Below are 144,179 nucleotides of genomic sequence, written 5' to 3'. Positions count from 1 at the left end.
CTCCAATGCAGCACATCCATCCTCAGATATGGAGCCCACCTATACTAATCCCATTCACGTGCATTCTGTCCTAGCCTTCTGTGCCTTGGTGATTCCAAGATATAGGATTGAGTGGATAGCCTAGATAGAGTGAACATGGAGAGGATGTTTCCACTAGTGGGAGAGTGCAATAGCCAAAAGGACGTTCTTTTAGGAAGGAGATGAGGAGGAAATTTCTTTAGTCAGATGGTGGTGAATCTGTGGAATTCTTTGCCGCAGAAAGCTGTGGAGGACAAGTCAGTGGATATTTTGAAGGCAGAGATTGATCGATTCTTGATTAGTACGGATGTCAGGGGTTATAGGGAGAAGGCAGGAGAATGGGGTTGAGGGGGAAAAAAAAGATCAGCCATGATTGAATGGTGGAGTAGAGTTGAGGGGCCGAGTGGCCTACTTCTGCTCCTAGAACTTATGATTCAATTGCTTAGCATGTTCCACTGGAGTGCAGTGCTTGGATTTTAGGTGGCAGTCTGCAACCTTGCATCAACATTTCCCCAGAAGGGCCAGTTCTAAATGCGTGATCATTTGATAAGACAAATGTTGGCTTGGAGTGCTGAAACTGCGAGAAAATTGGGATTGGACACTGCAGTAAATATTGAAGCATACATTTTGCGAGGACATCAGCGGGTACCCGTTATCTCAGTTAAGATTTTTAAGCGCAAAGAAAGCTCTCCGAAAGGATGAAGAAAAGGCAGAATTTAAATATTAAACACGATTAAACAGGTGAAAGGCGCTACTCTGCAGTGAAGTCGAGGAATCAACGTGAACAATTTCAGAAACGTACAAGAAGGGCGAGAGGGACAGTGGGGGGGGGGGGGGGGGGGGAGAATGTCGTTTTGTGAGAGGACGAGACAAATATAATTTTCACAATCAAATCACAGTATCATTAAAAATGTAAAATCCTTATCGTTATATATTACGAATGTCGAGTTTTATTCAAAGTCACAATCTCTGCTGAGCACAAAACAGTACCAGCATGAAAGTGAAACTGAAAGGAAACAAACATGCATGAAAACAGATCGATTTAAATTGTGAACCACTTCGAAATATTCATTTGTTCACATTTTCGACGTTTTGTCATGGAGTACTGGGTTTATTTTCCGAACCCCATTACAATGCACTCTTCATTTCTAAAACTATTAGCTATGTACATATCCTATAACTCCCAAACGAATCAAAATGTGGCAGTTTTCAATCTTGCAATTAAGATGACTATCTGTTATCGTCCAGGTCTACTCCCCAAACGCTAGATGATCGTCCAAACCACCAAACGTTTCATATATATGAATTCACACCGTTTTCACAGAGTAACAATAAGCAATGCCCATTTACCTTTCCGTAAGCGTCCGAGCTCAAATCTCACTCCACCGAACAAGTCTTCTTGCGAACCACCATGAATGCGCACAAGGTTACATCCCCCCCCCCTCGCCGGACAGCCATCCTAAACCAGTTGTAAAGATCCTGCATTATTTAATGAGTGGCACTGTGCGAGGTAGGACCGCTGCCTCGGACAATGTCTCAGTACGAAGACAGACTTTTACTTTCACTTCCACTCTGCAGACTATTTAAGTTTCACTTTTGGCTCCCCCCCGGGCCCCTTTGTGCACAGAAAACAGGCGGGACTGTCCCCAGTCTCATAATGCCAAGCCAAGTTCGCCCACACTTTGCATTAAGAGGCATCAGCTCTTGGTGGGAGCACCTGGGGCGCCACTTCTGTTGAGGGTCCAGAAGAGGTTTATCAGGATGCTGCCTGGATTAGAGGGTATATATTAGCTATAAGGTTGGACACATTTGGAACACTTTCTCTGGAACACTTAGAAACATAGAAAATAGGTGCAGAAGTAGACCATTCGGCCCTTGAATATTCCGCCATTCAATATGATAATGGCTGATCATCTAAAATCAGTTCCCCGTACCTGCTTTTTCCTCCATATCCATTGATTCCGTTAGCCCTAAGAGCCCTTGAGGTTGAGGGAAGACCTGATAGAAGAGTGCAAAATTATGAGAGGGTGTCAGGGGTTATGGGGGGAAAAGGCAGGAGAATGGGGTTGAGAGGGAAAGATAGATAGATCAACCATGATTTAATGGCAGAGTAGAACTTGATGGGCCGAATGGCCTAATTGTGCTTCTGGGGTAGATGGTCAGCCAGGGTGGGAGTGTCAATGGTTGGAGGACGAAGCATTAGGTTGAGAGCAGCAGGGTTTAAAGGAGATGAGTGGGGAAAGTTTTCTTACACGGAGAAGGTGAGTGCCTGTAAGGTGCTGTCTGAAGAGGTGGGAGACAGGGAAGATAGTGGCATTTATGAGGCTTTTAGAGAGGCACATGGATACGCAGGGAATGGAAGGATGTGGATCACGTGCAGACAGAGGAGATTTGTTAACTTGGCTTCATGTTCTGCATGGACATTGTGGGCTGAAGGGCCTGTTCCTATGCTATACTGTTCTATGTTCTATTTTTAGAAAGAGTCATTGACTCCAAAGAAATTTGGGGGATGGGATATATTTTGTTAGAGTATACTTACGAAGCACTCTGGGTTGTTTTGCGACATTAAAGTGCTAAATACACGTTAATTTTGTATTCTGTCAATATAATTAGATTCATAAATTCTACGAGCAGAATTAGGTCATTCAGCCCATCAAAGTCTACTCCGCCATTCAATCGTGGCTGATCTATCTATCTTTCCCTCTCAACCCCATTCTCCTGCCTTTTCCCCCATAACCCCTGACACCAAAATCTATGCCTACCAGGTCTTCCTTCAACCTCCAGTGTTCCAGAGAATCAATCCAAATTTAACCAACCTCTCCCTATAGCTAATACCCTCCAATCCAGTCAGCATTTCTGCAAATGATTTAGGTTTAGGTTTACTATTGTTATGTATAGCAAGGTACAGTGAAAAGCTTTGCTTTAGTAAGGTATGCAAATAGTCACCCATAAAGGGCGCTTACAAAGTTACAAATTCCCCAAGGACAATATGTTGAGCAAAAAGGCAGATACAGAGCGCAGAGTATAGTTCTTAGTATTGTAGTGCATCAGTTCCATAGACAAAGTTCAATGTCCATAATGGGGTAGAGATGAACTGGACAGAACCCTAACCAAAGATTCTGGAGGAACAAGATATACCACTCGACCCTAAAAACCGTAGTACGTCAAGGCGCCATTTTAGTAGGCAGAAACTTGCAGAAACATTTTAAAAGAAAAATAACAAAAATCTGTGAATTGATAGATGAGATATATTCTGCATTTTAATGGTATAATCACACATACTGTTCCTCCAAAACACTGATTACACTGCAAGAGGCATAATGACCGGTGGGTTTTGCCTACTAAAATGGCTTCTTCAGTATAGGCGATTTCAACGGAGTGGCCCATCTTGTCCCTTTAGTATCTTTGACCCTAACTTATGGAAAACCGTTCAGAGGCCTGATAACAGAGGAGAAGAAGCTGTTCCTGAGCCTGGTGGTGCGCACTTTCAACCTTCTGTACTTTCTGTTGATGGGAGCAGGAAGAAGACAAAATTGCTGGGGTGGGACAAGTTGCTTAGCTGCTTTCCTGAGACAGTGTGAATTGTAGATGGAGTCGATGGTGGGGAGTCTGGTCTGTGTGATGGACTGGGCTACATCTACAAATCTCTGCACTTTCTTGCGATCTTGGGCAGAATGGCCAGGGACTGCTTTCAGCTCAGTCTCATCGTTGAATCTTCAAAGCATGAGTGTAGAAACGAGGAACTGTGGATCCTGGTTTACACAAAAGGACTGAAAATGCTGGAGGTATGGTGGCATAGCGGTAGAGCTACTGCCTTACAGCGCCAGAGGTCCGGGTTCGATCCTGACCACGGGTGCTGCCTGTATGGAGTTTGTCTGTTCTCCCAGTGACCTGCATGGGTTTTCTCCGAGATCTTCGGTTACCTCCCACACTCCAAAGATGTACACATTTGCGGGTTAATTGGCTTGGTATAAATTTAAATTGTCCCTAGTGGGTATAGGATAGTCTTAATGTGCGGGGATCACTGGTCGATGCGGACTCGGTGGGCCGAAGGGCCTGTTTCCATGCAGTATCTCTAAACTAAACTAAAATAAACACAGCCGGTCAGGCAGCATCTCTGGACTATGGGGATAGGTGACGTTTCAGGTCAGGACCCTTCTTCAGACTGATTGTGGGAGGGACAAGCAAACCGGACAAGGGGAGAGGTCGGACAAAGCTTTGCGGATAATAGATTGACACAGGCAAGGAGGATTATTGACAAGGCAGATGATTGGAACAAAGGCCAGAGATGAGAGCAATAGGTTGTGAGATAGATTTGAAGAGTTGCAGTTCGACACAAAACATTGGAGTAACTCAGCGAATCAGGAAGCATCACAGAAACAGGCCCTTTGGCCCAACCTGTTCACGCCGACTAAGATACCTATCTAAGCTAGTCCAATGAAACCGCATTTGGTCCATCTATATACCAAAACTTGTTTGTTTGTTTGTTTGTTCCTGAACTACAGCCAAAATGGTCCACGATAGCATGACAATTTTAGGCCCACCTTACTCACCGTCATCCCTTTGGTGCGAATGGAAGAAGTTTCATTGAAATCGGTTATATTTTTTTAATTATTCACATTTTAAACTTTAAATCTATCTCCTAGGGTGGGGACGGGGGGAGGGAGGGAGGTGGGTGGAGGGAGGGAGGGGGGAGGATTGAGGATAAGGGGGATGGAGTGGGGTGGAGGGAGGGGCAGGGGGAGGGGGAGAGGGGGGAGGTGGGAGTGGTGGAGGAGGGGAGAGGGGAGGGAGTGGGGGAGGAGAGGGTGCTGCACCAATGCAGGAGGTTTGGGCCCAACGGGTCCACTTGGTCTGGTATCCCTCTAAACCTTTCATTGGCACGTACACGAGTAGATTCAGTACACTGTGCTAAGTTAACTGTTGTACAGATATGAATGTTACGCATGTATAGTGATTTAGATGCATAGAATCAAACATAATGAACCCATATTCAGTACAAACAGTACCACAGTACATCCATCATAAAGCATTTCTCCATAATTATCATTGAGGTGCAAACACGAAGGATAATTTCCTTCATACACATTTCGTCTGCTCCACTGCAAAATCTCCTCAATGCCTACTTTGAAGATGTTCTCCTCTCTCCGACGAGAATTCTGAAACATTCTCTCTCGCTGCTCCACCTCTGTGATTCTATTCTACATTTTCCATCCCCTTTGATGTCTCGTTTTCATACCTTACCCTTCCATATCTCTGTGTCTCCCTCTCCCCTGACTCTCAGTCTGAAGAAAGATCGTGACCTGAAACGTCACCCATTCCTTCTATGCAGAGACGCTGCCTGTCCCGTTGAGTCTGTCCAGCATTTTGTGTCTATCTTTGGTGTAAACCAGCATCTGCAGTTCCTTCCTATACAAGGATCATTTTCTCATTCGTTGAGTGCCTGCTGAATAATTAATAATCACTAAAGCAATGTGCATTTTCATGGTCTGCGAATAAATTCAAGATAGGAACACCAGATATGAGTCATGTTTGCTAGATGGTGGAATTTGTGTATCTTATGAAGGCCCACCTAACATATCCATTTTCTGAACATTTTTGTTGTTGTTTATTATGGTGTTTACAATGTTTACATATATGTTGTGCTGCTGCAAGTAAGAATTTTATTATTCCATTTTGGGACATAAAACATTCTCGATATATCCAGCAAGAATAGATCGCTGTTCTTCATGAGCGGGAGATGCTTCAGTGACCTGTACTACGTACAGTGCACTACATGGTCACTATAATATACAGCGCCATAGAGACCTGGGTTCGGTCCTGGCTATGGGCGCTGTCTGTACAGAGTTTGTATGTTCTCCCTGCGACCTGCGTGGGTTTTCTCGGAGATGTTCCGTTTCCTCCCACACTCCAAAGACATACAGGTTTTTAGGTTTATTGGCTCGGTGGTTAATTGGCGGACTCGGTGGGCCATAGGGCCTGTGCCCATTCTGTATCTCTAAACTAAACTGAATTAAATTGATTGGAAGCGTTTTCATTCGAGTTGAGTACATAATGGCTGATTAATCTCTCCTGTGACCCTCTGTAGTTCAGGCATTCTCTTGCCAGGGTATCTGTTCCCACTTTCTCACACTGCCACAGAAGCCGGGACTGTCCACCATGGAACTAATCCGTTAGGCTCAGGGTGTGTAGGAAAGAACTGCAGATGCTGGTTTAAAAAGAACTAGACCAAAATGCTGGAGTAACAGCATGACAGGCAGCATCTCTGGAGAAAAGGAATGGGTGACGCTTCGGGTCGAGACCCTTCTTCAGACTCGTTAGGGATAAGGGAAACGAGAGATATAGATGATGATGTAAAGAGATAAAGAATAATGAATAAAAGGTGTGCAAAAAAGTAACGATGATAAAGGAAACAAGCCATTGTAAGCTGTTTGTAGACTGAAAATGAGAAGCTAGTGCGACCTTTGTGGGGGAGGGATAGAGAGAGAGGGAATGCCGGGGCTACCTGAAGTGAGAGAAATCAATATTCATACCACTGGGCTGTAAGCTGCCCAAGCGAAATATGAGATGCTGTTCCTCCAATTTGCATTTAGCCTCACTCTGACAATGGAGGAGACCGAGGACAGAAAGGTCTGTGCAGGACTGGGAAGGAGAATTAAAGTGTTTAGCAACTGGGCGATCAGGTAGGTTCAGGCGGGCTGAGCGAAGGTGTTCAGCGAATTGATCGCCCAGTCTGCATTTGGTCTCACCGATGTATAGGAGTCCACATCTTGAACAACGGATACAGTAGATGAGGTTGGAAGAGGTGCAAGTGAACCTCTGCCTAACCTAAAAGAACTGTCGGGGTCCCTGGACAGAGTCAAGGGAGGAGGTATAGGGACAGGTGGTGCATCTGCGATTGCAGGGGAAGGTACCTGGGGAGGGGGTGGTTTGGGTGCGAAGGGATGAGTTAACCAGGGAGTAGCAGAGGGAACGGACTCTGCGGATGTCAGAAAGGGGTGGAGATGGGAAAATGTGGCTAGTGGTGGGGCCACGTTGGAAGTGGTGGAAATCTCGGAGGATAATGTGTTGTATACGATGGCTGATGGGGTGGAAGGTAAGGACTCGAGGGACTCTGTCTCTGTTGCGACGAGCAGGTGGGGAACAAGGGCGGAACTGCGGGGTACCGAGGAGACATGAGTGAGGGCCTCATCTATGATGGGAGAGGGGAACCACTGTTCCCTAAAGAATGAGGGCATCTCGGATGTCCTGGTATGGAACACCTCATCTTGGGCGCAGATGCAGCGTAGACGGAGGAATTGGGAGTAGGGGATAGAGTCTTTGCAGGAAGCAGGGTGGGAAGAAGTGTAGTCGAGATAGTTGTGGGAGTTAGTGAGTTTGTAATAGACATCAGTCAATAGTCTATTTCCAGTAATGGAGACCATGAGATCAAGAAAGGGGAGGGAGGTGTCGGAGATGGTCCAAGTAAATTTGAGTGCAGGATGAAAATTGGTGGTGAAGTTGATGACGTCCAGGAGTTCTGCATGTGTGCAGGAGGTAGCACCGATGCAGTCATCAATGTAACGGAGCTAGAGATCGGGAATAGGGCCAGTGTACGCCTGGAACAGGGATTGTTCAACGTACCCTACAAAGAGGCAGGCATACCTGAGACCCATGCGGGTGCCCATAGCTATGCCTTGGACTTGGAGGAAATGGGAGGAGTCAAAGGAGAAGTTGTTAAGGGTTGGTAATCTATTGTTGTCTGTGACAGCCTGCAATTGCTGGCATCTCTTTGGCGCAGCGGTAGAGTTCATGCCTTACAGCGTCAGAGGTCTGGGTTCGATCTTGTGTCTGACCCTTGCTTCCTTCTGTTTTCAGACTAGGGTTTCAATATCTCTTATCATCCAAGGCTCCTTACTCCTACATGCCTTTCCCTTCACCCTAACAGGAACGTGCAGTCCTTGAACTCTCACTTTAACGATTTTAAAAGCCTCCCACCGGCGAGACGTCCTTTTGCCCGCAATCAATCTACTCCAGTCACCTTTTGCAAGCTCCTATCTAATACCAGCAAAATTACGCTGACTACAAGTGTCTGTTTTCAATAGATATGATAATTAAACAATCTTGACTCTTGAAGTAAGGGTGCAGCAAGAGTTTAGTTTAGTTTAGTTTAGTTTAGAGATACAATGCGGAAACAGGCCCTTCAGCCCACTGAGTCCGTGCTGCCCAGTGATCCCACACAGCAACACCATCCCACACACATCAGGGACAATTTACAATTTCACCAAGCCAATTAACCTACAAACCTGTACATCTTTGGAGTGTGGGAAGAAACCTGAGCACCCAGAGAAAACCCAGACAGTTGATGGGGAGGACAGACAAACTCTGTACAGATCCTGTGGTCAGGATCAAACCCTGGTCTCTATCCCCGCGCCACTGTGTCGCCCTTTGAATTTTGTCCAATTTCTACTAACTTTTTTTAAAGTTCAGATAAACCATTGTTGCATTACAGTGCATTCAGACCCCTTCACTTTTTCCACATTTTGGTACGTTACAGCCTTATTTTAAAATGGATATAAATCATTTTTGTTATCATCAGTCTACACACAATACTCCAGAATGAAGAAGCGAAAACAGGTGTTTAGAAATTTTTGCAAAGTAATTAAAAAGAAATAACTGAATTATCACATTTACATAAGTATTTAGACCCTTTGCTGTGACACACAAAATTGAGCTTATGTTCATCCTGTTTCCATTGATTATCCTTGAGATGTTTCTACAACTTGATTGGAGTCCACCAGTGGTAAATTAAATCGGTTGGACATGATGTGGAAAGGCACACACCTGTCAAAATAAGGTCCCACAGTTGACAGTGCACGTCAGAGCAAAAACCAAGCCATGAAGACGAAGGAATTGTCCATAGCCCTCCGAGACAGGATTGTGTCGAGACACAGATCTGGGGAAGGGTATAAAACAATTTCTGCAGCATTGCAGGTCCTGAAGAGCACAGTGGCCTCCGTCATTCTTAAATGGAAAAACTTTGGAACCACCAGGACTCTTCATAGAGCTGGCCGCCCGGCCAAACTGAGCAATCGGGGGAGAAAGGCCTTGGTCAGGGAGGTGACCAGGAACCCAATGGTCACTCTGACAGAGCTCCAGAGTTCCTCTGTGAAGATGGGAGAACCTTCCAGAAGGACAACTATATCTGCAGCACTCCACCAATCAGGCCTTTATGGTAGAGTGGCCAGATGGAAGCCACTCCTCAGTAAAAGGCATATGACAGCCCGTTTGAAGTTTGTCAAAAGGTACCGAAAGGACTCTCAGACCATGAGAAACATGGTTGTCTGGTCTGATGAAACCAAGATTGAATTCTTTGGCCTGAATGCCAAGCGGCACCGCTCATCATCTGGCCAATACCATACCTACGGTGAAGCATGGTGGTGGCAGCATCATGCTGTGGGGATGTTTTTCAGTGGAAGGAACTGGTAGACTAGTCAGGATCGAGGGAAAGATGAACGGAGCAAAGTACAGAGAGATCCTTGATGAAAACCTGCTCCAGAGCATTCTGGACCTCAGACTGGGGCAGAGGTTCACCTTTCAACAGGACAACGACCCTAAGCACACAACCAAGACAATGCAGGAGTGGCTTCGTGACAAGTCTGTGAATGTCCTTGAGTGACCCAGCCAGAGCCCAGACTTGAACCCGATCGAACATCTCTGGAGAGACCTGAAAATAGCTGTGTATCAACGCTCCCCATCCAACCTGACAGAGCTTGAGAGGATCTGCAGAGAAGAATGGGAGAAATTACCAAAATACAGGTGTGCCAAGCTTATAGCGTCATACCCAAGAAGACTTGAGGCTGTAATCGCTGCCAAAGGTGCCTCAACAAAGTATTGAGTAAAAGGTCTGAATACTTATGTAAATGTGATATTTCAGTTATTTCTTTTTAATTCCTTTGCAAACATTTCTAAACACCTGTTTTCGCTTTTTTATTATGGGGTATTGTGTGTAGATTGATGATTAAAAAAAAAGAATTTAATCCATTTTAAAATAAGGCTGTAACGTAACAAAATGTGGAAAAAGTGAAGGGGTCTGAATACTTTCTGAATGCACTGTACATTGCATTTTTATTTTGAATTTATTCTGGATTCTGGAACATGAAAATCTGGAATTTAATGATTTCATTGCCCGAGCAGCCTCTGTTGGCCTTGTGGGACTTGTTTCTGACTTGTTCCGCGGCCTACAATGGCATAGTTGCAACACTGTTCCCTTATGGTTTCTATAGCTATTCTTTGGCAAACAATTATCTACTGGAGATTGGCAGCATTTGAATTCAAGATTCTTTGCCAAGGCATTAGTCCTACAAGATTGAGTACAGATCACCCCTGGAATGAGAATGTACTGATTCAGTATGCCAGCCTATGCTGTTAATCTGGAAAGTCCTTGTGCAGCTTTTGAACTTTCATCTCTGTCTGGCTAAATAACTTCATATCCACCAGATTTGAATCAAAACATGATAAATACTACACCATTAAGAGTTTTTTAAAGCACTGGCATTTAATAGCTTCTTGAAACTGACTATGAGGACTGATCTGGCTATTTTGACAATAGACAACAAGTGCATGAGTAGGCCATTCGGCCCTTCGAGCCAGCACCGCCATTCACCGTGATCATGGCTGATCATCCACAAACTGTTCCCCGTTCCTGCCTTCTCCCTATATTCATTGACTCCACTATCATTAAGAGCTCCATCTAAGTCTCTCTTGAAAGCATCCAGGGAATTGGCCGCCACTGCCTTCTGAAGCAGAGAATTTCACAGCTTCACAACTCTCTGAGTGAAAAAGATTTTCCTCATCTCCGTTCTAAATGGCCTACCCCTTATTCTTAAACTGTGACCCCTGGTTCGGGATTACCCCAACATCGGGAACATGTTTCCTGCCTCTAGCATGTCCAATCCTTTAATAATCTTATATGTTTCAATAAGATCCCCTCTCATCCTTCTAAATTCCAGAGTATACAAGCCCAGTCACTCCAATCTTTCAACATACGACAGTCCCGCCATTCTGGGAATTAACCTCGTGAACCTACGCTGCACTCCCTCAATAGTAAGAATGTCCTTCCTCAAATTTGGAGACCAAAACAGCACACAATACTCCAGGTGTGGTTTTGAATGCCTTTGGCTATCTCAGGAAACGTCAAACTTATACCGTAGTTGCGACAATTTCCCAGGTATACATAGAGTTGGTTGCCCAGAGTAGGGAAATCAAAAACCATAGTCTAAGGTTAGGGGGGAAAGTATTCATAGGAACATGAGGGATAACTTTTTCACGTAAAGGTTGGTGGGTTTATGGAACGGGCTGCCAGAGGAGGTAGTTGAGGCAGGGACTAATGCAATGTTCAAGAAACATTTGAACAGGTGCGTGGATAGGACAGGTTCAGAGGGATAGGGCCCCAATGCAAGCAGGTGGGACTAGTGTAGATGGGACATGTTGGTCAGTGTGAGAAGGTTGGGCTGAAGGGCCTGTTTCCATGCTGTAAGACTATGCTCTAAGTCAGAGGTGTCCAACTACCGGCCTGCGAAAGGGTCCAATCCGGCCCATGGGATGATTTGGGGAAAAAACAGTATATTCATTTGTTATGTATCTGTACGGCAGCCGCTCTCTCTCTCTTGCCACTCTCTCTCTCTCTCTCTCTCTCTCTCTCTCTCCACTCTCTCTCTGGCCTCTCTCTCTCTCTTGCCACTCTCTCAATCTCTCTCTCTCTCTCTCTTGCCTCTCTCCCCCGGGAGACGCCATGCGGTGACGCGGACGGGAAGGGGCCAGCGCTGGGGAGTCTCAGCATTGTTGTGGACACCGGGAAATGCCTGCGCTGCCACCACAGAGACCACCACAATGTACCTGAGACCCAGGTGAGTACGTGGATAGAGGCTTGTGGGAAGTCGCCGCACTGTGAATGGGGACACAGCCACCGATCCAAAATCTGAGCTGCTCTTCAGGGTGGGGGCTCTGGGTTTGGGTTGTTAGGTGGGATGTGAAGACACGCCAAGGATCCAGGTCGAGCGAAGGTGGGAGACTGTTTCAGGGGGGAGTGGACGTGGACGTGGACTACAGGAGACCCCAGTGGCTGTGCCTATTGCAAATAGGTATACCCTCTTGGGAACTGTCGGGGCAGAAGACGTTTCCAGTCCGAGTGGCGGACCTGTTGGCAAGGATACTCGACAGGGGAGACCGAAGTCTGGAAGAGCCGTAGTGGTCGGTGACTCCATAGTCCGAGGGACGGACAGAAGATTCTGTGGCAGCAGGAGGGACTTGAGGATGGTCTGTTGCCTCCCTGGTGCCAGGGTTCAACACATCACAGACCGGCTTCAGAAAATCCTAGTGAGGGAAGGCGATCAACCTGAAGTCGTTGTGCACGTGGGCACGAATGACGTCGGGCGGAAGAGGAAGGAGGTGCTACAGCGGGAGTTTAGAGAGTTGGGAAAAGCACTGAGAAGTAGGACGTCGAAGGTAGTTATCTCTGGACTGCTACCGGTACCTCGTGCTGGTGAGGCCAGGAACAGAGAGATAGAGGGTATGAATTTATGGCTGAGGGGCTGGTGCAGAGAGCAGGGATTTAGATTTCTGGACCACTGGGATCTCTTCTGGGCTAGGGGTGACTTGTACAAAAGGGACGGGTTGCATCTTAACAGCAGGGGAACAAACATTCTGGCAGGCAGGTTTGCTAGTGTGACACCTGTGGCTTTAAACTAAGTAGTGGGGGGGAGGGGTTAACAAATTGTGAATATGAAGATGAGGTAAAAGGGAATACAGGAGATATTGCAAAAGACTCTCGGAAGAATGGGAACAGAAGTTCTAGAGCGGAAAAGAAATTAAGGGCAGGGCCAATTGTGAACGATGTGAGAGGGGAGGTAAATACAGAAGTTAAAGTGTTGTACTTAAATGCGCGTAGTATAAAAAATAAAGTGGATGAGCTTGAGGCTCAGTTAGTCATGGGCAAGTATGATGTTGTAGGGATCACTGAGACATGGCTACAAGAGGACCAGGGCTGGGAACTGAATATTCAGGGGTACACAACGTATAGAAAAGACAGACAGGTGGGCAGAGGGGGTGGGGTTGCTCTGATGGTAAGGAATGATATTCATTCCCTTGCAAGGGGTGACATAGAATCAGGAGATGTTGAATCAGTATGGATAGAAATGAGAAATTGTAAGGGTAAAAAGACCCTAATGGGAGTTATCTATAGGCCCCCAAACAGTAGCCTCGACATAGGGTGCAAGTTGAATCAGGAGATAAAATTGGCGTGTCAAAAATGTAATGCTACGGTGGTTATGGGAGATTTCAACATGCAGGTAGACTGGGAAAATCAGGTTGGAAATGGACCCCAGGAAAGAGAGTTTGTAGAGTGCCTTCGAGATGGATTCTTAGAACAGCTTGTACTGGAGCCTACCAGGGAGAAGGCAATTCTGGATTTAGTGTTGTGTAATGATCCTGATCTGATAAGGGGACTAGAGGTAAAAGAGCCATTAGGAGGCAGTGATCACAACATGATAAGTTTTACTCTGCAAATGGAAAGGCAGAAGGGAAAATCGGAAGTGTCGGTATTACAGTATAGCAAAGGGGATTACAGAGGCATGAGGCGGGAGCTGGCCAAAATTGATTGGAAGGAGGCCCTAGCAGGGAAGACGGTAGAACAGCAATGGCAGGTATTCCTGGGAATAATGCAGAGGTTGCAGGATCAATTTATTCCAAAGAGGTGGAAAGACTCTAAGGGGAGTAAGAGACACCTGTGGCTGACAAGGGAAGTCAGGGACAGCATAAAAATTAAGGAGAGGAAGTATAACATAGCAAAGAAGAGTGGGAAGACAGAGGATTGGGACTCTTTTAAAGAGCAACAAAAGTTAACTAAAAAGGCAATACGGGGAGAAAAGATGAGGTACGAGGGTAAACTAGCCAATAATATAAAGGAGGATAGCAAAAGTTTTTTTAGGTACGTGAAGAGGAAAAAAAATAGTCAAGGCAAATGTGGGTCCCTTGAAGACAGAAGCAGGGGAATTTATTATGGGGAACAAAGAAATGGCAGACGAGTTAAACCGTTACTTTGGATCTGTCTTCACTGAGGAAGATACACACAATCTCCCAAATGTTCTAGGGGCCGGAGAACCTAGGGTGATGGAGGAACTGAAGGAAATCCACATTAGGCAGGAAATGGTTTTGGGTAGACTGATGGGACTGAAGGCTGATAAATCCCCAGGGCCTGATGGTCTGCATCCCAGAGTACTTAAGGAGGTGGCTCTAGAAATAGTGGAAGCATTGGAGATCATTTTTCAATGTTCTATAGATTCAGGATCAGTTCCTGTGGATTGGAGGATAGCAAATGTTATCCCACTTTTTAAGAAAGGAGGGAGAGAGAAAACGGGTAATTATAGACCAGTTAGTCTGACATCAGTGGTGGGGAAGATGCTGGAGTCAATTATAAAAGACGAAATTGCTGAGCATTTGGATAGCAGTAACGGGATCATTCCGAGTCAGCATGGATTTACGAAGGGGAAATCATGCTTGACAAATCTACTGGAATTTTTTGAGGATGTAACTAGGAAAATTGACAAGGGAAAGTCAGTGGATGTGGTGTACCTCGACTTTCAGAAAGCCTTCGACAAGGTCCCACATAGGAGATTAGTGGGCAAAATTAGGGCACATGGTATTGGGGGTAGGGTACTGACATGGATAGAAAATTGGTTGACAGACAGAAAACAAAGAGTGGGGATAAATGGGTCCCTTTCGGAATGGCAGGCAGTGACCAGTGGGGTACCGCAAGGTTCGGTGCTGGGACCCCAGCTATTTACGATATACATTAATGACTTAGACGAAGGGATTAAAAGTACCATTAGCAAATTTGCAGATGATACTAAGTTGGGGGGTAGTGTGAATTGTGAGGAAGATGCAATAAGGCTGCAGGGTGACTTGGACAGGTTGTGTGAGTGGGCGGATACATGGCAGATGCAGTTTAATGTAGATAAGTGTGAGGTTATTCACTTTGGAAGTAAGAATAGAAAGGCAGATTATTATCTGAATGGTGTCAAGTTAGGAGGAGGGGGAGTTCAACGAGATCTGGGTGTCCTAGTGCATCAGTCAATGAAAGGAAGCATGCAGGTTCAGCAGGCAGTGAAGAAAGCCAATGGAATGTTGGCCTTCGTAACAAGAGGAGTTGAGTATAGGAGCAAAGAGGTCCTTCTACAGTTGTACCGGGCCCTGGTGAGACCGCACCTGGAGTACTGTGTGCAGTTTTGGTCTCCAAATTTGAGGAAGGATGTTCTTGCTATGGAGGGCGTGCAGCGTAGGTTCACTAGGTTAATTCCCGGAATGGCGGGACTGTCGTATGTTGAAAGGCTGGAGCGATTGGGCTTGTATACACTGGAATTTAGAAGGATGAGGGGGGATCTTATTGAAACATATAAGATAATTAGGGGATTGGACACATTAGAGGCAGATAACATGTTCCCAATGTTGGGGGAGTCCAGAACAAGGGGCCACAGTTTGAGAATAAGGGGTAGGCCATTTAGAACGGAGATGAGGAAGAACTTTTTCAGTCAGAGGGTGGTGAAGGTGTGGAATTCTCTGCCTCAGAAGGCAGTGGAGGCCAGTTCGTTGGATGCTTTCAAGAGAGAGCTGGATAGAGCTCTTAAGGATAGCGGAGTGAGGGGGTATGGGGAGAAGGCAGGAACGGGGTACTGATTGAGAGTGATCAGCCATGATCGCATTGAATGGCGGTGCTGGCTCGAAGGGCTGAATGGCCTACTCCTGCACCTATTGTCTATTGTCTATTGTCTATTGACGTGCTGGTAGTTATGCGGGAATAGGGAAGAGAAGGGAGAAGGTAGTGGTAAAGGAAGGGGAGGGGGAGCAGATGAGGGAAGGGAGGGTTTTTAGGGATGAGGAAGGGAAGCGAGGGAGGGGAGTAGATGGTAAAGGAAGGAAGTAGGGAGGGAGGGGGTGAGGAAGAGAGCAGATGAGAGAAGGGATGGTGTTTAAGGATGAGGGAAGGGAGGGGATTTAGCCACGAGGTAAGGAAAGAGAGAGGTTGAAGTAAGGGAGGGGAGTGGGGTAGTAGTTGGAAGGAAGTGGGGATGAGAGAAGGGATAGGCTGAGGAAAGGGAGAGGGCAGGTGAGGGAGAAGGTGAGGGTAGAGAAGGACATGAGAGGTGAGGGGAGAGGATGTGAGGAGCAAAGTAGAGGCAATTTACAGAAGCCAATTAACCTACAAACCCATTCATGTTTAGAATGTGAGAAGGAAACTGGAGCACCCGGAGGAAACCCACTTGGTCACAGGGAGAACGTACAAATTCCGTACAAACAGCACCAACAGTCAGGTTCGAAACCAAGCTCATTTTCACCCCGGGCCACATCAGCATTATGGTTGCCCTCAAAGGGCCGGTAGTAACTGTAAGACTGTATAAATGTAACTAATCCTTAACATATTGTTAAATAACTGTCTCTGCATTTGATTATTATTTATTGAAATGTACAAATATTGTACATGCATTAACATAAATGTAAAAATATATGTAAGCACATTGACAAATTGGGCCCGTTCCTCGTAGGGTTTCCATTGCGAGCTGGGGAAATCTTTACAATAAATTGTCTCTTAAAAAAAATAAAATGAATCTCAATGGGGGGGGGGGGGGGGGGGGGGGGGGGGGAGGGGAGGGGAGGGGAGGTGGAGAGGGGAGGTGGAGAGGGAGCCACTGACACCGTCCTGTCAGCGACCATCTTCTTTCTCCTTCACTGTGGTGCCGTGCTCCTCCAGGGGAGGGGGAGCGCAATTAAAGGCGGTACAGGGAAGGGGAGAGGGTGTGACCGAGGAGCCCTGGACCCGAAGCCTCTCCTGTATTGGTGTAGCACCCTCAACCCCCTACTCAATCCCCCTCATCCCTCCCCTCCCTACCCCCCCACTCTCCCATCTTCCCTGTCCCCCCTTCTCCCCCACCCCCACTCTCTCATCCCCCCACCACCACCCCCTCCTCCCCCCCACCCATGCTGTCCCCTTCCCCCCACCCCACTCTTCCCTCCTCTCCAATAGCACTCTCCCCCCCACCCACACTCTCCTCCCCCCCCAGTCCCCACCACCCCCTTTCCCACCACTCTCTCCTCCCCCCCACCCCCCCATTCTCTCCTCCCCCAGCCCCACTCTCACTCTTCCCCATCCCCCTCTCTCCTCCACCCCTCCTCACCCACCCCTGCCTCCCCCACTCTCTCCTCCCCTCACCCCCCTCCCATCCCTCCCCTCCCCTCCAACCACTCGCCCCACCTGCATTCTCACTGTCCCCCTCCCCCCACTCTCCCCCACCCCCGCTGTCCCCCTTCCCCCACACCCCCTCCATCCTCCCCACCCCCTCCTCCCCTTTCACTCTCACTGTCCCCTTCCCCCCCCACTCTTCCCTGACCCCCACTGTCCCCCTTCCCCCCACCCCCACTCTCTCTTCCCCCCACCCTCACCCCCCTCCTACCCCCACCCTTCCCTCGACCCACTCGGCCCCGGCAGGGAGGAGGAGGGAGCTCCGGACTAGAGGCGGGCGGCGGAGGTGCGACTACTCGAGGCGGGCCGGCGGGTCTGGGAGAGTGGGGAGGGGGAGAAGCCAGAGGAGAGAGGCGCAGCAGGAGGCGCGCACAAGATGGCGGAGCGTGTGGAGGCCGCCATCTTTCTGAAGTCGCGACAGGGCCGTCGGTGGCAGCGGCCGCTGAAGGAGAAGAAGAAGCTGCCCTCTGCGCTGCGGCTTGTGTGCGGTAACGGTGCTGGGCCCGGGCGGGAGGGGGGACTCGAGGACGCCGTGGCGTGGGTTGTAGGGACGGATGAGCGGACCATCAGTCCGACCATCTCCCTCCTGTTCGGGAGTGCCCCCCGGGTGTGGGAGAGTGAGGAGAGTGAGGGGCGGGAGGGGAGGGAGGGGAGCCCGTGATTGCGGGGGGGGGCGGGGGCGGCTCCGCTAACGGCGTCCATCTTGTTTGTGCGAGTGAGGAGAGGCCGTGCCGGCAGACGCTCAGCACTTTGAAAAAATGTGTAACTTAAAAGATATTCGACCAATGACAATTAAGCTCTCGCGGGCCACATAAAATGACGTGGCGGGCCGGATTCGGCCCGCGGGCCTTGAGTTTGACACATGTGTGTTAGAAGAAAGCAACTCAACTGCTGCACCAATGTGCCGCCCTAATGACCATAAATTGTACAGCTGCAATCCTGGAGATCAAAACAAGAGGTGAAAGACTGAGTTGGCTTGATTGTACTCATGTCTAGTCATAAGGGCATGTGATAGGAGCAGAATTAGGCCATTGTCTTACTCCACCATTCAATCATGGCTGATCTATCTCTCCCTCCTAACCCCATTCTCCTGCCTTCTCCCCAGAACTTCTGACACCCATATTAATCAATAATCTATCAATCTCTGCTTTAAAAGATAGGCTTTTCTTTTATTTGATGGCACGTAAACGACAGCTTTTCACTGTATCTTGGTACATGTGACAAATTAAACTAAATTAAACTAAACTAATCTGAACTAAACTAAACTAAACTAACTAAACAAATAGAAGCCTGAAGAAGGGTCTCAACCCAAAGCATCACCTAATCATTTTCTCCAGAGATGCTGCCTGAGTTACTCCAGCATTTTGTGTCTGTCTTCGGTTTAAACCAGGAACACAGTTCCTTCATACCCACTAAACTAAAATAAAGTTAGTTAGCCACAAGTACATAAGACCAGGGACTGACAGGCTTATCTTTACTGTACAATTACACTGACTTTATCTGCAAACCACGCCAATCAGAAGAGTGGACCTTAGACTTGCAGGGTTATCCTCACGTGCACTTTGTTGTTGCGTGTTTTTCTACCGACAGTTTAAATATCTGCAGATAAAACAGGGCAGGAGCAAAAAAATGAGTGCCGGGTTGAGGTAGAAGACCAGCCGTGATCTTGATGGATGTTGATGCGAGCTCATAAGGCCCGAAGAAGGGTCTCGACCCGAAACGCCACCCATTCCTTCTCTCCAGAGATGCTGTCTGTCCCGCTGACTTACTCCAGCATTTTGTATCTGTGCCAGATTACTCGGGTTCGACGTTAACTACGACCGGTGGATTTTTATTTTGTTGACAAATGGACCTTTAATAAACACATGTACCACATAACCAGAAAAAAAAACTTTTAAGCTTTTGATGTTTGGATTATTAGAAGTGCCAGCTTGTACCATCTTGTACCATCACAAAGAACACTGACAATGAAAAACATCCTTCATATGTTAACTCATTGAAAGGACAATCATCCTGCCACAACGAGAAAGCAATCCTGAACAATCTACCTCATTGGTGACCCTCGGGCTATCTGTGATCAGACTTTACTGACTTTACCTGCACAAAATGTTATTCCCTTATCATGTATCTATACACTGTAAATAGCTCGATTGTAATAATGTATTGCCTTTCTGTTGATTGGATAGCACGCATCAAAAGCTTTTCACTGTACTTTGGTTCACGTGACAATAAACTAAACGGAACTGACAATAAAGGACATTGAGAGGACAATCAGCCAGGTTGCCACCACTGTACCACCCTCAATCTTTGCCCCTTCAAGCTTCAAGCATGTCCTCTAGACATTCAATACCTCCAACAGTCACATATTTCCACCTATACGTAGAAATGTGGCAGTGAATCATGTTGCCTGTTGTGATAAAAGGAGCCTTAACAATATTGGTTGTCATCTGCAGAAGGTATGCTTGGGTGGTGGGTTGAGGGAAGAGTTACACGAAGGAGGCACAGTGGCACAGCGGTAGAGTTGCTGCTTCCTTGCAGCGCCAGAGACCCAGGTTCAATCCTGACTATGGGTGCTGTCTGCACGGAGTTTGGACGATCTCCCTGTGACAGCATGGGTTTCCCCCCGGGTACTTTGGTTTCCTCTTACACTCCAAAGACGTACAGGTCTGTAGGTTAATTGGCTTTTGGTGAAATTGTAAGTTGTGCCTATTGTGTGGAATGGTGTTAGTGTGCGGGGATTGCTGGTCGGCGCGGACCCGTTGGGCCGAATGGCCTGTTTCCGCTCTGTTTCCTGAAACTGTTACATTTTTCATGCAGGTGGGAAGATTGCAATTAAAATTAAGAAATCTATCCTTTCTAACTAACGATCTCCAGTCAAAGGCAATGTGTCTGAGGGGTGGAGGTGCATTGTGTTATATGTCATCCAGCGACTTCTGATGTCAGGAGAATGTGCTTTTAAGCTGATTAAAAAATGTGACCAAACTTGCTCGGTGTGTTGGAAGAGATTTTTCACCAAGTCACATTAACCTTATCTTGCTTTTAATTTACAGTTTGGAAATAACACATCCCTAATTATTGTGTCTGACAGTAAAAATAGACAAAGACTAATGCTAGATAAATATGTTTGCATTGCAGACGTCATGCAAGTAAAACATTGATAGGATTGATGGAATCACAATTCCAGTACTTCACGCAGTTCCAATTCCAGGACGGCAGCGATAGAGTTTCTGCCTCAGTGCACCAGAGACCCAGGTTCGATCCTGACTACTGGTGCTGTCTGTACGTAGTTTGTACCTTCTCTCTGTGACTGAGTGGGTTTTCTCCGGGTGTTCCGGTTTCCTCCCACATGCCAAAGACGTGCAGGCTTGTAGGTTAACTGGCTTCAGTAAAAACTGTAAATTATCCCAAGTGTGTAGGGTAGTGCTAGTGTACGGGGTGATCGCTGGTCGAAGCGGACTTGGTGGGCCGATGGGCCTGTTTCCACGCTGTATCTCTAAACTGAACTAACCTTCACTATGCACACAATTCACTTCATCATTGGAAATATTGATTAGGATTGAGAAAAATAGACTAAATAACATCAAATAGAAACCATTCCTGACTTCGCTCATCACCTCTTCTGCTTTCATTGTGCTCAGACAAGCATTGTCCTTTTAATATTGTTCATCTGCCTTAGGTTTAATTGTATGAGTCATGTAAACTGGTTATAGAAGAAAATATTTTGTGTTTGGTCATAGAGTCGAGAAGCATAGAAACAGGGCCTTTAGATCCTCCTTAACTTTCACAGCAACATTGCTGTTGTTAGTTGTATAATCATAGAGTCACACAGCACGGAAACAAGCTCTTTGGCCCAACTCATCCATGCTGACCAAGATGCCACATCTAAATTAGTCCCATCTGCCCATATTTGGGGTCCATGCCTCTCTAAACCTTTGTACCTCTCCAAGTGTCTTTTAAATGCTGTTATAGCATCTGCCTCAACTACCTCCTCTGGCAGCTCGTTCCATATTCCCGCTTTCAATGCAAACTAGTTTTATGGTTTAAGGGTCATACTAGTATCTGTGGAAAAGAAGAAGCTTACCGGTCTTGTAAAACTTGGCATGAAAAGCATTTTAATTTTGTTCAGCGTGTGATGGACTGCAAAAATCAAGGCATCAAGCAACTTATGGAAGTGAATTATGCCGCTATTTACGCTTTTTGCCAAAAAGAAAGACTTGGATACGTGTAATAATCAATTTGCTTTGCAGCCAATTGTACTTTTAACGTACGTTCTTGCTAAAACGTACCCGTTTAAAAGTGCTAACTCCTAAGGTTTGGTGAGGTAACGGCAAAGTTTGGCAATTTGAATGCCCAGGAAGGGCATTGTACATCTTCTTTAAACTTTGCCTCTCTCATCTGAAAGTTATGCCCTCTAGGTTCTGACTGTCTACCCTATCTATGCCTCTCATAATCTTCTAAGCTTTTTTTTCATGAATGTTGATGATTCTATTCATAGGGATAGGGGTATGTTTGATTGGTCAGATTTGGCACAACTTAGGGGCTAGTGGAGAGATGTATGTGAATTCTATAGTTCATGCGTTCAAGGAGCAGAAATAGGCCATTCAGCCCATCAAGTCTACTCTGCCATTCAATCATGGCTGATCTATCTTTCCCTCTCAACCCCATTCTCCTGCCTTCTCCCCATAGCCCCTGACACCCGTACTAATCAAGAATTTTATTGTTCTGTCTGGGACACATGACAATAAACCACTTTTGACTCTTCAACCTGTCAATCTCCACCTTAAAAATATCCATTGCCTTGGCCTCCACAGCCATCTGTGGCAATGATAGAACAATATTTTAGATATGCCTGCATTTGACCAGTGCATTTCATTAACCTAGCCTGGTACGCACTCTCAATGCACTGTAACTGGTCAAGACAATCTAGTAGGTTACAGATGACTGTTGAGATGTGGTGGGACTGGCTGAGCATATGAGTTGGGGCCAAATCAATGTTGAGGGTATGTGTCTCACCGCCACTGCGCCCTCGCTACCCTCCCCCACATATAATTCATGTCCAGGAATAAATCACGATGTAGAAACAAGGAACTCCACATGCCGGTTTACAAAAAATAAGACACAAAGTGCCAGAATAAATCGGCGGGTCAGGCTGCATCTCTGAAGAGCAAGGATAGGCGACGTTTCGGGTCCCCTTTTAACCCCCCCCCCACCCCTTTGTTCCCTAAGCCCCAGGTGTATGCGCCCCCATTTCTCCCATTATCCCCCTCCCTTTCCCCTGTCCCCTTCCACCTGTATCTTTGCTCTGGTTTCACATTTAACACCTCTTTTTGTCTTTTCATCTCAGATCTTTGTCCACCCATCTGCAAATGACCCCCACATTTATACACCTATCATTTGTGTAAGAAGGAACTGCAGATGCTGGTTTACATCGAAGATAGACACAAAATACTGGAGTAACTCAGCGGGTCAGGCGGCATTTCTGGAGAAAAGGAATAGGTGAAGTTGTGGGTTGTGACCCTTCTGCAGACTGGCTCTGCCTGACCTGCTAAGTTACCCCAGCATTTTGTGTCGATCCACCCATCACGTGCCAGTCTAGCCCTGGCCTTTCCACTTTTCCAGCTTTCAAGGTCAGTTTATTGTCATGTCCCAGTTAAGGTACAGTGAAATTTGAGTTACCATACAGCCATGCTAAGTGAAAAACAACAAGACACACAACCACGTTAAAGTTAACATAAACATTCACCACAGTGGATTCCACATTCCTCACTATGATGGAAGGCAATAAAGTTCAATTTTCTTCCTCTTTGTTCGTTCTCCCACAGTCAGGGCAGTCAAACTATCCACAGTCGGGGCGACCTTCCCTTTATTACATTTGGTCTGAATCACCACAATGTTTGTGCTGAATATGAATCCTAGTTGAACTGATCTCATCTGTCTGCAAATGATCCATCCATTCCCTACAAATCCACGCACCGATCAAAAAGCTTCTTAAACTGAATACTTGCCAGAGGGAGTATCTGCTTCCACCAACTGGCAATGCATTCCAATGCAATGGAAATAGGTCCTTTGGCCCACAGAGTCCAATGGTCACCTGTACCCTAGTTCTATCCTACACGATCAGGGACAATTAATTTATAAACCTGCACGTCTTTAGAAGTTGGTGGAAACTGGAGCACCCGGAGAAAACCCGTATGAACATGGGGACAATGTACAAACCCGTACAGACAGCGCCCATAGTCAAAATCGAACACGGGTCTGTAAGGCAGCAACTTCACCGTTGCGCTACCGTGCCACCCATTAGGAAACCATATTTTAAGAATAAGAATTGGAATAAGAATTTCATAGGAAATGTTTTATTTGGGAACTCACAAGTGTTCTTTCAATCTATGTCCACCAATCTTATTTATTTAAAGACTCGGTAAATATTGTTGGCCTTCTTGACAGTCACCTCTTAAGGAATAGGAACGTACTTGGAAACTTAAAGCCATTTCTTCATTCTTTCAGTTTCCCACTCCTGGAGCCACTGTTTCCGTAGATTGCAATGCCTTCTGTTGCTCAAACTTTAATTGACTCAAACGAGTATAAGTTCATGTGATAAGAGCAGAATTAGGCCATTCGGTCCATCAAGTCTACTCCACCATTCAATCATGGCTCATCTATCTCTCCCTCCTAACCCCATTCTCCTGCCTTCTCCCCATATCCCCTGACACCCTTACTAATCAAGAATCAGTCTATCTCTGCCTTAAAAATATCAATTGACTTGACCTCTATGGCAATGAATTCTCCAAACTCATCACCCTCCGACTATAAAAAAATTACTCCTCATCTCCTTTCTAAAGGAACGTCCTTTAATTCTGAGGCTATGACCTCTGGTCCTAGATTGTCCCACTAGTATATTTTTTGTGGCGAGCTATAATCGTTGCAACACAAACCCTGTTCACAAAGTTTGCAAATTTAAAAAGAGAATATGAGATTTGAAATGAACCAAGGGGCTTCAGGAATCTAAAAAAATATAGATACTAAAAAAATGCTGGAGGAACTCAACAGGTCAGTTAGCATCTGTGGAAGGAATGGACTGATGACATTTGGGTGTCAAGCCCAATCCTTGGTGTCAAGACCCATCCTTTGACTAATTTGTGCTTGGACTGCAGCTTTACACAATCACAATGATTAAAACATGGGCACTAAAACTGGAACAAGAGGCATAGAGGGAGAGTTTACAATCAATACACGACAAACTTTACGCTCATTTGCCACCTCATCATAGAGTGATGCAGCGTGGAAACAGGTCCATCGGCCCAACTTTCCCACACCAACCAACATACCCCATCTACACTAGTCCCACCTGCCTGCATTTGGCCCATCTGCCTCTAAATCTGCCTCCATGTACCTCTCCAAATGCTTCTGAAATGCTGCGAAAGTACCTGCCCTCAACTACCTACTCCGGCAGCTCGTTCCATACACCCACCACCCTTGGTGTGAAATAGTTACCCCTCGGGTTCCTATTAAATCTTTACCCCCATCATCTTAAACCTATGTCCTCTGGTTATCGATTCCCCTACTCTGGACAAGAGACTCTGTGTGTCTACCCAAACTATTCCTCTCATGATTTTGTATACCTCTATAAGATCACCCCTCATCCTCCTGCACTCCAAGGAATAGAATCCTAGCCTGCTCCACCTCTCCCTGTAGCTCAAGCCCTTGAGACCTGGCAACATCCTCCTAATTCTTCTTTACACTTGAATTCATCAGTTCCAAAATTCTTACAAAATACATACTAAATTTAAAGATTAACCATCGATCAATAATTTTAAAATATATCATTGGAAATGTCATATAGTCACATGCCATGGAAACTCTTGAGCCCAACTCATCATGCTCTTGAGCCCAACTCATCGTTGCTTACCTTGATATCCCATCTATAACAATCCCATTTGCCTGCATTTGGCCCATATCCCTCTAAATCTTTCCTATCCATGTATCTGCCCAAGTATCTCTCAAATTCTGTTATAACTAGCTACCTCAACTACCTCCTCTGGCAGCTCGTTCCATATACCCACCACCCTCTGTCTGAAAAAGTTACCTTTGAAAAATGAGACACAAGGAACTGCAGATTTGCAGAATTGCAACCAAAAAAAAGACACAAAGTGCTGGAGTAACTCAGTCAGGCAGCATCGCTGGAGTGTGTAGGAAGGAACTGCAGATGCTGGTTTAAACCAAAGATAGACACAAAAAGCTGGAGTAACTCAGCTGGCCAAGTAGCATCTTTGGAGAGGAGGAATGGGTATGTTTTGGGGTCGAGTCCATTCTTCAGAACACGGATAGCAGACATTTCAGAACAGGACCCTTCCTAGCCTGTTCTGCTGAGTTATTCCAGCATTTTATGTCTGTTCCAGAATAATATTCAGTTGAAGTGTATTACAGTGTGTAGAAAGGAACTGCAGATGCTGGTTTACACCAAAGATAGACACAAAATGCTGGAGTAACTCAGCGGGTCAGGCAGCATCTCTGGAGAAAAGAAATAGGTGACGCTTTGGGTCGTGACCCTTCTTAGTCTAAGTCTGAAGAAGGGTCCCGACCCAAACCTTCACTCATCCATGCTCTTTAAGAGATGCTGCCTGATCCACTGAGTTACTCCAGCATTTTGTGTCGATCTTCGATCCATCAGTTCGAAGAAGGGTCTTGACCCAAATCGTCACCTATCTGTGTTCTCCAGAGAAGCTGCCTGACCCTCTGAGTTACTCCAGCATTTTGTGTCGCTGTGCAGTGTTAAAGTGTTGTATTAAACAAGAACAAGCGCTACTGGTCACAGTACAGAGTTCATCCTATTCCTGTAAGTCACATGTCTTTCAGACAGCTTGCTTTTTGGACACCGACCAAGTTTTTTTTCACCAGCAGCCTGTGATCTGCACGTCTCCAGGCAATGACACAACACTTGATAACCTGTGCCAATTTCTGATGCAAGTGAGAACTCTGCACTAGTAGCTGAACCTGCAGAGATTAACATTGTACTCCTGAGCAGGCTGGCTGCATTAACAACTTTTTAAGTCGTGCAGTTATTGGTCGTGTCAGTTGGCAAATGTGTGGTATCTCTGTAGCCACAACTGAACAGACAGCTTGGCTCTATTCAATTCCACAACATGAGGGTGATGTGACGTTGAGGTCAACTGGGTTATAAGCATGGTGAGGGCCATCTTTGGGTCACTCCTCCCTCTTCCTTTTCCCCATAAATCGTGCCCAGAATGAGTGGAGTGGACACGTCTACTTCCCCCTGCAGAGCAGGAATAGGTCCTGTCATGACTGCATTTAAAGGGGAAGTTTGCAATCAATACGCAGCAAAGTTTACACCCTTTTGCCACTTAGAGTCATAGAGTCATACAGCGTGGAAACAGGCCCTTCGTTCCATCAAGTTTGTGCCGACCAGCGATCACCCCGTACACGAGCGTAAGAAAATAACTGCAGATGCTGGTACAAATCGAAGGTATTTATTCACAAAATGCTGGAGTAACTCAGCAGGTCAGGCAGCATCTCAGGAGAGAAGGAATGGGCGACGTTTCGGGTCGAGACCCTTCTTCAGTCTGAAGAAGGGTCTCGACCTGAAAGATCACCCGTTCCTTCTCTCCTGAGATGCTGCCTGACCTGCTGAGTTACTCCAGCATTTTGTTAATAAATACCCCGTACACTAGCACTATCCTATGCACTAGGGACAATTTACAATTTTACCGAAGCCAATTAACCTACAAACCTGCACGTCTTTGGAGTGTGGGAGGAAACCGGAGCACCCGGAGAAAACCCACGCGGTCACAGGGAGAACGTACAAACTCCGTACGGACAGCACCCGTAGTCAGGATTGAACCCGGGTCTCGACCCGAAACGTCACCCACTCCTTCTCTCCCGAGATGCTGCCTGACCTGCTGAGTTACTCCAGCATTTTGTGAATAAATGGAAAACTATTTTTGAATTGAATGGACTATGGCACCCTCTGCTGGAAATTAGTTTAACCTCATAATCCAATGGTGTATGAAAATCATAATAAACGTACTGGAAATATGATCAAAATAACGACACGCTGAAAGGTCTCAGTTGGGCGGTGGGCACAGACCGAGAGAAATTATGCTGCTAATTATCAACAAAGGAAGACGTATCACTGACATTATGTCAGGACATTCCAACATAGATATTGTGGGCCAAATGGCCTGTCCCTGCGCTGGTTTACACTATGTTCTAACAACTGGAACATAGAACTGTACAGCACAAAAACAGGCCCTTCGGCCCACAATGTCTGTGCCGAACATAATGCCAAGAACATCTCATACCTACCTGCGCACAATCCATATGCCTCTATTCCCTGTATATCCACATGCCTATCCAAAAGCCTCTTAAATGCCACTATCATATCTGTCTCAACCATCAACACTGGCAATGTGTTCCAGGCACACACCACCCTCTGTGTAAAAAACTTGCCCCACACATCTCCTTTAAACTTTGTTCTTCTCACCTTAAAGCTGTGTGTGTCCTTTAATATTTGAATTTTCCATTCTGGGAAATAATTTCTGACGGTCTACCCGATTTACGTGCAGGAAGGAACTGTAGATGCTGGTTTACACCAAAGATAGACACATAATGCTGGAGTAACTCAGTGGGACAGACAGCATCTCTAGAAAGAAGGAACGAGTGATGTTTTGGTTCGAGACCCTTCTTCAGACTGAGATACAGGTGAGGGGGTTTTTCGATGGGCAAATAGTGGGCATATTTTGGTTATCTTGGTCAGAATGAATCCCAGTGACACCAGCTTTGTAAGGTCATTACCTACTGATTGAATGGTTTGAAGGTTGAAGGGTCTACATACCACCACAAAGGAATGTACAGCAAACTGATCAGGCTCAGGGTCAATATCAGCATTCTCCATTCTCTTATGAAATAGGCAACAAAAGGCAGCATTATGTAACCCACGGCATAAAAACAGCCAATTTCAAGTGTAGAGAATGTAACCCGAATGGATTTCTGTAGAAGTTCAGATCCTGCAAGAAGAGTAGAACAAGGTTCAGTGATTCGTGAGTTCATTTTCTTTCACTGTCACTCTGGAGCATTTATATTCAACCAAGTGTTCCTTGGTTTGTTTAATGTGGGGGTTGGGAGGGGGGTTTTGGGGAAACTTTTTTTCAATCTCTTACCTCGACGGAGATGCGATTTTTTCCCGTATCTTACTTATCTCCGTCCGCACTGCGGCCTAACATCGTGGGGTCGGTGGCCTTTCCTGGGGACCGACCTGGCTCTCCAAGCCGCGGGAGTCTGCGGGACTTTAACATCGCGGAGCTTGCGATCCCTTTGCCAGGGGTCGAAGCTCCAACCGCGGGATCTATGGACCTTAACATCGTGAAGCCCGCGGTCTCTGATAAGAAGAGGCCGACTCAGGAACTCCATGCTTGCGGAGAGAGTTTCAACCGCCCCGACGCAGGAGTTTCGATCACCCTGACGGGGGCTTCGACCATCAGCTGCGGGGGCTTTGATCGCCCTGACCGCGGACGGTTTGACTGCCCCAACCGTGGGAGAACAAGAGGAAGAAGATGGAACTTTATTACCTTCCATCACAGTGAGGAATGTGGAATCCACTGTGATGGATGTTTATGTTCACTTTTATGTGGTTGTGTGTCTTGTTGCTTTTCACTTAGTATGGCTGTATGGTAATCAAATTTCACTGTACCTTAATTGGTACATGTGACAATAAACTGACCTCGAAACCTTGGACTAAAAATTGCCAACATTAAATAACCTGCTTATCATAAACCAAGCCATGTGAACATTGAAGAATTTTACACTTATGAGGCCACTTATCAAACAGCACATAATAGGGAACAAAGTTTAATTTTTTAATAGTGTCAGGGCTTTTGAATGTCTGTGACAACATCTAGCCTCTTTGATAATGGTTCAATGGTACTTTTTTATCACATGTACCAAATTACAGTGGAATTCATTTTCTCCATACCGATCAGTAAGATATTGCCATACATAATAGGGTGGCATGGTGGCGTAGCAGTAGAGTTGCTGCCTTACAGCGCTTGCAGCGTCAGAGACCCAGGTTCGATCCCGACTATGGGTGCTGTCTGTGCAGAATTTGTACGTTCTCTCCTTAAGCGCGTGGATTTTCTCCGAGATCTGATCGCAATCGCAACTGAATAACTATATGTAGAAAAAGGGCTAAGAAATGGCATGAATGAAACTTCCATGAATGAAACTTACCAAGCACAAACACAGTCACAAAGTTTGAAATCTCACCGATGCCTCTGAAGAAATTAATCAGGCAGAAGATTTCCCAGCTGGGTGATAATGTGATAAGAAGATTGAATAAAATCTGTAACCCCATAGTTCCAAACAAAACAATCTCCCTCCCAAACCTGGAAAACAGAATGAAACTTTCAATTGTATACAGCCCTGCACGCTTACTGACAAAAGTATACATGTAAACATATGCATGCATTTAAACACAATCTAAATCACACATTTAGTTTAGTTTAGTATAGAGATACAGAATGTAAACAGGCCCTTTGGTCCACCGAGGTCATGCCGACCAGCACCCCCATACATTAGTTTTATCCTACACACTAGGTACAATTTGCAGAAGCCAATTAGATTACAAACCTGCACGTCTTTGGAGTGTGGGAGGAAACCGCAGCACTCGGAGAAAACCCACGCAGACACGGGGAGAACGTACAAACTCCATGCAGACAGCACCCATGGTCAGGATCGAACCCGGGTCTCTGGCACTGTAACGCAGCAGCTTTACCACTGTGCCACTGTGCCACCCCTAAGATGTGTTAAGATAAATATATGTTATCTCCAGGTGTACAGTAGAGAGCATGTTGACTGGTTGCATCATGGCCTGGTTTGGCCAGGAGCAAAGAAGACTGCAAATGTTGTCAACACTGCCCAGTCCATCACGGCTACTGATTTCCCCACCATCGAAGGGATTTACCGAATCAGAGACACACACCACCCTGGCCACACTCTCATTTCACCCCTGCCATCAGGAAGAAGGTACAGGAGCCTGAAAACTGCAACTTCCAGGTTCAGGAGCAGCTTCTTTCCTACAGCCATCAGGCTATTAAACACCACAATCTCAAATAAGCTCTGAACTACATAGGCTATTATTGTTATTATTGCACTATTATAGTTTGTTTGTTTTTTATGTGTACATATTTATATATATATATATATATATATATATATAGATATAGATATACATATATATGTGTGCTTATATATCTGTGTGTATATGTGTGTTTGTGTATAAATACTGAACTTTTTTTCTCTTGTTATTATATTGTTTGTAGTGAACAATATTTGCATATTCTGTTGTGCTGCTGCAAGTAAGAATTTCATTGTTCCACCTGGGACATCTGACAATAAAACACTCTTGACTCTTGTCTACATTAACATGCTTGTTGCATAAACTTTCCCGCAGTTACATAAGTGAATCAGCATGTAGATAGAAACATATTGAATTACTCTAATACTTGGGAATGAGAGGCAGAGTCATGGTGTTGAACAGCATGGAAACTGGCCATTCAGCCCGACTCATCCATGCCAATCAAATTGCCTATCTGGTCTCATCCCATTTACCTGCAATTGGCCCATATCCCTCTAGGCCTTACGTATCTATTTACCCATCAAAATGCTTTTTAAACAAAACTATTGTATCAGTCTATTCCACATATGAAGACAGCTCGTCCCACATACTAACAACTATCTGAGCAAAAAACAAATTATTCCTCAAGTCTCCTTTAAGTCCTTCTCCTCTCGCCTTAGATCTACGCCCTCGAGTTTTTGTCACCCTAACCCTGGGAAAATATCTGATCATTCAGCTTATCCATGCCCCTCGTGATTTTATGATTCACTACAAGTTCACCCCTCAGTCTCCAACACTCCAGAGAAATGAGCTCTAGCTTTTGCTTGGATTAATATAAAAGTCACCATCTTCTCAGACAGCCCCTTGTGGTTGTGGATGACTTAATCCCACAGATAGAAACAAAATGTTGGAATGACTCAACGGGACGGGGAACATTGGAGAAAATAGATAGGTGACGCTTCTGGTCAGGACCCTTCTTCAGATTTGTTCAGACAGCCTGAAGAAGGTTCCCAGTCTGAAACCATCACCTGTCCATTTTCTCCAGAGATGCTGCCTGCCCCATGGAGTTAATCCAGCATTTCGTGTCTATCTTTGGTACAAACCAGCATCTGCAGTTCTTAATTTCTACATTCTGAAGAAGGGTTCCGACCTGAAATGTCACATATCCATTTTCTCCAGAGACGATGCCCGACCTGCTGAGTTACTCCAGCACTTTCTGATTATCTTTGGTATAAACCAGTATCTGCAGTTCCTTTTTATTCCATTGGGACTTACTTCCACTCTGGTTTTGTGGATTCCAGGGTGCCTAATGAAGCCAAAGGGGGAATTGTAGGCTCTTCCATGGACTGGGCCATGAGTGTGTAGGTTGTGGGATTCACAGCTCCTCCCCCATTGAAGCAGTTAGTTTAATTTAGTTTAGAGATACAGCGTGGACACAGGCCCTTCGGCCCACTGAGTCCGCGCCGACCAACGATCCCTGCACATCAACACAATCTACACCAACCAGGGCCAATTTTTACATTTACCAAGCTAACCTGTACGTCTTTGGAGTGTAGGAGGAAAACGAAGATCTCGGAGAAAACCCTCGCAAGTCACGGTGAGAACGGACAAACTCCATACAGACAGCACCCGGGTCGATCCTTGGTCTCTGGCGCTGCTTTCACTGTAAGGAAGCAACTCCACCGCTGCGCCACAGTGCCGCCCACCAGGCTCTCAACACCATCTGTAAAGCTGCTGCATCAGGGATCAGGCTGCCGAGTGGCTGAGTTGTCCACTTAATAAAGAGAATTCTAATGAGGACAATCGGTCAGATGTGTCCTTCCAAAAAGCGGGATGATTTTTACTTGATGGGTTAATAGCTACTTCATCACATAGTGAGTGGTAAAAACTACGCTGCAGTTATCTGAATGTGAGCAAATGTGTTCAGGCTTGAAGATGTATCCACTCCCAAAAACATGTAGGTTGATACAACACAACAAGCCACAGACCTCATTTCTGGTTTAGAAGTTAGACTTTAGAGATACAGTGCGGGAACAGGCCATTCGGCCCACCAGGTCCGCGCCGACCAGTGACCACCCAGTACACCAGCACTTTCCTACACACGAGGGACAATTTGCAAATTTTTACTGAATCCAATTAATTTACAAACCTGTAGGTCTTTGGAGTGTGGGAGGAAACCGGAGCACCTGGAGAAACTCATGTGGTCACATGGAGAACGTATGAACTCCATACAGACAGCACCCGTGATCAGGATCGAACCTGGGTCTTTGCGGCTGTAAAGCAGCAACTCTACCACTGTGCCCTGTTTGATGTAATCAGCTGCAAAAAATATTTTCTGGAGTCCAATTAGACATGTAAATAGAACGGACAGGTTTAGAGGTATATGGGTCAAACACAGGCAAGTGGGACTAGTGAAGATGGGACATTTGGAAAGCAGTGACAGGATCGGTCAAAGTCAGCATGGATTTATGAAGAGGAAATCATGCTTGACCAAGCTTCTGGAATTTTTTGAGGATGTAACAAGTAGAATGGATAAGGGAGAGCCAGTGGATGTGGTGTATCGGGACCTTCAAAAAACCTTTGACAAGGTCCCACATAAAGGATTAGTGTGCTAAATTAGAGTACATGGTATTGGGGGTAAGGTATTGACAAGGATAGAGAACTGGTTGGCAGACAGGAAGCAAAGAGTAGAAATTAACGGGTCCTTTTCAGGATGGCAGGCAGAGATTAGTAAGTGCCGCTAGGCTCAGTGCTGCGACCCCAGTTGTTTACAATATATATTAATGATTCAGACCTCCAAATGTCACATCTCCAAGTTTGCAGATGACACAAAGCTGGGTGGCAGTGAGAGCTACGATGAGGATGCTATGAGGCTGCAGGGTGATTTGGATAGGTTGGGTGAGTGGCCAGGTGCATGGAAAATACAGTATAATGTGGATAAATGTGAGGTTATCCACTTTGGTGGCAAGAACAAGAAGGCAGATTATTATCTGAATGGTGTCAGATTAGGAAAAGGGAAGGTTCAACGAGACCTGGGTGCCCATGTACATCAGTCACTGAAAGTAAGCATGCAGGTACAGCAGGCAGTGGAGAAAGCAAGTGGCATGTTGGCCTTTATAGCGAGAGGATTTGAGTATAATAATAATAATAATAATACATTTTATTTATATAGCGCTTTTCATATACTCAAAGACGCTTTACAGAGATTTTGAGAACATAGGGAAATTAATAAATAGATAAATAAGTAAATAAATAAATGAACAGTAGGTGAGGTGACCTTCAGTGGTTGAAGGCAGTGCTGAACAGGTGAGACTTCAGCGATGTTTTGAATGTGGTGAGTGTGGGGGAGTCTCTAACGGTTTGGGGTAGTGAGTTCCATAGGGTGGGAGCAGCGATGGAGAAAGCCCTGTCCCCCCAGGATCTGAGTTTAGTCCGGATGTGGGGGGATAGGAGATTGGCAGCGGCAGAGCGGAGGGTGCAGGTGGGAGTGTGCCTGTGGAGGAGGTCGGTCAGGTAGGATGGGGCCAGGTTATGGAGGGCTTTGTAGGTTATGAGGAGGATTTTGTACTGGATTCTCTGGGGGATGGGGAGCCAGTGGAGTTTATAAAGGACGGGGGTGATATGGTCACGGATCGAGGTGTGTGTGAGTAGACGGGCAGCGGAGTTTTGAATGTATTGAAGTTTATAGGAGCAAGGAGGCCCCACTGCAGTTGGACAGGCCCCTGGTGAGACTGCACCTGGAGTATTGCGTGCAATTTTGGTCTCCTAATTTGAGGAATTCTTGCTAATGAGGGAGTGCATCGTAGGTTCACCAGGTTAATTCCCGGGATGGTGGGACTGACATATGATGAAGGAATGCACAAAACTGGGTTTATATTCACTGGAATGTAGAAGGATGAGAGGGGATCTTCAAGAAACATATAAAATTCTTAAGGGATAGGACATGCTGCATGCAGAAAAAATGTTCCCCATGTTGGGGGAGTTCAGAAGCAGGGGTCACAGTTTAAAAATAAGGGGTGTTTATGAATCTGTGGAATTCTCTGCCACAGAAGGCAGTGGTGGCCAATTCACTGGATGTGTTCAAGAGATAGTTAGAAATAGCTCTTAGGGCTAACAGAATCAAGGGATATGGGGAAAAAGCAGGAACAGGGTACTGATCTTGGATGATCACCCATGATCATGTTGAATGCTCGATGGGCTGGATAGCCCACTCCTGCACCTACTTTCTATGTTTCTTTGTTTCTATGTTTCTATTGAAGTTTTTGGTTACATCTTCAAAAGATTTGTGCGACCTCCCACGTACATAACGATGCTGACTATCCCTAACCAGCCCTTGTTCGTCTAAATGCCTGTATATATAACCCTCAGAATAGCCTCTAGTAACTTTCCAACTACAGATGTCAAGCTCCATCAGGAAGATGGAACTACATCTCCAACGGGAAAACATCAGAGCTCTCCATTTCTTCCCAGATCGATGGCCACGACTTCCCGAGAACTAACATTTCCGTTGATTCCACTCGCTTTCTTTAAATCGAAGGTGAAACCGTGGTTATTCACATTGACCCTGGCTCTGCCTGTCTTTTTTTTGGTTATGATCGTACCCGGGTAAAGGTCCAACAACGATTTTCTGGCACCCTTGATTCGAGAGCCTCACCGTGCCGGACCTACAGAGATCACAGCTTCAGGGGGCCAAGATACCGGCCCGCAAAGTCGGCCGCGGAAGTCGGCAATGGGAATGGATCTGCCGGCTCCGGCAGGCCCGGAGTTCCAGAGCCCTGGCCGCACGGGGCAGAATCGACCCGCCGATCGGCCGCGGAAATCCGATGAGGTTGTGATCGGCTGCCTCACCCGGCCTGGGCGCCACGTTTTTGAGGAGACTTCCGGGGGGCTGGTGGGGGAGGGGGGGGGGGGGGCTGGTAGATATATTTTTCGGATTACAGGGGGAGCTGGACCACCAGTTACCGGAAAATCGGAGTTGGACTTGTATTATATCCCAGAAAGACACAAAAAGCGGGAGTAACTCAGCGGATCTGGGAGCATCGCTGGAGAAAAGGAACAGGTGACATTTCAGGTAGAAACACTTCTTCAGACACATATTCCTACACGTGCATTATTCCCCAACTCATTTTCCTCTGGATTCCTAGTAAGAGGCAGGTTGGGAGGAAGTGTAGTCAAGGTAGATGTGGCTGGCAGTGGATCTGCAGCAGAAGTGCATTAGGTTTGTCTCCTGAATCCATGCAGGACCATGCATCAAATGATATGATGTTCATTTCATCAACATTACCTTCAATGTCCCCGAAATCCTTATCTCTGACAATTTTTTTCATCTCTCTGTCTCCATCTCAGGAAACAGACTATCCAAGCACTTCTGCTATACATCCACTGTCACCCACATCTACCTTTCATCTACACCTCTTCCCAACCTGCCTCTTACTCGGAATCCAGCAATTCCTCCATCTCTGTTGCATCTGCTCATGAGATGGGACTTGACATTCCAAGACATCTGAGATGTTCCCTTTCTTCGGAAAAAGTGGTTCCCCTTTCCTCCCTGGCAGGTGTGGAAGGAGCCCTTACCTGTGTCTCCTCCATTTCCTGCTATTCAGCCCCCGACCCTTCCATCCCCAGACCAAATGGGGATGGTGTTCCCCTGGTCATAAGTTCATAAGTAATTGGAGCAATTAGTGACTAATGGGTGGTCCAGACAATTGACGATGGAAGAATGACTAAATGTTCTTCCCTACCCATCTGCCTGACCTGCTGAGTTACTCCAGCACTTTGCCCTTTTATAAAAAACCTCCAGCTTTCAACCCCCCCCCCCCACCCTCTACTGCCCCCCCCCCCACTACACCCAGTCTGAAGAAGGGCCTTGAATGGAAATGTCACTTATCCGTGTTCTCCAGAGATGCTGCCTGACCCAATGAGTTACGCCAGAATTTTGTGTCCTTTGCTTAAGATTGCAGCATCTGCAGTTCCTTGTGCCGACTTCTGCATTTGTGCAGCAGACTTAAAATTGGTGGCAAAATGTAGCAAAGTCTGTTCGTAACAGAATCCACAGGCAGAAGCATAATCTCATTACCAAGGGTTTTCAGGAAAAGTTCATGTTCAGATGTGAGCAGAACTAGGCCCTGAAGCCCACTCTGACATTCAATCATGGCTGATCTATCTCTCCCTCCTGCCTTCTCCCCAAAACCCCTGACACCCGTACTAATCAAGAATCTATCTATCTATGTCTGCCTTAAAAATACCCATTGACTTGGCCTTCACAGCCTTCTGTGGCAATGAATTCCTCAGATTCACCACCCTCTGACTAAAGAAATTCCTCCTCATCTCTTTCCGAGTGAAAGAAGGAAGATCAGAATGGCAGAATTTCTCAAAGATACCAAATGCTGTTCACAGGAGGATGAAGTCCCAGAGGACTGTTGCAAGGGAAACATCTCCTTATCTGACACTCTTGTCTCCTCTTCATCTCCAGCCTTTGTCACTTACTCCACCCACCAGCCAAACAAAGCCCCTCACCTGTATCCACATGTCACTTGCCAGGTGTGGAAGAAATTTATTTAGAGGGAAATTAAAGAAAAACTAGACCAAGTGGACCCGTTGGGCCCATTCCTCGTAGAGGGGGACAGGGAAGGGGAGAGGGTGTCACTCACCTCGGCCCCTCCCCTGAGATAGATAGACTAGAGCAAGTGGACCTGTTGGGCCCAAACCACTCCTGCATTGGTGCAGCACCCTCCCCTCCCCCACTCCCTCCTCCTTGACCCTGGCACCAGGGAGGCAACACACCATCCCGGAGCCTTGCTTGCAGCCACGGAATCTCATGTCCACACCCCTGACCATAGTCCCCTTTCACTATCGCTCGACTGCATTTAGGCCTCCTCTGCTGTTCAATGGAGGCAGTGGTGGGGCCAGTGTTCTAGCTGCTGCTATTTGCCCTGAGAGATCATCACTCCTGGCAGTATCCAATACAGTAGACTAGTGTGAGGGAGAGATAGTCACAGGAGACCCCTGCGCTATCTGCTGCCTCTCCTGGCTTTGGTGTGGCAGCACGGTGGTGCAGTGGTAGAGTTTCCGCCTCACAGCGTCAGAGACCCAGGTTAGATCCTGACTATGGGTGCTGTCTGCACGGAGTTTGTACATTCTCCCTATGACCACGTGGGTTTTCTCTGGGAGCTCCAGTTTCCTCCCACATTACAAACACAGGTTAATTGGCTTCGGTAAAAATGGTAAACTATCCCTAGTTTGTACGATTGTGTTCGTGTACGGGGTGATCGCTGGTCGGCGCAGACTAGGTGGGCCGAAGGGCTAGTTTCCACACGGTATCTCTAAACTAAACCAAGGGTAATGTCCCCTAATGTTTGATAAGGGTGGAGCCTTAAGATGAGGGAGGCAAACTTTTAAGCAAATGTGCGGGGCTAGTTTTATTTTACACAGAGAGTGGTGGGTGCCTGGAATGCACTGCTGAGGGGAGTTGTGGAGGCAGAAAGGATAGTGGCATTTAAGAGGCTTTTTAGATAGGCACATACATATGCAAGGAATGGAGAGTTATGGATCACGTGCAGGCAGAGATTAGTTTAACTTGGTATCATGTTTGTCATGATTGTGGGCTGAAGGGCCTGTTTCTGTGCTGTACTCCTTCTACGGTCTAAAGCCAACAAGTTCCACATTCAATAATGGATAATTGAAAGAAGGCGCCCAATATAATGACCTGCTTCGAACTTTAAAGCAGAAGAGGAGTTTGAACCAAAACAGGAGGAATGGAACAGAAATAAGAGTTGATCACAGAAAGCATTGACTGGAGGAAAGCATCACACTGGGTAGATGTCAAGGGTTGGTTCATAGCATTTAATAAATTGCTCTACAAAGAGGAAAATATCCGAGGAATATAAAGTATGCAAGGAAGCCATAAAAAGTTCATGTCTTTTTAAAAATAATGTCTTAGAGTAATTTGGTTTTGTGAAACTTTGGAAGAATCATCAAATCCTATTCTAGGCCGAAGATCTGATCATTTCACTGTGATCACCAGGTATCTCAGTTTCATTTTGTATCATAACGGAAGAAGTTGCCACTTCTGCAGTTACCACTCCTGAAGAATTGGAGTCTGACCCAAATGGCAATAAATTCCTCAGTTCTTTGGCTGCTGGTGAAGATCTGTGCTCAAAGCATTTCCTCTTTGAAAATCACCACATTGTTTACTCTGGCTTGAGTTGAATCGGAGTGAGAACCTTTGCACCTGTATTTGAACAAAAAAAGTCATGAACCATGGGCATATACCTAAAATCTTTCTTGTAACTGTCCAAATGTATCATTTATTTCAAGTCACTTTAGTTTTAATTCAACAAAGTCAGTTCCAGAGTTTATCATCATGGGCTGTGTGTTTGCAACAATGCATTTGTTGTGAGACCGATTGCAAGCATGTGGGGTCGCTGCATGCAGGTTTTTGCCAAACCACCCTGTGCATTACTTGAGAGAATTATACAATCAAATAACTAAAAAAAGTTAAACAGGCAAATAATGAGACGCTCTGGTTTCTATGTTTTCTATGTTGTTTAGGAATAGTCAGAGATAGTCATAGTGTCATACAGCTTGGAAACCTGCCGTTCCTGAAGAAGTCTGAAAAAGTGTCTTGACACAAAACGTCAACTATTCCTTTTCTCCAGAGATGATGCCTGACCCACTGAGTTACTTCAGATTTTGTGTCTGTCTTCGGAACTTGGATAAGACAGATTTAGAGGGACATGGGCCAAATGCAGGTAGGTGGGGCTAATGTAGATGGGACATGTTGGTTGATGTGGGCAAGTTGAGCCAAAGGGCCTGTTTCCACACTTTCCATGTACCTGTCCAAATGTTTCTTAAACGCTGTGATAGTACCTGCCTCATCTGTTATAACATTCAAAACTGATGAAAGCAGATACATTACAGATAGGATAGGAGGAGTTTGAGGACTATGGGCCAAACGCAAATGGAACTAGTCCAGTATGTCAACCTGGAATTCAGTCCTCCCATAAACAAACTTGAGACACTACACCACAGCAACTGTCATTTAGGGCAGAAGTTTCTTTTCAGAAAGGGAGAGAATGAAAATGACCTCGTTGACTTACCATTTAAATTTTTGCATTTGGTCAATGGTGTCTGGAAGAGGAATATTGAATGTTTCTGGCAGAAACAAAACCACTATTGCTGTGAACACCATCAACATCCCCATCACAATAAACGGCAGGTTCCCTTGATAAATACCTGTGAAAAGAAAGCATACATTTACCTAGAAGTGAAAATCAACGAATCGATATAAAAAGCCAAAGTATTTCATGCAACAGACGCCAATGTGAAATCAAATGTACTTCACAAAATGTATATTCAAGTCATTTCCAATTTCAGGTGTAGGTTATTTTCATTGTTCCTGAGCTGGTTACAGTGATATCCCTTCTTGGTGAGAAGATGGGAAACATTTTTTGAGTTTGAGTTTAGTTTATCGTCACGTGTATCGAGGTACAGTGAAAAGCTTTTGTTGCGTACGAACCAGTCAGCGGAAAGACAATACATGATTAAAACAAGACATGGTAAAGACAATACATGATTGATCATCTGCTTGAGACTGTATGTTGCAGGGGAAAGATTAGTGAGGGCTAATAACTAGTAAATAGGGATGTGGATTGTGCTAATTTGGTGACAGGGAACCGTAGACAAAGCCTAAAAGTAGAGACATGGAATGCAGCAGTGAGGATACCCAAGGTTCCAGAACTTCATGAATGATATTATAGCGGGCACCCATCGTTGTAACAGAAAATTGGATCGACTGTCAACTAAGTTAGACTTGTGGATAATCATTTTAATTTGTAATTAAGACCTAGTTTGTTACCTCATTAAGCCTTTCTGTAACTTCCATTCTGTAATCAAGACCTAGTTTTGCTGTTAACCAAGTTTCTGTGTAATCTGTTCAGCTGAGAATATAAAAGCTGTACTGAAGTTGTGCTCAGGGATCAGCCTTGACTGGTCTCCTGGTGTGCTTCAGTTTTAATAAATCGTCCGTTACTTTGAACACCAACTCCGCACGGCCTTTCCATTTGCTCCAAAACTGGACTAGAATTTATTTGTTACATTGTAATTTTCATGAGCACAATATAACACCACCCAATATTACGGGATAATTGGGAAATTATTACTGGGAAATTAAAGACTAAATCTTTCTTACTTCACTATTGCAGTTGGCTAGGACATTGACAAACTGATATGGGTTGTTTTGCTTTCATTATGTTAATCAAATGCATCATTGCCTTCTTCTAGCTCTTAATTTCAAATAATGTGGGAGTATGTATTCAGAATCTGTCACCCCCTCCTTTAATACATACTCAAGTACTGAGATACGAACAAATATCATTGCATATTTCAACTCCAAAATAGTTTCAACAGCTCACATCACCACTAACAATTATATATTTCATAACCTAGGGTACTGTCCCATTCACCTGTTTCCAATTGAGGACATTGGACTTTGTGTAAGGAACCGATCGCTATGAGGCTGAGGATTATATTTTGCATACTGTATCTTTCCCTTTGCTTTATCTCTTGTACTTGAGTTTGAACTGATTGTGTGTAGTATGTATTTATTCATAAAATGCTGGAGTAACTCAGCAGGTCCGGCAGCATCTCAGGAGAGAAGGAATGGGCGACGTTTCGGGTCGAGACCCTACTTCAGACTGATGTCAGGGGGGCGGGACAAAGGAAGGATATTGGTGGAGACAGGAATACAGTGGGAGATCTGGGAAGGGGGAGGGGAAGAGAGGGACAGAGGAACTATCTAAAGTTGGATAAGTCAATGTTCATACCACTGGGCTGCAAGCTGCCCAGGCAAAATATGAGGTGCTGTTCCTCCAATTTCCAGTGGGACTCACTTTGGCTCTAGAGGAGGCCCATGACAGAAAGGTCAGGCTGGGAATGGGAGGGGGAGCTGAAGTGCTCAGCCACCAGGAGATCAGATTGGTTAATGCGGAACGAGCGCAGCTGTTGTGCGAAGCGATCGCCGAGCCTGCGTTTGGTTTCGCCAATGTAAATAAGTTAACATCTGGAGCAGCGGATGCAATAGATGAGGTTGGAGGAGGTGCAGATGAACCTCTGTCTCACCTGCAAAGACTGTTTGGGTCAGATTGGTTAATGCAGACTGAGCGCAGGTGTTGAGCGAAGAGATCGCCGAGCCTGCGTTCGAGCCTGCCTGTAGTATGTATGTATGTATATATGTATGCATGTATGTATGTATGGTTTAGCTGATTTGATTGCATAGCATGCAAAACAAATAACTATACACGTCTATAAGATCACCCCTCAGCCTCCTGTGCTCCAAGGAATAACGTCCTAGCCTGCACAATCTTTCCTAATAGCTCTGGCCCTAATGTTCAGGCAACATGCTCGTAAATCTTCATTGCACTCTTTCCAGCTTAGTAACATTCTTCCTATAAGAGGGTGACCAAAACTGCACACAATACTCCAAATAAAGCGTCACAATGTCTCGTACAACTGTAACATAACATCCCAACATCTACACTCAGTATCGTGACTGATGAAGACCAATGAACCAAAAGCTTCATGTGTAGGAAGGAACTGCAGATGTTGGTTTACACCGAAGATAGACACAAAATGTTGCAGTAACTCAGTGGGACTGGCAGCATCTCCGTAGAGAAGGAATGGGTGACATTTCGAGTCAAGACCCTTCTTCAGACTGAGAGTCAGGGGAGAGGGAGACACAGAGATATGGAAGGGTAATGTGTGAAAATGACAGGTCAAAGCAGACGATGATAAGGAAATGTAGAATGGTTCATTGCTTACTGAGGGCAAGGTGACAAGGAGGCGTACAATCAATAAAATTATTCAAGACAGTGAAACTAGTCAGAGAACTAGTGTGGGGAGGGACATAGAGAGAGGGAAAGCAAGGGTTACTTGAAGTTAGAGAACTCAGCTTTCTTTACTACCTTATCAACCTGTGACCTATGTTGGGATAGTGTCAAAAATTCTTATATTCTACAAGAATAGTGCGACACGGTGGCAGCAGCGGTAGAGTTGCTGCCTTACAGCACCACAGACCCGGGTTAGATCGTGACTAGGGTGCTATCTGTATGGAGTTTGTATGTTTTCACTGTGACCTGCGAGGGTCCTCTCTGAGATATTTGATTTGCTCCCACACTCCAAAGACGTAAAGGTTTGTTGGTTAATTGGCTTAGGTAAAATTGTAAATTGTTCCTAGTGTGTGTAGGATAGTGTTAGTGTATAGGTATCGCTGTTCAGTGCGGACTCGGTCGGCCGAAGTGTCTGTTTCCATGCTGTATCTCTGTATTTAAAAAATAAATTCAAGAGGTGTCATTGTTGGCTTACCAAGTAAAACAATGTAAGGAGAAATAATGCTGCCAATTCTCGAAGCCACTGAACTCACTCCAACACCTGTGTTTCTCATCGGGGTTGGATACAGTTCGGAGGTGTAGACATAAACCATGGTATAAGCACATGTGTTTCCCAGTTTTCCAATTAACACCAGCACTGTAGAAAGTATTGAAAGATCTAGAAAAAACAGGAAGAGCTGTATTAATGCTGTCGGTCTGCAACTGGCAATAGACAATAGGTGCAGGAGGAGGCCATTCGGCCCTTCGAGCCAGCACCGCCATTCAATGTGATCATGGCTGATCATTCTCAATCAGTACCCCATTCCTGCCTTCTCCCCATACCCCCTGACTCCACTATCCTTAAGAGCTCTATCCAGCTCTCTCTTGAATGCATTCAGAGAATTGGCCTCTACTGCCTTCTGAGGCAGAGAATTCCACAGATTCACAACTCTCTGACTGAAAAAGTTTTTCCTCATCTCAGTTCTAAATGGCCTACCCCTTATTCTTAAACTGTGGCCCCTTGTTCTGGACTCCCCCAACATTGGGAACATGTTTCCTGCCTCTAACGTGTCCAACCCCTTAATAATCTTATACGTTTCGATAAGATCTCCTCTCATCCTTCTAAATTCCAGTGTATACAAGCCTAGTCGCTCCAGTCTTTCAACATATGACAGTCCCGCCATTCCGGGAATTAACCTAGTAAACCAACGCTGCACGCCCTCAATAGCAAGAATATCCTTCCTCAAATTTGCAGACCAAAACTGCACACAGTACTCCAGGTGCAGTCTCACTAGGGCCCTGTACAACTGCAGAAGGACCTCTTTGCTCCTATACTCAATTCCTCTTGTTATGAAGGCCAAAATTCCATTGGCTTTCTTCACTGCCTGCTGTACCTGCATGCTTCCTTTCAGTGACTGATGCACTAGGACACCCAGATCTCGTTGTACGTCCCCTGTTCCTAACTTGACACCATTCAGATAATACTCTGCCTTCCTATTCTTACCACCAAAGTGGATAACCTCACACTTATCCACATTAAACTGCATCTGCCATGCATCCGCCCACTCACACAACCTGTCCAAGTCACCCTGCAACCTCATAACATCTTCCTCACAGTTCACACTACCACCCAGCTTTATATCATCTGCAAATTTGCTAATGGTACTTTTAATCCCTTCATCCAAGTCATTAATGTATATTGTAATTAGTTGCGGTCCCAGCACCGAGCCTTGCGGTACCCCACTAGTTACTGCCTGCCATTCTAAAAGGGACCCATTTATCCCCACTCTTTGCTTTCTGTCTGTCAACCAATTTTCTATCCATGTCAGTACACTACCTCCAATACCATGTGCTCTAACTTTGCCCACTAATCTCCTATGTGGAACCTTTTCAAATGCTTTCTGAAAGTCAAGGTACACCACATCCACCGGCTCTCCCCTGTCAATTTTCCTGGTTACATCCTCAAAGAATTCCAGAAGATTAGTCAAGCATGATTTCCCCTTTGTAAATCCATGCTAACTCGGAACAATCCTGTTACTACTATCCCAATGCTCCGTAATTTCGTCTTTCGCAAGCTGTGTGGATCTGTCACAAACTTAACACAAAGCTTAGTTTTCCCCAGTCAGTTCAGTTCGGTTCAGTTTATTGTCAATAGATGTAGTGAAAAGCTTTTGTTGTGTGCTACCCAGTCAGTGGAAAGACAATACATGATTACAATCGAGCCATTTACAGTGTGTAGATACATGATAAGGGAATAATGTGGAGGAGTTTAAGGAGATCATAGTTAATGTAAGAAATGTTGCTGTAGGAGTAGAGATTTAAGAGTGTGGAGCGAGTGGAATATGTGATTGTAGATCTGCTTCTGTGGTTAGCACGCTAATAATCGCCTGGGTTGGGCGTTATCTTGCCTGCTCCGGTTGCATGTACATGTTAGCTCCAATCATGCAGTGTATTTCATCTTTACGAACTGACAGGGCCTTCTGATGTGATTTTTGACACTCTGGTGTAAGAGATGGTTGGCCATTCAATGAAGCTTGTTCATTTGGTAGCTCAGACTATTCATTGCTTTGATAAATGCACAGTGGCACAGTGGTGTAGCGGTAGAGTTGCTGCCTTACAGCGCCAGAGACCCGGATTCAATCCTGGCCATGGGTGCTGTCTGTATGTAGTTTGTACGTTCTCCCTGTGGCCTGTGTGGGGTGTTCTCTGGGAGCTCCGGTTTCCTCCCAGAGGAGACATATAGGTTTGTAGGTTCATTGACTTGGTAAAATGGTCACTAATTTGTGTAGGATAGTGTTAATGTGCGAGGATTACTGGTTCGCACAGCCTCAGTGGGCCAAAAGCCGATTTCTGCACTGTTTGTCAAAACTGAACTGAACTAAACAAAACTAAACTGAACTAACCTAAACAAAACTGAAATATTATGTTCTCCTGAGATGCTGCCTGACCCACTGAGTTACTCTTGCACTTTGTGTCTATCGTTAATACTAATAAGCCACCAAATACTGTACCATAAAAATACACAATGTGCTGGAGTAACTCAGCGGGTCAGGCAGGATCTTTGGAGAATATGGATAGGTGACATTTCAGGTCAGGACCCTCCTTCAGACACTGTATCATGTTGGTATCGTGGAGGTGGTATTGAGCCCATAAATCTGTACAGGAAAGAAATAATGTGGCAGTCCTCCTTGTGACCGTGTGAGTTTTCTCTGGATGCTCTGGTTTCCTCCCACACTCCAAAGACGTACAGGTTTATAGGCTTTTAGAAAACTAAATTGTCCCTAGTGTGTAAGAGAGTGTTAGTGCATGGAGTGATTTCTGGTTGGCACGGACTCGGTGGGCCATGGGACCTGTTTCCATGCTGTATCTCTAAAGTCAAGTGCAGTCTGATGTCTAAAGGCTTGTTCGCGGTTGTCACACTAGGATCACTGTAGAATCAGTGTAAAATTTACTTGATGGTATGAGGTTCATGAAGAGCAGAACACCTCCACTCAGAACAAGAATGCCTGAATGGCTGAGTCTGCGTGGAAATCTCCGGAGGAGAAGCCAGGCTGCGATATTGGCCGGAATCTCAATGGCACCAAAGAGGAAACAATTCAGATAGTCATTGCCATTGAGATTGGGGACGTTCAGAGACAGACCATAGTATCCAATTGCTATAATCATCCTGCAAAATAAAAGGCAAAATACTTCTTGTCAAACTGTTTTGTTATTATTGTTCACCCAACCTGTTTTTGTTGTCTTGTTGAGTCTCATTGCCTGTAACTCATTTTCACCTCACCCACAGCCAACAATGTTTCCTTTATCATCGTTACTTTTTTGCATATCTTTCATTCATTTGTCTCTATATCACCGTATATATATATCTCTCGTTTCCCCTTCCCCTGACTCTCAGTCTGAGGAACAGTCTCATCCTGAATCGTCACCTATTCCTTTTCTCCAGAGATGCTGTCTGACCCGCTGAGTTATTTCAGCTCTTTGTGTCTATCTTTGGTCTCTTTTCTTGGATTTGTTCTTCCATTTGATTTAATGTCGTTTGTAGAACCTGAACATGTGTAGCCTTTGCAGCCTTGTTTTAACATAGAACAGTACAGCACAGGAACAGGCCCTTCAGCCCACAATGTTTGTGCTGAATGTGATGCCAAGATAAACTGATCTCACCTACTGTGTGTGATCCATGTCCTTTTATTCCCTGCACTTCCATGTGCCTATCTAAAAGCCTCTTAAACACCACTATCGTATCTGCCTCCACCACCACCCCAGGCAATGCGTTCCAGGCCCCCACTGCTCTCTGTGGAAAAAACTCACCTGACACATCCCCATTAAATCTTCTCCCTCTCACCTTGTAGCTGTGCCCTCTAGTGTTGGACATTTCCATCCTGGAAAAAAGGTTCTGACTGTCTACCCTTTCTATACCTCACATAATTTTATATACTTCCATCAAGTCTCCCCTTAACCTCCAACGTTGCAGACAAAACAAAGTAAATCTATCCAACCTCTCCCTCTAGCTGAAACCCTCGACTCCAGGCAGCATTCTGGAAACCTCCAAAGCCTCCACGTTTCCTGCAATGGGGCGACCAGAACTGTACGCAATACTCCAAATGTGGCCCAACCAAAGTCCTATAGAGCTGTATCATGACTTCCTGACTCTTACACTCAAAGTCCCTCACAATGAAGGCAAGCATACCATTCGCCATCTTTACCACCCTGTCCACTTGTGCTGCCATCTACACTGAGCTATGAACAGACTCCAGGATCCCTCTGTATATGAATGTTATTAGGGGTCTTGTCATTAATTGTATACTTTTGTCTTTCTCTCAACCTCACAAAATGCACCACTTTGCAGTCTCTCGTGGTTAAACTCCAACTGCCATTGCTCTTCCAATTTCTGCAGATGATCTATATCCATTATATCTCTGACATCATTCCTCACTGTCTGCAACTTCTCCAATTTTGGTGTCATCGGTAAAATTACTCACCAACCCGTCTACATTTACATCCAGGTTATTGATATACATCACAACATCAAAGGTCCCCGCACAGAATATGGTTTGTAGGTTAATTGGCCTCAAACTGCCCCCAGTATGTAGGGAGTGGATGAGAAATTGGTGATTGATGGTCAGCATGGATTTGGTGGGCGGAAGGGCCTGTTTCCATGCTGTATTTCTAAATTAAACTAAATAATTAAAATCCGGTCAGTGGAAAATATGTAGAGATTACTTTAGTTTAGTTTCAAGGGTTTCAAGGTCAGTTTATTGTCACATGTACCAATTAAGGTACAGTGAAATTTGAGATACCAGTTTAGAGATACAGCATGGAAACAGGCCCTTCAGCCCACCAAGTCCTTTTTGAGCCCCCCAATGGGGATCCCTCTACGCAGGGATTCTGCCCCTCTACATCGGGGGCCCGGGGTGGAGGTTACTGCACCGAGGCATCTCTTGCAACCTGTTTCTCTCGCGGTTCACAGACTCGCCAGGCGTCTGCCACATTTGCGGGCTGGAAGAACCTGTGTTCCACGAGTACATAGAGTGTGTGAGGTTGCAGCCCCTGTTCCAATATCTAAAAGGGCTGCTCCTTGCCTTCTGGCTGCACTTCACACCCACCATCCTCATCTTTGGACACCCTGTGCGTAGGAGAGATGGTAGGGCCGAAGATGTCCTGGTTGGTTTGCTCCGAGGCCTGGCCAAGCTGGCCATCCGTGAGTCATGGCGCCAGGTGGAAGAGGGCTCTGCCTGAGCCGGCTGCCTGCCCCTTTTCCGGGGTTACGAACAGGTCCGGGTGGTAATAGAAAGGAACTACTCTATCACAGTTGCCATGTGGGAATTCTGGGACCGTTGGGCACCGTGAGGGGTGGGATGGATCCTTAAAAAGGATGGGGAATTCGTGATTTAATATTTAAGAATATTTGTTTTATTTTGTATTATGGCGGTGGGTTTGTTTGTATTGTTTTGTATTATAAATAGCACATTTGTAAATAATGGATTTAAATTATGTTTGGTTAAAAAAAAGTCCTTGTCCACCAACGATCCCCTGTACACTAGTTCTGCTATTCCAGCTCTGGATCTACACATTAGGGACAATTTACAATTTTATAGAAGCCAATTAACCGACAAACCGGCATTCTTTGGAATGTGGGAGGAAACCAGAGCACCTGGAGGAAACCCATGCAGTCACAGGAAGAACGTACACTGCACAGACAGCATCTGTAGTCAGGATCGAACCCGGGACTCTGGTGCTGTGAGGCATCAACACTATCACTCCGCTACTGTGCCGATAAAATAACATATTCCTCACAGATATTTTTTAATAAACACGTCTGAATATTCTTCTTGAATCTCATACTTACCACATGAGTAAGCTGATCACTGTGATGACTAGGATATTTCGAGATTTTATCAATTGAGTAACTGGAACAGATGTTACTTGTTTATTCTGTGTATGTTCAAGCTGGAAGACAAACAGAAGATTCAACATTGAATTCCACAGATTTACCACCCTTTGCCTGAAGAAATTATTTCTCAATTCCCTCTTAAAGGAACGTCCTTTAATTCTGAGGCCATGACCTCCGATCCTTCACTCTTCCACTGGTGGAAACATCCTCTCCACATTCACTTGATATGAAAAGAATTGAGAGGAAAGTGTTGCTCTGTATTAAATAATTGAAAAACCACACAGCAATGAAATAAATGGTCTTGCCCCAATACCTCATCGTCAGTGAAAAGTACTGCAGGTGGAGTGATGCCATTTTTCTTTGCCATGAGTCGAATTATTGATTCAGCTTCCTTTACCCTTCCCTTGGACAGTAGCCAGCGTGGAGATTCAGGAATAAACCTAGAATTAAACAAGGTATTCTGTAACAGGATTATTGAAGCATCAAAGGACTTGTGAAATTACTACCATGATAATCTTAACAATACGATACCAAATGATACGATAAAACTTTATTCATCCCCAGAGGGAAATTGGTCTGCCAATAGACACACGCACAACTAGGTGCACGAAAACTTGAAATCAACATTAAATTAAAAGTGAGAAAAAAAAGAAAATGTCCAGCGACTGTTGGCCGGCTGCCGTGTGCACAGCGCATTAACCAGGACGGGCGAACAAACAAACAAACAGACACAGGCTTATCCCCTGGGCACAGGATTGTAAAAGTAGTGCCCCCCCTTCTCCACACCGGGTCCCCTTTGTTCTCCCACCGTCCCTCACGGCAGTCTCCCCACGCCAGGTCCCCATTGTCTTCCCCATCTCCCCCACACGCTCATCGACCGCTCCCGCTGCCGCCGAGGCCCCAGCACCGCCCGCTGCCGTCGAGGCCCCCGTTGCCACCGAGTCCCCTGCACCGTCGAGGCTCCCGTTACCGCCGAGGCCCCCCCGCCGCTGCCCACGTCGAGGCTCCCGCTGTCGCCGCCAAGGCTCCCATCGGCGCCGCCACTGAGGCTCCTACGGCCCAGACAGGCCTCGCCGCCTGGCTTCTCTGCAGGCCCCTGGGAGGCCTGTGGGGCGAGTCGGGCCTAGTGGAGTGCGAACCGGTCGGCAGTGCGGTTGATCGGCGGGTGGATCGAGCCCGCGCGGCTCCCCGGAACACTCCCGCCACGCGCGCGGCTCCCTGGGACAGTAAGAGTGGCACAGTGGCGCAGCTGGTGGAGCTGCTGCCTCACAGTGCCTGAGACCCGGGTAGGGTCCTGACCTCGGGTGCTGTCTGCCTGGAGATTGCATGAATCCTGTACGTCTTTGGAGTGTGGGAGGAAACCGGAGAACCCAGAGAAAGCCCATGCGGTCTCAGGGAGAACGTACAAACTCCGTACAGACAGCGCTCATAGTCAGGATCAAATCTCTGGCTCTGTAAGGCAACAACTCTACTGCTACACTACCGTGCCGCTCTGCTGGGACATATTCCAGGTTATTGAAAGAGGAGATTGCTGAGCCTTAACAACGATCTTTGCATCTTCTGTAGCCAGAGGACAGGAGAGTAGCTAATGTCGCCTCACAGCTCCAAAGCACCATCTCTGACACCTCTCTCCCCAATCTTGATTTCTCCAACAGACTATCGACTGGCAGGCGATAGGTTGAAATGTGTAGGAAGGAACTGTAGATGCTGGTTTACACCAAAGACACATAATGTTGGAGTAACTCAGCGGGCCAGACAGCATCTCTAGTGAGAAGGAAGGGTAACGTTTTGGGTCAAGACACTTCTTCAGACTGAGATACAGGTGAGGGGGTTTTTCGATGGGTAAATGGTGGACATATTTTCGTTATCTTGGTCATAATGAATCCCAGTGACAACAGCTTTGTAAGGTCATCATTACCTACTGATTGGATGGGTTGAAGGTTGAAGGGTCTACATACCACCACAAAGGAATGTACAGCAAACTGATCAGGCTCAGGGTCAATATCAACATTCTCCATCCTCTCAAGAAATAGGCTACAAAAGGCAGCATCATGTAACCCACAGCATACAAACAGCCAATTCCAAGTGTGGAGAATGCAACCCGAATGGATTTCAGTAGAAGTTCAGATCCTGCAAGAAGAGTAGAACAAGGTTCAGTGGTTTTGTGAGTTCATTTTCATTCACTGTCATTCTGGAACTTTTATATTCAACTAAAAATTGGCAACATTAAATTACCTGCTTAACCATAAACCGTGCCATGTGAAGCTTGAAGAATTTCACCTGAATGAGGCCACTCATCAAACAGCACCAAAAAGCAGCACATAAAAGGGAACAAAGTTTAATGTTTACTCTTGTGACAGGGTTTTTGAATGTCTCTGACAACATCTAGCCTCTTTGATAATGGTTCAATGGTACTTATTTTATCACGTGTACCAAATTACAGTGGGATTCATTTTCTCCATACTGATCAGTAAGATAGTGCCCTACAAAATAGGGCGGTACGGTGGCGCAGCGGTAGAGTTGCTGCCTTACAGCTCTTGCAGCGTCGGAGACCCGGGTTCGATCCCGACTACGGATGCTGTCTGTCCGGAGTTTGTACGTTCTCCCCGTGACTGCATGTGTTTTCTCCGAGATCTGATGGCAATCGCAACATAATTAAATGTAGAAAACGAGCTAAGAAATGGCATGAATGAAACTTACCAAGCACAAACGCAGTCACATTGTTTGAAATCTCACCGATGCCTCTCAATAAATTAATCAGGCAGAAGATTTCCCAGCTGGGTGATAATGTGAGAAGAAGATTGAATAAAACCTGTACCGCCATAGTTCCAAACAAAACAATCTTCCTCCCAAACCTGGAAAACATAATAAAACATTCAATTATATATAGCACTGCACACCGACAAATGTATCCACGTAAACATATGCATGTGCCTGTATTTAAACACAATCTAAATCACACATTTAGTTTAATTTAGTTTAGAGATACAGCATGTAAAAAAGGCCCTTCGGTGCACCGAGTTCATGCCGATCAGCAATCCCCATACATTAGTTTTATCCTACACACTGGGGACAATTTGCAGAAGACAATTTGGCCCTTCGAGCCAGCGCAGTCATTCATTGTGATCATGGCTGATCATCCACAATCAGTAACCTGTGCCTGCCTTCTCCCCATGTCCCTTGAAACCACTAGCCCCTCTGTCGAGTGTAAGAAAATAACAGCATCTCAAGAGTCTCAAGAGAAAATAACAGCATCTCAGTCTGAAGAAGGGTCTCGACCCGAAACGCCATCCATTCCTTCTCTCCTGAGATGATGCCTGACCTGAGTTACTCCAGCATTTTGTGAATAAGCCCCTCTATCTAACTCACTATCTAACCCACTATCTAACCCACAGCACAGCTGGGTCCTACTGCCCACCCCCTACTACAGGTAACCACAGCCAGTTCTCCACTGGAGCTCCCCCTTCCCCCTCTAGCCAGGCGACCCCAACTACTCCCCACATCGGTCCTCATGCCCCCCTTTGCCCTGTTAACCCACCACCCCCTCACCATACATCCCCTCCACCTCCACCTGCCCCCCTGCCTCCATCCGACCCCAACCCCCACCATTGCCGGGTGTTCACCATCCCCCCTGACCTCCCCCTTTCAGACACCGAACGGTCTGTCCTCAGCAGAGGCCTTACCTTTGTTCCCCTCCGCCCCCACATCAACGAGTTCTGCGTCCGCCATGACGTGGAGCTCTTCTTCCGCCTCCGAGCCTTTTTCCCTGGGAAGGATTCCTCACCCCCCACTGATGACCCCTTCTCCCGTCTCCAACGGACCCCCTCCTCTTGGACCCCCCCGGTTGGCCAATTACCCTCACTAGAACTGTTTATCTCCAACTGCCGGCGTGACATTAACCGTCTCAAATTCTCCACTCCCCTGACTAACTCTAACCTCTCCCCTCCTGAACGTGCAGCCCTCCACTCACTCCGCAACAACCCTGACTTAGTCATCAAACCCGCTGACAAGGGAGGTGCTGTGGTAGTCTGGCGTGCTGACCTCTACCGGACCGAGGCCAGACGACAACTATCAGACACCTCTTCCTACTTATCCCTGGACCATGACCCCACCGACAAACACCAGACCTTTATCAGCAGCACCATCACTGACCTCATCATCTCCGGCGATCTAACCCCCAATGCCTCCAAACTCATAGTTCCCCAGCCCCGCACGGCCCGATTCTACCTCCTACCCAAAATCCATAAACAGAACTGTCCCGGCAGACCCATTGTCTCTGCCTGCTCATGTCGCACCAAACTTATTTCCACCTATCTCGACTCCATCCTATCCCCCCTGGTCAAATCCCTCCCCACCTACATCCAAGACACCTCACACGCTCTCCATCTCCTCGATAACTTCCGGTTCCCAGGCCCCCATTCCCTCATCTTTACCATGGATGTCCAGTCACTCTACACTTCCATTCCCCACAAGGATGGTCTCGAAGCCCTCCGTTTCTTCCTCGACCATAGAACCAGCCAATCCCCATCTACCAACACTCTCCTCCGCCTAGCAGAGCTGGTTCTTACTCTTAACAACTTCTCCTTTGACTCCTCCCACTTCCTCCAAACCAGAGGCGTAGCTATGGGCACTCGCATGGGTCCTAGCTACGCCTGCCTCTTTGTCGGGTACGTCGAACAATCCCTGTTCCGGACGTACACCGGCCCCATCCCCGAACTCTATCTCCGCTACATCGACGACTGCATTGGTGCTACCTCTTGTACCCATGCAGAACTCACTGACTTCATACACTTCACCTCCAATTTCCATCCTGCCCTTAAATATACCTGGACTATCTCCGACATCTCCCTCCCGTTTCTGGACCTCACCATCTCCATCACAGGAGACATACTAGTGACGGACATTTACTATAAACCCACTGACTCACACAGCTATCTGGACTACACTTCTTCCCACCCAGTCCCCTGCAAAAAGTCTATCCCCTACTCCCAATTCCTCCGTCTACGCCGCATCTGCGCCCGGGATGAGGTGTTTCACACTAGGGCTTCGGAGATGTCCTCGTTCTTCAGGAAACGGGGCTTCCCTTCTTCCATTATTGATGAAGCTCTCACTAGGGTCTCTTCTACATCCCACAACTCTGCTCTTGCTCCCCCTCCCCCCACTCGCAACAAGGACAGAATCCCCCTCGTTCTCACTTTCCACCCCACCAGCCAGCGGATCCAACAAATTATCCGCCAACATTTTCGTCACCTACTACGGGACCCCACCACTGGCCATATCTTCCCATCCCCTCCCCTCTCTGCGTTTCGCAGAGACCGTTCCCTCCTCAACTCCCTGGTCCACTCGTCCCTTCCTACCCAAACCACCCCAACCCCGGGCACTTTCCCCTGCAACCGCACGAGATGCAACACCTGTCCCTTTACCTCCCCCCTCAACTCCATCCAAGGACCCAAACAGTCTTTCCAGGTGAGACAAAGGTTCACCTGCACCTCCTCCAACCTCATCTATTGCATCCGCTGCTCTAGATGCCAACTTATTTACATCGGCGAAACCAAGCACAGGCTCGGCGATCGCTTCGCTGAACACCTGCGCTCGGTCCGCATTAACCAAACTGATCTCCCGGTGGCCGAGCACTTCAACTCCCCCTCCCATTCCCAGTCTGACCTTTCTGTCATGGGCCTCCTCCAGTGCCATAGTGAGGCCCACCGGAAATTGGAGGAACAGCACCTCATATTTCGCCTGGGCAGTTTGCAGCCCAGTGGTATGAACATCGACTTCTCCAACTTTAGATAGTTCCTCTGTCCCTCTCTTCCCCTCCTCCTTCCCAGATCTCCCTCTATCTTCCTGTCTCCATCTACATCCTTCCTTTGTCCCGCCCCCCCTGACATCAGTCTGAAGAAGGGTGTCGACCCGAAACGTCACCCATTCCTTCTCTCCCGAGATGCTGCCCGACCTGCTGAGTTACTCCAGCACTTTGTGAATAAATTACTATCTAACTCTCTTTTAAATTCATCCAGTAAATTGGCCTCCACGGTCTTCTGTGGCAGAGAATCCCACAAATTCACAACTCTCCCGGTGAAAATGTTTCTTCCCACCTCAGTTTTAAATGGCCTTCCCTTTATTCTTAGACTGTGTCTCTTGTTTCTGGAGTCCCCCAACATTGGGAACATTTTTCCTGCTTCTAGCTTATCCAGTCCTTTTATAAGTCACTATAACATCTCCTCTCATCCTTCTAAACTCCAGTGAATACAAGCCCAGCCTTTCCAATCTTTTCTCATATGACAGTTCTGCCATTCCAGGGATCAACTTTGTGAACCTACGCTGCACTAGCTCAATCGCAAGGATGTCCTTCCTCAAATTAGGAGACCAAAACAGCACACAATACTCCAGATGTAGTCTCATCAGGGCCCTATACAACTGCACAAGGACTTCTTTGCTCTGATACTCAAATCTTCCCGTTATGAAGGTCAACATGCCATTAGCTTTCTTCACTGCCTGCTGTACCTGCACGCTTACCTTCAGTGTCTGGTGCACAAAGACACCCAGATCTCTGTGCACCTCCGCTTTACCTAATCTAACACCATTGAGATAATAATCTGCCTCCTTGTTTTTGCCGCTAAAATGTGGATAACCTTACATTTATTTGAGGTTTTCCTTCCCCATTGAAGCATTGAGGCTCTCAACACCATCTGCACCAACAACCCCAAAGCTGCTGCATCGGGGATCAGGCTGCCTAAAGAGAATTCTAATGAGGACAATTGGTCAGATATGTCCTTCAAATAAGCAGGATGATTTTATTTGATGGTTCCTGGCCGGTTCATCACATAGTAAGAGATTAAAACTACCCTGCAGTTATCTGAATGTGTGCAAATGTTTTCAGGCTTTAGGATGTATCTATTCCTAAAATCATGTAGGTTTACATTCCACAGACCGCATTTCTGGTTTAGACTTTAGAGATACAGTGTGGAAACAGGCCTTTCAGTACCCCGAGTCCACGCCGACTAGTGATCACCCAGTACACTAGCACTTTCCTACACACCAGGGACAATTTGCTCATTTTTACTGAAACCAATTAACTGACAAACCAGTAGGTCTTTGAGTGTGGGAGGAATCCGGAGCCCCTGAAGAAAACCCAGTCACATGGAGAACGTACAAACTTCATACAGACAGCACCCGTGGTCAGGATCGAACCTGGGTCTCTGGTGCTGTAAAGCAGCAACTCTACCGATGTGACACGTTTGATGTAATCAGCCGTAAAAAATATTTTTTGGAGTCTAATTAGACGTAAATAGAAAAGACAGGTTTAGAGGGATATGGGCCAAACACAGGCAAGTGGGACCAGTGAAGATGGGACATGTTGGTCGGTGTGGGCAAGTTGGATGCAAGGGCCGGTTTCCACACTGTATGACTCTATAACTCTAAAGCATCTAACTGCTGCGAGCCTGTCTTGCCTTGGGGTACAAAAACAATGGAGGCGATTTACGATGAACATACAGTATCTCTATCTGCGAATACAAAGGGGAGAGCTCACCTGTCTGATATTATCCCAGAACCACCAGAACCTATCATCACTCCGAAGAAGTACAGTGATGTAGTAAATGGCCCTTTCCACGTATCGTCACACTCCAAGTCCCACTGAAATGCAAAAAAAAAATCCAATGATCCAAATGTACACCGATCAGCCAAAACATTATGACCTGATGAGCCAAAGCATCATGTCCACCTGCCTAATATGCTGTTGGTCCTCCGTGTGCAGCCCCAAATGCAGCAGGGTGCGATGCATTGTGTATTGTGACAAATTCCTCCTGTGATAACCTTTGAAATTTTCTGTGACTTGTGCCACAGTAGCCCTGCTATCGGTTCGGAACAGACGGGATAGCCTTCGTTGTGCTCATAGAAACATAGAAAATATGTGCTGGAAGCCATTTGGCCCTTCGTGCCAGCACCACCATTCATTGTGATCATGGCTGATCATCGACCATCAGTAACCTCTGCCTGCCTTCTCCCCATATCCATTGAGTCAACTAGCCCCTAGAACTCTATCTAACTCTCTTTTAAATTCATCCAGTGAATTTGCCTCCACTGCCTTCTGTGGCAGAGAATTCCACAAATTTACAACTCTCTGGGTGAAAAAGTTTCTTTCACTTCAGTTTTAAATGGCCTCCCCTTTATTCTTAGACTGTGTCCCCTCATTCTGGACTCCCCCAACATTGGGAACATTTTTCCTGCATCTAGCTTGTCTAGTCATTTTATGATTTTAAAGTCTCTATAAGATCCCCTCTTATCCTTCTAAACTCCAGTGAATACAAGCCCAGTCTTTCCAATCTTTCCTCAGACAACAGTCCCTCCAAGCCAGGGATTAACGTCGTGAACCTATGCTGTCCTTCCTCAAATTAGGAGACCAAAACTGCACTCCAGGTGCGGTCTCACCAGGGCCCTATACAACTGCAGAAGGACTTCTTTGCTCCTGTACTCAAATCCTCTCGTTATGAAGGCCAATATGCCACTAGCTTTCTTCACTGCTTGCTGTACCTGCACGCTTACTTTCAATGACTGATGTACAAGGACACCAAGGTCTCATTGCACCTCCCCTTTACCTAATCTAACACCATTGCGATAATAATCTGCCTCCTTATTTTTGCCGCCAAAGTGGATAATCTCACATTTATCCACATTATAATGCATCTCCCTCACACATCGATAAGCCTTCAGCGCCCAACATCCTGTCGCCGGTTTGTCTCTCCTCGGACCACTGTCAGTAGGTACTCACCACTGCTGACCAGGAGCACCCCACGAGCCTTGCCATTTCAGAGATGCTCTGACCCAGTTGTCTGGCCATAACAATATGGCCCTTGTCAAAGTCGCTTAGGTCTTTACTCCTGCCCATTTCGCCTGCATCCAACACATCAACTTCAAGAACTGACTGTTCACTTGCTTCCCACAGGCCATCAGGACTGTTAACTTTTATAACTCCAGGGACTAAATTTTGTCTTCTCTGTATTAACTTTTATTTATATGCTGTAACTGTAATTCTTTTTGTGCACAATCTGCAGGCATTGCCACTTTCATTTCACTGCACATCGTGTATGTGCATGTGACAAATAAACTTGACTTAATATCCCACCCCTTGACAAGTGCCATTGTAACAAGATCATCAATGTTGTTCACTTCGCCTGTCAGTGGTCATAATGTTTTGGCTGATCGGTGTATGGTCTTATTAGGCAAAGATGTGAGCAACATTTGGTGATTTAAAACAATTATTTTTACAATCTTTACAATGGACATCCTGTCTCTTTACATATTTATAGAGTCACCAAGTGATACAATATGGAAACAGGCCCATCGACCCAACTTGCCAACACTGGCCAACATGTCCCAGCTACACTAGACCCACCTGCCAGCATTTGGGCTATATCCCTCCAAACTTGTCCTATCCATGTACTTGTCTAAATGCTTCTTAAATGTCGAATGCTTCACTATATATACACATCTACAGCTCTGCCCTCATTGACCTTTTTGGTCACGTCTTCAAAAAACGCAATTAGATTTGTGATATACAACCTCCCACGTACAAAACCATGCTGACTAATCCGTCTAAATGCTTGTATATCCTATCCCTCAGAATACCCTCTAGTAACATTCCTGATGGAGATGTTAAGCTTCATCAGGAAGATGGAACTACATCTCGAACGGGAAGACCTCAGGGCTCTCCATTTCTTCCCAGATCGGTGGCCACCAGTTCCCCAGAACTAACACACTCCTCCATCTACGGAGTCTAACCTTACCCTCAATGACATTTCTGTTGATTCCTCTCGCTTTATTTAAATCAAAAGTGAAACCATGGGTATTCAATAGACAACAGACAATATGCCAGCATTTTGTGATACCTTCGATTCGTACCAGCATCTGCAGTTATTTTCCTACACACATAAGTGCAGGTGTAGGCCATTCTGCCCTTCGAGCTAGCACCGCCATTCAATGTGATCATGGCTGATCATTCACAATCAGTATCCCGTTTCTGCCCATTCCCCATACCCCCTGACTCCACTATCATTAAGAGCTCTATCTAACTCTCTCATGAAAGCATCCAGAGAATTGGCCTCCACTACCTTCTGAGGCAGAGAATTCCACAGATTTACAACTCTGACTGAAAATGTTTTTCCTCATCTCCGTTCTAAATGGCCTATCCCTTATTCTTAAACTGTGGCCCCTCGTTCTGGACTCCCCCAACATTGGGAACATATTTCCTGCCTCTTGCGTGTCCAATCCCTTCATAATCTTATATGTTTCATTAACATCCCCTCGCATCCTTCTAAATTCCAGTGTATACAAGTCCAATCGCTCCAGTCTTTCAACATACGACAGTCCCGCCATTCCAGGAATTAACCTTGTGAACCTACGCTGCACTCCCTCAATAGCAAGAATGTCCTTCCTCAAATTTGGAGACCATGAGTACACACAGTACTCCAGGTGCGGTCTCACTAGGAGCCTGTACAACTGCAGAAGGACCTCCTTGCTCCTATACGCAACTCTTCTTGTCATGAAGGCCAACATGCCATTAGCTTTCTTCACTGCCTGCTGTACCCACATGCTCACTTTCAGTGACTGATGAACAAGGATACCCAGATCTCTTTGTACTTCCCCATTTCTAACTTGACACTATTCAGATAATAATCTGCCCTCCTGTTCTTACCACCAAAGTGGATAACCTCACATTTATCCCCATTAAACTGCATCTGCCAGGCATCTGCCCACTCACACAACCTGTCCAAGTCACCCTGCATCCTCCTCACAGTTCACACTGCCACCCAGCTTTGTGTCATCCGCAAATGTGCTAATGTTACTTTTAATCCCTTCATCTAAGTCATTAATGTATATTGTAAATAGCTGCAGTCCCAGCACCGAGCCTTACGGTACCCCACTAGTCACTGCCTGCTATTCTGAAAGGGATCCGTTAATCCCTATTCTTTGTTTCCTATCTGCCAAGCAATTTTCTATACATGTCAGCACCCTACCCCCAATACCATGTGCTCTAATCTTGCCCACTAATCTCCTATGTGGGACCTTATCAAAGGCTTTCTGAAAGTCCAGGTTAGTACATCCACTGGCTCTCCCTTGTCCATTTTCCTCGTTACATCCTCAAAGAATTCCAGAAGACTAGTCAAGCATGATTTCCCCTTCGTAAATCCATGCTGACTCGGAACGATCCTGTTACTGCTATCCAAATGTTCCGCAATTTCTTCTTTTATAATTGACTCCAGCATCTTCCCCACCAATGATGTCAGGTTATCTGGTCTATAATTTCCCGTTTTCCCTCTCCCTCATTTCTTAAAAAGTTGGATAACATTAGCTACCCTCCAATCCATGGGAACAGATCATGAATCTATAGAACATTGGAAAATGATTACCAATGTGTCCACGTTTTCTAGAGCCACTGCCTTAAATATTGTCCTTGACTTCCCTTGTCTGCCACGGTCGCCTCTTACTCCCCTTAGAATCTTTCTTCCTATTTGGAATGAACTGATCCTGCACCTTCTGTATTATTCCCAGAAATACCTGCCATTGTTGATCCACCATCTTCCCTGCTAGGATCTCTATCCAGTCAACTCTGGCCAGCTCCTCTCTCATGCCTCCATAGTCCCCCTTGCTCAACTGCAATACTGACACTTCCGATTTTCCCTTCTCCCTCGCAAATTATAGATTAAAACTGATCATATTATGATCACTACCTCCTCATGGCTCTTTTACCTTGAATTCCCTTATCAAATCCCATTAATTACACAACACTAAATCCAGAATTGCCGTCTCCCTGGTAGGCTCTAGTACAAGCTGCTCTCAGAATCCATCTCAGAGGCACTCCACAAACTCCCTTTCTTGGGGTCCATTACCAACCTGATTTTCCCAGTCTACCTGCATGTTCAAATCTCACATAACCACATTTGTGACATGCCAATTTTAACTCTTGATTCAACTTGCACCCTATATCCAGGCTACTGTTTGGGGGCCTGTAGATAACACCCATTTGGGTCTTTTTACCCTTACAATTCCTCAGTTCTATCCATACTGATTCTACATCTCCTGATTCTATGTCACCCCTTGCACGGGACTGAATATCATTCCTTGCCAACAGAGTGACCCTCCCCTCTGCACACCCATGTCTTTTCGATAGGTCGTATACCCCTGAATATTCAGCTCCCAGCCCTGGTCCTCTTGCAGCCATGTCTCTGTAATTCCCAAAACATCATACTTGCCAATACCTAACTGAGCCTCAAGCTCATCCACTTTATTTTTTATAATTCACGCATTAAAATACAACACTTTAACCTCAGTATTCATCTCCCCTCTCACACCGGTCACTATTGGTCCTGACCTTACTTTCTTATCCCTTCTCGAGCTTTCCTTCCCATTAATTTGAGAGTCTTTTGCAATTTCTCCTGTATTCGCTACCCCTTTAACTCCATCTTTATACTCCCAATTTGTCAACCCCTCCCCCCACTATTTAGTTTAAACCCACACGTGTAGCACTAGCAAACTTGCCTTCCAGAGAGTTGGTCCCTCTCCAGTTGAGGTGTAACCTCTCCCTTTTGTAACCTCACCCCTACCCCAGCAGAGGTCGATAAATCTAAATTCTTGCTCCCTGCACCAGCCCCACAGCCATACATTCATATCCCCTTTCTCCCTGTTCCCGCCCTCACCAGAACGAGGTACAGGAAGCAATCCAGAGATAACCAACCTCAAAGTCCTGCTCTTCAGTCTTCTTCTTAACTCTCTAAACATACTGGCAGAACCTCCTTCCTCTTCTTCCTGACGTCGTTCGTGCCCACATGCACAACTACTTCCGGCTGTTCACCTTCCCTCTCGAGGATGTTCTGAATTTGGTCTGTGACATCTTGAACCCTGGAACCAGGGAGGCAACAGACTATCCTCGAGTCCCCCCCCCCCCCCACCACAGAATCTCCTGTCCGCATCTCGGACAATGGAATCATCCACTACAATGGCTCTGCCCGAGTCTGATTGCCAGGTTTGGAGCCACCGACCTGTCTGCCGCTCGGACTGGAAGCACCTTCTGCCCCGACAGCCCCCAAGAGGATGTACCTTTTTTCATTAGGTACTGCCTCCAGGGTCTCCTGCTCTCCACGTTTGCTCCCTTTTTTCCCAGTCACCCACCTTCTCTCGTCCTGCATCCTAGGCGTGACAACTTCACTGTGGGTCCTGTCCAGGAAGCACTATTTTTCCCACATGGCCCTGAGGCCATCCAGCTACTCCTCCAGTTCCCAACACGTACACCCAGGAGCTGCACCAGGACACAATTCCTGCAGGTGTAGTCTCCAGAAGCTCCATCGGCACCCCTGACCACCCACATCCTGCAGGAAATACACTGCACCAACCTGCCTGCCATTTCTTCAGTAGTCAAAAAAAGGTCACAAGTTTCAAATCAGGTGTAGCCTCCTTGCCGAAGACTCGTCCTTACCTCGACAAGGCACTTACTTACTTACCTCGACAAGGCACTTACTTACCTTGTGTTGGGGGGGGTTGTGGGGGAATGGTGGGGGGGGGGGGCAAAGTCGGCCGCCTCGTCCGGCCTGGGCGCCAGATTTTTGTGGGGACTTCGTGGGGGGGGGGGGGGGGGGGGGTAGATATTTTTTGTATTACTGAGGAAACTGCACCACCAGATGCCAGAAAATCGGAGTTGGACTTGTACTATTGCCCCGAAAGACACCAAAAGCACCAGGAACTCAGCGGGTCAGGGAGCATCTCTGGCGATGAAGGAATAGGTGACGCTCCAGGTAGAAACACTTCTTCAGACACATATTCCTACACCTGCATTATTCCCAAACTCATTTTCCTCTGGATTCCTGGTCAGAGGCAGGTTGGGAAGAAGTGCAGCAGAAGTGCATTAGGTTTGTCTCCTGAATCCATGCAGGGCCATGCATCAAATGACATGATGTTCATTTCATCAACATCACCATCAATGTCCCCCCTGCCCTCGAATTCCTTATGTCCGCCACGTCTCTCCTTTTTTCATCTCTCTGTCTCCATCTGAGGAGACAGACTATCCAAGCACTTCTGCTACACATCCACAGCCACCCACATCTACCTTTTATCAACACTTCTTCCCAACCTGCCCCTTACTAGGAATCCAGAGGTTCCTCCATCTCTGTTGCATCTGCTCATGAGATGGGACTTGCCATTCCAAGACATCTGAGATGTCCCCTTCCTTCAGGAAAAGTGGTTCCCCTTTCCCCCCTCGCCCACCTACGCGGCAGGTGTGGAAGGAGCCCTTACCTGTGTCTCCTCCATTTCCTGCAAATCAGCCCCCGACCCTTCTCTCCCCAGACCAAACGGGGATGGTGTTCCCCTGGTCATGTCCATGTGATAGGAGCAGAATTAGGCCATTCGGCCCATCAAGTCACTCCGCCATTTAATTATGGCTGATCTATCTTTCTCTCTTAAACCCATTCTCACAATCTGTTCATTTGATCTCACCAGTCTCCGCACCTGAGTTACTCCAGCACTTTGTGCTCTCCATTCTTGTCCCACTCCTTCCCCTCACCTCCTTCTGCCAGCTCTCTCCCCACAAGGTCCCCACACCAAACGTCGCCTGTCCATTCCCGTCCCCAGATGCTGCTCGGCCTGCTGAGATCCTCCAGAATAGAAAGTGCAGGAGTAACTCAGTAAACAAAGTGCACACAAAGTGCTGGAGTAACTCAGGGGGTCAGGCAGCTTCCCCGGAGAACACGGACAGGGGACGTTTCAGGTCGGAAGTCTGAAACAAACCTCGGAGACGATGGTGGAGGTGTACTGGTCCTGACTGTACTCCCATCCATCCAAACACGGCTCCTCTTCGATCTCGGACACGTTGAGGAGATCTGGGTCTGGAAACACCTCCGAGAGGTTCCTGATCACATCCAAGCGGTAGCGACTGCATTGTCTGTACTGGTCTTGGGTTCCTGGCACCAGTGGGATGGTTCTGTTCATCCAGGCTTGGCTGAGGTTGAGATTCCCGGGAATCAAGCAGCGATGCGCTGGGATATCCCCGACGAAGATTATGATTAAAGGGGCGAAACCGTTGGGAATAACGCTGAGAGCCAAGAGCAGGAAGATGAGTTTCTGAGCCGGTCCCCATTCCCCCAGGAAGGCTGTTATTTCATCGTAATCCCGCATGTTAGTTGCAGACGCGGCGCTGACTGAACCTTGGTTTCAGAAGCCTGGAGCGCTTCAACATTGTGGGTGGACCTGAAGTTGTAGAGCAGGATTGTTGCAAAACACTGATGATTTATCACCTTGGACTGTTAACCCAACAGGTTCTGGAAACACAATATCCGTGATAAACAGCAACACCTTCGAGTGGAAGTGAGAAGGAAGGAACTGCAGATGCTGGTTTACACCGAATAGACACAAAATGTTGGAGTAATTCAGCGGGACAGGCAGCATCTCCGGCGAGAGGGAATGCGTGACCTTTCGGGTCGAGACCCTTCTTCAGACTGAGTAGACGAGTTATTCAGTCTACTGGAAATGGGGTGGAATATTGGCTTAGGGCCAAATCCCTGTTAAATATTGGTGACAACAGACCTGTTTTCCGTGCTGTATCTCTAAAGTCTAAAGTCTAAATTAAATGAAGAAAGCATTAAGATGTGTGCATTGGGTCAAGGTCTGTGGTTAATCATGTGACATCTTTGATAACCATGTATCTCTGAAACAAGATTGCTCTGTTTAATTTCCCCCATAATATCTATAATATCTGCCTGTTGAACAAGTCTTACTTTGATATCCTCCTGCGGTCACACACAAGACAGACACAAAGTGCTGGATTAACTCAGCAGCTCAGGCAGCATCTCTGGAGAAAAAAGGAATAGGTGACGTTTCGTGTCGAGACCCTTCATCAGACGACCCGAAACGTCACCTATTCGCTTTTCTGACCTTGAGTTACTCCAGCACTTTGTGTCTATTTTCGGTATAAAACAGCATCTGACACCAACCCCAGACACCCGGGTTCGATCCTGACTACGTTGTATGGAGTTTGTACGTTTTCCCTTTGACCGCGTGGGTTTTCTCCGGATGCTCCCATCACACTCCAAAGACCAGCAGGTGGGCAGGTTAATTGGCTTCTGTAAATTGTAAATTGTCGTCAGTGAGTAGGATAATGCTAGTGTTCCACTCTAAATTCCACTCGGAACGGTCACATTTTTACACAGATTTTGACCCTTGAGATTGTGCACAATTTCTAATTTCTTATCATCAATTACAATAAGTTTTCAAAACACTAATACAAATGCAACAACACTAATACAACTAAAACTACTTGCTATTTAATCCTTTATTTAATTTTCGATATAAAGAACCTTGTAGTATGCGTCAAGCAATACCATCCCAAACAGTTGGGGTAGTTCAATGAATACCTATCAGGAACATCGATGTGCGTCATTGAATACCTAAAGGTTGTTGTGCTGTGGAACTATCTTAACCTTTGTCACACTGCAGCTCCCACGTTGTGCTGTATAGCTACCTTAACCTTGTGCTGCACAGCTATCTTAACCTTTGTCACACTGCAGCTTCCACAGGGGAACTAGGGTCTCTAACGCCAAAAGGCAGCAACTCTACCGCTGCGGCACCTTGCGGCCCATAAAGAATGTTATCAAGAATGAATGTATTAGTGGACATCTCCTCAGCACATTCCACGGACGTGTACAGTCACATTTGTCATTCTGTATTAGTATTAATTCATAAGAATAGTGTCAGGTGATATGTTAACAATGAAACTCATTGTAGTTCCACCACAGATTTTCCAGCAAATGGTGGTCCAGTTGGAACAGCACCAGTCCAGCACAACAAAATTACGGGAGTACATTTGCATTTGAATGGCCCACTTGGTTTGCTTGGCAGCATAAGGTTAAAATTATTATCAAGGAAATGTTCAAGTTTATGTTTTCCAAAGTTTAGTTTAGAGATCCAGCATGGAAACATGGCCTTTAGCCCGCCGGGTCTGTGCCGACCAGCGATCACCCGTACACTCGTTTTATCCAACACACTCGGGACAATTTACAGAGGCCAATTAACCTACTAACCTGCACGTCTTTGATAAGTAAGTATGCAGGCACAGCAGGCAGTGAAGAAAGCTAATGGCACGTTGGCCTTTTTTGACAAGAGGAGTTGAGTATAGGAGCAAAGAGGTCCTTCTGCAGTTGTACAGGGCCCTTGTGAGACCGCACCTGGGGTATTGTGTGCAGTTTTGGTCTCCAAATTCGAGGAAAGACCTTCTTGCTATTGAGGGAGTGCAGCATAGGTTCACTAGGTTAATTCCCGGAATGGCGGGACTGTCGTATATTGAAAGACTGGAGCGACGAGGCTTATATAAACTGGAATTTAGAAGGATGAGAGGGGGATCTTATTGAAACATATAAGATTATTAAGGGATTGGACACGATAGAGGCTGGAAACATGTTCCCAATGTTGGGAGAGTACAGAACCAGGGGGCACAGTTTAAGAAAAAGGGGTAGGCAATTTAGAACGGAGATGAGGAAAAACGTTTTCACTCAGAGAGTTGTAAATCTGTGGAATTCTCTGCCTCAGAAGGCAGTGGAGGCAATTCTCTGGATGCTTTCAAGAGAGAGTGAGATAGAGATCTTAAGGATAGCGGAGTCGGGGGTATGGGGAGAGGGCAGGAACGGGATACTGATTGTGAATTTTCAGCCATGATCACATTGAATGGCGGTGCTGGCTCGAGGGTGCGAATGGCCTCCTCCTGCACCTATTATCTATTATCTGTTAAGTGGCAGGAAACCGGAGCACCCAGAGAAAACCAACGCGGTCACAGGGAGAACATGCAAACTCAGCATTGACAGCATCTGAGGTCAGTATTGAACTCAAGTCTGGTACTACAAGGTAGCAGCTTTACCAATGCACGATGCACATTCAGGTCCATCACCGATTTTCCATCAACTGGTGAACCGGCGCCCCCTATAACCAGGACAAAATCACGAGAGCGCACTTGAAACCCCCCTGGAAGTGCCCCCGAAAATGTGGCGCCCAAGCGGGGTGAGACAGCCGATCCCAACCTCATCGAGATTTCCACGGCCGATCGGTGAGTCGAATCTGCCCCCTGCGGCCGGGGCTCTGGAACTCCGGCCCGGCCGGAGCCGGCAGATCCGTTCCCATAGCCGACTTCCACGGCCGACTTTGCCGATTGGTATCTTGGTCCCCCGACGCCGTGACCTGTGTTGGCCCCGCAAAATGGATCATACGGCAAAGCTCTGGAACCAAGGGTGCCAGGAAGTTGGTGGTGGACCTGAACATAGTCAAACAATGATCGTACCCAGATAGAAGATGTAAGGTGGGATGATGCTGCCCAGCCGGCTGGCCATTGAACTTACTCCGACACCCATGTTCCTTACTGCCGTCGGGTACAGCTCAGCCGTGTAGATATCAACCATGGCAAAGCCACACGTGGTGGAGAGTTTCCCACTCATCACCAGCACTGTGGTGAGTCCTGAAATATCTGAATAAACCAGAAACAATTGTAAGTTTGGTGGAGACACAAGTAACTGCAGATGCCGGAATCTTGCCAAGAACACAAACGCTGGAGTAACTCAGCATCTGTGGGGAACATAAATAGGCGACGTTTTGGGTCGAGATGCTTCGCCAGATTATTTAGTTTAGTTTACTAAGTTTAGTTTAGTTTAGCTTATTATTGTCAAGCATACTGAGTGAGGTACAGTCAAAAAGCGATTTTGTTGCGTGTTATCCAATCAGCAAAAAGATTAAATACATGATTACACTCAAACCATCCACTGTGTTCAGATACAGGACAAAGGTACAACGTGTAGTGCAAGATAAAGTCCAATTAGTGCTAGTTTGAATGTCTCCAGTGAGGTAGATGTGAGGGCAGGACTGCTCTCTCGATGGAGAGAGGACATCTTTGCCTGATAACAGCTCGGAAGAAACTATTCCTGAATCTGGAGGTGTGTGTTTTCAAATTTCTGCACCGCTTGCCTGATGGGAGAGGGGAGAAGAGAGAGTGACCGGGGTGAGACTGGTCCTTGATTATGCTGGTGGCCTTTCCGAGGCAGTGTGAAGTGTGGATGGAGTCAATGGAAGGGAGGTCGGTTTGTGTGATGGTCTGGGCTGCAATCACAACTTTCTGCAATTTCTAACGAATTGAATCCCAAACCATGCTGTGATGGAGAGTCTAAAGAAGGGTCCCGGCACGAAACAAAACGTCTTCTATCCACGTCCCCCAGAGATGCTGCCTGATGCGCTGAGTTACTCCAGCACTTTGTGTTCTACATAAACCTGGTAAATTGGTTTCTATGTATCCGACTGCTCAATCCTACCACTTGTTCAAAACGCCGGTCGATTTTCCTTAAAGATGCCTCTAACTTACACATGCATCTAATGTAGAGGTCATAGCCTCAGGATTAAAGGACGTTCCTTTAGGAAGGAAATGAGAAGGATTTTTTTTAGTCTAGTGAATTATTTTAATGAATGAGGAGTGCACCATTACATCTAGATTTTTATTTCCATCTGGCAAAGGTTCTCCCACTAGTGGAAACATCCTCTCCACACCCACTTTATCCAAGCCTTTCAATATTCAGTTCATTTCATTGAGGTCCCCCCTCATTCTTCTAAATTCCAATGAGTACAGGCCCAGTGCCGTCAAAAGCTCATCATAAGTTAATTCCTGGGATCATTCTTGTAAATCTCCTTTGGACTCTCTCCATTGCTCACAATACTCCAAATGCAGCCTGACCAGCGCCGTATAGAGCCTCAGCATTACATCCCTGTGTTTGTATTCTAGCCCTCTTGAAATAAATGGCAGCATTGCGTTTGCTTTCTTTACTACCAATTTGACTTGCAGATTAACTTTTTGGGAATCTTGCACCAGCACTCCCAAGTCCCTTTGTACCTCAGATTTCTGGATTCTCACCCAATTTAGAAATTAGTCTGTGCCTTTATTCCTGCTACCAAAATGCATGACTCCACACTTTGCTACACTCTATTCCGTCTGCCATTTCTCTGCCCATTCTTCCAACCTGTCCAAGACCTTCTGCAGAGTCCCTGCTTTCTCTGCACTTCCTGCCCTTCCACCTATTTTTGCATCATCCGCAAATTTGGCCACAAAGCCTTCAATCCCCTCATCCAACTTATTAATATACAACGTGAAGAGTAATGACCCCAGCACCGACCCCTGCAGAACTCCACTAGTCACTGGCAGCCAACCATAAAAAGCCCCCTTTATTGCCTCTCTTTTTCTTCTGCCGTCCGGCCAACCTGCTACCCATGCTAGTATCTGCCCTTTAATACCATTGGCTCTCAATCTTCCTTGATAGCCTCATGTGTGGCACCTCATCAAAGGCTTTCTGAAAATCTTCATAAACAATGTCCACTGACTCTCCTTTGTCTGTCCTCCTATTTACTTCTTCAAAGAATTCCAGAAGATTCATCAGGCAAGATCTCCCTTTACAAAATTATGCTGACCGGCCTATTTTATTATGAACTTCTCAGTACTCCGTGAACTCATCCTTTATAATGGACTCTAGGTACAGGAGGAGGCCATTCAGCCCTTTGAGCCAGCACCGCCATTCAATGTGATCATGGCTGATCATTCTCAATTGGTACCCCATTCTCAATCAGTACCCCGTTCCTGCCTTCTCCCCATACCCCCTGACTCTGCTATCCTTAAGAGCTCTATCTAGCTCTCTCTTGAATGCATTCAGAGAATTGGCCTCCACTGCCTTCTGAGGCAGAGAATTCCACAGATTTACAACTCTCTGACTGAAAAAGTTTTTCCTCATCTCAGTTCTAAATGGCCTACCCCTTATTCTTAAACTGTGGCCCCTTGTTCTGGACTCTCGCTACATTGGGAACATGTTTCCTGCCTCTAACGTGTCCAACCCCTTAATAATCCTATAAGTTTCGATAAGATCCCTTTTCATTCTTCTAAATTCCAGTGTATACAAGCCTAGTTGCTCCAGTCTTTCAACATATGACAGTCCCGTTATTCCGGGAATTAACCTAGTAAACCTATGCTGCACGCCCTGAATAGCAAGAATATCCTTCCTCAAATTTGGAGACCAAAACTGCACACAGTACTCCAGGTGCGGTCTCACTAGGGCCCTGTACAACTGCAGAAGGACCTCTTTGCTCCTATACTCAACTCCCCTTGTTATGAAGGCCAACATTCCATTGGCTTTCTTCACTGCCTGCTGTACCTGCATGCTTCCTTTCAGTGACTGATGCACTAGGACACCCAGATCTCGTTGTACGTCCCCTTTTCCTAACTTGACACCATTCAGATAATACTCTGCCTTCCTATTCTTACCACCAAAGTGGATAACCTCACACTTATCCACATTAAACTGCATCTGCCATGCATCCGTCCACTCACACAACTTGTCCAAGTCACCCTGCAACCTCATAGCATCTTCCTCACAGTTCACACTACCACCCAGCTTTGTATCATCTGCAAATTTGCTAATGGTACTTTTAATCTCTTCATCCAAGTCATTAATGTATATTGTAAATAGCTGTGGTCCCAGCACCGAGCCTTGTGGTACCCCACTAGTTACTGCCTGCCATTCTGAACGGGACCCATTTATCCCCACGCTTTGCTTTCTGTCTGTCAACCAATTTTCTATCCATGTCAGTACCCTACCTCCAATACCATGTGCTCTAAGTTTTAGTATATAGATGTCCTTCCTCAAATTAGGAGACCAAAACTGCACACAATACTCCAGACGTGATCTTTGCTTTTGATCTCGGGCCACTAGAACATCTGGGAGATTGTTTATGTCTTCCTTAGTGAAGCCAGATCCAAAGTACCAGTTCAACTGGTCTGCCATTTCATTGTTCCCCATAATAAATTCACCTGCTTCTGTTTTCAAGGGACCCACATTTGCTTTTACTATTTTTTTCCTCTTCACATACCTAAAGAAGCTTTTACTATCCTCCTTTATATTCTTGGCTAGCTTCCCTTCGTACCTCATCTTTTCTCCCCGTATTGCCTTTTTAGTTATCTTTTGTTGCTCTTTAAAAGAGTCCCAATCCTCTGGCATCCCGCTCATCTTTGCTATGTTATACTTCTTCTCTTTTATTTTTATACTGTCCTTGACTTCCCTTGTCAGCCACGGTCGCCTCTTACTCCCCTTAGAATCCTTCCTCCTCTTTGGGATGAACTGATCCTGCACCTTTTGTATTATTCCCAGAAATACCTGCCATTGCTGTCCCACTGTCTTCCCCGCTAGGGTCTCTTTCCAGTCAACTCTGGCCAGCTCCTCCCTCGTACATCCATAGTCCTGAGAACTGAGGCTGTGCAGGCCAAATCAGTGGATCTTTTTAAGCCAGAGATAGACAAATTCTTGATTAGAACGGGTGTCAAGTGTTATGGAGAGAAGGCAGGAAAATGTGATTAGGAGGCAGAGATCAGCCATTATTGAATGGCAAAGTTGACTAGTTGGGCCGAATGACCTAATTCTATTCTTAGAACTTATAGAGTCATAGATTGATACAATGTGTAAACAGGCCCTTCGGCCCAACTTGCCCACACCGGCCAACAATGTCCCAGCTACACTAGTCCCACTTCCCTGTGCTTGGTCCACATCCCTCCAAACCTGTCCTATTCATGTACCTGTCTAACTGTTGCTTAAACGATGGGATAGTCACAGCCTCAACTACCTCCTATGGCAGCTTGTTCCATATACCAACCACCCTTTGTGTGAAAAATTGCCCCTCGGATTCCTATTAAATCTTTTCCCCTTCACCTATGTCCTCTGCTCCTCGATTCCCCTACTCTGCGCAAAAGACTAGGCATCTAGCCGATCCTTTCCTCTCATGATTTTATATACCTCTATAAGATCTCCCCTCATCCTCCTGCGCTCCATGAAATAGAGACCCAGCCTACTCAACCTCTCCCTATAGCTCACACACTCTAGTCCTGACCACATTGTTGTAAATCTTTTCTGAACCCTTTCAAGCTTGACAACATGATGCCCAGAACTGAACACAATATTCTAAAGGGGGTCAGGCAGCATCTCAGGAGAGAAGGAATGGGTGACGTTTCGGGACGAGACCCTTCTTCAGGCTGAAGAAGAGTCTCGACCCGACTATCTACAGAATACAGAATGCAGAGCTTTATTGTCATTCGATACCGAGATACCGAACGAAATTACATTTCCAGCAGTTACAGAACACAACAAAAAAGACGACCCCAACACAAACATCCATCACAGTGACTCCAAACACCCCCTCTCTGTGATGGAAGGCAACAAAACTTCCACTCTCTTCCCCCATGCCCACGGACAGACAGCTCGACCCCTACCGAGGCGACCGACCCGCACAGCCCCCGCGTCCCGCGGCCGTACCGGGCGATGTTAGGTCCCGCAGCCGAGCTACGCCGGCGATGTTAAGTCCAGCGGCCGAGCCACGCCGGCGATGTTAAGTCCAGCGGCCGAGCTGCGCCGGCGATGGAAGGCCCCACGGGCGATGGAAGGCCCCGCGGCCGAGCCACGCCCCGAGGAAGAGACGTAAAAAAAGAAAGGTTTCCCCCACCCCACCCCACCACCCCCCATCCCACCCCACCCCACTCCCCCACACCCCCCACACATACACAGCCAAAAACGAAAACAAAAACCATCCCAACACCAACACACAAACAAAAAAGGAAAAAAGACAAACAGACTGCCAGCGAGCTGCAGCCATTAGGCGTGACCCAGCTTTAAATCTACTTTCAATTTAAACCAGGATCTGCAGTTTTGGTGTCATACAATATTCTAAATGCGATCTCACCAACGCCTTAGACAACTACAACATGACCTCCCGACGTCGATACTCAATACTCTGACTGATGAAGGCCAAAGTGCCAAAAGCCACTGTGCCGCACGATACACCTACAGTTCCGCCACCGATTTCCCATCAACTGGTGATCCGGCGCCCCCTTTAATCCGGACAAAATCGTGAGAGCACACTTGACATCCCCCTGGAATTCCCCCCAAAAATGTGGCGCCCAGGCCGGGTGAGGCAGCCGATCCCACCTCATCGGGACTTCTGCGGCTGATCGGCAGGTCGAATTTGCCCCCTGCGGCCGGGGCTCTGGAACTCCGGCCCGGCCGGAGCCGGCAGATCCGTTCCCATACCCGACTTCCACGGCCGACTTTGCGGGCCGGTATCTTGGTCCCCGATGCCGTGACCTCTGTTGGCCTCGCAAAATTGATCATACGGCAAAGCTCTGGAACCAAGGGTGCCAGGAAGTTGGTGGTGGACCTGAACATAGAGTCAAACAATGATCGTACCCAGATAGAAGATGTAAGGCGGGATGATGCTGCCCAGCCGGCTGGCCATTGAACTTACTCCGACACACATGTTCCTTACTGCCATCGGGTACAGCTCAGCCGTGTAGACATAAACCATGGCAAAGCCACACGTGGTGGAGAGTTTCCCACTCATCACCAGCACTGTGGTGAGTCCTGAAATATCTAAATAAACCAGAAACAATTGTAAGTTTGGTGGAGGCACAAGGAACTGCAGATGCGGGAATCTTGCCAAGAACACAAACGCTGGAGTAACTCAGCATCTGTGGGGGACATCAATAGGCGACGATTTGGGTCGAGATGCTTCGTCAGACTATTTAGTTTAGTTTATTAAGTATTGTTTAGCTTATTTTTGTCAAGTGTACCGAGGTACAGTGAAAAGCCTTTTTGTTGCGTGCTATCCACTCAGCAAAAAGATTAAACACATGATTACACGATTACTTTCAAGGTCTCAATTGAGGTAGTGTGAGGGCAGGACTGCTCTCTAGCTGGAGAGAGGACTGGTCAGTTACCTGATAACAGCTGTGAAGAAACTGTCCCTGAATCTGGAGTTGTGTGTTTTCAAATTTCTGTACCTCTTGCCTGATGGGAGTGGAACGAAGAGGGAGTGACTGGGGTATGACTCGACCTCGATTATGTTGGTGGCCTTGCCGAGGAAGCATAATGTTTAGTTTAGTTTGGAGAGAAGGCGCGGAAACTGGCCCTTCGGCCCAACGAGTCCGCACTGCACATTAACACTACCCGGCACACTGGGGACAATTTTCATTTATACCAAGCCAATTAACCTACAAACCTGTACGTCTTTGAAGTGTGGGAGGAAACCGAAGATCTTGGAGAAAACCCATGCAGGTCAGGGGAGAACGCACAATCTGCCAGGTTTGAGCATGAAGGATATGTAGTTAAGGTCATAAGTAATCGTAGCAGAATTGGGCCAGACGGCACATCAAGTCATCACCATTCAATCATGGCTGATCTATCTCTCCCTCCTGGCCCCATTCTCCAGCCTTCTCCCCATAATCCCTGACACCCATACTAATCAATAATCTATCTCCCTCTGCCTTAAAAATATCCATTGACGGCCTCCACAGCCTTCTGTGGCAAAGAATTCCACAGATTCACCACCCTCTGACTAAACAAATTCCTTCTCATATCCTTCCTAAAAGAACATCCTTTGATTCTGAGGCCATGACCTCTAGTCTTAGATTCTCCCACTGGTGGAAACATCCTCTCCACATCCACCCTATCCAAGCCTTTCACTATTCGCTATGTTTCATTGAGGTCCCCCCTCATTCTTCTAAATGCCAGTGAGTACAGGCCCAGTGCCGTCAAACGCTCATCTTAAGTTAACACACTCATTCCTGGGATCATTCTTGTAAACCTCCTCTGGACTTCATCCTTCCTCCTATATGGTGCCCAATATTGCTCACAATATTCCAAATGTGGCCTGACCAGCGCCTCATAGAGCCTCAGCATTACATCCCTGTTTCTGTATTCAAGCCCTTTTGAAATAAACTGCGTTTACCTCCTTTCCGACCAATTCAACTTGCAGATTAACTTTTTGGAAAACCACTCCTAAGTCCCTTTGCACTTCTGATTTTTGGATTCTCCCCCATTTAGAAAATAGTCTGCGCCTTTATTCCTACCAAAATGCATGACTCCACACTTTACTACATTATATTCCATCTGCCACTTCTCTGCCCTTTCTCCCAACCTATCCAGGTCCTTTTGCAGAGTCCCTGCTTTCTCTGCACTTCCTGCCCTTCCACCTATTTTCGTATCATCTGCAAACTTGGCCACGAAGCCTTCAATCCCCTCATCCAAATCATTAATATACAACGTGAAGAGTAATGACCCCAGCAACGACCCCTGTGGAACTCCGCTAGTCACTGAGGAAAGATTGAAAAGACTAGGCTTGTATTCACTGGAGTTTAGAAGGATGAGAGGTGATCTTATAGAGATATATAAAATTATAAAAGGACAGGACAAGCTAGATGCAGGAAAAATGTTCCCAATGTTGGGCGAGTCCAGAACCAGGGGCCACAGTCTTAGAATAAAGGGGAGGCCATTTAAAACTGAGGTGAGAAGGAACTTTTTGACCCAGAGTGTTGTGAATTTGTTGAATTCTCTGCCACAGAGGGCAGCAGAGGCCAAATCACTGGATGAATTTAAGAGAGAGTTGGATAGAGCTCTGGGGGCTTGTGGAATTAAGGGATATGGGGAGAAGTCGGGCACAGGTTACTGATTGTGAATGATCAGTCATGATCAGAATGAATGGCGGTGCTGGCTCGAAGGGCAAAATGGCCTCCTCCTGCACTTATTTTCTATGTCTACGTCCTTTGTTTGTTCTGTTATTTACTTCTTCAAAGAGTTCCAGCAGATTCGTCAGGCAACCTCTTACAGCTTGGAGCTCCCAACCGGTCTCAACCCGAGACTGCGAGCTCCTTGATGTTAAGTCTGCCGGCCGCGTTGGAGCATCGATCCCAGGCAAGGAATTGGCTCAGATGTTAAGTCCACGGCCCCGCGGGGGCTCAAGGTCAGTCCCAGGCAAGACCTCCAGCTCCACGATGTTAGGCCACAGAGCGACCGGAGATACAATCCGGAAAACAATCGCATCTTCGGCAAGGTAAGAGATTGAAAAAAAAGTTTCCCTCGACCCCCTCCCCCACCCCACACATAAAACAAACCAGAGAACATTCACACAAACTTTTAAAACACACTAAAAATAACAAAAAAAGTTCAAAAAGGACAGACAGACTGTAGGCAAGGCAGCCATCGTGCGGCCCCCCGGTGGTGATATTTCATCTTTTTCATCCCGTATTGCCTATTTAGTTACCTTCTGTTGTTCTTTAAAATCTTCCCAAATCTCTGGCTTCCCACTAATCTTTGCAATGTTATAGGCCTTCTCTTTTAATTTTATGTTGTCCTTGACTTCCCTTGTCAGCCGTGGTTGCCCCATTCTCCCCCTAGAATTTTTCTTCCTCTTTGGAATGAAAAGATCCTGCATCTTCCTAATTATTCCCAGAAATTCCTGCGATTGCTGTTCCACCGCCATCCCTGCTCGGGTCCCTTTCCAGTCAACTTTGGCCAGCTCCTCCCTCATGCCTCTGTAGTCCCCTTTGCATTACAGACACATTTCCGATATCACCTTCCCACTCTCAAATTTCAGGTTAAATCTCATCATGTCCCTACCTGCTAGTGGTTCCTTTTCCTTGAGTTCCCTTATCAAATCCGCTTCATTACACAACACTAAATCCAGAATTGCCTTTTCCCTGGTAGGCTCCACTACAAGCTGCACTAAGAATCCATCTCGGAGGCATTCCACAAATTCCCTTTCTTAGGGTCCAGCACCAACCTGATTTTCCCAATAGACCTGCCTATTGAAATCTCCCATGACCACCGTAGCATTGCCTTGCATACATGCCAATTGTATCTCCTGATGTAACTTTTACCCTATATCTGTTTGGGGCCTGTAAATAACTCCTATTGGGGTCTTTTACCCTTACAATTTCTCAGCTCTACCCACAATGACTCCACATCTTCTGATCCTATGTCACCCCTCACTAAGGACTGAATTTCATTCCTTACCAACAGTGTGACCCCACCCCCTCTGCCCACCTGTCTATCTTTCTGATAGAATGTATAACTTTGAATATTCAGCTCCCTGCTCCAATCCTCTTGCAGCCACATCTCTGTAATTCCCACAACATCATACTTACCAATTGCTAATGCGCTACTGGTTCATCCACTTTGTTTCTTATACTACGTGCATTCAAATACAACCCCTTTCATTCGGTATTCACCTCCCCTCCTCTCACACACCGGTCCCGATTTTACATAACCTTACTTTCTTCTCCATTCTTAAAATTGTGTCCCATCTGTGCAACTTCATGTAACAACTGATGAGCAAATGGATTGAGCACGAGGCAAAAGGGACTGGTTACCAATTTAAGCCACACACAAAGACATTGCGTACGGGATCTAAAAAAACAAGTCAGAGGAACAGATGTAACTTAAGGCTACGAGATGTGTGGATCTGTGACATCAATATTCCACAGTACAAAGTCTTCAGAATGAACAAAGAATTTCCCAAAGTTGTAGAGGAAGCAATGCTCAGGCAGTACTTTGGAAAAGAGGCTTAATCAGCAGGTGAAACAAGAAACTGCAGATGCTGGTTTACAAAAAAACATAAAGTGCTGGTGTAAACCTGAGCATTTCCACAAACCTGCTCCATTACTGAATTCCACGTGGAGTCAAGAGAAAGAACACAACTATAAAACTTCCAGCTTTCTTCCCACTACTGCAAATAGTCTGAAGATGTGTCCCGAAACGTCGTCTATCCATGTTCTCCAGAAAAGCTGCCTGACCCACTGAGTTACTCCTGCACTTTGTGCTCTCCATTCTTGTCCCACTCCTTCCCCTCATCTCCATCTGCCAGATCTCTCCCGACAAGGTCCCCACACCAAACGTTGCCTGTCCATTTCCCTCCCCAGATGCTGCCTGACACTTCTGAGATTCTCCAGAATAGAAAGTGGAAAAAAGGAACTGCAGATTCTGGTTTACCAAGGAATAGACACAAAATGCTTGAGTATTTCAGCCGGTCAGACAGCATCTCTGAAAATCATTGGTAGGTGACGTTTCGGGTAGGGACACTTCTTCAAATGATTGTGGTGGGGAGAGAGGTGGGGAGGGGGTGGTGGGGATGGGGAGGGAAAAGGCTAGAAGAGAGGAGGGGCAGGACAATGCCTGGCAAGTGAAAGGTAGATATACATGAGGGGGAGAGAGGTTGATAGGCAGATGATTGGACAAAGGCCAGAGATGAAAAGACAGGTATGAGATCCCTTGTACCTTCACAAGTTGTGTTCTGATATTCAACAGTTAATGGTAATTTAGTGCAACTTGTACCTACACACAGTGAAATTCTTTGCCTTGCACACAATTTAGTAGAGTCAACACAATTATATATAAGTACAAGGGGCAACAATTGCAGTGCAACAATAGTAGATTTCTTTTAAAACAGAACGTAAAGGGTGGCACTGTGATGTAGCGATAGAGCTACTGCCTTATGGCGCCAGAGACCCGGGTTTGATCCTGACTACAAGTGCTGTCTGTCTGGTGTTTGTACATTCTCAGCATGACCTGCGTTGGTTTTCTCCGAGATCTTAGGTTTCCTCTCACAATCCAAAGACGTACAGGTTTGCAGGCTAATTGGCTTGGTCGAAATGTAAAATTGTCGATAATGTGTGGAGGATAGTGTTAATTTGCAGGGATTGCAGGTCGGCGCGGACTCGGTGGGCTGAAGGGTCTGATTCCGTGCTGTATCTCTAAACTATCTCTAAACGCTGACCAGCGATCCCCCAGTACACTAACACTATCCTGCACACACTAGGGACAATTTGTTACCAACGCCAATTAACCTACAAGCCTCTACGTCTTTGGAGTGTGGGAGGAAACCGGAGCACCCGGAGAAAACCACGTGGTCACGGGTGCAGAAGAGATTTACCAGAATGCTGCCTGGTTTAGGGGGCATTAGCTATGAAGAGAGATTTGACAACTTGGATTGTTTTCTCTGTAACATGAAAGATCGAGGGGAAACCTGACCAAAGTATATAATGTTCTGAGAGGTAGAGATAGAGTAGCATTCAGGATCTTTTTTTCGAGGGTGGAAATATCAGTCTAGATGAGAGGGATGAGAGAGGCAAACTTTAAAGGAAATGTGCGGGGCAAGTTTTATTTTACAGAGAGAGTGGTGGGTGCCTGGAATGCACTGCTGAGGGGAGTTGTGGAGGCAGAAAGGATAGTGGTATTTAAGAGGTTTTTAGATAGGCACATACATATGCAACGAATGGAGGGTTATGGATCACGTGCAGGCAGAGATTAGTTTAACTTGGTATCATGTTTGTCATGATTGTGGGCTGAAGGGCCTGTTTCTGTGCTGTACTTCTACGGTCTAAAGCTAACAAGATCCACATTCAATAATGGATAATTGAAAGAAGGCACCCAATATAATGACCTGCTTCGAACTTTAAAGCAGAAGAGGAGTTTGAACCAAAACAGGAGGAATGGAACAGAAATAAGAGTTGATCACAGAAAGCATTGACTGGAGGAAAGCATCACACTGGGTAGATGTCAAGGGTTGGTTCATAGCATTTAATAAATTGCTCTACAAAGAGGAAAATATCTGAGGAATATAAAGTATGCAAGGAAGCCATAAAATGTTCATGTCTTTTTAAAAATAATGTCTTAGAGTAATTTGGTTTTGTGAAACTTTGGAAGAATCATCAAATCCTATTCTAGGCAGAAGATCTGATCATTTCACTGTGATCACCAGGTATCTCAGTTTCATTTTCAATCATAACGGAAGAAGTTGCTACTTGTGCAGTTACCACTCCTGAAGAGTTGGAGTCTGACCCAAATGGCAATAAATTCTTCAGTTCTTTGGCTGCTGGTGAAGATCTGTGCTCAAAGCATTTCCTCTTTGATAATCACCACATTGTTTACTCTGGCTTGAGTTGAATCGGAGTAAGAACCTTTGCACCTGTATTTGAACAAAATAAGTCATGAACCATAGACATATACCTAAATTTTTCTTGCAACACTGTCCAAATGTATAATTTATTTCAAGTCAGGTTAGTTTTAATTCAACAAAGCTCACCTCTCCTCCACCATTACACTGAGCACCGGCTCACCACAGGGCTGTGTGTTGAGCCCCATCCTTTACTCCCTCTACACTCACGACTGCGCCCCCACCCATCCCACCAACACCATCATCAAGTTCGCGGATGACACGACTGTGGTTGGACTCATCTCAGAAGGAGATGAGACAGCCTATAGGGATGAAATCCAAAGGCTGGCAGCATGGTGTTCAGTGAACAATCTGGTCCTGAACTCCTCCAAAACAAAGGAACTTATAATTGACTTTAGAAAAACCAGTGGAGATTACGACCCACTCTACATCAATGAGGTCTGTGTGGAAAGGGTACCAGCTTTCAGGTTCCTGGGTACGCACATCGCAGAGGATCTTACCTGGTCTACCAACACCATCACCACAGTAAAGAAGGCACAGCAGAGACTCCACTTCCTGAGGATCCTCAGGAAAACCAACCTGCAGGAGAAGCTCATGTTGTCCTTCTATCGCTGCTCCATTGAGAGTGTGCTGGCACACTGTATAACCACATGGTATGCCAGCTGCTCAGAAAAGGACAGGAAGGCCCTTCAGAGGGTCATCACGACGGCCCAAAAGATCATCGGCTGCTCACTGCCCTCCCTGGAGCACCTGTTCAGCCTACGCTGCCTCAGTAGAGCAGGCAAAATAATAAAAGATCCATCCCACCCCGGCCACCGTCTGTTTGTTCATCTGCCCTCTGGTCGACGTTTCAGGTCGATCAAATCCCGAACAAACAGACTTAAGAACAGTTTTTACCCCAGGGCCATACGAGAACTGAACACTACCTTTGCACTAGGCAACACCGTTAAAAAATCTTGTACTTAATATAATTGTATTTAATTGTATTTATGTATTTATTTGTTTTTGCATTTATTGCATATATGTTTGTACGCACCGTCAGGATTGGCTATTTTTTTAATTTCGTTGTACTCGTTGCAATGACAATAAATGAATATTATTATTATTATTATTAGTTCCAGAGTTTATCATCATGGGCTGTGTGTTTGCAACAATGCATTGTTGTGACACAGATTGCAAGCATGTGGGGTCGCTGCATGCAGGTTTTTGCCAAACCACCCTGTGCATTACTTGAGAGAATTATGCAATCAAATAACTAAAAAAAGTTAAACAAGCAAATAATGAGACTCTCTGGTTTCTATGTTTTCTATGTTGTTTAGGTATAGTCAGAGATAGTCATAGTGTCATACAGCTTGGAAACCTGCCGTTCCTGAAGAAGTCTGAAAAAGTGTCTTGACCCAAAACTTCAACTATTCCTTTTCTTCAGAGATGCTGCCTGACCCACTGAGTTACTCCAGATTTTGTGCCTGTCTTCGGAAATTGGATAGGACAGATTTAGAGGGACATGGGCCAAATGCAAGAAGGTGGGGCTCGTGTAGATAGACAATAGACAATAGACAATAGGTGCAGGAATTTGGCGTTTCGAGCCAGCACCGCCATTCAATGTGATTATGGCTGATCTTTCTCAATGTACCCCGTTCCTGCCTTCTCCCCGTACCCCCTGACTCCGCTATCCTTAAGAGCTCTATCTAGCTCTCTCTTGAATGCATTCAGAGAATTGGCCTCCACTGCCTTCTGAGGCAGAGATGGGACATATTGGTTGAGGTGGGCAAGTTCAGCCAAAGGGCCAGTTTCCACACTTTCCATGTACCTGTCCAAATGTTTCTTAAACGCTGTGATAGTACCTGCCTCATCTGTTATAACATTCAATACTGATGAAAGCAGATACATTACAGATAGGATAGGAAAGGGTTTGATGACTATGGGCTAAATGCAAGCAAATGAAACTAGTCCAGTATGTCAACCTGGAATACAGTCCTCCCATAAACAAACTTGAGACACTACACCACAGCAACTGTCATTTATGGTAGAAGTTTCTTTTCAGAAAGGGACAGAATGAAAAAGACCACATTGACTTACCATTTAACTATTTGCATTTGGTCAATGGTGTCTGGAAGAGGAATATTGAACGTTTCTGGCAGAAACAAAACCACTATTGCTGAGAACACCATCAACACCCCCATCACAATAAATGGCAGGTTCTCTTGATAAATACCTGTGAAAAGAAAGCATACATTTACCTACAAGTGAGAATCAACAAATCGATATAAAAAGCCGAAGTACTTTATGCAACAGATGCCAATGTGAATTCAAATGTACTTCACAAAATGTATATTCAAGTCATTTCCAATTTCAGGTGTAGGTTATTTTCATTGTTCCTGATCTGGTTACAGTGATATCCCTTCTTGGTGAGAAGATGGGAAACATTTTTTGAGTTTGAGTTTAGTTTACTGTCATGTGTATCGAGGTACAGTGAAAAGCTTTTGTTGCGTACGAACCAGTCAGCGGAAAGACAATACATGATTGATCATCTGCTTGAGACTGTATGTTGCAGGGGAAAGATTAGTGATGGCTAATAACTAGTAAATAGGGATGTGGATTGTGCTAATTTGGTGACAGGGAACCATTGATAAAGCCTAAAAGTAGAGACATGGAATGCAGCAGTGGCGACACCCAAGTTTCCAGAACGTCATGAATGATATTATAGCGGGCACCCATCGTTGTAACAGAAAATAGGATCTACTGTCAACTAAGTTAGGCTTGTGGATAATCATTTTTATTTGTCATTAAGACCTTGTTTGTTACCGCATTAAGCCTTTCTGTAACTTCCATTCTGTAATCAAGACCTAGTTTTGCTGTTAACCAAGTTTCTGTGTGATCTGTTCAGCTGAGAATATAAAAGCTGTACTGAAGTTGTGCTCAGGAGATCAGCCTTGACTGGTCTCCTGGTGTGCACCAGTTTTAATAAATCGTTCGTTACTTTGAACACCAACTCCGCACGGCCTTTCCATTTGCTCCAAAACTGGACTAGAATTTATTTGTTACATTGTAATTTTCATGAGCACAATATAACACCACCCAATATTATGGGATAATTGGGAAATTATTACTGGGAAATTAAAGACTAAATCTTTCTTACTTCAACGTTGCAGTTGGCTAGAACATTGACAAACTGATATGGGTTGTTTTGCTTTCATTATGTTAATCAAATGCATCATTGCCTTCTTCTTGTTCTTAATTTCAAATAATGTGGGAGTATGTGTTCAGAATCTGTCACCCTCTCCTTTAATACATACTCAAGTACTGAGATACGAACAAATATCATTGCATATTTCAACTCCAAAATAGTTTCAACAGCTCACATCACCACTAACAATTATATATTCCATAACCTAGGGTACTGTCCCATTCACCTGTTTCCCATTGAGGACATTGGACTTTTGTGGAAGGAACTGATATGCTATGAGGCTGAGGATTATATTTTGCACACTGTATCTTTCCCTTTGCTCTATCTCTTGTTTTGAACTGATTGTATGTAGTATGTATGTATGTATGTATATATGTATGCATGTATGTATGGTTTAGCTGATTTGATTGCATAGCATGCAAAACAAATAACTATACACGTCCATAAGATCACCCCTCAGCCTGCTGTGCTCCAAGGAATAAAGTCGTAGCCTGCACAATCTTTCCGAATAGCTCTGGCCCTCATGTATTGGCAACATGCTCACTGCACTCTTTCCAGCTTAGTAACATTCTTCCGATAAGAGGGTGATCAAATCTGCACACAATACTCCAATACAGCGTCGCAATGTCTTGTACAACTGTAACATAACATCCCAACTTCTACACTCAGTATCGTGACTTATGAAGACCAATGAACCTTCCTTCATTTGTAGGAAGGAACTGCAGATGTTGGTTTACACCGAAGATAGGCACAAAATGCTAGAGTAACTCAGCGGGACTTGCAGTATCTCCGTAGAGAAGGAATGGGTGACATTTCGGGTCAAGACCCTTCTTCAGACTGAGAGTCAAGGGAGAGGGAGACACAGAGATATGGAGGGGTAATGTGTGAAAATTACAGGTCAAAGCAGACGATGAAAAGGAAATGTAGAATGGTTCATTGCTTACTGAGGGCAAGGTGACAAGGAGGCGTACAATCAATAAAATTATTCAGGACAGTGAAACTGGACAGAGAATTGGGGTGGGGGATGGACGTAGAGAGAGGGAAAGCAAGGGATACTTGAAGTTAGAGAACTCAGCTTTCTTTACTACCTTATCTACCTGTGACCTATGTCGGGATAGTGTTAAAAATCCTTATATTCGACAAGAATATGGTGGCACAGTGGTAGAGTTGCTGCCTCACAGTGCCAGAGACCTGGGTTAAATCCTGACTACGGGTGCTATCTTTATGGAGTTTGTATGTTCTCGCCGTGACCTGCGAGGGTCCTCTCTGAGATATTTGATTTGCTCCCACACTCCAAAGACGTAAAGGTTTGTAGGTTAATTGGTTTAAGTAAAATTGTAAATTGCCCCTAGTGTGTGTAGGATAGTGTTAGTGTATGGGTATCGCTGGTCAGTGTGGACTCGGTTGGTTGAAGGGCCTGTTTCCGTGCTGTATCTCTGTATTTTAAAAAAAATTCAAGAGGTGTCATTGTTTCCTTACCAAGTAAAACAATGTAAGGAGAAATAATGCTACCACCTCTGGAAGCCATTGAACACATTCCAACACCTGTGTTTCTCATCGGGGTTGAATACAGTTCGGAAGTGTAGACATAAACCATGGTAAAAGCACATGTGTTTCCCAGTTTTCCAATTAACACCAGCACTGTAGAAAGTATTGAAACATCTAGAAAAAGCAGGAAGAGCTGCATTAATGCTGTCGGTCTGCAACTGGCAAGCTGTGTGGATCTGTCACAAACGCAACACAAAGCTTAGTTTTCCCCAGTTCAGTTTAGTTTAACGTCACTAGGTGCAATGAAAAGCTTTTGTTGTGTGCTAACCAGTCAGTGGAAAGACAATACATGATTACAATCGAGCTATTTACAGTGTATAGATACATGATAAGGGAATAATGTGGAGGAGTTTAAGGAGATCATAGTTAATATAAGAAATGTTGCTGTAGGCAGAGATTTAGGAGTGTGGAGCGAGTGGAACATGTGATTGTAGATCTGCTTCTGTGGTTAGCATGCTAATAGTCGCCTGGGTTGGGCGTTATCTTGCCTGCTCCGGTTGCATGTACATGTTAGCTCCAATCATGTTAGCTCCAAAGAGTAAACATTGGTAAACTTTTGTGTCTTTTCTCCTCTAGACCCTTCTTCAGACTGAAGAAGGGTCTCGACCCGAAACGTCACCCATTCCTTCTCTCCTGAGATGCTGCCTGACCTGCTGAGTTACTCCAGCATTTTGTGAATAAATACCTAGCGGTAGAGTTGCTGCCTTACAGCGCCAGAGACCCGGATCCAATCCTGGCCATGGGTGCTGTCTGTATGTAGTTTGTACGTTCTCCCTGTGGCTTGTGTGGGGTGTTCTCTGGGAGCTCCGGTTTCCTCCCACACTCCAAAGACATATAGATTTGTAGGTTCATTGGCTTGGTAAAATTGTAAAATGGTCACTAATTTGTGTAGGATAGTGTTAATGTGCGAGGATTACTGGTTCGCACAGTCTCAGTGGGCCAAAAGGCCAATTTCTGCACTGTTTGTCAAAACTGAACAAAACTAAACAAAACTAAACTGAACTAACCTAAACAAAACTGAAATATTATGTTCTCCTGAGATGCTGCCTGACCCAGTGAGTTACTCTTGCACTTTGTGTCTATCTTTAATACTAAAAAGCCAACAAATACTGTACTGGAGTACAGTGTGGAGTACAGTACTGGAGAAACAATGTGCTGGAGTACCTCAGTGGGTCAGGCAGGATCTTTGGAGAATATGGATAGGTGACGTTTCAGGTCAGGACCCTCCTTCAGACACTATCATGTTGGTGTCGTGGAGGTGGTATTGAGTCCATAAATCTATACAGGAAAGATTTAATGTGGCAGTCCTCCTTGTGACCGTGTGAGTTTTCTCTGAATGCTCTGGTTTCCTCCCACACTCCAAAGGCGTACAGGTTTATAGGCTTTTATAAAACTGTAAATTGTCCCTAGTGTGTAAGATAGTGTTAGTGTACGGGGTGATCGCTGGTCGGCACGGACTCGGTGGGCCGTAGGACCTGTTTCCACGCTGTATCTCTAAAGTCAAGTGCAGTCTGATGTCTAAAGGCTTGTTCGCGGTTGTCACACTAGGATCACTGTAGAATCAGTGTAAAATTTACTTGATGGTATGAGGTTCATGAAGAGCAGAACACCTCCACTCAGAACAAGAATGCCTGAATGGCTGAGTCTGCGTGGAAACTTCCGGAGGAGAAACATGGCTGCGATATAACCTGGAATCTCAATGGCACCAAGGAGGAAACAATTCAGATAGTCGTTGCCATGGAGATTGGGGACGTTCAGAGACAGACCAAAGTATCCAATTGATATAATCATCCTGCAAAATAAAAGGCAAAATACTTCTTGTCAAACACTTTTGTTTTTAATGTTCTCCCAGCCTCTTTTTGTTGTCTTGTTGAGTCTCATTCTCTAACTCATTTTCACCTAGCCCACAGCCAACAATGTTTCCTTTATCGTCGTTACTTTTTTGCATATCTTTCATTCATATCTCTCTATATCACCGTATATATATCTCTCGTTTCCCCTTCCCTTGACCCTCAGTCTGAGGAACAGTCTCATCCTGAATCGTCACCTATTCCTTTTCTCCAGAGATGCTGTCTGACCCGCTGAGTTACTTCAGTCTTTGTGTCAATCTTTGGTCTCTTTTCTTGGATTTGTTCTTCCATTTGATTTAAGAAGATAACTGCAGATGCTGGTACAAATCGAAGGTATTTATTCACAAAATGCTGGAGTAACTCAGCAGGTCAGGCAGCATCTCAGGAAAGAAGGAATGAGGTGACATTTCGGGTCGAGACCCTTCTTCAGACTGATGAAGACAGATTGATCAATTTGATTTAATGTCGTTTGTAGAACCTGTAACATGTGTAGCCTTTGCAGCCTTGTTTTAATATAGAACAGTACAGCACAGGAACAGGCCCTTCAGCCCACAATGTTTGTGCCGAATGTGATGCCAAGATAAACTGATCTCACCTACTGTGTGTGATCCATATCCTTTTATTCCCTGCACTTCCATATGCCTATTTAAATGCTTCTTAAATACCACTATCGTATCTGCCTCCACCACCACCCCAGGCAATGTGTTCCAGGCCCCCACTGCTCTCTGTGGAAAAACTCGCCTGACACATCCCCATTAAACCTTCTCCCTCTCACCTTGTAGCTGTGCCCTCCAGTGTGGACATTTCCATCCTGGAAAAAAGGTTCTAACTGTCTACCCTTTCTATACCTCGCATAATTTTATATACTTCCATCAAGTCTCCCCTTAACCTCCAACGTTCCAGACAAAACAATGCAAGTCTATCCAACCTCTCCCTCTAGCTGAATCCAGGCAGCATTCTGGTAAACCTCCTCTGCACCCTTTCCAAAGCCTCCACGTTTCATGCAATGGGGCGACCAGAACTGTACGCAATACTCCAAATGCGGCCCAACCAAAGTCCTATAGAGTTCTCTCATGACTTCCTGACTCTTACACTCAAAGTCCCTCACAATGAAGGCAAGCGTACCATTCGCCATCTTTACCACCCTGTCCACTTGTGCTGCCATCTACACTGAGCTATGAATGGACTCTAGGTTCCCTCTGTATATGAATGTTATTAGGGGTCTTGTTATTAACTGTATACTTTTGTCTTTCTCTCAACCTCACAAATGCACCACCTTGCAGTCTCTCTGGCTAAACTTCAACTGCCATTTCTCTTCCAATTTCTGCAGATGATCTATATCCATTATATCTCTGACTTCCTTCCTCACTGTCTGCAACTTCTCCAATTTTGGTGTCACCGGTAAAATTACTCACCAACCCATCTACATTTACATCCAGGTTATTTATATACATCACAACATCAGAGGTCCCCGCACAGAATATGGTTTGTAGGTTAATTGGCCTGTGGATATTGCCCCCAGTATGTAGGGAGTGGATGAGAAATTGGATAATATAGAACTCAGCATGGATTTGGTGGGCGGAAGGGCCTTTTTACATGCAGTATTTCTAAATTAAACCAAATAATTAAAATCCAGTCAGTGGAAAATATGTAGAGATTACTTTAGTTTAGTTTAGTTTAGTTTCAAGGTTTCAAGGTCAGTTTATTGTCACATGTACCAATTAAGGTACAGTGAAATTTGAGTTACCAGTTTAGAGATACAGCTTGGAAACAGGCCCTTCACCTCACCAATTCCTTTTCGGGGGTCCTTCTACACAGGGATTCTGCCCCTCTACATCGGGGGCCCGGGGTGAAGGTTACTGCACCGAGGTGTCCCTTGCAACCTGTTTCTCTCGCGGTTCACAGACTCGCCAGCCGCCTGCCACATTTGCGGGCTGGAAGAATCTGTGTTCCACGAGTACATAGAATGTGTGAGGTTGCAGCCCCTGTTCCAATATCTAAAAGGGCTGCTCCTTGCCTTCTGGCTGCACTTCACACCCACCATCCTCATCTTTGGAAACCCTGTGCGTAGGGGAGATGGCTGGGCCGAAGATGTCCTGGTTGGGTTGCTCCTAGGCCTGGCCAAGCTGGCCATCCGTGAGTCATGGCGCCAGGTGGAAGAGGGCTCTGCCTGAGCCGGCTGCCTGCCCCTTTTCCAGGGTTACATCCACGCCCGGGTGATAATATAAAGGGACTCTGCTTTCCACGGGTGTCATGGATGAATTCCAGGAATGTTGGGCACCGCGGAGGTTGGAATGGATCCTCAATAAGGATGGGGAATTAGTGGTTTAATATTTTAGAATATTTGCTTTATTTTGTATTCTGGTGGTGTGTTTGTTTGTATTGTTTTGTATTGTAAATAGCACTTTTGTAAATAATTGATTAAAATTATATTGGTTAAAAAAAGGTCCTTGACGACCAACGCTCACCCCTACACTAGTTCTGTTATGCCAGCTTTGCATCTACACATTAGGGACAATTTACAATTTTATAGAAGCCAATTAATCAACAAAGCAGCACTCTTGGAAATGTGGGAGGAAACCGGAGCACCTGGAGGAAACCCACACGTTCACAGGGAGAACGTACAAACACTGTACAGACAGCATGTGTGGTTGGGATTGAACCCGGGACTCTGATGCTGTGAGGCGTCAATACTCCCACCTCGCCGCTATTCGTCAGATATTTTTTAATAAACACATTTGAATATTCTTCTTGAAACTCATACTTACCACATGAGTACGCAAATGACTGTGATGACTATGATATTGCGAGATTTTATCAATTGAGTAACTGGAACAGATTTTACTTGTTTATTCTGCAGATGTTCAAGCTGGAAGAAAAACAGAAGTTTCAACATTGCATCGGCTCTGCGTAAAGTGTCAGTATTATTATCCACATCTCCTGATTCACATTGGGCATGGGATGTCCAGAAACTGATTATTCACAGTTTGTTCTGTGAGCTTGTGAATGAATGAATGAATGAATGAATGAATGAATGAATGAATGAATAAATGAGGGAATGAATGATACTTTATTGTCACATGTGACAAGTCACAGTGATATTCTTTGTTTTACACACCCAAGGTATGCAAATAGACGCCACATGAAGGGCGACGACAAAGTTATAACGTATCCCTCGCCAGGTCCTCCTTTGTTTCCCCCCCCCTCTCCCACGTCACAGCTGTTCCCCCATGCTGGGTCCGCCTTTGTTCTTGTATGCAGCATCTATAGAGATCTGTATACAGCTTGTACAGAGGATTGAGCAAGGTTGCACAAACATTGCAAAGATGCCTTAAAAACCTTGGCACAACCTCCTAAATCTCAGCATCGTTCCTCTTCCCCAAACTGCTAGCAAATGCGGCCTAGTGGAAATTAAATTTCAACCCAATGAAATTTATGGCTTTATAAAAATATGCTGAATATTCTCCCACATGTAAAGTTAAATTAGAATCTGCACAACTCCAAAACTGAATCTTGATTAATGGTGCCAACTCCATAAATAGTGCTCCGAAATTTAGTTAGAATTTTTGTAAAAATGTGCAATTTTCAAACACATGTGAAAACAAGGAACTGCAGTTGCAGGTTTACAAAAAAAGACACAAACTGCTGGAGTAATTCAGTGGGTCAGGCAGCATCTCTGGAGAACATGGATCTCTGGAGAATTTTTTACAAATGACTCTTTCAGTAGAGGATCTACTCTCCAGTGTTGGTTAACAATTGTGGAGATAAACTCTTACATCCAATCATTTCTAGATTGTGACATTTGTGTATCACACAAGGGGCTGCATGGTGGCGCAGCAGTAGAGTTGCTGCCTTACAGCACCAGGGACCCGGGTTTGATCCTGATTATGGGTGCTGTTTGTACGGAGTTTGTACATTCTTCCTGTGACTGCATTGGTTGTCTCTGGGTGTACCAGTTTCCTCCCATACTCCAAAGACGTAAAGGTATGTAGGTTAATTGTCATCTTTAAATTGTCCCTAATGTGTAGGATTGTGCTAGTGTACGGGGTGATTGCTGGTCGGTGTGAACTCAGTGGGCCGAAGGGCCTGCTTCCACACTGTGTCTCTAAAGTCTAAAGTGAAGTCTAACACAAAACCTCAACATTTTTCCTTTCTCAATATGACAAGCAATAGAGCTGTTTTCACTAATAAATGTTTTAGGATAAAGCCCATGGGAAATTGGCAAGAATCTGAGAATTAGTGAAACAATTTTGCTGATGATCTGAGAGTGATCCTATGTAATATATATCTATAATGCTGAGAACTACATTCTGCATTCTGTATCTTTGCTCCACCTATTGTGCTTGAGTTTGGTTTGGTTGTGTTTATGCACAGCATTATCTGACTTGATTGGATAGCAGGTAAAACAAAACATTTCACTGCACATCCATACACGTGACAATAATAAACCTGAACCTGTCTTATAATGGAACGAGGCAAATGTGATCTTATCTCCAAATTACTGCTAATAAAAAAAATCCAAAATAATTTTATCCAGTGAGAAGTTACAACACACAGTTCATGTTAATCTCCTGTAGTTTTGTTTAGTACAGAGATACAGCATGGAAAACAAGCTTTTCGGCCCAACGAGTCTGCGCCGACCAGCGATCCTCACACACACTATCCTACACACCAGGGATAATTTACAAATTTACCAAGCAAATCAACCTACAAACCTGTACGTCTTTGGAGTATGGGAGGAAACCGGAGCTCCGGGAGAAAATCCACTCAGGATACGGGGATAACGTACAAACTCCCTACAGACAGCACCCATACTCAGGATCAAACCCGGGTCTCTGGTGCTGTAAGGCAGCAACTCTACCACTTTGCCATAGTTCCGCCCTATTTGTGCAGTTGTTATAGTACAGCTGCATATTTGTCAGAATATTCATGCCTAATTTTTTTGCAGTGAAGTCTGATCGAAAATGTATGTCCATTCATTTTTGGGTGAACTCAGGTTTACATTATTAATTTTTTTATGATCGATTAACTTGGTGAAGACTTATCATCTGAAAACAAGAGGATAACAAAAAACAAAGGAAGTGGGACAGACTTGTTGGCCCAAACAATATCAAGTTGTGTCGGGAGCAACTGCAAATGCTGGTTTATACCAAAGTGACACAAAACGCTGGAGTAACTCAGCAGGGCAGACAGCATCTCTGGAGAAAAGGAATAAGTGATGATTTTGATCGCAACCCTCCTTCAGACTGAAAGATAGAGAAGGCTCAATATCAAGGAGTAATCACCTTCTGAATAGAAGAGATATCATAAGTGAGAGGAGCAGAATTAGACCATTCAGCCCATCATGTCGACTTTGCCATTCAATCCTGGCTGATCTATCTCTCCCTCCTAACCCCATTCTCCTGCCTTTACCCCCTAACCCCTGACACCCATACAAATCAGAATGTATCTATCTCTGCCTTAACAATATCAATTGTGTGCGGGCCCCCACAGCCTTCTGTGGCAAAGAATTCCACAGATTCACCACCCTCTGACTGAAGAAATTCTGCATCATCTCCCTCTTAAATGAACGTCCTTTAATTCTGAGGCTATGACCTCTGAGCCTAGACTCTCCCACTAGTGGAAACATCCTCTCCACATCCACTCGAAATGAAAATAACGGAGAGGAAAGTGTTGCTCTGTATTAAAGAACTGAACAATCACACAGCAATGAAATAAATGGTCTTGCCCCAATACCTCATCGTCAGTCAAAAGTACTGTTGGTGCAGTGATGCCATTTTTCTTTGCCATGAGTCGAATTATTGATTCAGCTTCCTTTACCCTTCCCTTGGACAGTAGCCAGCGTGGAGATTCAGGAATAAACCTAGAATTAAACAAGGTATTCTGTAACAAGATTATTGAAGCATCAAAGAACTTGTGAAATTACTTCTTAACAATACGATACGATATGATACGATAAAACTTTATTCATCCCTGGAGGGAAATTGGTCTGCCAACAGTCACAACGCACAACAAGGTGCACGAAAACGAAAAATTAACATTAAATTAAAAGTAAGAAAAAAAAGAATATGTCTAGCGACTGTTGGTCGGCCGCAGAGGCCCCCCCGCCGCCGCCCACGTCGAGGCTCCCGCTGTCACCCCCAAGGCTCCTTCGGCCCAGACAGGCCTCACCACCTGGCTTCTCTGCAGGCCCCTGGGAGGCCTGTGGGGCGAGTCATGCCTACCGGAGTGCGAACCGATCGGCAACGTGGTTGTTCGGCGGGTGGATCGGGCCCGCGCGGCTCGTCGGAACACTCCCGCCGCGTGCGCGGCTCCCTGGGACCCGGGACAGTAAGAGTGGCACAGTGGCGCAGCTGGTGGAGCTGCTGCCTCACAGTGCCTGAGACCCGGGTAGGGTCCTGACCTCGGGTGCTGTCTGCCTGGAGATTGCATGAATCCTGTACGTCTTTGGAGTGTGGGAGGATACCGGCGAACCCAGAGAAAGCCCATGCGGTCACAGGGAGAACGTACAAACTCCATACAGACAGTGCTCATAGTCAGGATCAAATCGAGGTCTCTGGGTCTGTAAGGCAACAACTCTACTGCTACACCACCGTGCTGCCCTGATGGGACATATCCCAGGTTATTGAAAGAAGAGATTGCAGGAGCCTTTGACAATGATCTTTGCATCTTCTGTAGCCGCAGGCGAGGTTCCGGAGGACAGAAGAGTAGCTAATGACGCCTCACAGCACCAAAGCACCATCTCTGACACCTCTCTCCCCAATCTTGATTTCTCCATCTCCAACACAGTGGACACACTATCGACTGGCAGGTAATAGGTTGAAATGTGTAGGAAGGAATTGTAGATGCTGGTTTACACCAAAAATAGACACATAATGCTAGAGCAACTCAGCGGGACAGACAGCATCTCTAGCGAGTATGAATGGGTGAGTTTTCGGGTTGAGATCCTTCTTCAGACTGAGATACAGGTGAGGAGGTTTTCATATAACCATATAACCATATAACAATTACAGCACGGAAACAGGCCCGTTCGGCCCTACCAGTCCATGCCGACCACTTTCCCTGACCTAGTCTCATCTACCTGTTCTCAGACCATAACCCTCCAATCCCCTCCCATCCATATACCTATCCAATTTACTCTTAAATAATAAAATCGAGCCTACTTCCACCGGAAGCTCATTCCACACAGCCACCACCCTCTGAGTAAAGAAGTTACCCCTCATGTTACCCCTAAACTTTTGTCCCTTAATTCTGAAGTTATGTCCCCTTTTTGGAATCTTCCCCACTCTCAAAGGGAAAAGCCTACCCACGTCAACTCTGTCCGTCCCTCTTAAAATTTTAAAAACCTCTATCAAGTCCCCCCTCAACCTTCTACGCTCCAAAGAATAAAGACCCAACCTGTTCAACCTCTCTCTGTAGCTTAAGTGCTGAAACCCAGGCAACATTCTAGTAAATCTCCTCTGTACCCTCTCCATTTTGTCGACATCCTTCCTATAATTTGGCGACCAGAACTGCACACCATACTCCAGATTCGGCCTCACCAATGCCCTGTACAATTTTAACATTACATCCCAACTTCTATATTCGATGCTCTGATTTATAAAGGCAAGCATACCAAACGCCTTCTTCACCACCCTATCCACATGAGATTCCACCTTTAGGGAACAATGCACAGTTATTCCCAGATCCCTCTGTTCCACTGCGTTCCTCAATTCCCTACCATTTACCCTGTACGTCCTATTTTGATTTGTCCTACCAAAATGCCGCACCTCACACTTATCAGCATTAAACTCCATCTGCCATCTTTCAGCCCACCCTTCCAAAGGGCCCAAGTCTCTCTGTAGACTTTGAAAATCTACCTCACTATCAACTACTCCACCTATCTTAGTATCATCTGCATATTTACTAATCCAATTTGCCACACCATCATCCAGATCATTAATGTAAATGACAAACAACAGTGGACCCAACACAGATCCTTGGGGTACTCCACTAGACACTGGTCTCCAACCTGACATACAGTTGTCAACCATTACCCTCTGGTATCTCCCATTCAGCCATTGTTGAATCCATCTTGCAACCTCACTATTAATACCCAACGATTTAACCTTCTTAATCAACCTTCCATGTGGAACCTTGTCAAATGTCTTACTAAAGTCCATATAGACAACATCCATAGCCTTGCCCTTATCAATTTCCCTGGTAACCTCTTCAAAAAATTCAAGAAGATTAGTCAAACATGACCTTCCAGGCACAAATCCATGTTAACTGTTTCTAATCAGGCCTTGTTTATCCAAGTGATTATATATATTGTCCCTAAGTATCTTTTCCATTAATTTTCCCACCACAGACATCAAACTAACAGGTCTATAATTGCTAGGTTTACTTTTAGAACCTTTTTTAAACAAAGGCACAACATGCGCAATGCGCCAATCTTCCGGCACCATCCCCGTTTCTAATGACGTTTGAAATATTTCCATCATAGCCCCTGCTATTTCTGCACTAACTTCCCTCAATGTCATAGGGAATATCCTATCAGGACCTGGAGACTTATCCACTTTTATATTTTTCAAAAGTGTCCGTACCTCCTCTTCTTTAATCCTCATAATTTCCATCACTACTCTACTTGTTTCGCTTACCTCACATAATTCAATATCCTTCTCCTCGGTGAATACCGAAGAAAAGAAATTGTTTAATATCTCCCCCATTTCTTCCGGCTCAGCACATAGTTGTCCACTTTGACTCTCTAATGGACCAATTTTATCCCTCGCTATCCTTTTGCTATTGACATATCTGTAGAACCCCTTGGGGTTTACTTTTACTTTACTTGCCAAAGCAACCTCATATCCTTTTTTCGCTTTTCTAATTTCCTTCTTAAGATTCCTTTTACATTCTTTATATTCCTCAAGAACCTCATTTACTCCCTGCCGCTTATATTTATTGTATATCTCCCTCTTTTTCCGAACCAAGTGTCCAATTTCCCTGGAAAACCACGGCTCTTTCAAATTATTATTCTTTCCTTTCCACCGAACAGGGACATAAAGACTGTACTCTCAAAATTTCACCTTTAAATATCCTCCATTTCTCTATTATATCCTTTTCATAAAACAAAATGTCCCATTTCACTCCTTTTAAATCCTTTCTCATCTCCTCAAAATTAGCCTTTCTCCAATCCAAAATCTCAACCCTTGGTCCAGATTTGACCTTCTCCATAATTATATTGAAACTAATGGCATTGTGATCACTGGACCCAAAGTGCTCCTCAACACATACCTCCGTCACCTGACCCGTCTCATTTCCTAACAGGAGGTCCAACACTGCCCCTTCTCTGGTAGGTACCTCTACGTATTGCTGCAAAAAACTATCCTGCACACATTTTACAAACTCCAAACCATCCAGCCCTTTAACAGAATGTGATTCCCAGTCTATGTACGGAAAATTGAAATCACCCACAATCACTACTCTGTGCTTACTTCTAATATCTGCTATCTCCTTACATATTTGCTCTTCCAATTCTCGTTCCCTATTTGGCGGTCTATAATACACCCCTATAAGTGTTGCTAAACCTTTCTCATTTCTGAGTTCCACCCAAACAGCCTCCCTAATCGAGCCTTCTAGACTGTCCTGCCAAAGCACTGCTGTGATATCCTCCCTGACAAGCAATGCAACACCCCCACCTCTTGCCCCTCCGATTCTATCACATCTGAAACAATGAAATCCTGGAATATTTAATTGCCAATCGCAACCCTCCTGCAACCATGTTTCACTGATCGCCACAACATCATACTTCCAGATGTCAATCCAGGCTCTAAGCTCATCCACCTTTCTTACAATGCTCCTAGCATTAAAATATACACATTTAAGGGACCCATCATTTCTTATTCTCAGTTTATTTCTTTTCACTTCTTTCTCTCCTACATATTGGGTCTGAGTGTTTCCCTTTTCTGCCTCCTGCCTCACACACTGCCTATTAGCTATCTGTGTTTGAGTTCCTCCCCCCAACCGTACTAGTTTAAAGTCTCCGCAATTACCTTAGCAAATCTCCCCGCCAGGATATTGGTTCCCCTCAGGTTCAGATGCAACCCGTCCTTTTTATACAGGTCATACTTCCCCCAGAAGAGGTCCCAATGATCCAGAAACTTGAATTTCTGCTCCCTGCACCAGTCCCTCAGCCACGTATTTATCCTCCACCTCACACCATTCCTATTCTCACTATCGCGTGGCACAGGCAGTAAGCCTGAGATTATCACTTTGGAAGTCCTTTTTTTTAACTCTCTTCCTAACCCCCTAAATTCTGCTTTCAGGACCTCTTCCCTTATCCTACCTATAATGTTGGTACCTATATGTACCACGACCTCTGGCTCCTCTCCCTCCCCTTTCAGGATATCCTGGACACGCTCAGACACATCCCGGACACTGGCACCAGGGAGGCAAACTACCATCCGGGTCTCCCGACTGCATCCACAGATTCGCCTATCTGACCCCCTCAATATAGAGTCCCCTATTACTATCGCTCTCCTCTTCCTTTCCCAACCCTTCTGAGCAACAGGGCCGGACTCCGTGCCAGAGGCCCGGGCGCCATCGCTGCCCCCAGGTAGGCTGTACTCCCCAACAGTACCTAAACAGGAGTATTTATTGCCAAGGGGTACATCCACTGGGGTACTCTCTAGTCCCTGCCTCTGCTCCTTGCCCCCCCTAACCGTGACCCACTTGTCTACCTCCCGTGGTCTTGGAGTGACCACCTCTCTATAACTCCTCCCTATAACCTCCTCACTCTCCCTGACCAGACGGAGGTCATCAATCTGCTGCTCCAGGTTCCTAATATGGTCCCTTAGGAGCCCCATCTCGTCGCACCTGGCGCAGATGTGAATGTCTGGAAGACTATCAGACTCCCAGATTCCCCACATCTGAAACCCAGAACAATAAACTGCCCTGGCAGTCATACTCCCCCTTAACCGCTCCAACCGCCCACCCAAAAGAACTGAGTGATCTCCTGGGAGAGGCGAAAAACTGGATAAAAACCCAGGCCAATTTGGGAAAAAAAAAAATCGGGAAATTCCTCTCCGACCCCAAGCTAGGCGATCGAAACTTGTCCGGGAGATCACACAGGTCTTACTCCTTACTATCCCCCACACAATACTACGGTCTCTGCTCTCTCTCACTCACACACACGCACACTGATTGCTGCTACTGCTGCTGCTGCTGCTGGCATGGGCAAATGGACATATTTTGGTTATCTTGGTCAGAATGAATCCTAGTGACACCAGCTTTATAAGGTCATTACCTACTGATTGAATGGGTTGAAGGTTGAAGGGTCTACATACCACCACAAAGGAATGTACAGCAAACTGATCAGGGTCAGGGTCAACATCAACATTTTCCATCCTCTTATGAAATAGGCAACAAAAGGCAGCATCATGTAACCCACGGCATAAAAACAGCCAATTCCAAGTGTAGAGTATGCAACCCGAATGGATTTCTGTAGAAGTTCAGATCCTGCAAGGAGAGTAGAACAAGATTCAGTGATTCGTGAGTTCATTTTTATTCACTGTCACTTTATATTCAAGTAAAAATTGCCAACATTAACTTACCTGCTGAACCATAAACCGTGCCATGTGAAGCTTGAAGAATCTCACCTTAATGAGACCACTTATCAAACAGCACAGAGATGTAATAAAAAGCAGCACACAATGGGGAAGACAGTTTAATTTTCTATTGTGTGTCAGGGCGTTTGAATGTGACAACATCTAGCCTCTTTCAAGTGTAGTGGGTCTGGACGCAGCAGGAATCAGGCAAGACGCCAGGTAAGGATTAACTAATTTTAATGCAGCATCAGAACATTCACTCTGTTCAGTTACCCGCACGAGTTCACTCTAGCCCCATCAGGCAAACCCTGTAGCTCCAGACCCCTCCCCAGCCCTGTCCACTCCGTGCTGAGGGGGATGACCCAGGGAGTGGCCTAATCCACGGGCACCGCCACAGGACCCCCTCCAAGAACCGGAAGCACGAAACGGACAGGGGGACGTACGAGACGACCAGCCCGTGTGTGCACCACGGTGGTCGCAGGAACCGGAACCACTCCGCCAGGGGAAGAAAACCGCGGGGATGCTGGGGGTAAGGGCCGGGACGCAGCACGTCACCGAGGGCGAGGCCGTGCCAGTAGGAAGGGCTGCCTAATGTCCACGTGCGCCGGCTTCAGCCGCAAAATAGAGACTGTCTCAGGACGACCCCCCATGTCCTATACGAAGGTGGGAGAGCCACGCTCGAGCACCTTGAATGGCCCTTCATACGGACGCTGAAGGGGCATCCAGTGTGCATCCCGGCGCAGGAATACAAACGGACAGTCCTGCAGAGCGGAAGGGACATGCGACTGAACCGAACCATGGCGAGACGTCGGCACCGGTGCCAGCTTGCCCACCATCTCCCGAAGGCATTGCAGGCCGATAGTTGTGCCGCCTGACCCTGGGCTGATGGAATAAACTCACCGGGCACTGTCAGCGGGGCCCCGTACACAAATTCAGCCGAGGAGGTGGCCAAGTCTTTTTTGGGCGCAGTGCAGACGCCCAGTTAAACCCACGGCAACGCGTCGACCCAGTCTGGGCCAACGAGCCGGGCCTTTAGGGCAGCCTTGAGCTGGCGGTGGAAGCGCTCCACCAGGCCGTTCGCCTGCGGATGGTACGCTGTGGTGTGGTGCAGGTTAACCCACAGTAGGTGAGCCATGGCCGACCACAGTTCGGAGGTGAATTGCGGGCCTCGGTCGGACGTGATGTCGAGCAGCACTCCAAATCTGGCAATCCAGTGTGCCGCCAAAGCATGGGCACAAGTAGAGGCAGAAGTGTCCGGCAGTGGAACTGCTTCCGGCCACCGCATGAAACGGTCAACCACAGTCAGGAGGTCCGTGAAGCCCCGAGAAGGCGGCAGCAGCCTCAGGATGTCCACGTGGATGTGGTCGAACCGCTGGCGAGGGACGATGAACTCCTGGAGTGGCGCTCGAACATGCCGCTGTACTTTGGCAGTTTGGCATGGGATGCAGGTGCGCGCCCAATGCCAACCTGTTTACGTAACCCGTGCCACACGAAACGGGAAGCCACGAGGGTCGGAGCCCGTGGAGCACCTCGAACACTCTGCCACAGGGAACGTCCTCCAACTGCAGGCCCGAAACGGCGGTACCGTAGGCGGACATCTTCACGTTTGCAAACTGTATATAGTTACGCCTTTAAACAACAGAGATTACCACAAACTCTGATTGAATCAACAATAATACTTATTCCTAAAAAAGATAAGGATTCTGAAGACCCTGGTTCGTACAGAGCGATAGCTCTTTTAAATACTGATCAGAAGATATTAGCGAAAATTTTAGCTCATAGATTAAGTTTAGTTATAGATAAATTGATACACCCCGACCAATCAGGCTTTATATCTAAACGATATTCATTTTTCAATTTGAGACGCTTGTTCAATATAATATATTCAAATAGAATATTAAACGAAGATTTAGCAATCATTTCGCTAGATGCTGAAAAAGCATTTGATCAAGTAGAATGGCCCTATCTTTTCTCAGTGATGGAAAAATTTCAATGAGGTGAAAATTTTTGTTCATGGGTGAAACTTTTATATACATCCCCAACAGCTAGAATATTAACTAATCAAATGCTGTCATCCAAATTTCATTTATTTAGGGGTTGTAGACAAGGATGCCCACTATCTCCGCTTCTATTTGCCCTCGTTATAGAACCACTTGCTGAGAGTATTAGATCAAATCCAGACATTCACGGTTATAACACTAAACATACAACCAATAAAATTTCTTTATATGCGGATGATGTATTAATATACATTACAAATCCAAAATTAGCATTCAGAATTTATTAAATCTCATAACTGAATTTGGTTCATTTTCAGGTTATAGAATTAACTGGTACAAAAGTGAAATTATGCCAATAATGGAACAAAATCCAGCCATACTTCAACAATTTCTTTTTAAAATTGCTTATGAAAAGTTTAAATATCTTGGAATTTACGTGACTAGGAAATATACTTCTTTATTTAAATTAAATTTTCCTCCTCTACTTACTAAATTACACAGAAATATCCAATTTTGGAAAACACTTCCTATATCATTAGTTGGTCGTAGTAATGCTATAAAGATGATCTTTCTCCCACAGCTACTATACTTATTTCAAGCAATTCCGATCTATCTTCCAAAAAAGTTTTTTTTAAAAATCGATTCAATTATTACTAATTTTATTTGGGACTACAAGACTCATAGAATAAATAAAATACATCTATGTAAGTCTAAAACTAATGGAGGAATTGCCTTACCTAACTTCTTATTTTATTATTGGGCGGTTATTATTAAAAATATAACCTTCTGGTTGGATGACACTGATCAACAACCGGATTGGTTAAAGATGGAGAAAGAGGATTGTTTACCATTTGATATTGGTGCGATCCTCTTAGCTCCAATAAATTTAAATAAAAAAACATATGGAGGTAATCCGATTGTACATAGTGTTATCCGTACCTGGAAACAATTAAAACTTACTTTAAAGTTGAGTAAATTATCCTCTTTCCTCCCTATTGCGAATAACCCTTCTTTTAAACCGTCTGTCTTAGATAGAGGATTTGCTCAATGGAAAAGTTATGGAATTAAAACGGTGGGAGATCTTTATCATAAGGGAACTTTTCTTTCTTTTCAGGATTTACAACAGCAGTACGGATTACATGCTAATAATTATTTTAGATATTTACAATTTAGAGATTATGTAAAACTACACATGCAAGAATATAAATCTAGAGGTCCAGAAACTCTTGATGTATGCCTGAATCGACATTATAATTCAAATAAATTAATATCCTTTATTTATAATACTCTCCTAGATACTGACATTCCATCATCAGAATCATATAGACGAGCATGGGAGGACGAATTGAACCAACTCATAATGCAAGATATATGGGATGAAAGTTTACAACAATGTTCATTAAATACTAGACATTCCTTAATACAATTTAAAATAATACATAGACTACATTATTCGAAGACTAAATTAAATAGGATTTTTCCTAGTATCTCTCCAATTTGTGATAAATGTAAATTTCAAGAAGCTAATTTAACTCATATTTTCGTAACTTGCATAAAAATGCAAAATTTTTGGTTGGATATTTTAAAAATAGTTTCTAAAGTTATCGACAAGCAATTGGATATGGATCCAAAATTAATAATATTAGGATTATCAGAACATATTACAAACTTTACAACAAGTCAGGTACATTTTCTTGATTACAGTTTAATGACTGCGAAAAAATGAATACTTAAATTTTGGAAAAAACCAATAACCCCCACAATTAAAATGTGGATTACGGAAATGACAGAGACCTTGCATTTGGAAAAAATAAGATTTGCCCTAATTGACAAACCTGATTTATTTTTTTAAATATGGTCTCCATTTATTGAATTTTTAGAAAAGTAAATGGGTTTGACACAGGACTAAAATAAAAATTAAAAATTAAAAGTTGAAACTTGAGTTTAGGGTTGGATGTACAACTGTGGTTATTGTCTCCCGGATCTACCCCCTTTAATTTTTATAGTTATAATTTTTTTTTAAATTCTCTCTCCCCAATAGTTTATAGTTTTTTTTTCTTTCTTCTTTATTTTTATTTTCTCTCTTTAAAAATTTTAAAATTGAAGCTATGCAAGAACTTTGTAACAAATTTGTCTTTTATTTCTATATGTACATATGCTTTTCAAAAAAAAAAAAAAAAAAAAAAAAAAAAAAAAGAAGTTTCCGGCAGTGGAACTGCTTCCGGCCACCGCATGAAACGGCCAACCACAGTCAGGAAGTCCGCGAAGCCCCGAGAAGGCGGCAGCAGCCTCAGGATGTCCACGTGGATGTGGTCGAACCGCTGGCGAGGGACGATGAACTCCTGGAGTGGCGCTCGAACATGCCGCTGTACTTTGGCAGTTTGGCATGGGATGCAGGTGCGCGCCCAATGCCAACCTGTTTACGTAACCCGTGCGACACGAAACGGGAAGCCACGAGGGTCGGCGTCGCCCGAATGGAAGGGTGGGCCACCCCGTGGAGCACCTCGAACACTCTGCGCCGCCCGGCAATGAGAACGATGGGTGCGGCTGCCCGGTGGATACATCGCACAGCGGCGTTGCGCCCCCAGTGCCACAGGGAACGTCCTCCAACTGCAGGCCCGAAACGGCGGTACCGTAGGCGGACATCTCATCGTCCGACAACTGGGCCGCCGCCAGGACTGAATAGTCGATGCCATCGAGCATCGTGGCCATAGCCAGGGCTTCCTTGGCGTGTTGGAATGCCGCCACCACATCGTCAGTCCATTCGACTTCCTTGCGCTTGCCCGCCATGAGGTGGAACAGCGGGCGCATGATCCGGGCCGCAAACGGCACAAATCGGTGGTGAAAGGCCACCATCCCAACGAACTCTTGGAGGCCCCTCACGGTGGTCGGGCGTGGAAACTGGCGCACCGCGTCCACCTTGTCCGGGAGCGGCAGCGCCCCGTGCGGGGTCACGTGGTGGCCCAGGAAATTGATGGACGACCCCCCAAAACGGCATTTGGCGATGTTGATGGTCAGCCCATGATCGCTAAGGCGCTGGCATAACTGGCGGAGATGGGTAGCGTGCTCCTTCCTCGAGCGGCTTGCCACCAAAATGTCATCGAGGTACACGTAAATAAAGTCCAGGCCATGGCACACACAGTCCATAAGCCGTTGAAAAGCTTGCACAGCGTTCTTCAGTCCGAACGGCATACGGAGGAATTCGAAAAGGCCAAAGGCGTCACATTGGCCGTCTTGTGGACGTCGTCTGGGTGGATGGGAATTTGGTTGGAGCCACACACCAGATCAACCTTGGAAAACACCGTGGCCCCAGCCAGGTGTGCGTTAATGTCCTGAATGTGGGGGACCGGATACCTGTCAGCGATGGTGGCAATGATAAGCCGACGGTAGTCTCCGCAAGGGCGCCAGCCACCATCTGCCTTGGGGACCATATGGAGCGGGGATGCCCACGGGCGGTCTGAGCGGCGCACAATACCCAGGGACTCCATACGGCGGAACTCCTCCCGAGCGAGACGGAGCTTGTCCGGTGGAAGACGCCGTGCCCGGGCGTGCAGGGGCGGGCCAGTGGTGGGAATGTGATGCTCCACCCCGTGCTTCGGGGCGGAGGAGTGGAACCGGGGGTCGAGGATTTCGGGGAACTCAGCCAGAATGCGCGAGAACTGGTCCAAGGACGACAGGTGCCCATCCGGCAGCCCGACCGGGTCACCCACGCAGAGGGAAACAGCCTGCAATGTGACGGAGTGTACCAAACGCTGCCTCTTGACGTCCATCCGCAGTGATGAATGGCCATGAGAAGTGGCCCTCTCCGAAGTTGAGGGAGAGCGTGCGCACCCCATACGAGCGGATTGGAGTCCCGTTTGCCGCGGCAAGAAGTGGGCCGCGTTTACCACAGCGGAGGTCATCACTCGAAGGGGGAAGAACGCTCACCTTAGTCCCTGTGTTCACAAGGAAACGAGCCCCGGTGCGGCGATCCCACACAAACACGCGATGAATCTGGCCGGCCGCCGAAGCAATCACTGATGGCCGGCCCCTGCGTTTCCCGGGAACGAGCAGGGCTGCCGACATCGACGGGCTGAAGGGCCCCAGCGCTGGTGAAAGTAGCACCAGCCCCCTCTGCTGGCGTCTATGGAAACGGGCGGCTGTGCGGGCCGATCCGACTACCAGTGACCTCCGGTGGCGTGCGGACGAACTGCCGGCAGGCTGCACCGGAAAGACGTGCTGCCGACCGGGTGTGCCATTGCTGCCAGGTCCCGCCGCGAAGGACGTCGTGGAGCGGTGGATACGCGGGCGATCGAGGCACCGACCTGCGGATCATCATCAGTCATCGGAGGGACTTCCAGCGCGTCGAGGGCCAGCTGATGGGCCATCCAGAGTTCATCGGCGCGCTTGCCCACCGCCTGCATGTTGGTGAACGGGTCATTGATGAACTGCTGGCGGAGATCAGACGGCAGCTGTTGCAGGTACGAATGTTTAAATAAAAAGCAGGGCTCGTGGTCGCCCATCAGCGCCAGCATATCGCCCAGAAGTACCGACGGGCCGGTCATCTGTAGGATCTGGGTCGTCCGCTCGGCCTCGCTGAGGCTGAACCTTCGCAGGAGAAAGGCCTTGAGGCCCTCATACTTATTACCCGCTGGGGGAGGTGCAGAGGAAAGGTCGGACCCGTCGCGCGGTGGCCTGGTCGAGGGCGCCGATAACATAAAAGTACTTGGTGGTGTCGACTGTCACACCCCGCAGTGCAAACTGCGCCTCGGCCTGGTCAAACCAGAAATCAGGGGCATCGGTCCAAAGGGGAGGCAACTTCAACGCCACAGCGTGGAGAGCGGCGCGGACGGCAGGGTCAACGGGGTGGGGTCCGGCAGGGTCCAGAGGCGGCTGACCGGTAGGGCTGGGTAGTGCGTGTTGAGGAGCGGTCGGGTACATCGCGACTTGCGAGGAAATGTCGAGGGTCACCAGTGTAGTGGGTCTGGACGCAGCAGGAATCAGGCAAGACGCCAGGTAAGGTTTAACAGTAATTTTAATGTAGCATCAGAACATTCACTCTCTTCAGTTACCCGCACGAGTTCACTCTAGCCCCTTCAGGCAAACCCTGTAGCTCCAGACCGCTCCCCAGCCCTGTCCACTCCGTGCCGAGGGGGATGACCCAGGGAGTGGCCTAATCCCCGGGCACCGCCACACAATGGTGCTTCTTTAATCACGTGTACTAAATTACAGTGGGATTCATTTTCTCCATACCGATCAGTTAGATATTGCCCTACATAATAGGGCGGTACGGTGGCACAGCGGTAGATTTGCTGCCTTACAGCTCTTGCAGCATCGGAGACCCGGGTTCGATCCCGACTACGGGTGCTGTCTGTCCGGAGTTTGTACTTTCTCCCCGTGACCGCGTGGGTTTTCTCCGAGATCTGATGGCAATCGCAACTGAATAATTAAATGTAGAAAACGGGCTAAGAAATGGCATGAATGAAACTTACCAAGCACAAACGCAGTCACATAGTTTGAAATCTCACCAATGCCTCTCAATAAATTAATCAGGCAGAAGATTTCCCAGCTGGGTGATAATGTGAGAAGAAGATTGAATAAAACCTGTACCGCCATAGTTCCAAACAAAACAATCTTTCTCCCAAACCTAAAAAACGGAATAAAAATTTCCATTATATACGATTACTGCACGATTACTGACAAAAGTATCCACATAAACATATGCATGTATTTAAACAATCTAAATCACACATTTAGTTTAGTTTAGAGATACAGCATGGAAACAGGCCCTTCGGTCCACCAAGTTCATGCTGACCAGCAATCCCCATACATTAGTTTTATCCAACACACTGGGGACAATTTACTGAAGCCAATTAACTTACAAACCTGCACGTCTCTGGAGTGTCGTAGGAAACTGGAGCACTTGGCGAAAACGCACGCAGACAAGGGAAGAACGTACAAACTCCATGCTGACAACATCCATAGTCAGGATCGTTCCCGGGTCTTTGGCACTGTAATGTAGCAACTCTAACGCTGTGCCACTGTGCCACCCCCAAGATTTGTTCATTCAATATATATTCTCTACAGGTGTACAATAGAGAGCATGTTGATTGGTTGCATCATGGCCTGGTTTGGCAACTTGAATGCCCAGGAGTGAAGAAGACTGCAAATCTTGTGAACACTGCCCAGTCCATCAAGGGGTCTGATCTCATCATCATCAAAGGGATTTACTGGATCAGAGACCCACACCCACACTCTCATTTCACACCTGCCATCAGGAAAAAGGTACAGGACCCTGAAAACTGCAACTTCCAGGTGCAGGAGAAGTTTTGTCCCTACTGCCATCTATATACTAAACTCTCATTTGTTTGTTTGTTTGTTCCTGAACTGCAGCCAAAACGGTACACGTTAGCGTGACAATTTTAGGCCCACCTTACTCACCGTCGTCCCTTTGGTGCTAATGGAAGAAGTTTCATTGAAATCGGTGTTATATTTTAAAAGTTATTCACATCTGGCACTGTGGTACTCTGGTGTCAGGACAGCAGTCTCCTCTTGAATGTCACAAAAACTAAGGAGCTGATTGTGGACTTTAGAAGGGCTCAACATCCGAGGACGTACACGCCACTGGAGATAAATGGGATTACTGTGGATAGGGTGAACAGCTTTAAATACCTGGGAGTCCACATCATAGAGGATCTGACATGGACAACACACATTGCCACACTGGTGAGTAAGGCAACACAGCGCCTTTACCACCTGAGACAGCTGAGGAAATTCAGAGTCTCTCTAAGGATAGAAACATAGAAAAACAGGTGCAGGAGTAGGCCATTCGGCCCTTCGAGCCTGCACCGCCATTCAATATGATCATGGCTGATCATCCAACTCAGTATCCTGTACCTGCCTTCTCTCCATACCCCCGATCCCTTTAGCCACAAGGGCCACATCTAACTCCCTCTTAAATATAGCCAATGAACTGGCCTCAACTACCTCCTGTGGCAGAGAATTAAACAGATTCACCACTCTGTGTGAAAAAAAACTTTCTCATCTCGGTTCTAAAAGACTTCCCCCTTATCCTTAAACTGTGACCCCTTGTTCTGGACTTCCCCAACATCGGGAACAATCTTCCTGCATCTAGCCTGTCCAACCCCTTAAGAATTTTGTAAGTTTCTATAAGATCCCCCCTCAATCTTCTAAATTCCAGCGAGTACAAGCCGAGTCTATCCAGTCTTTCTTCATATGAAAGTCCTGCCATCCCAGGAATCAATCTGGTGAACCTTCTCTGTACTCCCTCTATGGCAAGAATGTCTTTCCTCAGATTAGGAGACCAAAACTGTACGCAATACTCCAGGTGTGGTCTCACCAATGCCCTGTACAACTGCAGCAGAACCTCCCTGCTCCTATACTCAAATCCCCTCGCTATGAATGCCAACATACCATTCGCTTTCTTCACTGCCTGCTGCACCTGCATGCTTACTTTCAATGACTGGTGTACCACGACACCCAGGTCTCGTTGCATCTCCCCTTTTCCTAATCGGCCACCATTCAGATAATAGTCTGCTTTCCTGTTCTTGCCACCAAAGTGGATAACCTCACATTTATCCACATTATACTGCATCTGCCATGCATTTGCCCACTCACCTAACCTATCCAGGTCACCTTGCAGCCTCCTAGCATCCTCCTCACAACTAACACTGCCCCCCAACTTCGTGTCATCCGCAAACTTGGAGATGTTGCATTCAATTCCATCGTCCAAATCATTAATATATATTGTAAATAGCTGGGGTCCCAGCACTGAGCCTTGCGGTACCCCACTAGTCACTGCCTGCCATTCTGAAAAGGACCCGTTTATTCCTACTCTTTGCTTCCTGTCTGCCAGCCAGTTCTCTATCCACATCAATACTGAACCCACAATACTGTGTGCTTTAAGTTTGCATACTAATCTCTTATGTGGGACCTTGTCGAAAGCCTTCTGGAAGTCCAGATATAACACATCCACTGGTTCTCCCTTATCCACTCAAGGATCCTTCAGTGCTTCTGTGGAGATCTGTCCTTTTCCTTTGTTTCAGCCACTATATTCTGCATAAGCTTTGCAGCATTGTGTGCTAGGCTCATGCTAGAGGCTCTCTCACTTTCTTTCCCACACCTGTTTGAGGCTACGTAATCACAAAAATGCTGAGCTTGCTAAAGCTAGTAGTAATCAGTAGCCCTAGACCGCAGAATGTTCCAGCTCGTCTTCAGGAGACAAAAACACAAATGTATAAAGAACATAAACCATAAACACCACACCAACTAAAAACCTTGAACAATAGCATGTTAGGACCTTATATGGGAAAACTGACTTTGTTCCAACTCTCAGCCGTATAAGGGAAAACGGACTTAATTCCAATATTGATTGGTTGTACTAATTGTAAATAACTGTATTCTGCGGTTTGGGGGATAAAAGGGGCTTCATTCTAGGGGCTGGTGTGACATGTTTCCACTGGCCCCGGAGTCCGCAACTCTGTGTGTGCTTTTAGAAACTTGTCCGAGGTATCTCTAATAAAGGAAAGGTAATGACTGTGCCGTTTCTGATTATTGTCATCCAACTGACTGGGAACGCGAAGTCGAACTCGACACTTCTACCATGATCACATTGAATGGCGGTGCTGGCTCGAAGGGACGAATGGCCTCCTCCTGCACATATTGTCTATTGTCTACTCTGGGGCCGTAGAAAGCATCTTGTCCGGCAACATCTCAATCTGGTTTGGGAACAGCTCTGCCCAGGACAGGAAGGCTCTGCGGAGAGTAGTGCGTTCGACTGAACACACTTTAGGAACTACACTCGCCCCCCTGCAGGACCTATACATCAGGAGGTGCAGATCCAGAGGCAGCAACATTATGGGGGACCCCTACCACCCCAGCAACGGACTGTTCCAGCTGCTACGGTCAGGCAAATGCCTCCGCTGTCACGCTGTGAAAACAGAGAGGACGAGAGGGCGGCACGGTAGCGCAGCGGTAGAGTTGCTGCTTTACAGCGAATGCAGCGCCGGAGACTCAGGTTCGATCCTGACTACGGGTGCTGTACTGTAAGGAGTTTGTACGTTCTCCCCGTGACCTGCGTGGGTTTTCTCCGAGATCTTCGGTTTCCTCCCACACTCCAAAGACGTACAGGTATGTAGGTTAATTGACTGGGTAAATGTAAAAATTGTCCCTAGTGTGTGTAGGATAGTGTTAATAGTGTTACTGTGCGGGGATCGCTGGGCGGCGCGGACTTGGTGGGCCGAAAAGGCCTGTTTCCGCGCTGTATATATGAAATGAAATGAAAGAGACGGAGTTTCTTCCCACTAATTTACTGTATTCATTAATTTTTTTTGTGTTGTGTCTTTAAAAAAAAAAAAAATCTATTCTGTTTTGTAGTTTTAGCACAATCTGCAGGCATTGCCACTTTCATTTCACTGCACATCTTGTATGTATGTATACGTGACAAATAAAGTAGACTTGACTTGATTTTAAAGTTTTTTTTAAACCATGCATCCTCGGTTGGGGCCTGTTGATCTGACAGGTGAGACAGGTGGGACACAAGAGACTCACGCACAGAGATTGTGGGTGGATGGGCTTGTATTTGGTTGTCAATCATGTCAAAGTTTAACGGGTATCGGGAGTGAGAGAGCACCAATGTGAGTAAACTGCTAGTTGTATTGCTTAACGCGGCCGGCCAGAAGTGGAATGGACGGGGAAGGGAGGAGGGGGGTGTTATGGGGTGCTGTGTTGGTGAGATATGACTGAAGAGCGTGGGTGAGCGCAGTGCGTGGAATGCTACCAGGTTGTTGCTCTGTGTCAGGGCTCCTGTGAGCCGATCAGTCAGTCCCGGGCGCTGTCTGTGGGTCTGGGGACGGTGAGGTGCGGGTAAGCGGCACCGAGAGCCTAGCCGTGGGGACTCTGCTCTTGCTCTTGCACTCTGCGGTGTGGGGGGGTGGGGGGTAGGGGTGTTGGGTAGGGTGACCTCCCGCTGAAACCGGACAAAACCAGACCCGGGCTGAGAGAGGGGCTGACTGAAACCCAGGGGAGGGGGAGGAGGAAGGGAGCTGGGGGGAGAAGGAGGGTGAGAGGGAAGGGGGGAGGTAGGGGTGGAGGGAGGGAGGAAGGGAGGGAGGAAGGGAGGGAGGAAGGGAGGGAGGGAGGTGGAGGGGGGAGGAGGGGGAGGGGAGGGGGGAGGGGAGGGGGGAGGGGAGGAGGGGGAGGGGAGGGGGGGAGGGGAGGGAGGGGAGGGGGGGAGGAGGGGAGGAGGGGGAGGAGGGGGAGGGGAGGGGGGAGGGGAGGGGAGGAGGAGGGGGAGGGAAGGGGAGGAGGGAAGGGGGGGAGGGGAGGGGGGGAGGAGGGGGAGGGGAGGGGAGGGGAGGGGGTGGAGGGGAGGGAGGGAGGGGGAGGAGTGGAGGGGGACGGTGTGGAGGAGGGGAGGGAGGGGGAGAGGAGGGTGTGGGAGGTGGGGTGGGGGAGTTAGGGGGTGTAGGAGGGGAGGGAGGGGAGGGGGGAAGGAGAGTAGGGAGAGGGTAGGAAGGAAGGGAAGGGGGAATGAGAGGGGGCGGAGGAGTGGGGGGGAGAGGGTGCTGCACCAATGCAGGAGAGGCAAACCTCTATGGGGGAGAGGGAGTGAGGAGGGGGGGGGAGGAGGGAAGAGGTAGGGAGGGGTAGGGGGGAATGGGAGGGGGAGGAGGGAAGGGGAGGGTGGGAGTGGGGGGAGTGTGGTGGAGGAGGAGAGGGGTGCGAGAGGAGGGAAGGGGTAGGGAGGAGGGGGGAAAGGGAAAGGGAGGAGGGGAGGGTAGGAGTGGGGGGAGAGGGGAGGGGGCGGAGAGGGTGCTGCACCACTGCAGGAGTGGCAAACCTAGGGGGAGAGGGAGGGGGAAGGGGACGAGGGAGGGGAGAGCGGGCAGGGGGAGGGAGAGAGGTTGGGGAGGGGGAGGGGCGAGTGGGGTGGGGGGGCGAGGGGAGTGGGGGAGGAGAGGGTGCTGCACCGATGTAGAAGAGGCAACCGTCGGGGGGGAGAGGGGGAGGAAGGGTGGAGGGGAGATTGGGGGGAGGGGCAGAGCTGGGTGGGTGGGGGAGGGAGGTGGTGGAGGGAAGAGAGGGGGAAGGGTGGGAGGGCAGAGGAGGGGAGGGAGCGGGAGAGGAGGGGTGGGTCGGAAGAGGGGTGTGGAGGGAGGGGGAAGGTTGGAGGGAGAGGGGGCTGAGGGAGGGTAGAGTGGAAGGGGAGTGGGCGAGAAGAGGGTGCTACACCAATGCAGGAGAGACAACCCTAGGGGGGGAGGGAGGGAGGGAGGGGAGGGGAAGGGAGGCGAGGTGGGGGGGAGGGAGGAGGGGAGGGGGGGGGAAGAGAGGGTGCTGCACCAATGCAGGAGTGGTTTGGGCCCAACGTGCCCATTTGGTCTAGTCAGGCTATCAAACACCACAATCTCAAATAAGCTCTGAACTCCATAGACTTATTGTTATTATTGCACTATTATGGGGATTGTGTGTGTGTGTGTTTCTTTCTCTTGTTTATTATATGTTTGACTAATCTTCTTGAATTTTTTGAAGAAGTTACCAGGGAAATTGATAAGGGCAAGGCTGTGGATGTTGTCTATATGGACTTCAATAAGGCATTTGACAAGGTTCCACATGGAAGGTTGATTAAGAAGGTTAAATCATTGGGTATTAATAGTGAGGTTGCAAGATGGATTCAACAATGGCTGAATGGGAGATACCAGAGGGTAATGGTTGACAATTGTATGTCAGGTTGGAGGCCAGTGTCTAGTGGAGTGCCCCAGGGATCTGTGTTGGGTCCACTGTTGTTTGTCATTTACATTAATGATCTGGATGATGGTGTGGCAAATTGGATTAGTAAATATGCAGATGATACTAAGATAGGTGGTGTAGTTAGTAATGAAGTAGAGTTTCAAAGTCTACAGAGAGACTTGGGCCTTTTGGAAGGGTGGGCTGAAAGATGGCAGATGGAGTTTAATGCTGATAAGTGTGAGGTGCGGCATTTTGGTAGGACAAATCAAAATAGGACGTACAGGGTAAATGGTAGGGAATTGAGGAATGCAGTGGAACAGAGGGATCTGGGAATAACTGTGCATTGTTCCCTGAAGGTGGAATCTCATGTGGATAGGGTGGTGAAGAAGGCATTTGGTATGCTTGCCTTTATAAATCAGAGCATCGAGTATAGAAGTTGGGATGTGATGTTGAAACTGTACAGGGCATTGGTGAGGCCGAATCTGGAGTATGGTGTGCAGTTCTGGTCGCCAAATTATAGGAAAGATGTCGACAAAATGGAGAGGGTACAGAGGAGATTTACTAGAATGTTGCCTGGGTTTCAGCACTTAAGCTACAGAGAGAGGTTGAACAGGTTGGGTCTTTATTCTTTGGAGCGTAGAAGGTTGAGGGGGGACTTGATAGAGGTTTTTTAAATTTTGAGAGGGACGGACAGAGTTGACGTGGGTAGGCTTTTCCCTTTGAGAGTGGGGAAGATTCCAACAAGGGGACATAGCTTCAGAATTGAGGGACAAAAGTTTAGGGGTAACATGAGGGGTAACTTCTTTACTCAGAGGGTGGTGGCTGTATAGAATGGGCTTCCGGTGGGAGTGGTGGAGGCTGGCTTGATTTTATTATTTAAGAGTAAATTGGATAGGTATATGGATAAGAGGGGATTAGAGGGTTATGGTCTGAGTGCAGGTAGATGAGACTAGGTCGGCGTGGACTAGAAGGGCCGAACGGGCCTGTTTCCGTGCTGTAGTTGTTATATGGTTATATGGTTATATTGTTTACAGTCTACCATGTTTGCATATTCTGTTGAGCTGCTGCAAGTAACAATTTCATTGTTGTACCTGAGACATCCGACAATAAAACACTCTTGTCTCTTGTCTACATTAACATGCTTATTGGATAAACTTTCCCTCAGTTACATAAGTGAACCAGCATGTAGATAGAAACATATTGAATTACTCTAATACTTGGGAATGAGAGGCAGAGTCATGTTGTTGTACAGCATGGAAACTGACCATTCAGCCCGACTCGTCCATGCCAACCAAATTGTCTATCTGGTCTCATCCCATTTACCTGCAATTGGCCCATATCCCTCTCCACCTTACTTATCTATTTACCCATCAAAACGCTTTTTAAACAAAACTATTGTATCAGTCTATTCCACATATGAAAACAGCTCGTCCCACATACTAACAACTATCTGAGCAAAAAAAGTTATTCCTCAAGTCTTCTTTAAGTCCTACGTCTCTCATCTTAAATCTACGCCTTCGAGTTTTTGTCACCCTAACCCTGGGAAAAAACTTATGATCATTCAGCTTATCCATGCCCCTCGTGATTTTATGATTCACTACAAGTTCACCCCTCAGTCTCCAACACTCCAGAGAAATGAGCTCTAGCTTTTCTTTGGATTAATGTAAAAGTCACCATCTTCTCAGACAGCCCCTTGTGGTTGTGCATGACTTACTTCCACAGATAGAAACAAATTGCTCGAGTAACTCAACAAGTCGGGAAGCATCACTGGAGAAAATAGATAGGTGACGTTTCAGGTCAGGACCCTTCTTCAGATTTGTTCAGATAGCCTGAAGAAGTTTCCTAATCTGAAACCATCACCTATCCATTTTCTCCAGAGATGCTGCCTGCCCCATGGAGTTAATCCAGCATTTCGTGTCTATCTTTGGTACAAACCAGCATCTGCAGTTCTTCATTTCTACATTCTGAAGAAGGGTTCCGACCTGAAACATCACATCCATTTTCTCCAGAAACGATGCCCGACCTGCTGAGTTACTCCAGCACTTTGTGATTATCTTTGGTATAAACCAGTATCTGCAGTTCCTTTTTATTCCATTGGGACTTACTTCCACTCTGGTTTTGTGGATTCCAGGGTGCCTAATGAAGCCAAAGGGGGAATTGTAGGCTCTTCCATGGACTGGGCCATGAGTCTGTAGGTTGTGGAATTCACAGTTCCTCCCCCATTGAAGCAGTTAATTTAATTTAGTTTAGAGATACAGCACGGAAACAGGCCCTTCGGCCCACTGAGTCCGCGCCGACCAACGATCCCCGCACATTAACACAATCTACACCCACTAGGGACAATTTTACACGTCTATGGAATGTAGGAGGAAACTGAAAATATCTAAGAAAACCTTCGCAAGTCACGGGGAGAACGGACAAACTCCATACAGACAGCACCCGGGTCGATCCTTGGTCTCTGGCGCTGCTTTCACTGTAAGGAAGCAACTCCACCGCTGCGCCACAGTGCCGCCCACCAGGCTCTCAACACCATCTGTAAAGCTGCTGCATGAGGGATCAGGCTGCCGAGTGGCTGAGTTGTCCACTTAATAAAGAGAATTCTAATGAGGACAATTGGTCAGATATGTCCTTCCAAAAAGCGGGATGATTTTTACGATGGGTTAATGGCCGGTTCATCACATAGTGAGAGGTTAAAACTACGCTGCAGTTATCTGAATGTGAGCAAATATGTCCAGGCTTGAAGATGTATCTATTCCCCAAAACATGTAGGTTTACATTCCACAGACCGCAGTTCTGGTTTAGGCTTTAGACTTTAAAGACACGGTGCGGAAACAGGCCATTCGGCCCACCAGGACCGCACCGACCAGTGATTATTGGAATCCAATTAGACATGTAAATAGAAAGGACAGGTTTAGAGGTATTCTAGACCAAATGGACCCTTTGCATTGGTGCAGCACCCTCTCCTCCCCACTCCCTTCTCCCCCCACTCCCCACCTCCCCCTCCACTCTCTCCCACCCCGCTCGCCCCCTACACCTCCCTTTGCCCCCCTTCCCCCCTCCCTCCCAGCCACCCTCCCCCTGCCTCTCTCCTCCCTCCCTCCCTCCCCAACCCCTCACCTCCTCCCTCCCCTCTCCCTCCCTCTCACTCCCTCCCTCCCTCCCCCTCCCCCTCCCTCCCTCATTCCCCCCTCACCCCTTCTGCCCCTCTCCGCCCTTCCCCTATCCCCCTCCCCCTAGGGTTGCCTCTCCTGCATTGGTGAAGCACCCTCTCCTCCCCCACTCTCCCTCCCCTCTCCTCTCCCCTCCGTGCCCTCCTCCCCCCTCCCCCCTCCTCCAACGCCTCACTCCCCCACCCCCTGTCCTCCCCCTCCATCCCTCCAACCTCCCTCCCCCCGCTCCCCTCGTCCCTCCCTCCCCATCCCCCCCCCCCCCCCTGCCTCCCCTTCTCTCTTCCCCCCCCTTCTCCCCTTCTCCCCCCTAGGGCCGCCTCTCCTGCATTGGTGCAGCACCCTCTCCTCCCCCACTCCCCTCGCTCCCCCTCCCCTCCCATCCTCACCCCCTCCCTCCCTCCTCCTCGCCCCCCTCCTCCCTCCCTCCCCCTCCCCTCTTCCCTCCACCACCCGGTTGGAGCGGTTGGTGCAGCGTCCGGGCGGTATGTTTAAAAACCGAGCGCGGGGCTTTGTTCACACGGCGGCCCAGGAGCGGTTGGAACGGTTGGTGCAGCGTCCGGGCGGTTGGTTTACAAACGTTCCATCTCACTTCAAAAGAAGTGGACTGGAGGAAGCCGCTGATTGGTGGAAGCGGACTAGAGGAAGCAGCTGATTGCAGCTCCTGGCAGATTGAACGGTTGGAGCTGCGGTTGGACTCATACTGGAGCATCCACGATGCTGAGAAGGTCGTGAATAGCACGTACAGTGAGTTGGCCACACCGCAGGTAAAGGTTAAGCGGACAGAAAGGGAACGGGTGGCCACTAGCCAGCGTAGCAGTAGGCAGGTAGTGCAGGAGTCCCCTGCGGTCATCTCCCTCCTAAACAGATATGCCATTTTGGATACTGTTGGGGGAGATGGCTCATCAGGGGAAGGCAGCAGCAGCCAAGTTCATGGCACCGTGGGTGGCTCTGTGGCAAAAGAGGGGAGGAAAAAGAGTGGGAGGGCTATAGTAATAGGAGATTCAATTGTAAGGGGAATAGATAGGCGTTTCTGCGGCCGCAAACGAGACTCTAGGATGGTATATTGCCTCCCTGGTGCAAGGGTCAGGGATGTCTCTGAGCGGCTGCAGAACATTCTGGAGGGGGAGGGTGAACAGCCAGTTGTCGTGGTGCATATTGGCACCAACGATATAGGTAAAAAACGGGATGAGGTTCTACAAGGTGAATTTAGGGAGCTAGGAGATAATCTCTGGATTACTACCAGTGCCACGTGCTAGTCAGAGTAGAAATAGGAGGATATTTCAGATGAATACGTGGCTTGAAAAATGGTGCAATGGGGAGTGATTCAAATTTCAAAGAAATTGGAACCAGTTCTGGGAGAGGTGGGGCCAGTACAAACAGGACGGTCTGCACCTGAGCTGGAATGGAATCAATGTCCTTGGGGGAGTGTTTGCTAGTGCTGTCAGGGAGGATTTAAACTAATGTGGCGGGGGATGGGAGCATGAGCAGAGAGACAGAGGGGTGTAAAATTAGGGTAGAAGCAATAGGTAGCAAGGTGAAAAGTAAAAGTGTCAGGCAGACAAATCCAGGGCAAAAATCAAAAAGGGCCACTTTTCAACATAATTGTATGTGGTAAGAGTGTTGTAAAAACAAGCCTGAAGGCTTTGTGTCTCAATGCAAGGAGCATTCGGAATAAGGTGGATGAGTTGAATGTGCAGATAGTTATTAATGAATATGATATTGTTGGGATTACGGAGACATGGCTCCAGGGTGACCAAGGCTGGGAGCTGAACATCCAGGGATATTCAATATTCAGGAGGGATAGACAGAAAGGAAAAGGAGGTGGGGTAGCGTTGCTGGTTAGAGAGGAGAATAACGCAATAGAAAGGAAGGACATTAGCTTGGAGGATGTGGAATCGATATGGGTAGAGCTGCGAAACACTAAGGGGCAGAAAACGCTAGTGGGAGTTGTGTACAGGCCACCTAACAGTAGTAGTAGAGTTGGGGATGGCATCAAACAGGAAATTAGAAATGCGTGCAACAAAGGTAAAACAGTTATAATGGGTGACTTCAATCTACATATAGATTGGGTGAATCAAATTGGCAGAGGTGCTGAGGAAGAAGATTTCTTGGAATGTATACGGGATAGTTTTCTAAGCCAACATGTAGAGGAACCAACGAGAGAGCAGGCTATTCTAGACTGGGTATTGAGTAATGAGGAAGGGTTAGTTAGCAGTCTTGATGTGCATGGCCCCTTGGGCAAGAGTGACCATAATATGGTTGAGTTCTTCATTAGGATGGAGAGTGACTTAGTTAATTCAGAAACAACGGTTCTGAACTTAAGGAAAGGTAACTTTGAGGGCATGAGACGTGAATTGGCCAAGATAGACTGGCAATTGATTCTTAAAGGGTTGATGATGGATATGCAATGGAAGGCATTTAAAGACCACATGGATGAACTACTACAATTGTTCATCCCAGTTTGGCAAAAGAATAAATCAGGGAAGGTAGTGCATCCGTGGCTAACAAGGGAGATTAGGGATAGTATCAAAACAAAAGATGAAGCATACAAATTAGCAAGAAAAAGCAGCCTACCAGAGAACTGGGAGAAATTCAGAGTCCAGCAGAGGAGGACAAAGGGCTTAATTAGGAAAGGGAAAATAGATTATGAAAGAAAACTGGCAGGGAACATAAAAACTGACTGCAAAAGCTTTTATAGATATGTGAAGAGAAAAAGATTAGTTAAAACAAATGTAGGTCCCTTGCAGTCAGAAACAGGTGAATTGATCATGGGGAAGAAGGACATGGCAGACTAATTGAATAACTACTTTGGTTCTGTCTTCACTAAGGAAGACATAAATAATCTGCCGGAAATAGCAGGGGAACGGGGGTCAAATGAGATGGAGGAACTGAGTGAAATCCAGGTTAGTCGGGAAGTGGTGTTAGGTAAATTGAATGGATTAAAGGCCGATAAATCCCCAGGGCCAGATAGGCTGCATCCCAGAGTGCTTAAGGAGGTAGCCCCAGAAATAGTGTATGCATTAGTGATAATTTTTCAAAACTCTTTGGATTCTGGAGTAGTTCCTGAGGATTGGAGGGTAGCTAATGTAACCCCACTTTTCAAAAAGGGAGGGAGAGAGAAAACGGGGAATTACAGACCAGTTAGCCTAACATCGGTAGTGGGAGAAATGCTAGAGTCAGTTATTAAAGATGGGATAGCAGCACATTTGGAAAGTGGTGAAATCATTGGACAAAGTCAGCATGGATTTATGAAAGGTAAATCATGTCTGACGAATCTTATAGAATTTTTCGAGGATGTAACTAGTAGAGTGGATAAGGGAGAACCAGTGGATGTGTTATATCTGGAGTTCCAGAAGGCTTTCGACAAGGTCCCACATAAGAGATTAGTATGCAAACTTAAAGCACATGGTATTGTGGGTTCAGTATTGATGTGGATAGAGAACCGGCTGGCAGACAGGAAGCAAAGAGTAGGAATAAACGGGTCCTTTTCAGAATGGCAGGCAGTGACTAGTGGGGTACTGCAAGGCTCAGTGCTGGGACCCCAGCTATTTACAATATATATTAATGATTTGGACGAGGGAATTGAATGCAACATCTCCAAGTTTGCGGATGACACGAAGCTCAAGAGAGAGCTAGATAGAGCTCTTAAGGATAGCGGAGTCAGGGGGTATGGGGAGAAAGCAGGAATGGGGTACTGATTGAGAATGATCAGCCATGATCACATTGAATGGCGGTGCTGGCTCGAAGGGCCGAATGGCCTACTCCTGCACCTATTGTCTATTGTCTATTGGGGGGCAGTGTTAGCTGTGAGGAGGATGCTAGGAGGCTGCAACGTGACTTGGATAGGTTAGGTGAGTGGGCAAAGGCATGGCAGATGCAGTATAATGTGGATAAATGTGAGGTTATCCACTTTGGTGGCAAGAACAGGTAAGCAGACTATTATCTGAATGGTGGCCGATTAGGAGAAGGGGAGATGCAACGAGACCTGGGTGTCGTGGTACACCAGTCATTGAAAGTAGGCATGCAGGTGCAGCAGGCAGTGAAGAAAGCGAATGGTATGTTGGCATTCATAGCGAGGGGATTTGAGTATAGGAGCAGGGAGGTTCTGCTGCAGTTGTACACGGCATTGGTGAGACCACACCTGGAGTATTGCGTACAGTTTTGGTCTCCTAATCTGAGGAAAGACATTCTTGCCATAGAGGGAGTACAGAGAAGGTTCACCAGATTGATTCCTGGGATGGCAGGACTTTCATATGAAGAAAGACTGGATAGACTCGGCTTGTACTCGCTGGAATGTAGAAGATTGAGGGGGGATCTTATAGAAACTTACAAAATTCTTAAGGGGTTGGACAGGCTAGATGCAGTAAGATTGTTCCCGATGTTGGGGAAGTCCAGAACAAGGGATCACAGTATAAGGATAAGGGGGAAGTCTTTTAGGACCGAGATGAGAACGTTTTTTTTCACACATAGAGTGGTGAATCTGTGGAATTCTCTGCCACAGAAGGTAGTTGAGGCCAGTTCATTGGCTATATTTAAGAGGGAGTTAGATGTGGCCCTTGTGGCTAAAGGGATCGGGGGCATGGAGAGAAGGCAGGTACGGGATACTGAGTTGGATGATCAGCCATGATTATATTGAATGGCGGTGCAGGCTCGAAGGGCCGAATGGCCTACTCCTGCACCTATTTTCTATGTTTCTATGAATCCGGCGGCCATCTTACATAAATAAAGGCATGGATCCAGCAGCCATCTTACCGAAGTATCAGATCAACTGCGCATGCGTGGTTTTTCTTAGACTTCAAAATGTGAATAACTTTAAGAATATAACACCGATTTCAATGAAACGTCTTCCATTAGCACCAAAGGGACGACGGTGAGTAAGGTGGGCCTAAAATTGTCATGCTTCGTGTACCGTTTTGGCTGTAGTTCAGGGACAAACAAACAAACAAGAGTTCTAGTGTATAGATGGGCCAAACACGGGCAGGTAGGACGAGTGAAGATGGGACATGTTGGTCGGAGTGGGCAAGTTGGATGCAAGGGCATGTTTCCACACTTTGTGACTCTGTGACTATGACCGTACGAAGCCTATGTCTTGCCTTGGGGTACAAAAGTGATGGAGAAGATTTATGATGAATATATCTCTCCCAGTGAATACAAAGGAGAAAGCTCACCTGTCTGATATTACCCCAGAACCACCAGAACCTATCAGCACTCCGAAGAAGTACAGTGATGTAGTAAATGGTCCTTTCCATGTATCGTCACACACCAAGTCCCACTGAAATGCAAAAAGAAATCCAATTATCCAAATATATGCAAAAAAATCTGGAGTAACATAGTGGAACAGGCAGCATATCTGAAGAGAAGGAATAGGTGATGTTTCGGGTCGAGACCATTCCTCAGACTGATAAAGTCTGTCTGAGGAAGGGTCTTGACCAGGGCCGTCTTAACGCATGGGCCTGATGGGCACTTGCCCGGGGCCCCACGAGCATAGGGGCCCCATTTTATCGACCATTTACATTTTTATTCCTGTGAGTAGTTGTCGCAGGGGCCCCAGTATACTGCTCTGCCCGGGGCCCATAATGCTGTAAAGGCGGCCCTGGTCTTGACCCGAAACGCCACCCATGTCAACTCTCCGAAGATTCTGCCTGTCCCGCTGAGTTACTCCAGCATTTGCGTTTATCTACAATTTAAACCTGCATCTGCAGTTCTTTTCTGCACGATCAACTATATGCTCTTATTATACAAAGTTGTGAGCAACATTTGACTACTTAATCAATTATTTTTACAGTCTTTACCATGGACATCTGACTCTTTACACAGAGTCATGGAGTCACAGAGTGACACAGTGTGGAAACAGGCCCTTCGGCTCAACTTGCTCACACTGGCCAACATGTCCCTGGTACTCTAGTCCCACCTGCCAGCATTTCCGCCATATCCCTCCAAACTTGTCCTATCCACGTACCTGTCGAACTGCTTCTTAAATGTTGGGAAGTCCCTGCCTCAACTACCTCCTCTGGCATCTTGTTCCATACATCCACCACCCTTTGTGTGAAAAGGTTACCCCTCAGATTCCTATTAAATCTTTTCCCCTTTACCTTAAACTTATGTCCTCTGATCCTCAATTCACCTTCACTGGGCAAGAGACTCTGTGCTTTTACCCGATCTATTCCTCTCATCATATTATACACATCTATAAGATCACCCCTCATCCTCCTGCGCTCTAAGGAATAGAGTCCCAGCCTACTCAACCTCTGCCTCCAGCTCAGACCCGCCGGTCCCAGCAACATCCTCGCAAATCTTCTCTGTCCCCTTTCCAGCTTGACAACATCTTTCCTGTAGCACAGTGCCAGAACTGAACACAATACTCCAAATGTGGCCTCACCAACGTCTTATACAACTGCAACATGTCCTCACCACTTCTATTCTCAATACCCTGGCTGATGAAGGCCAATGTGCCAAATACCTTTTTTGACTACCCGATACACCTGCAACTCCACCTTCAGTGAGCCATGCACCTGCACTCCTAGATCCCTCTGCTCCACAACACTCCCCAGAGCCCTACCATTCACTGTGTAGGTCCTACTCATGTTCGACTTCCTAAAATGCAACACCTCATATTTTTCTGCATTAAATTCCATCAACCATTCCTCAGCCCACTTGGCCAATTGATCAAGATCCTGCTGCAATTTTTCAAAACCATCTTCACTATCTTGCATCATCTGCAAACTTGTTCATCTTGCCGTATATGTACTCATCCAAATCATTGATATACTGTAGATGACAAACAGTAACGGGCCCAGCACCAAACCCTGAGGCACACCACTAGTCACAGTCCTCCAGTCCGAGAAGCAACATCCCGCCATCACCCTTTATTTCCTTCCACAAAGCCAATTTTCTATCCATTCAGCTATCTCTCCTTGGATCCCATGCGATCTAACCTTCCAGAGCAGCCTCCCACGAGGAACGTTGTTGAATGCTTTACTGAAGTCCACATATACATCTACAGCTCTGCCCTCATTAGTCAGGAAATGGTGTTGCGTAAACTGTTGGGACTGAAGGAGGATAAATCCCCCAGGGCTTGATGGTCTGCATCCCAGTGTACTCAAGGAGGTGGCCCTGGAAATCGTGGATGCGTTGGCGATCATTTTCCAATGTTCTATAGACATGACAGTTCCTGTGGACTAGAGGGTAGCTAATATAATCTCACTTTTTAAGAAAGGAGGGAGAGAAAACAGGGAATTATTGACCAGTTAGCCTGACATCGGAGTGGAGAAGATGCTTGAGGCGATTATTAAAGATGTAATAGCAGCGCATTTGGATAGCAGTGACACGATCGGTCAAAGTCAGCATGGATTTGTGAAGGGGAAATCATGCTTGACCAATATTCTGGAATTTTTTGAGGATGTAACAAGTAGAATGGATAAGGGAGAGTCAGTGGATGTGGTATATCTGAATTTTCAAAAAGCCTTTGACAAGGTCCCACACAAGAGATTAGTGTGCAAAATTAGAGCATACGGTATTGGGGGTAGGGTATTCACATGGATAGAGAACTGGGTGGCAGACAGGAGGTAAAGAGTAGAAATTAACAGGTCCTTTTCAGAATGGCAGGCAGTGACTAGTGGGGTGCCGCGAGGCTCAGTGCTGGGACCCCAGTTATTTACAATATATATTAACGATTTATTCAAAGGAATTAAATGTAACATCTCCAAGTTTGCGGATCACACAAAGCTGGGTGGCAGAGTAAACTGCGAGGAAGATGCTATGAGGTTGCAGGGTGATTTGGATAGGTTCGGTGAGTGGGCAGATGCATGGCAGATGTAGTATAATGTGGATGAATGTGAGGTTATTCACTTTGGCGTCAAGAACAGCAAGGCAAATTAATATCTGAATGTTGTCAGATTAGGAAAAGGGGAGCTGAACGAGACCCGGGTGCCCTTGTACATCAGTCACTGAAAGTAAGCATGCTGGTATAGCAGGCAGTGAAGAAAGCAAGTGGCATGTTGTCCTTTATAGAGAGGATTTGAATATAGGAGCAAGGAGGTCCCACTGCTGTTGTACAGGGCCCTGGTGAGACCGCACATAGAGTATTGTGTGCAGTTTTGGAGATTCTTGCTATTAAGGGAGTGCAGCATGGGCTCACCAGTTTATTTCCCAGTATGGAGGGACTGACGTATGATGAAGGAATGCATCAACTGGGTTTATATTCACTGGAATTTAGAAGGATGAGAGGGGATCTTCCTCTGGATTCCTAGTAAGAGGCAGGTTGGGAAGCGTAGTCAAGGTAGATGTGGCTGACAGTGGATGTGTAGCAGAAGTGCATTAGGTTTGTCTCCTGAATCCATGCAGGACCATGCATCAAATGACATGATGTTCATTTTATCAACATCACCATCAATGTCACCCCTGCCCTCGAATTCCTTATCTCTGACACATTTTTTCATCTCTCTGTCTCCATCTCAGGAGACATATAACATAACATATAACAACTACAGCATGGAAACAGGCCTGTCCGGCCCTACCAGTCCACGCCGACCATTCTCCCTGACCTAGTCTCATCTACCTGCACTCAGACCATAACCCTCCAATCCCCTCCTATCCATATACCTATCCAATTTACTCTTAAATAATAAAATCGAGCCAGCCTCCACCACTTCCACCGGAAGCCCATTCCATACAGCCACAACCCTCTGAGTAAAGAAGTTCCCCCTCATGTTACCCCTAAACCTTTGTCCCTCAATTCTGAAGCTATGTCCCCTTGTTGGAATCTTCCCCACTCTCAAAGGGAAAAGCCTACCCACGTCAACTCTGTCCGTCCCTCTCAAAATTTTAAAAACCTCTATCAAGTCCCCCCTCAACCTTCTACGCTCCAAAGAATAAAGACCCAACCTGTTCAACCTCTCTCTGTAGCCTAAGTGCTGAAACCCAGGCAACATTCTAGTAAATCTCCTCTGTACCCTCTCCATTTTGTCGACATCCTTCCTATAATTTGGCGACCAGAACTGCACACCATACTCCAGATTCGGCATCACCAATGCCCTGTACAATTTCAACATTACATCCCAACTTCTATACTCGATGCTCTGATTTATAAAGGCAAGCATACCAAACGCCTTCTTCACCACCCTATCCACATGAGATTCCACCTTCAGGGAACAATGCACAGTTATTCCCAGATCCCTCTGTTCCACTGCATTCCTCAATTCCCCACTTCTGTTGCACATCCACTGCCACCCACGTCTACCTTTTATCGACACTTCTTCCCAACCTGCCTCTTACTAGGAATCCAGAGGTTCATCCATCTCTGCTGCATCTGCTCATGAGATGGGACTTGCCATTCCAAGACATCTGAGATGTCCCCTACCTTCAGGAAAAGTGGTTCCCCTTTCCCCCCTCGCCCACCTACCCGGCAGGTGTGGAAGGAGCCCTTACCTGTGTCTCCTCCATTTCCTGCAATTCAGTCCCTGACCCTTCCCTCCCCAGACCAAACGGGGATGGTGTTCCCCTGGTCATGTTCATAAGTGATAGAAGAATTAGGCCATTCGGCCCATCAAGTCACTCCCCATTCAATTATGGCTGATCTATCTTTCTCTCTTAAACCCATTCTCCTGCCTTCTCCCCATAAACCCTGACGTCCGAACTAATCACAATCTGTTCATTTGATCTCACCAGTCTCCGCACCCGAGTTACTCCAGCACTTTGTGCTCTCCATTCTTGTCCCACTCCTTCCCCTCACCTCCTTCTGCCAGCTCTCTCCCCACAAGGTCCCCACACCAAACGTCGCCTGTCCATTCCCGTCCCCAGATGCTGCCTGGCCTGCTGAGATCCTCCAGAATAGAAAGTGCAGGAGTAACTCAGTAAACAAAGTGCACACAAAGTGCTGGAGTAACTCAGGGGGTCAGGCAGCTTCCCCGGAGAACACGGACAGGGGACGTTTCAGGTGGGAAGTCTGAAATTTACCTCGGAGACGATGGTGGAGGTGTACTGGTCCTGACTGTACTCCCATCCATCCAAACACGGCTCCTCTTCGATCTCGGACACGTTGAGGAGATCTGGGTCTGGAAACACCTCCGAGAGGTTCCTGATCACATCCAAGCGGTAGCGACTGCATTGTCTGTACTGGTCTTGTGTTCCTGGCACCAGTGGGATGGTTCTGTTCATCCAGGCTTGGCTGAGGTTGAGATTCCCGGGAATCAAGCAGCGATGCGCTGGGGTATCCCCGATGAAGATGATGATTAGACCGGTGAAACCGTTGGGAATAACGCTGACAGTCAAGAGCAGGAAGATGAGTTTCTGAGCCGGTCCCCATTCCCCCAGGAAGGCTGTTATTTCATCGTAATCCCGCATGTTAGTTGCAGACGCGGCGCTGACTGAACCTTGGTTTCAGAAGCCTGGAGCGCTTCAACATTGTGGGTGGACCTGAAGTTGTAGAGCAGGATTGTTGCAAAACACTGATGATTTATCACCTTGGACTGTTAACCCAACAGGTTCTGGTAACACAACGTCCGTGATAAACAGCAACACCTTCGAGTGGAAGTGAGAAGGAAGGAACTGCAGATGCTGGTTTACACCGAATAGACACAAAATGCTGGAGTAATTCAGCGGGACAGGCAGCATCTCCGGCGAGAGGGAATGCGTGTCCTTTCGGGTCGAGACCCTTCTTCAGACTGAGTAGACGAGTTATATTCAGTCTACTGGAAATGGGGTGGAATATTGGCTTAGGGCCAAATCCCTGTTAAATATTGGTGACAACAGACCTGTTTTCCGTGCTGTATCTCTAAAGTCTAAAGTCTAAATTAAATGAAGAAAGCATTAAGATGTGTGCATTGGGTCAAGGTCTGTGGTTAATCATGTGACATCTTTGATAACCATGTATCTCTGAAACAAGATTGCTCTGTTTAATTTCCCCCATAATATCTATAATATCTGCCTGTTGAACAAGTCTTACTTTGATATCCTCCTGCGGTCACACACAAGATAGACACAAAGTGCTGGATTAACTCAGCAGCTCAGGCAACATCTCTGGAGAAAAAAGGAATAGGTGACGTTTCGTGTCGAGACCCTTCATCAGACGACCCGAAACGTCACCTATTCGCTTTTCTGACCTTGAGTTACTCCAGCACTTTGTGTCTATTTTCGGTATAAAACAGCATCTGACACCAACCCCAGACACCCGGGTTCGATCCTGACTACGTTGTATGGAGTTTGTACGTTCTCCCTTTGACCGCGTGGGTTTTCTCCGGATGCTCCCATCACACTCCAAAGACCAGCAGGTGGGCAGGTTAATTGGCTTCTGTAAATTGTAAATTGTCCTCAGTATGTAGGATAATGCTAGTGTTCCACTCTAAATTCCACTCGGAACGGTTACATTTTTACACAGATTTTGACCCTTGAGATTGTGCACAATTTCTAATTTCTTATCATCAATTACAATAAGTTTTCAAAACACTAATACAAATGCAACAACACTAATACAACTAAAACTACTTGCTATTTAATCCTTTATTTAATTTTCGATATAAAGAACCTTGTAGTATGCGTCAAGCAATACCATCCCAAACAGTTGGGGTAGTTCAATGAATACCTATCAGGAACATCGATGTGCGTCATTGAATACCTAAAGGTTGTTGTGCTGTGGAACTATCTTAACCTTTGTCACACTGCAGCTCCCACGTTGTGCTGTATAGCTACCTTAACCTTGTGCTGCACAGCTACCTTAACCTTTGTCACACTGCAGCTTCCACAGGGGGACTAGGGTCTCTAACGCCAAAAGGCAGCAACTCTACCGCTGCGGCACCTTGCGGCCCATAAAGAATGTTATCAAGAATGAATGTATTAGTGGACATCTCCTCAGCACATTCCACGGACGTGTACAGTCACATTTGTCATTCTGTATTAGTATTAATTCATAAGAATAGTGTCAGGTGATATGTTAACAATGAAACTCATTGTAGTTCCATCACAGATTTTCCAGCAAATGGTGGTCCAGTTGGAACAGCACCAGTCCAGCACAACAAAATTACGGGAGTACATTTGCATTTGAATGGCCCACTTGGTTTGCTTGGCAGCATAAGGTTAAAATTATTACCAAGGAAATGCTCAAGTTTATGTTTTCCAAAGTTTAGTTTAGAGATCCAGCATGGAAACATGGCTTTTAGCCCGCCGGGTCTGTGCCGACCAGCGATCACCCGTACACTCGTTTTATCCAACACACTCGGGACAATTTACAGAGGCCTATTAACCTACTAACCTGCGCGTCTTTGATAAGTAAGTATGCAGGCACAGCAGGCAGTGAAGAAAGCTAATGGCACGTTGGCCTTTTTTGACAAGAGGTGTTGAGTATAGGAGCAAAGAGGTCCTTCTGCAGTTGTACAGGGCCCTTGTGAGACCGCACCTGGGGTATTGTGTGCAGATTTGGTCTCCAAATTCGAGGAAAGTCCTTCTTGCTATTGAGGGAGTGCAGCATAGGTTCACTAGGTTAATTCCCGGAATGGCGGGACTGTCGTATATTGAAAGACTGGAGCGACGAGGCTTATATAAACTGGAATTTAGAAGGATGAGAGGGGGATCTTATTGAAACATGTAAGATTATTAAGGGATTGGACACGCTAGAGGCTGGAAGACGTGAGGAAAATCGTTTTCACTCAGAGAGTTGTAAATCTGTGGAATTCTCTGCCTCAGAAGGCAGTGGAGGCAATTCTCTGGATGCTTTCAAGAGAGAGTTAGATAGAGCTCTTAATGATAGCGGAGTCAGGGGGTATGGGGAGAAGGCAGGAACGGGATACTGATTGAAAATGATCAGCCATGATCACATTGAATGGCGGTGCTGGCTCGAGGGTGCGAATGGCCTCCTCCTGCACCTATTGTCTATTATCTGTTAAGTGGCAGGAAACCGGAGCACCCAGAGAAAACCCACGCGGTCACAGGGAGAACATGCAAACTCAGCATTGACAGCATCTGAGGTCAGTATTGAACTCAAGTCTGGTACTACAAGGTAGCAGCTTTACCAATGCACGATGCACATTCAGGTCCATCACCGATTTTCCATCAACTGGTGATCCGGCGCCCCCTATAACCAGGACAAAATCACGAGAGCGCACTTGAAACCCCCCTGGAAGTGCCCACGAAAATGTGGCGCCCAAGCGGGGTGAGACAGCCGATCCCAACCTCATCGAGATTTCCACGGCCGATCGGCGAGTCGAATCTGCCCCCTGCGGCCGGGGCTCTGGAACTCCGGCCCGGCCGGAGCCGGCAGATCCGTTCCCATAGCCGACTTCCACGGCCGACTTTGCCGATTGGTATCTTGGTCCCCCGACGCCGTGACCTCTGTTGGCCCCGCAAAATGGATCATACGGCAAAGCTCTGGAACCAAGGGTGCCGGGAAGTTGGTGGTGGACCTGAACATAGTCAAACAATGATCGTACCCAGATAGAAGATGTAAGGTGGGATGATGCTGCCCAGCCGGCTGGCCATTGAACTTACTCCGACACCCATGTTCCTTACTGCCGTCGGGTACAGCTCAGCCGTGTAGACATCAACCATGGCAAAGCCACACGTGGTGGAGAGTTTCCCACTCATCACCAGCACTGTGGTGAGTCCTGAAATATCTGAATAAACCAGAAACAATTGTAAGTTTGGTGGAGACACAAGTAACTGCAGATGCCGGAATCTTGCCAAGAACACAAACGCTGGAGTAACTCAGCATCTGTGGGGAACATAAATAGGCGACGTTTTGGGTCGAGATGCTTCGCCAGATTATTTAGTTTAGTTTACTAAGTTTAGTTTAGTTTAGCTTATTATTGTCAAGCATACTGAGTGAGGTACAGTCAAAAAGCGATTTTGTTGCGTGTTATCCAATCAGCAAAAAGATTAAATACATGATTACACTCAAACCATCCACTGTGTTCAGATACAGGACAAAGGTACAACGTGTAGTGCAAGATAAAGTCCAATTAGTGCTAGTTTGAATGTCTCCAGTGAGGAAGATGTGAGGGCAGGACTGCTCTCTCGATGGAGAGAGGACATCTTTGCCTGATAACAGCTCGGAAGAAACTATTCCTGAATCTGGAGGTGTGTGTTTTCAAATTTCTGCACCGCTTGCCTGATGGGAGAGGGGAGAAGAGAGAGTGACCGGGGTGAGACTGGTCCTTGATTATGCTGGTGGCCTTGCCGAGGCAGTGTGAAGTGTGGATGGAGTCAATGGAAGGGAGGTCGGTTTGTGTGATGGTCTGGGCTGCAATCACAACTTTCTGCAATTTCTAACGAATTGAATCCCAAACCATGCTGTGATGGAGGGTCTAAAGAAGGGTCCCGGCACGAAACAAAACGTCTTCTATCCACGTCCCCCAGAGATGCTGCCTGATGCGCTGAGTTACTCCAGCACTTTGTGTTCTACATAAACCTGGTAAATTGGTTTCTATGTATCCGACTGCTCAATCCTACCACTTGTTCAAAACGCCGGTCGATTTTCCTTAAAGATGCCTCTAACTTACACATGCATCTAATGTAGAGGTCATAGCCTCAGGATTAAAGGACGTTCCTTTAGGAAGGAAATGAGAAGGATTTTTTTTAGTCTAGTGAATTATTTTAATGAATGAGGAGTGCACCATTACATCTAGATTTTTATTTCCATCTGGCAAAGGTTCTCCCACTAGTGGAAACATCCTCTCCACACCCACTTTATCCAAGCCTTTCAATATTCAGTTCATTTCATTGAGGTCCCCCCTCATTCTTCTAAATTCCAATGAGTACAGGCCCAGTGCCGTCAAACGCTCATCATAAGTTAATTCCTGGGATCATTCTTGTAAATCTCCTTTGGACTCTCTCCATTGCTCACAATACTCCAAATGCAGCCTGACCAGCGCCTTATAGAGCCTCAGCATTACATCCCTGTGTTTGTATTTTAGCCCTCTTGAAATGAATGCCAGCATTGCGTTTGCTTTCTTTACTAACAATTTGACTTGCAGATTAACTTTTTGGGAATCCTGCACCAGCATTCCCAAGTCCCTTTGTTCCTCAGATTTCTGGATTCTCTCCCAATTTAGAAAATAGTCTGTGCCTTTATTCCTGCTACCAAAATGCATGACTCCACACTTTGCTACACTCTATTCCGTCTGCCATTTCTCTGCCCATTCTTCCAACCTGTCCAAGACCTTCTGCAGAGTCCCTGCTTTCTCTGCACTTCCTTCCCTTCCTGTTATGCTCTGGCGCACACAGGAACTGGAATCAAACACACGACTCACACACAAGAGTCAATTTGGAGAAAATAAAGGCGTTCTTTAATTTTCACATTAAAGAATTTTCACATTAAAGAACACTGCGATTCGAACCAAAAACTCTAAACTTACTCAGCTACAAAAACATTAGTTACAAAAATTACTTACTAGCTATACTACAACCGAGAGCACATGAATCACAATACGAACTGGCACAGGATAATGGGAGGCGTGGACTATATATACATGAGGTAAGGGCACACAGGTGGAAACAATCAAGGCGGGGCTGACAATTACAATGGCAGGAAGTCAAGGGACCTGAAATGAGAATCTAAACACAGAACATGACACAAGACTAACAGATATGACGGGACATTACAGTACCCCCCCCTTTAGGACCGACTCCTGACGGTCCAGGCTGGTCAGGATGAGTCTTGTCAAAGTCCTTGATCAAAGTCTTGTCCAAAATGAAGCTGGCAGGAATCCAGCACCTCTCCTCAGGACCGTAGCCTTCCCAGTAGACCAGAAACTGGCGACCGCGACCGCGACCTCTCTTGCGGACTGCAAGAAGTGCTTTAGCTGTGTAGACCGGACCACCGTCGACAAGTCGGGGGGGGGGGGGGGGGGGGGGTGGAGGGGGCTTGGAGGCGGGCACGAGTGCACTTTCCTTGACCGGTTATATTTTGCTGACGTGGAATGTAGGATGAACCCTTAATGACCTGGGGAGTTGTAGACGGACTGAAACAGGGTTAATGACTTTCGAAATGGGAAATGGACCCACGAACCTTGGAGCCAGCTTTCTGGCGTGGACGTGAAGTGGCAAGTCCTTTGTAGACAGCCATATCTTCTGGCCTGGGCGATAATGCGGAGCAGATCTGCGGTGGCGGTCGGCTGCCGCTTTCATCCGGGACTGACCCTGGAGTAGAACCCTCCGAGCTCCGTCCCAGATTCGGCGACAGCGTCGGATCATGGCGTGGGCAGAAGGCACCGTCACCTCACCCTCATAAGCCGAGAACAAGGGGGGCTGATAGCCGTAGGCACACTAGAAGGGTGTGAGTCCCGTGGCAGCCGTAGGAAGCGTGTTGCGTGCGTACTCGACCCAGATGAGATGGTCGCTCCAGGTGGTCTGGTTCTGCGCGATCAGACAGCGCAAGCAGGTCTCGAGCTCCTGGTTCATCCGCTCAGTCTGGCCATTGGATTGCGGATGGTAACCAGAAGACAGGCTGACGGTGGCACCTATGAGGGAACAAAACTCACTCCAAAACTTGGACACAAACTGAGGGCCTCGGTCCGAGACAATGTCTGTAGGGAAACCATGGATACGGAAAACATGAGACATCATTACCTCTGCTGTCTCTTTGGCAGAGGGGAGCTTGGCCACAGCGATAAAATGTACCATCTTTGAAAATCGGTCTACCACCGTCAGGACAGTTTTGTTACCTTTGGAGGCCGGCAACCCAGTAACAAAGTCAATAGAGATGTGGGACCAGGGCCTCTGAGGGACTGAAAGTGGGTGCAGCAGGCCCGCTTGGGCTTGTCTGGAGGGCTTGCTCCTTGCACAGACAGGGCAGGCGGCCACATATTCAGCTACATCCTTCTCAAGTGAAGGCCACCAAAAACGCTGTTTAACCACAAAAACAGTTCTCTTGGCACCTGGATGGCATGTGAGCAGGGATGTGTGAGCCCAGTGGATTATCTGGGGGTGCAATGTCACAGGAACAAACAAACAGTTAGTAGGACAGCCACTCGGTGCTGGAGTCTCATCATTAGCCTGCTTCACATCTGTTTCGATCTGCCAAGACTCCGCTCCTACCACACGGTTAAGTGGCAGGATGGGTTCGGGTTCTCTGGTATCAGGTTCAGGGTCATAAAGTCGGGACAGGGCGTCTGGTTTTGTGTTCTGGGAACCGGGCCTGTAAGACAGAGAAAAGTTGAACCTACTAAAAAACAGAGTCCATCTGGCCTGACGTGAGTTGAGTCTCTTGGCTTTACGGATGTATTCCAGGTTCTTGTGATCTGTCCATACCAGAAAAGGCTGCTCGGCCCCCTCCAGCCAGTGCCTCCACTCCCCCAATGCGGCTCTGACCGCCAGCAGTTCTTTGTTTCCGACATCGTAATTCTTTTCTGCTGGGGTCAACTTACGTGACAGGTAGGCGCAGGAATGAATCCGGTTGTCCTTCTCCGCTCTCTGGGAAAGTACCGCTCCAATCCCCTCGATGGAGGCATCCACCTCCACAATGAACTGTCTCTGGGGATCTGGGATGGTCAGAACAGGAGCGTTGGTGAACAATGTTTTGAGGCGCTGGAAGGCGGCTTCGGCCTGAGGATTCCACTGGAACTGGGTCGTGGAAGACGTGAGAGAGTGCAGAGGAGCAGCAACAGCACTGAAGTCTAATAAAACGTCTGTAAAAGTTTGCAAATCCGAGAAACTGTTGCACCTTCTTTCTGTTAGTGGGGGTGGGCCAATTGGCCACCGCACTGACCTTATCAGGGTCCATCTGGATGTGGTCGGCCGATATAATGTAGCCCAGAAAGGACATTGTGTCTGCGTGGAAGTCGCACTTCTCGGCCTTCACATACAGACGGTTAGCTAAGAGCTTCTGTAACACACACTTGACATGACGCTCATGAGACTGTATGTCTGGAGAGAAGATAAGAATGTCATCAAGGTAGACAAAAACACACTCATTGAGAAATTCCCCGAGGACCTCGTTCATAAAAGCTTGGAAGACTGCGGGGGCATTGGTTAACCCGAACGGCATCACCAAATACTCGTAGTGCCCGTTAGGGGTGTTAAACCCAGTTTTCCACTCATCCCCCTCTCTGATTCTCACTAGATGGTATGCATTCCTTAAGTCTAGTTTAGTGAATACTTTGGCTTTGTGCAACAGTTCAAAAGCAGAAGACATCAAAGGAAGTGGGTAACGATTCTTGATCGTAATCTCGTTTAGGAAGCTGTAATCTATGCAGGGACGAAGTGACCCATCTTTCTTGCCCACAAAGAAAAACCCCGCGCCTGCTGCCAATAATGCCCGTCCTCAGGGAGGACTCAATGTATTCATCCATCGCCTTCCTCTCGGGGCCGGATATGGAGTGCAGTCGCCCCTTGGGAATAGGGGCCCCCGGCAGCAGGTTGATAGCGCTGTCGAAAGGTCGATGAGGAGGTAGGGTGGTGGCCCTGGACTTGTTGAACACCTTCAGTTCATGGTAACATGGTGGAACCTTCGACAGATCGGGATAGTCATCATCATCATTAGAAATCTTTATTTCTTCAGATTTAAGAACATTTATTCCCAAAACCGCCCCGATCTTCCCGTAACTCACCCCTTTGTTCACTGGTTCAACAAGACATGATTGTGTGCACTCAACCCCCCATCGTCTGATCTTACCAGATCGCCAATCAATCTGAGGATTGTGTTTCTCCAGCCAAGGGAAACCAAAGACCAAGGGATGTTGAGCTGAGTCAAACAAGTGAAAAGACATTATCTCCACATGGTTAGCATTGAACATGACTTTGACAGGTTCTGTACGATGAGTTATCTCAAACAACTGACGTCCATCTAAAGCGCTCACCATAATAGGTTGCAACAAGGGCACAGATTTAACCTTACACGATCGAGCTAGAGTCCAGTCCATGAGACTCTCGTCGGCTCCGGAGTCGATCAAAACCCCCCGAGTCGGATATGACGGGACATTACACTTCCACCTATTTTTGCATCATCCGCAAATTTGGCCACAAAGCCTTCAATCCCCTCATCCAAATTATTAATATACAACGTGAAGAGTAATGACCCCAGCACCGACCCCTGCGGAACTCCACTAGTCACTGGCAGCCAACCGTAAAAAGCCCCCCTTATTGCCTCTCTTTGTCTTCTGCCGTCCGGCCAACCTGCTATCCATGCTAGTATCTGCCCTTTAATACCATGGGCTCTCAATCTTCCTTGATAGCCTCATGTGTGGCACCTCATCAAAGGCTTTCTGAAAATCTTCGTAAACAATGTCCACTGACTCTCCTTTGTCTGTCCTCCTGTTTACTTCTTCAAAGAATTCCAGAAGATTCATCAGGCAAGATCTCCCTTTACAAAATTATGTTGACCAGCCTATTTTATTATGAACTTCTCAGTACTCCGTGAACTCATCCTTTATAATGGACTCTAGGTAAAGGAGGAGGCCATTCGGCCCTTTGAGCCAGCACCGCCATTCAATGTGATCATGGCTGATCATTCTCAATTGGTACCCCATTCTCAATCAGTACCCCGTTCCTGCCTTCTCCCCATACCCCCTGACTCTGCTATCCTTAAGAGCTCTATCTAGCTCTCTCTTGAATGCATTCAGAGAATTGGCCTCCACTGCCTTCTGAGGCAGAGAATTCCACAGATTTACAACTCTCTGACTGAAAAAGTTTTTCCTCATCTCAGTTCTAAATGGCCTACCCCTTATTCTTAAACTGTGGCCCCTTGTTCTGGACTCTCCCAACATTGGGAACATGTTTCCTGCCTCTAACGTGTCCAACCCCTTAATAATCCTATACGTTTCGATAAGATCCCCTCTCATTCTTCTAAATTCCAGTGTATACAAGCCTAGTTGCTCCAGTCTTTCAACATATGACAGTCCCGTTATTCCAGGAATTAACCTAGTAAACCTATGCTGCACGCCCTGAATAGCAAGAATATCCTTCCTCAAATTTGGAGACCAAAACTGCACACAGTACTCCAGGTGTGGTCTCACTAGGGCCCTGTACAACTGCAGAAGGACCTCTTTGCTCCTATACTCAACTCCCCTTGTTATGAAGGCCAACATTCCATTGGCTTTCTTCACTGCCTGCTGTACCTGCATGCTTCCTTTCAGTGACTGATGCACTAGGACACCCAGATCTCGTTGTACGTCCCCTTTTACTAACTTGACACCATTCAGATAATACTCTGCCTTCCTATTCTTACCACCAAAGTGGATAACTTCACACTTATCCACATTAAACTGCATCTGCCATGCATCCTGTCCAAGTCACCCTGCAACCACATAGCATCTTCCTCACAGTTCACACTACCACCCAGCTTTGTATCATCTGCAAATTTGCTAATGGTACATTTAATCCCTTCATCCAAGTCATTAATGTATATTGTAAATAGCTTTGGTCCCAGCACCGAGCCTTGCGGTACCCCACTAGTTACTGCCTGCCATTCTGAAAGGGACCCATTTATCCCCACTCTTTGCTTTCTGTCTGTCAACCAATTTTCTATCCATGTCAGTACCCTACCTCCAATACCATGTGCTCTAAGTTTTAGTATATAGATGTCCTTCCTCAAATTAGGAGACCAAAACTGCACACAATACTCCAGACGTGATCTTTGCTTTTGATCTCAGGCCACTAGAACATCTGGGAGGTTGTTTATGTCTTCCTTAGTGAAGCCAGATCCAAAGTACCAGTTCAACTGGTCTGCCATTTCATTGTTCCCCATAATAAATTCACCTGCTTCTGTTTTCAAGGGACCCACATTTGCCTTAACTATTTTTTTCCTCTTTACATACCTAAAAAAGCTTTTACTATCCTTTATATTATTGGCTAGCTTACCCTCATACCTTATCTTTTCTCCCCCTCTTGCCTTTTTAGTTAACTTCTGTTGCTCTTTAAAAGACTCCCAATCCTCTGGCTTCCCACTTTTCTTTGCTATGTTTTACTTCTTCTCTTTTATTTTTATGCTGTCCTTGACTTTCCTTGTCAGCCACAGGTGCCTCTTACTCCCTTTAGAATCTTTCCTCCTCTTTGGGATCAATTGATCCTGCAACTTCTGCATTATTCCCAGGAATACCTGCCATTGCTATTCCACCGTCTTCCCTGCTAGGGCCTCCTTCCAGACAAATCTGGCCATCTCCTGCCTCATGCCTCTATAAACCCCTTTGCTATACTGTAATACTGACACTCCCGCTTTTCCCTTCTCCCTCTCAATTTGTAGATTAAAACTTATCATATTATGATCACTGCCTCCTAATGGCTCTTTTACCTTGAGTTCCCTTATCAAATCAGGTTCATTACACAACACTAAATCCAGAATTGCCTTCTCCCTGGAAGGCTCCAGTACAAGCTGTTCTAAGAATCCATCTCGGAGGCACTCCACAAACTCCCTTTCCTGGGGTCCAGTACCAACCTGATTTTCCCAGTCTACCTGCATGTTGAAATCTCCCATAACCACCGTAGCATTACATTTGCGACATGCCAATTTTAGCTCTTGATTCAACTTGCACCCTATGTCGAGGCTACTGTTTGGGGGCCTGCAGATAACTCCCATTAGGGTCTGTTTACCCTTACAATTCCTCATTTCTATCCATACTGATTCTACATCTCCTGATTCTATGTCACCCCTTACAAGGGAGTGAATATCATTCCATTCCAAGAGAGCGACCCCACCCCCTCTGCCCACCTATCTGTCTTTTTGATAGGTCGTATACCCCTGATAGGTCGTATACCCCTGAATATTCAGTTCCCAGCCCTGGTCCTCTTGTAGCCATGTCTCTGTAATTCTCACAACATCATACTTGCCAATGTCTAACTGAGCCTCAAGCTCATCCTCTTTACTTTTTATACTTCGCTCATTTAAATACAACACTTTAACTTCGTATTCACCTCCCCTCTCACACCGTTCACCATTGGCCCTGACCTTACTCTCTTATCCCATCTAGAACTTTCATTCCCATTTATTCAAGAGGCCTTTGCAGTTTCTCCTGTATTCACTTCCCCTTTAACTCCATCTTCATATTCCCAATTTGTCAACCCCTTCCCCCCACTACTTAGTTCAATGAATACCTATCAGAAACATTGATGTGCGTCAATGAATACCTAAAGGTTGTTGTGCTGTTGAGCTATATGTGCTGTAGTCATACTGCAGCTTCCACATTGAGCTGCACAGATACCTTAACCTTGTGCTGTGCAGATATCTTAACCTTGTGCTGTATAGCTATCTTAACCTTGTGTGTACAGTTACCTCAACCTTTGTCATACTGCAGGTTCCACATTGTGCTGTACAGCTATCTTAACCTTGTGCTGGACAGCTATCTTAACCTTGTGCTGTACAGATTTTTTGTCCTACAATATTCTAAATGCGATCTCACCAACGTCTTAGACAACTGCAACATGACCTCCCAACTTCTATACTCAATACTCTGACTGATGAAAGCCAAAGTGCCAAAAGCCACTGTGCCGCACGATACACCAACAGTTCTGCCACCAATTTTCCATCAACTGGTGGTCCGTCGTCCCCTTTAATCCGGACAAAATTGCGAGAGTGCACTTGACATCCCCCTGGAATTCCCCCCGAAAATGTGGCGCCCAGGCCGAATGAGGCAGCCGATCCCAGCCTCATTAGGACTTCCATGGTCGAATACATCCCCTACGGCCGGGGCTCTGGAACTCCGGCCCAGCCGGAGCCGGCAGTTCCGTTCCCATATTCGACTTCCACGGCCGACTTTGCGGGCCGGTATCTTGGTCCCCCGAGTCCGTGACCTCTGTTGGCCCGGCAAAATGGATCATACGGCAAAGCTCTGGAACCAAGGGTGCCGGGAAGTTGGTGGTGGACCTGAACATAGAGTCAAACAATGATCATACCCAGATAGAAGATGTAAGGCGGGTTGATGCTGCCCAGCCGGCTGGCCATTGAACTTACTCCGACACACATGTTCCTTACTGCCATCGGGTACAGCTCAGCCGTGTAGACATAAACCATGGCAAAGTCACACGTGGTGGAGAGTTTCCCACTCATCACCAGCACTGTGGTGAGTCCTGAAATATCTGAATAAACCAGAAACAATCGTAAGTTTGGTGGAGACACAAGTAACTGCAGAAGCGGGAATCTTGCCAAGAACACAAACGCTGGAGTAACTCAGCATCTGTGGGGGACATAAATAGGCAACGTTTAGGGTCGAGATGCTTCACCAGATTATTTTGTTTAGTTTACTAAGTTTAGTTTAGTTTAGCTTATTATTGTCAAGCATACTGAGGTACAGTCAAAAAGCGATTTTCCAATCAGCAAAAAGATTAAATACATGATTACACACAATCCATCCACTGTGTTCAGATACAAGACAAAGGTACAAGGTTTAGTGCAAGATAAAGTTCAATTAGTGCTAGTTTGAAGGTCTCCAATGAGGTAGATGTGAGGGCAGGACTTTTTAAGAAAGGAGGGAGAGAGAAAACAGGAAATTATAGACCAGTTAGTCTGACATCAGTGGTGGGGAAGATGCTGGAGTCAATTATAAAAGACTGCATTTGGATAGCAGTAACAGGATCGCTCCGAGTCAGCATGGATTTACGAAGGGGAAATCATGCTTGACTAATCTTCTGGAATTTTTTGAGGATGTAACTAGGAAAATTGATTGGGGAGAGCCGGTGGATGTGGTGTACCTTGACTCAGAAAGCTTTCGTCAAGGTCCCACATAGGAGATTGGTGGGCAAAATTAGAGCGCATGGTATTGGAGGTAGTGTACTGACATGGATAGAAAATTGGTTGACAGACAGAAAGCAAAGAGTGGGGATCAATGGGTCCCTTTTAGAATGGCAGGCAGTGACAATATACATCAATGACTTGAATGAAGGGATTAAAAGTACCATTAGCAAATTTGCAGATGATACAAAGCTGGGTGGCAGTGTGAACTGTGAGGAAGATGCTATGAGGTTGCAGGGTGACTTGGACAGGTTGTGTGAGTGGGCGGAAGATGCATGGCTGATGCAGTTTAATGTGGATAAGTGTGAGGTTATCCATTTTGGTGGTAAGAATAGGAAGGCAGATTATTATCTGAATGGTGTCAAGTTAGGAAAAGGGGACGTACAACGAGATCTGGGTGTCCTAGTGCATCAGTCACTGAAAGTAAGCATGCAGGTACAGCAGGCAGTGAAGACAGCCAATGGAATGTTGACCTTCATAACAAGAGGAGTTGAGTATTGACGGATGAGAGGGGATCTTATCGAAACATAGAAAATAGGTACAGGAGGAGGCCATTCGGCCCTTTGAGCCAGCACCGCCATTCATTGTGATCATGGCTGATCGTCCCCAATCAATAACCCGTGCCTGCCTTCTCCCCATATCCCTTGATTACACTAACCCCAAGAGCTCTATCTAACTCTCTCTTAAATCCATCCAGTGATTTGGCTTCCACTGCCCTCTGTGGCAGAGAATTCCACAAATTCACAACTCTGGGTGAAAAAGTTGCTTCTCACCTCAGTTTTAAATGGCCTCCCCTTTATTCTAAGACTGTGGCCCCTGGAACTGGAGTCGCCCAACATTGTGAACATTTTTCCTGCATTTAGCTTGTCCAGTCCTTTTATAATTTTATATGTTTCTATAAGATCCCCTCTCATCCTTCTAAACTCCAGTGAATACAAGCCTAGTCTTTTCAATCTTTCCTCATATGACAGTCCCGCCACCCCAGGTATCAATCTCGTGTTGTGTATTTCCATCCTGGAACAAAGGTTCTTACTGTCTACCCTTTCTATACCTCGCATAATTTTATATACTTCCATCTAGTCTCCCCTTAACCTCCGACTTTCCAGACGAAACAATTCAATTTATCCAACCTCTCCCTCTAGCTGAAACCCTCGACTCCAGGCAACATTCTGGTAAACCTCCTCCGCACCCTTTCCAAAGCCTCCATGTTTCCTGCAATGGGGCGACCAGAACTGTACGGAATACTCCAAATGCGGCCCAACCAAAGTCCAATAGAGCTGTATCATGACTTCCTGACTCTTATACTCAAAGTCCCTAAAATGAAGGCAAGCATACCATTCGCCACCTTTACCATCCTGTCCATTTGTGCTGCCATCTTCACTGAGCTATGAATTTGGACTCCTGGATTCCTCTGTACATAAATATTGTTCGGGTCTTGCTATTAACTGTATACATTTGCCTTATTTTCAACCTCACAAAATGCAACACCTTGCAATCTCTCGGGCTAAACTCCAACTGCCATTTCTCTCCCAATTTCTGCAGTTGATCTGTATCCATTATATCTCTGACATCCTTCCTCACTGTCTGCAAAATCTCAAATTTTGGTGTCATCAGCAAAGTTACTCATCCATCCATCTACATTTATGTTCAGGTTATTTCTATAAAGCACAAACATCAGAGGTCCCGCACGGATTATGGTTTGTAGGTTGTTTGGCCTCTGTAAATTGCCCCCAGTATGTAGGGAGTGGATGAGAAATTGGATGACATAGAACTAGTGTGAACGGGTGATTGATGGTCGGCATGGATTAGGTGGGCGGAAGGGCCTGTTCCCATGCTGTATTTCTAAACTAAACTAAATAATTAAAATCCGGTCAGTGGAAAATATGTGGAGATTAATTTAGTTTAGTTTAGTTTAGTTTAGAGATACAGTGTGGAAACAGGCCCTTCAGCTCACCAAGTCCGGTTCGACCAAAGATCACCCGTACACTCATTCTGTGAAGCCAGTTTTGCATCCGACACACCAGGGGCAATTTTACAGAGGCCAATTAACTTACAAACCGGCATTCCTCGGAATGTGGGAGAAAACTGGAGCACCTTGAGGAAACCTATGCGATCACAGGGAGAACGTACAAACACCGAACAGACAGCACCCATAGTCAAGATCGAATCATGTCTCTGGAGCTGTGAGGCATCAACTCAACCACTGTTGCACTGTGCCGATAAAAGAACATATTCCTCACAGATTATTTTTAATAAACACGTCTAAATATTCTTCTTCTCATACTTACCACACGAGTACGCAAATGACTGTGATAACTTGGATATTGTGAGATTTTATCAATTGAGTAACTGGAACAGATTTTACTTGTTTATTCTGTAGATGTTCAAGCTGGAAGAAAAACAGAAGATTCAACATTGCATCGGCTCTGCGGAAAGTGTCAGTATTATTATCCACATCTCCTGATTCATATCGGGCATGGGATGTCCAGAAAATGATGATTCACAGTTTGTGAGCTTGTGAATGAATGAATGAATAAATGAATGAATAAATGAATGATATTTTATTGTCACATGTGCCAAGTCACAGTGAGACTCGTTGTTTTTCACACCCAAGTAATGCAAATAGTCGCCACATGAAGGACGCCGACAAAGTTATCAAGTATCCCACACCAGGTCTTCCTTTGTTCCACCCACGCCAGGTCCTCCTTTGTTCTTGTACACAACTTACCGTACATCCAGCTCTGTCTACAGCTCTGTCTACAGCTTGCGTACAGAGGATTGAGAAATGATGCACAAGCATTGCAAAGATGCCTTAAAAACCTTGGCACAACCTCCTAAATCTTAGCATCTTTCCTCTTCCCCAAACTGCTAGCAAATGCGGCCTAGTGGAAATTGAATTTCAACCCAAAGAAATTTGTGTCTTTATAAAAATGTGCTGAATATTCTCCCACATTTAAATTCAAATCAGATTCTGAATTGTTACAAAATCTGAATCTTGATTAATAGTGCAAACCCCATAAATAGTGCTCTGAAATTTAATTAGATTTTTTGTAAAAATGGGCAGTTTTATACACATATGGATACAAGGAACTGCAGATGCTTGTTTACAAGAAAATGACACAAACTGATGGAGTAATTCAGTGGGTCAGGCAGCATCTCTGGAGATTTTTTAACAAATGACTGGTTCAGCAGAGAAACTACTGCCCAGTATTGGTTAACGTTTGTGGAGTTAACTTCTTACATCCAATCATGTGACATCTGTGTATTACATTAGGGGCAGCACAGTGCCGCAGTGGCAGAGTTGCTGCCTTACAGCACCAGAGACCTGGGTACGATCCTGATTACTGGTGATGTCTGTATGGAGTTTTGTACGTTCTCCCTGTGACCATAGACAATAGGTGCAGGAGTAGGCCATTCAGCCCTTCGAGCCAGCACCGCCATTCAATGCGATCATGGCTGATCACTATCAATCAGTACCCCGTTCCTGCCTTCTCCCCATACCCCCTCACTCCGCTATCCTTAAGAGCTCTATCCAGCTCTCTCTTGAAAGCATCCAACGAACTGGCCTCCACTGCCTTCTGAGGCAGAGAATTCCACACCTTCACCACCCTCTGACTGAAAAAGTTCTTCCTCATCTCCGTTCTAAATGGCCTACCCCTTATTCTCAAACTGTGGCCCCTTGTTCTGGACTCCCCCAACATTGGGAACATGTTATCTGCCTCTAATGTGTCCAATCCCCTAATTATCTTATATGTTTCAATAAGATCCCCCCTCATCCTTCTAAATTCCAGTGTATACAAGCCCAATCGCTCCAGCCTTTCAACATACGACAGTCCCGCCATTCCGGGAATTAATCTAGTGAACCTACGCTGCACGCCCTCCATAGCAAGAATATCCTTCCTCAAATTTGGAGACCAAAACTGCACACAGTACTCCAGGTGCGGTCTCACCAGGGCCCGGTACAACTGTAGAAGGACCTCTTTGCTCCTATACTCAACTCCTCTTGTTACGAAGGCCAACATTCCATTGGCTTTCTTCACTGCCTGCTGAACCTGCATGCTTCCTTTCATTGACTGATGCACTAGGACACCCAGATCTCGTTGAACTCCCCCTCCTCCTAACTTGACACCATTCAGATAATAATCTGCCTTTCTATTCTTACTTCCAAAGTGAATAACCTCACACTTATCTACATTAAACTGCATCTGCCATGTATCCGCCCACTCACACAACCTGTCCAGGTCACCCTGCAGCCTTATTGCATCTTCCTCACAATTCACACTACCCCCCAACTTAGTATCATCTGCAAATTTGCTAATGGTACTTTTAATCCCTTCGTCTAAGTGGATTTTCTCCAGCATTGCTGGTTTCCTTCCACACTCCAAAGACAAAAAGGTTTGTAGGTTAATTGGCTTCAGTAAATTGTCCCTGGTGTGTAGAATAGTGATAGTGTATGGGATGATCGCTGGTTGGCATGGACTCAGTGGGCTGAAGGGCCTGTTTCCATGCTCTTTCTCTAAAGTCTAATATAAAGTCTAACTCAAAAGCTGAATATTTTTGCTTTCTCAATATTACAAGCAATAGATTAATTTTAGTTTTCCACTAAAACGTTTATAGGATAAAGTCCATGATAAAATAACATGAATCAGAGTGAGAATTAGTGAAACAATCTTGCGAATAATCTGAGAGTATCCTATGTAATGTATATCTATGATGCTGAGTACATTCTGCATTCTGTATCTTTTCCTTTCCTCCACCTATTGTGCTTGAGTTTGGTTTTTGATTGTATTTATGTATAACATTATTTGATTTGATAGCACACAAAACAAAAAAAATCACTCTGCTTCTGTACACGTGACAATAATAAACTTTAACCTGTCTTATAATGGAATAAGGCAAATGTGATCTTATCTCCAAATTACCGTTAATAAAGTCAAAAATAATTTTATCCCGTGAGAGGTTATGACACACAGTTCAACCCAGGTATCTGCTGCTGTAAGGTAGCAACTCTACCACTGCCCTATTTGTGCAATTCCTGTAGTGTAGATACATACTTGTCAAGATATTCATGCCTAATTTTTCTGCAATGAGGTCAGGTTGAAAATGTATATAAGAGCGCCGACCCAGGTTCTAGTATTATACTTGCATGGAGCTCAGAAAAGCAGGCAGTTTAAAGAGTAAAGAGTTAATTGGCAGGAAAGTTTGTTACAAAAGAAGGTGACTCACAGGTAAAGGCAGTTTAAGAAGAGTGCCAAGACCCAGGTTCTAGTGTGATTCTTGCGTGGAGCTCAGAGAAACAAGCAGTTTAAAAACAGAGCAAAGATTTAATTTGCTGGAAAGCTTGTTACAAAAAAAGGTGACTCACAGGAAAGGCAGTTTAAAAAGAGCACCAAGACCCAGTTCGGGTAATTTACTAATCAATTTACTAATCAGCCCTAACTTAGTTGATTAGGTAGCAGATAAAAGTAAGTGCAGCTGTAGGAGTGGCCTTGGGAGGTGAAGTGCGAGTTTTTGGCTTGAGAGTCGGCGGAGGCGAGGCGAGGCGAGGCGAAGGGAAGGGAAGGGAAGGGAAGGGAAGGGAAGGGAAGGGAAGGGAAGGGAAGGGAAGGGAAGGGAAGGGAAGGGAAGGGAAGGGAAGGGAAGGGAAGGGAATGGAATTGATTTTTGTCACTGAAGAAATGGCAGGCATGGTGGTACAGTGTGTTTCCTGTAGGATGTGGGAAGGCAGGGACACTGCTGGAGCTTCTGGGAACTGCACCTGCAGGAGTTGTGTCCAGGTGCAGCTCCTGAGTGAAAGTGTTGGGGAACTGGAGAAGCAGTTGGTAAGCCTCAGAGCCATCTGGGAAAACGAGAGTTTCCTGGACAAGACCTACGGTGAGGTTGTCACGCCATGGATACGGGAAGAGCAAAGGTGGTTGACTGTGAGAAAGGGCTGTACAAGTGGAGTGCAGGAGAGCCCGGTGGCTGTG

General features: G+C 46.3%; 2 protein-coding genes across 2 annotated transcripts; both read right to left on the bottom strand.

Moving 5' to 3' along the window:
- Window positions 1–38,550: 38,550 nt before the first annotated feature.
- LOC144599814 (organic cation/carnitine transporter 2-like) lies at window positions 38,551–63,848 on the bottom strand. The gene is made up of 10 exons (XM_078411061.1): window positions 63,450–63,848; window positions 56,203–56,306; window positions 51,372–51,526; window positions 50,630–50,801; window positions 48,985–49,111; window positions 48,627–48,727; window positions 45,733–45,947; window positions 42,777–42,959; window positions 39,515–39,650; window positions 38,551–38,646 (listed from the first exon to the last, which is right to left on the bottom strand). Exons 1-10 carry the CDS (start codon window positions 63,834–63,836, stop codon window positions 38,571–38,573), a joined length of 1,656 nt encoding a protein of 551 aa, XP_078267187.1. The 5' UTR covers window positions 63,837–63,848; the 3' UTR covers window positions 38,551–38,570.
- Window positions 63,849–79,432: 15,584 nt separating this feature from the next.
- On the bottom strand, window positions 79,433–124,922 carry LOC144599813 (organic cation/carnitine transporter 2-like). Its single transcript, XM_078411060.1, has 10 exons — window positions 124,521–124,922; window positions 119,735–119,838; window positions 105,138–105,292; window positions 97,406–97,577; window positions 91,818–91,944; window positions 88,850–88,950; window positions 85,809–86,023; window positions 84,163–84,345; window positions 81,576–81,711; window positions 79,433–79,508 (listed from the first exon to the last, which is right to left on the bottom strand). Exons 1-10 carry the CDS (start codon window positions 124,905–124,907, stop codon window positions 79,433–79,435), a joined length of 1,656 nt encoding a protein of 551 aa, XP_078267186.1. The 5' UTR covers window positions 124,908–124,922.
- Window positions 124,923–144,179: the final 19,257 nt, after the last annotated feature.

Source organism: Rhinoraja longicauda, chromosome 14 (genome assembly GCF_053455715.1).
Source record: "Rhinoraja longicauda isolate Sanriku21f chromosome 14, sRhiLon1.1, whole genome shotgun sequence".
In the NCBI taxonomy this organism is placed as follows: domain Eukaryota; kingdom Metazoa; phylum Chordata; class Chondrichthyes; order Rajiformes; family Arhynchobatidae; genus Rhinoraja; species Rhinoraja longicauda.
Note: the sequence above shows the minus strand (reverse complement) of the source record. Positions and strands in the feature narration are given on the sequence as shown.

Excerpts from the sequence above, each read along its gene's own strand:
- LOC144599814 (XM_078411061.1), bottom strand. The coding sequence starts at position 63,836 with ATGCGGGATTACGATGAAATAACAGCCTTCCTGGGGGAATGGGGACCG. Across the intron at positions 51,527-56,202 it reads TCTGGGATAATATCAGACAG|GTTTGGGAGGAAGATTGTTT; the intron begins GTGAGCTCTCCC and ends TATGTTTTCCAG. Across the intron at positions 38,647-39,514 it reads CAAATGCAAAAATTTAAATG|GTGCAAAGGTTCTCACTCCG; the intron begins GTAAGTCAACGA and ends GTTCAAATACAG.
- LOC144599813 (XM_078411060.1), bottom strand. The coding sequence starts at position 124,907 with ATGCGGGATTACGATGAAATAACAGCCTTCCTGGGGGAATGGGGACCG. Across the intron at positions 84,346-85,808 it reads CATGAACCTCATACCATCAA|ATGTTTCAATACTTTCTACA; the intron begins GTAAATTTTACA and ends TGCTTTTTCTAG. Across the intron at positions 79,509-81,575 it reads CAAATGCAAATAGTTAAATG|GTGCAAAGGTTCTTACTCCG; the intron begins GTAAGTCAATGT and ends GTTCAAATACAG.